This window comes from Megascapheus bottae, chromosome 34, assembly GCF_031878675.1.
Source record: "Megascapheus bottae isolate mThoBot1 chromosome 34, mThoBot2.hap1, whole genome shotgun sequence".
Lineage (NCBI taxonomy): Eukaryota > Metazoa > Chordata > Mammalia > Rodentia > Geomyidae > Megascapheus > Megascapheus bottae.
The window spans coordinates 4389026-4505784 of record NC_143542.1 but is presented as its reverse complement, the minus strand read 5'-3'; the positions used below and the strand labels follow the sequence as shown (position 1 = coordinate 4505784).

The following is a 116759-nucleotide window of genomic DNA, read 5'->3' as shown; positions in this document are numbered from 1 at the left end:
TCACGAGACGCTCCGGGCCGCGAGGTCCGGGCCCGGTGCGCCCGCCGCGCTCCCCGCTTCGGCCGCTAGGGGGCGCCCGGGGCCGCGGGCCAGGCGGGAGCCGGGCGGGGGCCGGGGGGGGGGGGGGGCGGGCGGCAGGCCTGTCAATCTCAGCATCCTTCCCGCATCTCAGGCCTGTCAATCTCAGCATCCTTCCCGCATCTCAGGCCTGTCAATCTCAGCATCCTTCCCGCATCTCAGGCCTGTCAATCTCAGCATCCTCCCTGCCTGACCTGGTTCGTCCAACTCTCAGGTTTGGGGGCCTCCTCATTCTTTCCATCATGGTTCCATCAACCTCCACCATTCTTTATCTGTACAAAGCGGGTGAACTGGAAAACCCTCCTAAGATTCATGAGCATGAACTGCTTGAGAATGGTATTTTTGTGTGTCGCTGTACTGGGGCTTGAACTCGGGGCCTGGGCACTGTTCCTTCGCTTTTTAGCTCAAAACGGACACTTTAATATTTGAACCACACCTCCAACTCCAACCTTCTTGCTGATTAATTGGGGATGAGAGTCTCACACTTTTCTGCCAAGGCTGGCTTTGAACTACAATCCTCACATCTCAAGTGTCCTGACCAGCTAGGACTACAGGTGTGAGCAGCCAGTTCCTGGCAATTTTTAAATATATTTTAACTACATACAGGGATAGCTTAAGGAATCTCAATGAATGCTGTTTGAGTGGAAGGTGGGGCACTAGCGACCCACAACTGTAATCCTAGCTACGGAAGAGGCTGAAATTAGAGGATCATGATTTGAAGCCAGCCAGAGCAAGAAAGTCTGTGAGACTTATCTCCCATTAAGCACATATACTCACAAAGAAAAATGAAGCTATGGCTCTAGCAAAAAAAAAAAAAAAAAGCTCAGGGAAGCTGGGAATATAGTTTAATGGTATAGTGCTTGCTTACCATGCACAAAACCCTGGGTTTGATTCTTCAGCACCATACAAACAGAAAAAGCCAGAAGTGGCACTGTGGCTCAAGGAGTGGAGTGCTAGCCCTGAGAAAAAAAAAGCTCAGGAACAGAGCCCAGTCCCTGAGTTCAAGCCTCAGGACTGGCTCCAAGGGGGGAAAAAATAATGAAGCCAGGCACTGGTGGCTTAAGCTACTCAGGAGGCTGAGTTATGAGAATTGTAGGCCTGGCACAACAGTCCCCATGAGAATCTTCTCTCCAGTTAACCACTCAAAAACTGGAACTGGAGCTATGGCTCAAGGTTTCTCAGTATTCTGATCCTTGAAGAATAGTGAAGTAAATTTCTAGGAGAAGAGTAATAGGGCTTGAATTGTAAGTGATAGAGTGTTAGCCTTGGGCAAAAGAGCTCATACAGTGGCCAGGCCCAGAGTTCAAGCCCCACAAGAAAAAAACAAAACAAAACACATATCCAGGAACTTTATTTGCATTTCAAGCCCTGTTTTAGGAAGGGGAGGAGAAAGAAGTAAGGGAGACTAACAGACTAACAGATACATTGTAAACATGTTTTTTTTGTTGTTTTTGTTTTGCCAGTCCTGAGGCTTGAACTCAGGGTCTGACCACTGTTCTTGGGGTTTTTTTTTCAAGGCTAGAACTCTACCACTTGAGCCACAGCACCACTTCTGGCTTTTTCTGTGTATGTGATACCAAGGAATCAAACCCAGGGCCTCATGCATGCTAAGCAATCACTCTACCACTAGGCCAAACTCCTGGCCCCATGTTTGATACAATGAAACTCCCTTCATGTAACAATGTATACTAGTTTGTGTGTGTGTGTGATTTTTGTTTTTGCCAAACCTGGGGCTCACCTGGGCACTGTCCCTGAGCTTCTTTTGCTCAAGGCTAGCACATTACCACTTGAGTCACACAGCACCACTTCTGCCTCTTTCTATGCGCTATTGAGGAATTGAACCCAGGCTTTATGTATACTAACTAGGCAAGCACTCCACCACTAAGCCACATGCCCAGCCCTCCTTCCTGCTGCTTTTTTATTAGCATATATCCTCCCTCATTATTCCTATCCTATACCCATCATTCCTTGAGCCCCCTCTGCAGGAGAGGAGCCAATTTATGAGCAAAGTTCCCTTACCTCCTTTATTTGGCAACTAAATAAAGCTCTTCTCTCTCATCTTCATCTCTTAAAGATTGTTGTTGCTTTTCCTGTTTTATTTTGCTTCCAGGACTTCATCTAAGAGTCACCTACTAATATTTCTGTTTCCTTCTTCTCATCCTTCCCCTACACTTGTGAGGCATACACTCTATCTCTGAACCACACATCTCCAGGCCTCTCTTCTTTTTGGGGGGGCGGGGCAGTCCTGGGGCTTGAACTTAGGGCCTTGGCACTGTCCTTGGGTTTTTCCTCAAGGCTAGAGCTCTACCACTTGAGCCACAGCACCACATCCAGCTTTCTTCTGTGTACGTGGTACTGAAGAATCAAACCGAGGGCTTCATGCACACTAGGCAAACACTCTAACACTAGGCCATGCTCCTGCACCCCACCCCCCGGTTTTTAAGATGTCTTTTTGTCTAGCCAGGACATCAATCCACCTATTTTACACTTTCCCATTGTAGCTAGGACAGCAGACAAGCACCCTCCCTCTACATATCTAGCTCTTGGTCTTGCATCTATGTCCTAATTGGCCCAGAACTTTAATCCTCTGATTCTCACCCTCAAAAGGTGCTAGGATTACAAGAATGAGCCATCCAACTCCTAATAGTATTTCTGTGGGCACACGTGAGAAACTGAGCCTAGGTATATCCCAAATCAGATGTCTAAACCAAACCTCCCAAGAAAGCACTCCTTTCGTCATCTTCCCATCCATCCAGTGATTCAAGTTTCCCAACTTGAGGTCTCTCACCCTCCATCTCCCACCCCTCAACAATTCCTTTTTCCTCTGCCCTCAAGATACAATGGAAGGTGCCACCAGGACTGATGACTCAAACTGCCTGCAAGCTGCAGCTCTTCTTTCTACCCGGCCCAGGCTGTCCTGCTCTGACCTTCACCCTTGGGCTCTCCTCGGATCAGCAAACATCAGCAGCTGAAGCTTTCCTTCCTTTCCAGAAAACTCTTTTGCAAGACTTCAATGGCTTCTCCACCGATCGGTGGAGAGCCTCGACTCATGCACCACCCCCTCCTCGCGCCTTGGCATGGATATTCACGTGTCCCTTTTGCTGATAAGTGTCAGGTGTTGTATGCATAAGACGGGGAAGCCCACAGACTCCGACCCTGATCCACACTTGGACCTCTCGCTTCAGCGCCCTCACAATGGGCTCGGCCCTGAGCTCTGCAGCCCCCGGCCACCCCCGGCCTTCCAGAGGCTCCCTGGAGGGCAGGGCCGCTCGGACTTCGGTGCCCGGGCCGATCACAGCCCCCGGCTGAACGCATCCTCGTGGTAGAGACGACACGGTTTACGAGCAGACGTCTCCACGCGTGTCCGCGCCGCGCCTCCGCTCGAGCCACGGCCCCGCGCCGGCCTCGGGAGCGGCGAGACCGCAGCTCCCTGAGTCGCGAGGCTCTTCGCGCACGGAGACCGCCCGCGAGCACCCACTTCCGCCCGCGGGCACCCACTTCCGCCCGCCGAGCCGCCGTGGGCGGGGCCCGGCGCTCACGTGGTGCGGCGGCCACGCCCCCTCCGGCGAGGCAAGATGGCGGCGCCCGGCGTGGCCTCGGAGAGCGGCGACCAGCGAGAGGACGCCAGCCCGCCAGAGTGGCCGCGCCGTCACCTTTTCCTTCCCCGCGGCTGCGTCCTGGGAAGGCGCGAATTCTGATCCTCCTCTCCTCCATTTTGGGGGGGGGGAAAGTAACAGAAAACCCCACAAAACACCCCCCCCACACACACACACCCGGGGCGCGCGCGGCGGGGCCCCGGCCGCCGCCCCAGCCGCTTCCTGCAAGCCCCGCACTCAAAAGGCTCGGGGAGAGGCGAGGCCGAGCCGGCGCCCCTCCTGCGGGCCGCGGACCCGGGACCCCCGGATCCTGGGGCGGGGGGGGGGGAGGCGGGCGGCACCCCGGGAATTAGAAGCCCAGGCGGGGCGCCAGCCGCGGCCTCCCCGCTGGGGTGAGGTCAGCTTGGGGGGGGTGGAGGGGCGGGGGAGCCCCGCGGGGCTCAGGTGGGAACCGTGGGGGCCGGGGAGGCTCCGCGTCATCCCCCTCCGGGGCCCAACCTGCTACCCTGGGCGCTGCTGGCCCCACCCAGGCCCGGCTTCCTGCTCCTCCCAAGCTGCAGTCACCACCAGGCCTGAGATTTCCAGGCCCGGCCGTGCCCTGCTAGTCTGGCCGGTGGCCACAGAGTCCTTTTTATAATCCCACCTAGAGTCAGTGTCCTGACACCCCAGCCCCTGACCCTACAGAGACACAATGGGGAGGGAGGGGCCACGTGCAGTGTTGTGGGGGGGGGCGCTGGCACGGCTGGGGGGGCTTCGGCTCACATCCTGTCAGGCTGCCAGGGGAAGAGAGGAAACAAAAGACTTCCCCCTGCTGGGACAATGGAGGCTCCCACCACCCCTCTCCCATCTCCGCCCCCCGCCGTTCTCCTCTTCCCTCCCCAGCCTTCCTAGTTCAGGCCCCCCAGCCCCTTAGCCTCCAGCTTATCTGGGGGGGGGGGGCGGCTCAGCCACCCCTGCCCTTCTTTCCTCTCCACCTCCACCAATTCCCATTCCTGCGTGATTTTCTGAGCTCCCTGCAGTCCATCGCTCCCTTCCCCCCACGCCCAGCTCTTCCTCCCCTCAGTGCCGCAATTGGGGGCAGGGTGTGAAAATCTCCTTGGAGCCCTATGGGATAAATCAGTCCCTCCAATGGCCAGTGGAAGTGAGACCGGGTCCAGCGAAAGGACTCCTAAGCAGAGAAGCCTTGGCCCTCTTCACAGTCCCCACCCCCTAAAGTGGAGGAAGAAGTGGCTGATGGGGGGGTTTGTGGGTCTGTGTTGGTACTGGTCATGCTCCCTTAGTTTTAGTGCTCAAGGTGGATGCACTACACACTTGAGCCACACCTCTACATCCAGCTTTTTGCTACCTAATTGGAGATAAAATCTCACAGACTTTTCTGGCTTTCAACCTGATTCTAAGATCTCAGCCTCCTCAGTAGCTAGGATTACAATTGTGAGCCACCTGCTTTGTTTCAGTACTGAAACTTGAACTCAGGGCCTGGGCGCTGTCCCTGAGCTCTTTTGTTCAAGGCTAGTGCTCTACCACTTAGAGCCACAGCTCCATGTCCAGTTTTTGAGTAGTTTATTGGAGATAAGACCCTCATACTGCTGGGAATGTGGCTTGGTGGTAGAGTGCTTGCCTAGCATGCACAAAGATCAAGGTTCGATTCCCCATTAACACATACATAGTAAAAGATAGAAGTGGTGCTGTGGCTCCAGTGGTAGAGTGCTAGCCTTGAGAAAGGCCAAGGACAGTGCCCAGGTCCCGAGTTCAAGCCACAGGACTGGCCAAAAATAAATTTAAAAATAAGGAGTTGCATGGACTTTCCTGACCAGGCTAGCTTTGAAGAGCAATCCTCAGATCTCAGCATATTGAGCACCTAGGATTACAGGTGTGAACCACCAGTGTCCAGCTTTGGTTGTTTTTTATTTGTTTGTTCTGGTTTTTTTTGTTGTGTTTTTTTTTTTTTTTCCCCAGTCCTGGGCTTGAGCTCAGAGCCTGAGCACTGTCCTTAGGCTTTCTCAAGGCTAGAGCTCTACCACTTGAGCCTCAGCACCACTTCTGGCTTTTTTCTATGTATGTGGTACCGAGGAATCAAACCCAGGTCTTCATGCATGCTAGGCAAGCACTTTAACCACTAGGCCAAACTCCCGGCCCCTGTTCTGTTTTTTTAAGGCAGTGTCTGGTACTCTGAAAAGAGTCCCAAGCTGGGCTCCAGTGATGGTGATGCTGGTACTGAGACTTGAACTCATCCCTGTGTTTATATGCTCCAGGCTGGAGCTCTACCACATGAGCCACAGCTCCATTTCTGATTTTCTGGTGGTTAATTGGAGGTAAGAGTCTCATGGACTTTTTTGCCCAGGCTAGCTTTGAACCATGATCCTCAAATCTCAGCCTCCTGAGTTGCTAGGATTACAGGCATGAGCCACTAGCGCCCAGCTACCCCTGTAATCTAACTGAGATCTGGGAAACAATGAAAATAAACATGTCCAAGAAAATCTTATCACCAGATATCCCCAATGAACCAGTAAAAAGCCAGATGTAGAGCTGTGATGCAAGTGACAGCACCAGCCTTGAATGAGAAAGCTCAGAGATAGTGCCCAGGCTCTTGAGTTAAAGCCCCAGGACTGGCTCACAAAAAGAAAGGGAGGAAGCATGGCCTAGTGGTAGATGCTTGCCTATCATGCATGAAGTCCTGAGTTTTGATTCCTCAGTACTACATACACAGAAAAGGCTGGAAATGGTACATGCATAGAAAAAGATGGAAGTGGTGCTGTGGCTAAAGTGGTAGAGTGGTAAGCTTGAGAAAAGCCCAAAGACAGTGCCCAGGCCCTGAGTTCTCCCACAACTGACAAAAAGAAAAGAAAAAGAAAAAGATTGAGGGTAGGGAAGAAAGAAGGGGAAATAGAGGAGAGCAAGGGAAGGGGTGACATTCAGACACTGAGCAAGAAGCATTGCACTCATAATGTAATTTATTGGACTGAAATTTATTTAATATCATTAGGAAAGAAAAGAAAAAGCAAACTTGTATTGGTTTTGAGGTCAGGGAGGCAGTGGGAACAATGAGGAGATTGAAATACATTGTAGACACGAATGCAAATGTCTCGGAAACCCTTCTTTGTCTATGCTAATTAAAAACAAAAAACCATGACTGGGTGCTGGTGGCTCGGGCCTGTCATCCCAGTGACTCAGGAGGCTGAGATCTGAGGCTCATCATTCAAAGCCAGCCTGAGCAGGAAGGTCCATGCAACTCCTTGTGTTTATTTTTGGCCAGTCCTGGCACTTGAAATCAGAGCCTGGACATTGTCCCTGAGCTTCTTTTGCTCAAGGCTAGCACTCTACTTCTGGAGCCACAGCCTCATTTCTGCTTTTGCTGTTTATGTGGTACTGAGGAATGGAACTCAGTGCATCAGACATACTAAGCAAACTTTGCAGTCTACCACTAAACCACATTCTCAGCCCTATATGCAAATCTTATCTCCTGTGAACCACCAGAAAACCAGAATCAGCACTGTGGCTTAAAGTGGTAGAACACTAGCCTTGAGCAAAAGCAGCTCTGGGACAGCTTCCAGGCCCTGAGTTCAAGCCCCACAGCCAACAAAAGTAAAGAATATATATATATTTATATATATATCTATATCTGCATATATCTATATCTGCATATATATATCTGCATATATATATATATATATATATATATATATATGCAGAGAAAGCTGAGATTTGAGGATCCCAGTTCAAATCCAGCCTGGGCAGGAAAGCTCATGAGCCACTTAATCTCCAAGTAACCAGCAAAAGAAAAACTGCAAATGGAGCTGTGGCTTTGTGGTAAGTGGCACTAGCCTTGAGTGAAACAAACTCAGGGACAGCACCCAGGCTCGGAATTCAGGCCTCATGATTGGCAAAAAAAAAAAAAAAAAAAAATCTTTGAGCTTTGTACCTCAGTTTTGGTAATGTTAATTCTTCTACCAGATTTTGTGTGTGTGTGTGTGTGTGTGTGTGTGTGTGTGTGTGTGTGTGTGTAAGAGCTAATCTATTTCACCCTTCCCTTCCCTTCTCTTCTCTTCCCTCCTTTTTCTGCCCATCAGTCTTTTAATTTCTTCTTTTCTTCAGCAGAGTTTAACTATATAGCCCATGTTGGCCTCAAACTTGCAATCCTCCTGCTTCAGCCTTCTAAACTGGGATTCCAGGCATACACACCACCACCCCTGGCCTTGCTTTCAAGCCTTTCCAGGTGCTTTTGTGCTGCAGTTCTCTTTAAGAACAGTTACAGGGATGGCAATTCATTAACTGGAAGGTGGAAGGGGCCAGGCAGGTGAGGGGCACTGAAGGTGAGGTGAGCTTTGAAGTAAACTTGAACTTTGGACCTGACAGGCTTGGGTAGGCCAAGAGGCAGGAAACTGAACTATGAGAATTGAGAATTTCAGCAATTTGTAGTGAAAAGGAGACATGTGACCTGGCACCAGTGGTTCATGCCTATCCTATCTACTCAAGAGGCTGAGATCTGAGGATTGGAGTTCAAAGCCAGCCTGGGCAGGAATGTCTGTGAAACTCATACCTCCCATAAACTACTCAGAAAAAAACAGAAGTGGTGCTGTGGCTCAAGTGGTAGAATGCTGGAATTAAGCACAGAGAGGCTCAGGGACATGGCCTACAATCTGAGTTCAAACCCCAGGACTGACAAAGGGGCGGGGGGGGGGGGGGCGAAGGCAGACAGATAGACATGCTTTCTGTTGGTATTTAGTGCATACATGGAAAAGTCTTGGGCTGGGAGTTTGACCTAGTGGCAGAGTGCTTGCCTAGCATGCCTGAACACCTGAGCTCAATTCCTTGGTACTACATACATAGAAAGGCTGGAAGTGGTGCTGTGGTTCAAGTGGTAGAGCACTATCCTTGAAAGGGCTCAAAGAAAGTGCCCAGGCCCTTTCAAGCTCCACACACACACACACACCTTAACTCCAAGACTACTCAAAACAGAACTGCTATCCCCAGGGTTAGTCTGGACAGAGAGCAAGGGTGACAGGAGCCTCACATTTGAATGTGGGCACAGCAAAGTACTCTAAGTGCACTAATCTTGCAGAAAAAGAGCATCTCATACAGGATGAGGTAGCTGATGCTGCTAATCTGAGCTACTCAGGAGACTGAGATGTGAGGGCTGAGGCTTAAAGCCAGCCTGGGCAGGAAAAAAATCTGTGCCATTCTTAATCACCAAAAAGCCAGCTGTGGAGCTGTGGCTCAAGTAGTAGAGTCCCAGCCTTCAGCAAAAAGAAAAAAAAGCTAAAAGATGACACCCAGGCCTAGAGTTCAAGCCCCAGTACCAGCATCAAAAGAAACAAGGCCTGAGATTCATTTGGGTCTCTAGAACAATATTCAGGCGGTGACATGAATGTATACTTGGCGAAGAATTCAACAGATGCTAAGCATGCCTGGAAAGTAGTTTGGGTGGTCTGAGGGGGGAGGAAATGACCTCAGACCCACTGGATAGACCAACATGAGAGTAGAAATCTCACGTGCCTCTGCTATGGAAAGAGGAAATCATGGGATTTTTTTCTCACCAAACTTTTTTTTTTTTTTTGAGGGAAGGGCTAGGGTAATGTTTTACAAATCATGAGCTAAGCATGGCAGTGCATGTCTGTGATTCCAGGGCTCAGGAGGCAGTGAGGCAGGATTCAGTCAGGCTTTGAATTGAGGTTCTGCCTCAATACAAATCCTGCAAGGTCATGGAATGACAACTTGGCACATACTAATTGTTCAGTAGAGGGTTTGGTTTATTCTGTTACTGGTAGAACTAGAGAGCTGGACTATATAGTTCAGGGCTAAGCGACATGATTGGATGTGGAATAAGGTGGGTGGTTTTCTTTGGTTTTGTTTTTTGTCAGTCATGGGACTTGAACTCGGCCTGGGCGCTGCCCTGAGCTATTCAGCTCAAGGCTAGAGCTCTGCCACTTGAGCCACAGTGCCACTTCCAGTTTTCTGGTGGTTCACTGAGATGAGTCTCATGGTCTTTTGTGCCAAAGCTGGCTTTGAACTGTGATCTCAGCTAGGATTACAGGTGTGAGCCACCAGTGCACAGAGATAGGTGTTTTTAAAATAGGAGCCTTATCAGGCTCCAAACCCAGGTTTGGTTCCTTGGTACCATGTACATAGAAAAAGCTGGAAGTGGTGCTGTGGCTCAAGTGATAGAACACTAGCCTTGAGTAAAGCCCAAGGACAGTGCTCAGGCCCTGAGTTCAAGCCCTAGGACTGGAAAAAAAAAAAGGAGCCTTATCTTCCCTGTAGCTAAGAGGGCCTGTCAGACATGAGGCTGTTTCCCCTCTGCCAGTCTTCTACCTTATCAGCATCGACCTCTACTTCAGCTGACCATATTGCCTTGTGTATGGATGTCTCTCCACCTTCAAGCTTGTGAGTCTTTTTTTTTTTTTTTTTTCTGGTCCTGAGGCTTGAACTCAGGAGCTGGGAGCTGTCCCTGAATACTTTTGCAAGGCTAGCACTCTAGAGTCCAGGAGTTTGGCCTAGTGGTAGAGTGCTTGCTTAGTATGCACGAAAACCCAGGTTTGATTCCTGGGCACCACATACACAGAAAAAAAGCCAGAAATGGTGCTGAGGCTCAAGTGATAGAGCTCTGGCTTTGAGAAAGTCTAAGGACAGTGCTCAGGCGCTGAGCTCAAGCCCAGAACTGCCAAGAAAAAAAAAAAAAAAAAAAAAAGAGGCTAGCACTCCTCATCCGTTGCTCCACACACCTAACTCCTGAGTAGCTGGGATTATGGGTGTTAGCCTCTAGCACCTGACTTTCAACTCCTTTCTGCAGAGACATGAGCTCCCATTACATGGGAAAATTCAAGCAGTCAAAGGCTTGAAGAGAGTCAAGAACAGAACCCTGGGGGGGGAGAGCAATAAGACCTTTTTACCTTTTTCTTTTCTTTTTGCAGCAGTGGATTTGAATTTAGGGCTTTGCACTTGCCAAACAGTGACACTGAATAAGAGAAGGGGAGACTGGGCTAGAAGGGGAAGAAGGAGGGGACTCCCAGCCCTGGCTGGTCTGCCTGGCTCCGGCCAGCCCGGCTGTTTCCTGCCCTCCGTGACCCCCCACTCCAGCACAGGCCCGAGGCCGGGCCACGAGGAAGGACAGGGGTGTGGAGAGCCCCTTTGGTAGGAGGAAGATAAGTGCGTGGGGACAAGAGGTCACGGAGGTGCCTGTGGTCGGAGGAGGACCAGGGTACTTGGCAGCCCCCCAGATATCCCAGCCCCCCCTTTCCCTGTGTCCTCACAGCTTGGCTCTGTCAGACAGGAGCCTCCTTAATTAATCCCTTATTTATCAGCCTCTCCTACCCGGGGGACCCCAGCGGGGCACCCCCACCCCACCCCTACTTTAGGTCCAAGTAGAAGGGGGTGGGGCAGGACCCTTTGGGCGCAGTGATGGATGGGGAGGGTGGTAATGAGAGGAAGCCCCTCCCAGCCATCCCGAGGGCCCCCAGGAGCCAGACAGGAAACAGCCTCAGGAAAGACAGCGTCCCAGCCGCGGCCCCCGCCCCCCGGGTCACGGTTACGAGTGACGGGACAGGAGGGGACGGGGGGGGGGCGGAGGGGGGCAAGAAAGCGAGAGTGCAGAGATCTGTGCATCAGTGCGGCCCCCACCCCTGCCGGGCACGGCCACCGTTCATCCACCCGGGCTGGGGGTCCCCGATCCGGGCCTCCAGTCCGCGCGGCCGGGTCCCGGGGGCGCTTTGTGCGTGCGGAGCGCACTGACGCGCGCCCCGGGGCGGCTCGGCGTGGACGGGTGTGTCCGTCCGCTTTCGGGGTGTCTGCCGGACTGGGGCCGGTCCCGAGGGGCTCCCCAGGCCACGAGCAGTGCACGCGCGATCCGGGGCGGACGCGGCGTCCGCGCGCGTCGGGGCGGATCCGGGCTCGCGCCCCTCCCCCTGCGCCAAACTTTCTCCAACTTCGCCGTGCGCTCCCACCGCGGCCCGGCTCCGCCCCCTCGTGAATTATTCATCAGGGCGCGGGCCAATCAGCGCGCTCGCCTCGCCCCCCGCCGGGCCGGGGCTGGGGGCCGCCCCGCCCGCCCCGCGCCCCTCCCTCCCTCCCGCCGGCCCCCTCCCGGTCCGGGCCGCCCCGGCTCCCAGCCTCCTCGCCCGCGCGGAGTGCACCGACCCGGCGGCGCGAGCTGAGCCACTCCAGGGAGAGTGGGGGGAGGTCGCGAGCGGACGGCCCACCCCGGCCAGCCTGGGCCGGACCCCCGGGCCCCCCAACTCCAGCCTCCGCGCTCGCGCGCGCTCTCTTCTCCCTCTTCTCTCTCTCTCTCCCCCCACCTTCCCTCCCTCTCCCTCCCACCCGCCCAGCGCCACTCTCCGCCACCGCCGGGACGCCCCGCACACGGCCTCCCACGCGCACGGCGGGCACGCGGGGCCACACCTGGGCGCCGCAGCCCGGCGCCCGGTGCCCGGCGCCTCCGCATGGGCCGCCGCTGACCGAGGGCCCCGACGGAGAGGCCCCGGCGCGGCGTCGGCGCCCGCCCGCCCCGCGGAGGGCCAGACCTGGGGGGGCCAGGGCCCCCCACACTCGGATCCGATCCAGCCGGATCGCGGAGGCGCCATGGAGCTGCGGGCGCTGCTCTGCTGGGCTTCGCTGGCGGCCGCCTTGGAGGGTGAGTTTTCGGGGGGGGGGGCCCCCGCCGTTCCCGGCCCCCCCCAGCGCTGAGTCTCCGCGCCGAGGATCGACCCCGAGCCCTGCGCCCCGGCAGGGGAGGGCGGAGGGGGCGGGGAGGAGGCGGCCCGCCGGGGAGTGGAGTTTTCTTTTGTTTGGGAAAGAGCTGGAGTCGGCTCCCACCCGGGACGCCCCGTGCCCCTGCGCCCCACATCCCCCCCTCCGCAGGCCGGACGCCCGTGGCAGCCTTTCTTTCCTTCCCTACCTCGGGGGTCCAAGATGGTCCCCGAAGTTTCCCTTCCGAGGACGAAACTCGCAGACCACGCACAACTCGGTGCCAGGCCCGCCCCGCGCCCCCGGCTTCCCCTTCTGCAGGCCCCCTCCACACCCCCCAAAGGCTCCCCAGGCCAGATCCCATTCTGCAGGCAAGCCTCTCCCCTGGCCTCCCCAGGCTGCACCCCATCTTTAAAAAAAAAAAGCCATCAAGACCCCAACTCTGCCCAGTGCAACAAACCAGCACACCGCTCATCCATGTCCCCGGGTCACCCCCAACTTTGCCAAGTACCACGTCTCAGTCACCCCCAAGTGTCTGTGTGCTTTCTTTTTCTGCTTTTCTTTCTGTTTTCCAAGATCTAGTATCTCTTCCGCCGCTGTGGCCCAGTGGAGCAGTCCAATAAACCCCTCTGCTTTGAGGTCCTTAGTCTCCCCTCAGTGAATCGCCCCTTCCCCACCTCTTCACTGCTTAGAATCAAAGGGGTCTCTGGGGAGTTTGTTGGGGGGGGGGGTTTGCTGATCAGGAGAAACCACAGGCAATTGGAAGACTTCTCTCTCAAACTGGGCAGAGCTGCTCTGGGATCAAAGGCCGAGTATTTGGAGGGAGTTTGAGGAGCCTGGAGTCAAGGGAAGAGGAAGCCTAGGGGCAGAAAAATCTCGGGGACAAAGTGTACTGGGGAGGTGGGGGGGAGAGAAAGGTGCAAAGAGGAAATTGCTCATTCTTGTGTGCCTTCCAAGCCCTAATCCTAGCTTAGCTTTATGGATTCTTTTACCGCCCGCTGCTCTCACCTCCTCCCATTTTACCGATGAGGAGACCAAGGCTTAGAGGAATGTTAAGTTTATCCAAAACCCCCAGAACCCCGCCTGGAAGATGTAAAACCAAGGAGGGGGAGACAGTGACAATAAGACAAATGGAAGTGGGCAGAGCTGGCGAGAAAGAGGTGGGACGGGCTCGTGAACTGACAAACTGAAGGGACGTTGGAAGCTGGCAGGTCTGAGGCTGGAGGAAGAGAGAGTGAGGCTGTGCCCAGCCCAGAGTGTGGAGGACAGTGTTGTAGATTGGAGACAGGAAAACGCCATCCAGGCCTGAACAATGGAGGGTGGAGACCACAGCCTCTCTTCTCCCCCTTCCCAGAACTCCAGGCATCCTGTCCCCTGTGTGCTGGGCTCCTCGCCTCCCATCGGGCTGCTTAGGTTCCCTTGCACCCACCTGCCCCCTGCACAGGTCCCTAGGAAGAGGTTACCATACCCATGGGGTTGGGGCTAGCTTCTCCCCCGCCACCCCAGCCCGGTAGGGATGGGGGAGCAGGTTCCAGGTGTGCAGATGGCTTCCTGGGGGCACACTGGGCTCCTCCCTGGCAGGTCCCTGCCCCCCTCATGGTGTCTTGGCCTGGGAGAGGATCCCCCTCCACCTTTGCCAAGGGGGCATTCCTGCAGTTTCTCCTAATCCTTTTCTGCCAGAACCCTGGTCCCCCCTCCCTTACTCTAGCCCTCCCCCCCCACATGCCAGAGCCTGGCCAGGTGTGTTCACACTTCCCCTGTGCCCCTCCTAAAATTCTTCCCCCTTTCTCCTCATTAACCAAATCCAGATGTGAAGCCTTTGCTGGGCAGGGCGGGAACCCTAGCGTTCTAGTCCCGGCCTCCAGCATTTCCTCCTTCCAGGCTGGCAGTGCCATGGGGAGGGGCTGTGCTTCAGGTGTGGCACCATTGTGGGGTGGGAAGAACTGGAACCTTCCATGGGAAAAGGAGTAGAGCTGGTGGAAGGGGACACTATTCCAACAGGGAAAACTGGGGGTGCCATCAGCTCCCCGCCCAAGAAGAGGGTGGGGGTGAGGATGAGGCTTTTTCCTTTTCTCCCCAAGGCGCTCCCCTCCCTCCTCAGGGCCTGGCCTCTCTGGGAGGCCTAGGTCCTGGTGACCTGAGGCAGTCCAGGCCTGCCAGCTGTTGAGGGCGGGGTTGGCACTCTAAACAAGAGGCATGCCCATGAGGGGGTGCAGAGGGCAGGCCTCGCCCTCCCCCAGTCCCCCTACTTCAGCTCGCAGCTGGGACGCTGCGCCTGCGGGGAGATGTGAGGCTGTCTCCCTCCTCTCTCTCTCTCTCTCTCTCTCTCTCCCTCTCTCTCTCTCTCCCTCTCTCTCTCTCTCTCTCTCTCTCTCTCTCTCTCTCTCTCTCTCTCTCTCTCTCTCTCTCTCTCTCTCTCTCTCTCTCTCTGGGTCATGGGGCTTGAACTTGGCCCGAGCTCTTCAGCTTAACACTACCTCCCTATGCTCGAGCCCAGCCCCACTTACCGTTTTCTGGAAGTTAACTGGAGATAATAGTCTCAGGTCCTTTTGTGCCCAGGCTGGCTTTGAACCTTGATCCTCCGATCTCAGCCTGCTGAGTAGCTAGGATGACAGGTGTGAGCCACCACACCCAGCTATCACTCCTGTCTCTTTCTTAGAAACTCTGCTGAACACAAAGCTGGAAACTGCAGATCTGAAGTGGGTGACATTCCCTCAGGTGGAGGGACAGGTAAGAGCTGGGGGCACTGATGGGGGGGGTTGCTCTGTCCCCAGGGGTGTCCTGCACAGATTCCCACAGTTCTCCCCAAACTCCCTTCACCTCCTCAGGTTTCCCTCCCTCTGGTCTTCCCTCCCTCCCTTCCTTCCTTCTGTACCAGTACTAGGGCTCGAACTCAGGGACTAGGTGCTGTCCCTTAGCTTTTTCACTTCACACTGGTACTCTACCACTTGAGCCACAGCGCCACTTCCAGCCTTTTCTATTTATGTGATACCAAGGAATAGAACCCGGGGCTTCGTGCATGCTAGCTAGGCAGTCACTCTACCACTAGGCCAAACTCCCGGCCCCTAGGCTCCAGGTAGACTTGGAGTGGATTCTCCGAGCTCAGCTCGGATGACAGGCGTGAGCGGCCGCCCCTGACCCCCTTTCTCGGCGCAGTGGGAAGAGCTGAGCGGCCTGGATGAGGAGCAGCACAGCGTGCGCACCTACGAGGTGTGTGACGTGCAGCGCGCGCCCGGGCAGGCGCACTGGCTGCGCACGGGCTGGGTGCCCCGGCGTGGGGCCGTGCACGTCTACGCCACGCTGCGCTTCACCATGCTCGAGTGCCTGTCCCTGCCCCGGGCCGGCCGCTCCTGCAAGGAGACTTTCACCGTGTTCTACTACGAGAGCGAGGCTGACACTGCCACGGCCCACACGCCAGCCTGGATGGAGAACCCTTACATCAAGGTACCCAGCGCCCAGGCCAGCTCTGGCATCGCCGGCCCTGGCATCACTACCCCTGGGCATGGCCTCCTCTCCAGCTCCACCTCCCAGACACGGCTGGGGTCACCTTGACTGGTTCCCGCCTTCTGAGTCCTTGTTTTCTCTCTGTGTCCCCTGGCTGTCACCGTTTCCTGGACTTGAACTCAGGGCCTGGGGTGCTGTCCCTGAGATTTTTTTGTTCAAAGCTGGTTCTCTAGTACGCTGAGCTCCACTTCTGCTTGTTTGTTTGTTTGTTTGTTGGAGCTTGCTTGGAGATGAGAATCACACACTTGGCTGCTTGGCTGATTTCCAACCTCAGTCATCAGACCTCAGCCTCCTGCATTGCTGGGATTACAGGCCTGAGCTGCAGCGCTTCTCGGACTTGTTGTCTGTTAGTCACATCTGGGTGACTCTGACTCATCCCTTTCTCCTTGGCTCTGGGAGGCTGTGGCGTCTTCCTGGGTGGCTGTGAATGTAGAGAAGCACAGAGGGCTGGGAGCGCGGTTGGATGACCGACTGGAAGCGCTCAGGAAGGATGAATAGGTCTTCTTTGGAGGTTGTGTTTGAAAAGTTTCTGGGGCAAAGTGAAGTGGAAAGGAAGCTCTGGAACAAATGAAGAAGACCCTGGGGGGGGGGGGAGTTGAGAGAGAGACAGTCCACAGGTCGTGAGAGAGGTGGACAGGGCCGGTGAGTCACCCTCTCGCCCTCTCCCCCAGGTGGACACAGTGGCGGCTGAGCATCTGACACGCAAGCGGCCGGGCGCCGAGGCCACGGGCAAGGTGAATGTGAAGACGCTGCGCCTGGGGCCGCTCAGCAAGGCCGGCTTCTACCTGGCCTTCCAGGACCAGGGCGCCTGCATGGCGCTGCTGTCCCTCCATCTCTTCTACAAGAAGTGCTCCGAGAAGACCATGAACCTCACGCACTTCCCAGAAACTGTGCCCCGCGAGCTGGTGGTACCCGTGGCCGGGAGCTGCGTGGCCGACGCGCTCCCCGCGCCAGGCCCCAGTCCCAGTCTCTACTGCCGGGAGGATGGCCAGTGGGCAGAGCAGCCCGTCACCGGCTGCTGGTGTGTGCCTGGCTTCGAGGCCACGGAAGGGAACAAAAAGTGCAGAGGTGAGGGGTTGATTTCCTTTCCTTTGATTTTGTGCCAGTCAAGAGGCTTGAACTCAGAGCCTGCGTGCTGTCCCTGACCTTTTCTCTAAAAACTGGCATTCTCCCATTTGAGCCACAGCGCCACTTCTTGCTTTTTAGTGGTTAATTAGAAATGTCTTCCAGACTTTCCTGCTTAAGCTGGCTTTGAACTGTGATCCTCGTATCTCAGAATGACAGGTGTGAGCCACATGACTTTAATACTGACTTGATAAGTCTTGCCGTTGTATTTCATGTGTATATGTGTGTATATATTTCTCTTACTGCTATAAAGGTGATATATGGAGGGGTTACTGTTACATAAATCAGGTAAAGGGTGTGTTTTTTTTTTTTTTGGTTGTGGGACTTGAACTCTGGGCATTGTCCCTAAGCTCTTCAGCTCAAGTCTACTGCCTTACCCCTGAGCCACAGCACCACATCTGGTTGGTTTTCTGATGGTTAATTGGAGATAAGAGTCTCACAGATTTTAGTGCCCGGGCTGGCTTTGAGCTGTGATCCTCAGATCTCAGCTTCCCGAGTAGCTAGGATTCCAGACGTGAGCCACCGCACCTGGCTAAGGGTGCATTTCTTTTTGGGGACAGTGTCATCCCTTCACTTGTTCCTCCTAGTTTTCCCCTCCCATCCCTGCTCACAGGTTGTATATCATTTTCTATGTGTAGTGTCCAGTGGCTACCACGGCTGCATTGTCTCACCCTTTGTCCCTCCATCTCTGGGCCCCCAATTACCATCCCACAAGGCAGAAAGAAAAGAAAACAACTGCAAAGAAGAAAAAAAACCTCTTGCTTCCATTTCCTAGTTGTGTGTTTGTTTTCCAGTCCCTGGGCTTGAACTGAGGGACTGGGCACTGTCCTTGAGTTTTCTCAAGGGTAGCCCTCTACCACTTGAGCCATAGCACCAGTTCCTGTTTTTTTTTTCTGTGTATGTAATACTGAGGAATTGAACCCAGGTCTTTGTGCATGCTAGGCAAGGACTCTATCACTAGGCCAAACTCACAGCCCTTCCTGTTGTTGCCTTCCAAATTAGTTTGGTTTTCCGTTGCTCAAGACAGGGTCTCACCATGTAGCCCTTTCCATCCACTTTGGCTCCCAGCCTCTGGAATGCTGAGACTGCCCAGCTTGTATCACAGGGACACAGGGACACACACACGGTGCCACATTATAGATTTATAAGTTTGTTTCCATAACACTTTAATCACTGTGTTTGTATTTGTTTTAATTTTCTTGGGAATCCTACATATTGTGTGGTATGCATTTAAAATTATTATTCTAGTTGGGTCTGAGTGCTTCATTAGACTGTCAAAGTCAGAGATAGAAAATATGTACCATTGCTAGCTCTGGTGGCTTATACCTGTTATCCTAGCTACTCAGGAGGCTGAGGTTTGAGGATCCCAGTTCAGAGTTAGTCTGGATAGGAAAATCTGTGAGACTCTTATCTTCAGTGAACCACCAGAAAACCAAAAGTGACTGTGGCTGGAAATGGTAGTGCATTAGCATTATGTAAAAAGAGCTTAGGAATAGCGCCCTGGCTGTGAGTTCAAGCCCTGTGACCAACACAAAGTAAAAAAAGGAAAAACAAAATACTATGGAGTGTTCCCTCCCCTTTGAATTTTAATTTTCCAATATTGAGATTTGAACCCAGGGCCTGTGATTGGTTGACTTGCTAGCTAGGCCGGCACCTACCATTTAAATTGCACTTGTAGTCCAACCTGTTGCTGCTTGGTCTGGCGGTAAGGCTTGATAAATCCTCAGTAGCTAGGATTACAGGTGTGGGCCACGGGGCCAGACTGCTCACAGATGTGGTTTCTCAGATCCTTCCATTCCATTTCTCCACACATTCCATTTTACTACTCAGGGTGTTTCTTTCTCTCTCTCCACCTCCCCCCTTGCTGGTGCTGTCCTGGGGCTTGAACTCGGGGGCCTCACACGCTCCCTTGGGGTTTTCCTTGAGGGCTGGCTCTCTGCCATTATGCTGGTTACTTGGAGTTAAGGGGCTAAGGGATTTTTTCCTGGCCTTGAACCGAGATCCTCGGATCTCTGCCTCCTGAGTAGCTAGGATGACCCAGTGCGCACTTTCTCTCCGGTCCCCCCCTCAGCCTGTGGCCAGGGCACCTTCAAGCCTCAGTCGGGAGAGGGGTCCTGCCAGCCCTGCCCAGCCAACAGCCACACGAACACCATCGGATCGCCCTTCTGCCAGTGTCGGAACGGCTACTACCGCACCCGCGCGGACCCGCGCAGCGCCCCCTGCACCGGTGAGTGGGGCGCGGGGCCTGGGGGCGGGGCGGGCCGAGTGGACGCCCCGGGGTGGGGACCCCCCGCTGACCGCCCCCCCCCGTTCTCCGCAGCCCCGCCCTCCGCACCCCGAAGCGTGGTCCCGCACCTGAACGGCTCCCACCTGCGCCTGGAGTGGAGCGCGCCCCTGGAGTCGGGGGGCCGGGACGACCTCACCTATGCCCTGCGCTGCCAGGAGTGCCGCCCCGGGGGCTCCTGCCTGCCCTGCGGGGGAGACCTGACCTTCGACCCCGGCCCCCGAAACCTGCTGGAGCCCTGGGTGGCCGTCCGAGGCCTGCGCCCCGATGTCACCTACACCTTCGAGGTGTCCGCCCTGAACGGCGTGTCTTCGCTAGCCTCGGCGCCCGTGCCCTTCGAGGCGGTCAACGTCACCACAGACCGGGAGGGTGAGGCGGGGCCTGGGGGATGCGTTCGTGGGGCGTGGCCAAAGCGCCAGGGGCGTGGCTCTGGCGATAGGCACTTGGCCCCACCCCTGGGGTGTGGCTTCAGTTATGGGGCGTGGCTCTGGTGATGGGAGCTAAGAGATGGCCAATGGGGTAGAGGCGAGGCTCCAGTGATGGGACATTGGCCCCACCCCTGGGGTGTGGCTTCCGTTATGGGGCGTGGCTCTGGCGATAGGCGCTTGGCCCCACCCCTGGGGTGTGGCCAAAGCGCCAGGGGCGTGGCTCTGGTGATGGGAGCTAAGAGATGGCCAATGGGGTAGAGGCGAGGCTCCAGTGATGGGACATTGGCTCCAACCCTTGGGGGCATGGCTTAAAGGGTAGACTACTTGCTGAGCAAAGCCTAAATAACTGAGCTCAGACCTCAGTACCACCGAGGAAGGGGTGGGCAAAGCCCACTGGTATGGATAGACAGAAAACCTGAAGGGAAAAAAGGAGTCCATCCACAGGAAGGATGGAGAGCCAAGAAACAGGCATCAGGGTGAGAGTTAAAGGACAGGACTCCGGCCTAGGGGCAGAGTGAGTCAAAAGAAGTCGGGCCACAGGTGATTCCTGTCATCCTAGCTCCTGGGGAGGCTGGGGTGTAGCGGACCTCAGTCCAAAGGCAGCCCAGGCAGAACAGTCTGTGAGACTCCATCTCCCAGATGAGTCAGAAGCTGGGCGGGGGATGTGGTTCAAGAGGTCAGGCTCCAGGTGCAAGTGCAAGGCCCTGATTCGAAGCCCCCCGTCCAACCAAAAAAACAGAGTTGGAGGAAGCCAGGACTAGATGGAGCAACAAGTCCCTGTGTGTCTGTCTCACAGTGCCACCCGCAGTATCTGACATCCGTGTCACCCGGTCGTCACCCAGCAGCTTGAGCCTGTCTTGGGCAGTTCCCCGAGCACCCAGTGGCGCAGTGTTGGATTATGAAGTCAAGTACCATGAGAAGGTGACCTTGGGCCCTGACCCTGTCTGGTGGTGGTGGTGGGGCGGGCCCAGGCTCTAAATCACAGGCATGTGACTTGTCCTTGAATTTCTGGTGGACTAAGTGTGCCGTGTGACCTTGCAGTAGCCCTTAGGGCCTCTCTGAGCCTTGATGTCATCTATAAAATAGTTACAAAGCAGGATGGGGGAAAGGAAAGAAACAGGGACAAAAACCTGAGAAGGGGTTTGAAAAGTAATGCACCTACTACCTGATGATGTACCTGTAACCCCTCTATACAGAATCCCCATAAAAAATAAGTGAATAAAATAGTGACAAAGCAAGTGAACATTATACTGAATGCAGAATCCACCTAAATGAGCTCAGTGGGGCGACAATGTCAAGGCAACAATGAAGGAGACTGGGGGAGACAGGAAGAGAAGCAGGAAAGGAAGGGAGAGGAGAGGAGAGGCTCTGGCCTACAGGTGATCCCCTCTTCTTCCTGGGACAGGGTGCAGAGGGTCCCAGCAGTGTGAGGTTCCTGAAGACATCAGAAAACCGTGCAGAGCTCCGGGGTCTGAAGCGGGGAGCTAGCTACCTGGTCCAGGTGCGGGCCCGTTCCGAGGCTGGCTATGGCCCCTTTGGCCTGGAGCACCACAGTCAGACCCAACTGGATGGTGAGTGTGGGGGGGCAGCGAGCCTGGCTGTGCCACTCCTACCAGGCGGTAGCCTTACCACCGCGGCACCCCCAAAAGTCATAGTCTCATTTCTGTTTTGTGGTGGGGAGGCAGAAATGCCAGCATTGGGGCTTGAACTCAGGGTTTGGGTGCTTGTCCCTGACCAATCTTTGCTCTAGGATGGCACTCTACCACTTGAGCCACAGCTTCACTTTGGGCTTTGTGGTGCCTAATTGGAGATGAAGATCTCACAGAGCCCGGCCTCCTAGTTTAGCCTGTAACTCAGGACGCTGAGATCTGGGGACCACCGTTAAAAGCCAGACTGGGCATTAAAGTCCATCTCCAATGAACCGCCAGGAATCCAGAATTGACATTGTAGCTCAAAGTGACAGAGAACTACCCTTGAGCAAAACAGCTGAGGGACAGCGTTTCAGGCCCCGAGTTCAAGCCTCACGACTGACAAATCTCACAGACTTTTCCTGCCCAGGTTGACTCTGAACCTCGATTCTCAGATCTCTGCCTCTTGCGTGGCTGGGATTACAGGTGTGAGCCATTGGTACCCGGCTCAGCCCGATTTTTTGTTGCTTCATTGGAAATGAAATCTTGCAAAATGCTCTTCCCAAGTTGGGTTTGAACTTCATTCTCTGGATCACAGCCTGCTAAGTAGCTAGGTTTATAGGTGTAAGCTGTCAGAGTCTGGCCATAAGTGTTGTAGCATGTGCTAGCATGTTCCAGGGCCTCACTGCTTTTTATAGCCAAATAATTATCTATTGTATGACTATAGCACATTTCCTTTCTTCATTCGTTTGTCCATGGATGAATGAATTCTTTTCTTTCTAGATTCTTTGTGTGTGTTAGTTGTACTGAAGGATGAACTCGGGACCTCCTGCTTCCAGCCCATGATCCATACCTCCATTCGCAGCTCTTTGTCAGTTGATTAAGGCTTAGAGTCTCGTGGATTTGGGTGCATAGGTTGGCTTCAAAGCCAGGTCCTCAGATCTCAGTCCCCTGAGTAGTTGGGGTTTTCCGGCAAAGGAAGTGAAGTGAGATGAAAGTGCTTTGGCAGAAAGCTCTCTCGTGGCAGAGTCCAGAATCATCTAGAACACACGCCACCCATCGCAGTGGGCTGGGGTCTCTACGCAGGAGAACTCGGTGCATTTCTCCAGGTTGGGGCTGGGGCTGCAGGGGCTGCGGGGTCAGCTGACCAGTGGTCTCTTCTCCCACAGAGAGTGAGAGCTGGCGGGAGCAGCTGGCCCTGATTGCGGGCACGGCGGTCGTGGGCGTGGTGCTGCTGCTGGTGGTGGTGGTGATCGCGGTGCTGTGCCTCAGGTACGTCAGGCCCCGGATCCCTGAAGCTGCAGGGCAGGCCCTGTGTGGGCGCCATGTGGTTCAGCTTCTGGAAAAGCCCTCATCTCCGTACTTCCCTGTTCTCACTTCCATCCTCTTAGTCAGAGATACATGGCTCACTTTACTCTGTGTGTGTGTGTGTGTATTTGAACTTGAACTCAGCGTCTGGGCGCTGTCTGTGAGCTTCGTTGCTCATGGCTGGCACTCTACCACCTGAGCCACAGCCCCACTTGCAGCTTTTTGGTGGTTGATTGGAAGTAAGAGTCTCACAAGCACTCCTGCCCAAGGCTGGCTTTGAGCCACAGTTCTCAGATCTCCGCCTCCTGAGCAGGTGGGGTGACAGGCGTGAGCCACCTGACCAGCCCTGGCTTTACCAGGCCTCCTTTGCTTCTTCCTCTGGCGCAGGAAGCACAGCAGCGAGAGGGAGGTGGAGTACTCGGACAAGCACGGGCAGTATCTCATTGGGCATGGTAGGCAGGGGACCCCGAAGGAAGCTGGGAGGGGGGCAGGTGGGAGAAGGGGGAGGAGGCTAGACGCCCTGAGTCCAGGAGAAGTTGCTTCTCAGCTCACGAGGGCCCCGGTGACTCCTTAGGTACGAAGGTCTACATTGACCCCTTCACCTACGAAGACCCCAACGAGGCCGTGAGGGAATTTGCCAAAGAGATCGACGTGTCCTATGTCAAGATCGAGGAGGTGATCGGTGCAGGTAAGGCTGGAAAGTTGGGGTCCCTAGCAATGCAGCAGGCCAGGAACTGGGGCGCCTCAGGGTGGCGGAGAGCGGCCCTTGACCTGCCCACCCGACACAGGCGAGTTTGGAGAGGTGTGCCGGGGGCGGCTGAAGGCCCCGGGAAAGAAGGAGAGCTGCGTGGCCATCAAGACCCTGAAGGGCGGCTACACTGAGCGCCAGCGGCGGGAGTTCCTGAGCGAGGCCTCCATCATGGGCCAGTTCGAGCACCCCAACATTATCCGGCTGGAGGGCGTGGTCACCAACAGCGTGCCCGTCATGATCCTCACAGAGTTCATGGAGAACGGAGCCCTGGACTCCTTCCTGCGGGTGAGACGTCCGTGGGGCCTGCGGCCAGCCGGGGCAGAACAGGCGCCGTGGCTCGAGTGGCAGAGCGCTAGCCTTGAGCACAGAGGCTCAGGGACAGCGTCCAGGACCACCAAAAAAAAGAACATGTCAGGACAGATTACGGCCTCTGGCCTTCACTAGCCTTCTCCCCTGGTTCCCCTGCCCTTAATTTTTCTCTTTTGAGAAAGAACCTGACAATAAACTTCCCTTTGACTTCTCTGGCGTCAGCTGGCTCTCTTGCCAGCCCAGGAAATAAAGCTGTGATCAGCCTTACTTAATTTTCCCCCCCTCACCCCTCTCTCCCTCCCCTCACATTTGCTCAGCTTGTTTGTTCATAGCTGGTACTTGGTCACTCAAGCCATGCTGTTAGCTTGGCTTTTTGCTGGTTAATTAGAGATAAAATCTTGAGGAATTTTCTGCCCAGCCTGGCTTTGAACCTTGATCCTTGATCCTGGTGATATCAGCTTCCTGAGTAGCTAGGATTTACAGGTATGAGCCACTGGCCTCTGGCATATTTGATTTTAAATTCAGTCTCAAGCAAGTTAACAAGTAAGCAACTAAGAGCTTCTCTTCATCCAGCACAAATAGACTTTTTTTTTCTTCTTTTTGTTTTGGTATTGGCACTAGCCAGGGCTAGTTTGTTTTGTTTTCCAGTTCAGGGGCTTGAACTCGAGGCCTGGGGGCAGTCCTTTACCTTTTCCACTCAAGGCTGGCACCGTACTTCTTGAACTACAGTTCCATTTCGGGCTTTTTACTGGTTAATTGACTTGCTTGACTAAGTTGCCTACCCATTACCCACCGTCCACCATCAGCCATGGCCAGCCAGGATGGACTGGGAATTGGATGTTCGGAGACGGTGTCTCTGACTCTCTGTGCAGGGCTGTAGAGAGGCCCCAGTGTCCTGGGCGGACCTGGAAATGCAGCCAGGAACTTACTTGTGTGGCCTGCCTGGTGTAGCTAGGAGAGCAAAGCTGGCCATACTGAGGTTGAGCTGTGGATGGCGGGGCGGCTGTGTTCTGTGTCCTTCCGTTTTTCATTGTTGTTTTCTAGAACTAAACACAGCTGCTCTAAGGGTGGTGAGTGAGCGAGATAGTGGGTAGTTCAGATCTATCCTTCTTTCTTCCCTTCTTTCCTCCTTCCTGCCTTCCCTTCCTCCCCAGCCTTCCTCCCTGTCTCTCTTTTGTAGAGCTGTGGCTCAAGTGGTAGAGTGCCAGCCTTAAGGGGGAAAAAAAAGTAAAACCTCAAGGTGTGCACTGTTGGCACATGCCTGTAATCCTAGCTGCTCAGGGGCTGAGATCTCAGGATCTTGTTTCAAGCCAACCTAGGCAGAAAAGTCTGTGAGACTCTTTTTCTTTTCCCCCAGTCCTGGGAACTGAACTCAGGGCCTGAGCACTGTCCTTGGGCTTTCTCAAAGCTAGAGCTCTACCACTTGAGCCACAGCACCACGTCCAGCCTTTTCTATGTATGTGGTACAGAGGAATAGAGCCTGGAAAACGCCAGAAGTGGTGCTGTGGCTCAAGTGTGGTCCAGTGCTATCCTTGATTACAAAGAGACTCGGGGACAGCACCCAGGTCCTGAGTTCAAGGTCCAGGACAGGCACGACAAAAGTCCTAGTCCTGGGGCAGCACTGGGAGCGGAAGGCAGGGCCGTGGTGGGCAGGTGGGGGGTGGTCTTGGTCCTGAGCGGCCCCTCTCCCTTGTCCCCCGCAGCTGAACGACGGGCAGTTCACGGTCATCCAGCTGGTGGGCATGCTCCGGGGCATCGCCTCGGGCATGCGCTACCTGGCCGAGATGAGCTACGTCCACCGAGATCTGGCGGCCCGGAACATTCTGGTCAACAGCAACCTGGTCTGCAAGGTGTCCGACTTCGGGCTGTCCCGGTTCCTGGAGGAGAACTCTTCCGACCCCACCTATACCAGCACTCTGGTGCGGCCCAGTGCGGGCGAGGCGGGGGAGAAGGGAGGAGGCCGGGGTGATGGGGGGGAGGACTGGTCCAGGGAGAGGATGCAGGCTCAGGCTCTTGGGGAACCGACACCTGGTTAGAATGTTGGAACGAGGGCCGGGGGAGAAAGGAAACGCGGGTTAGGGAGAAAAGGCAGAGAAGTCTCCAGCGAGAGCCAGTATGGTGAGGTCCGTTTCGTCCTCGCCTCCCCGCATGCAGGGAGGAAAGATCCCCATCCGATGGACGGCCCCCGAGGCCATCGCCTTCCGCAAGTTCACGTCCGCCAGTGATGCCTGGAGCTACGGGATCGTGATGTGGGAAGTGATGTCTTTTGGGGAGCGGCCATACTGGGACATGAGCAATCAAGATGTGAGTGTGTCTTGGCCCGGGGTCTCCGCGGCTTCTCCCACCGGGCGGGGTGGGCTGCCCACGTCTTCAGGATTTTTGAGCATGTCACAAAGAAGGGGAGATTTTTTTGGGGGGGGGTCCCAGTACCAAGACTTGAATGCAGGGCTTCACTTGTCTTGCTCTTGGCTTTTTCTCTCAAGGCTAGTGCTCTGCTAACTTGATACACTTCCCTTTTTGCTGGTGAATTGGAGATTAAGAGCCTTGTAGCTTGTCTTTTTGCTCCTGGCCGGCTTCTTGGAACTGGGGTTCTCAGATCTCAGCCTCTTGAGTGTAGCTAGGATTAAAGGTGTGAGCCACTGCTCCCTAGCCGGGAAGAGGAGGCCAGCCTCACATGAAAGCATCTGATGCAGCCAGTTAGGACCCAGGAGGATGGGATGTTCCATTCCAGACTGGCCCAATCGCAGCTTCAGTGCCCAGCCTCAGCCCAACTGAAAGAACTCCCCAGCCACGCACAGTGGGTCACGCTTGTAATCCTAGCTACTTGGGAGGCAGCAGTCACGAGGATTGCAGTTCAAAGCCAGCCCACGCAGGGAAGTGCATAAGATTCACATCTCCCATTAACCACCAAAAGCCAGGAATGGAGCTGTGTTTGAAATGGCCGAGCAGTGGCCAGGAGTTTGGCCTAATGGTTGAGTGCTCGCCTAGCATGCACAAAGACCCAGGTTCAATTCCTAGGTACCACACACATAGAAAAAAGCCGGAAATGGTGCTGTGGCTCAAATGGTAGAGCTCTAACCTTGAGAAAGTCCAAGGACAGCCCCCAGACCCTGAGTTCAAGGCCCAAGACTGGTACAAAAAAGGACTCTCAGATCTGTGACTCCTCCATCCCAGTATCACGGTGGGGCCCTCTTGTACTTCCATCCCCTCTCCCCATAACCTCATCCAGCTCCTCATAAACTCATCCAGCTCCTCCATGGTTCCAGGTGATCAACGCCATTGAGCAGGACTACCGGCTGCCCCCGCCCCCCGACTGCCCCACCTCCCTGCACCAGCTCATGCTGGACTGCTGGCAGAAAGACCGGAATGCCCGGCCACGATTCCCTCAAGTGGTCAGCGCCCTCGACAAGATGATCCGCAATCCTGCCAGCCTCAAAATCGTGGCACGGGAGAATGGCGGGTGAGGACCCCAGAGACCGGGCCCCTCCTCTCCCACTCCCATCACCCAGACCCACCCGCACTGGTCACAGAGGTTCCCAGGCTCTCTGGGAGTGGATGAAGAGGATGTTTCTTTCTTTGCAAGGCTGATCTGTCCTGCCCCTGACCAGGCTTGGGACTCAGCATCTTTCTCCACCCTTCTCCCATCCCTAGGGCCTCACACCCCCTCCTGGACCAGCGGCAGCCTCACTACTCCGCCTTTGGGTCTGTGGGTGAGTGGCTTCGAGCCATCAAGATGGGAAGATACGAAGAAAGCTTTGTAGCAGCTGGGTTCGGCTCCTTTGAGCTCGTCAGCCAGATCTCCGCTGAGTAAGTAGAGCAGCAGCCATGAGAGAAGGTAGAAGCGGGCCCTGGGGTTCAGGAGGGTTTTGTTTTGGTGTGGGGGGGGTTCAACCTCAAGGGCCAACCATTACCTCGGTGAGCGAGTGTTGGAGAAGTTACTCCATACCATACCCAGAGCAGCCTCGCAAGCCATAATAGAGGTGCGAGAGCCCGTGCTGGTGGCTCAAGCCTGTAATCCTAGGTGCTAGGAGGCTGAGACTCGAGGATTGCAAATCCAGGAGAGACTTCATCTCCAGTTAAGAAGCAAAAAGCCACAGGTGCCGTGGTGTAGCTCCAGTGATGAGAGCACCAGCCTGGAGCACAAAAAAAGCCAAGCAAGTGGGTGAAGCCCCGAGTTCAAGCCCTAGTATGCATAAAAAAACAAAAAATAACTGCTGGAGCGAAGGATCAAAGGGACCCTTCAGGTGGTAATGCCCACCTCAGCTTCTGGAGCCGCCTTAGCCCCGGGCGACCCCCCTCCCGTGCCCTTTGTCTGTATCTATCTTTGTACATCTCTCTACATTCCAGGCCCAGTGCGCTCACATCAACATGTCTGCTCCCGTCCTGTTTTCCCACCCATAAAAGGAGAGGCCGGGCCTGAGTTTTGGAGATCCTTTGTAGCTTCAGTGCTCAATGGTTTTATGGTCCCATAGCCTCTGCTGTAACCATTCTTTCCTGCCTTTTCCGTTTCTCTTCCAAGACCTCCTCTTGCCCCAGGTTTGAGTAACAGCAGAAGGAATACAGAGCTCTATGTAGGGGATTCTTGGCAGTGGAACCCGTCCTGTCACTACTCCAGGGACCTCCCCTTCCTCTCCACCCCATCTCCTCTGTCTCTCCCCTTTTCCTTCCTTTTCTTTCTCTCTTGACATTATTTTGTGCTTTTTCCTTCCTCCTTTCTCACTTCCTGCTGCCTCTCCTGCTCTCCAGAGCTCCACCCACCCTCCAGCACCTGTCCATCAAAATCCTCCAGAAACTGCCCAGCAACTCCTGACATCATCCCCTGCTTGCCTTCCTGATTGGTTCAGTTGCAGTCTGGAGCTGAGCAAGAATGGCAACCCTTGCCAGATGCTGTAATCCTAGCTATTCCAGGAGGCTGAGATCAGGATCGGGGTTCACAGCCAAGACAAGAGTCTCATGACTCTTATCTCCATCCACTTAATCACTAGAAATTAGCTAAAGTTTAGAAGTGTGGCTCAAATGGTAGAACACCAGCCTTGAGTTCAAGCCCCAGCACCTGTACAAAAAATAAAACGGCGACCCTGGGAGCCTCAGAGCTTATGGAACCCTCATTTTCCACAGGGACCTGCTCCGAATCGGGGTCACTCTGGCAGGACACCAGAAGAAAATCTTGGCCAGTGTCCAGCATATGAAGTCCCAAGCCAAACCTGGAGCCCCCAGCGGGCCCGAAGGACCAGCCCCCCAGTACTGACCTCCCTGAGGAATCCACAGCCTCGCCTTGTCTTTGTGGGGCTCAATCAGATGGGCACACAGAGGCCCTCATCCATGCGGATTGCACTTTGAACCCTGGGGCGGGGACGGGGAGGTAGGGAGTTGGTGATTGGGAGAGACAGGATTTGGGGTTTATGCCATGGGAAATTAGAGAAGTGGGATCCAGTTGGGCAACACCAGACCCAAGAATGGGCATGAACAGAGGGTGTAAGGAGGCATCCATGACCCAGCCTCTCCTGAGGGTGCTCCCCCCACTGCCACCTTGTCGGGCATGCCCCTGCAGACCAAAGAGAGAGGGTGGCTGGCCTGCCAGCCCGCCTGTGGCGTCGTCCCAGGAGGCGGGAGCGGGTGTTGAAGCTCAGTGACTCACCAATCACTGGGTTTTGATGTCCCTGCCACCCAACGCAATCATTTTCCCTGTAAATGCCCCTCCCCCATCTGCTGCCTTCATATTGAAGGTTCTGAATTTTATATATATATATAGATATATATTTTTTTGTTTTGGGTCTTGTTTTTTATTTTTCTTTTGCTACCATCCTTGTCCTAATGTCTTTTGTGTTGGAGGGCAACAGGGACTCATCGAGTCTGTCTTTCCAGAACAATGCCTGGGTCCCCCAAGTGCAACCCACCCATCCCCCAAGCTGTGTCCACAAAGGGGTGTGGCAAGGGAGGGGGGGAGGAGACACGCCAGTGCTTGGAGGGACTCTTAAATTATATTTAAAAAAAGAAACTTTTTATTATAAATAAAAAGAAATGGGACACATCCCAGCTCTGGACTAGATTTCTGGGGAACAGCATGTCCAGTGGTTCTGGGGCTGTGGGGGGCTGGCTCCTGGCTCCCAGCCCCCGGGGTGTTTGGGCTGTGGGATGTGATTCATTGACAGCAGCTGGCTCTGCCAGGAGCCCTGGGCACCTCCGGGGTGGGGCTGCCCCCTCCCCCCTGCCGTGAGAGGGGACAAGCTTCAAGCTCAGAAGCCCTGCCCTGCCTCCCCATGAGAGGGGAGGAGGGAACTTGGATGGGGGCGGGGGTAAGGGTCCAGTCAGAGGGAGACAGATGTGGGCCAGATGTTGACAACCGGGACTGGTTTCATGGGAGAGCTGGCCTTGGCGGTGGGGAAGATGGGGGGGGGGCAGAGGGGCTCCCACGTGAGCCGCCCCACCACAGGCTCGTCAAGGACAATTCCCCCATTCAAGACGCTGCCCGGGCAGGTTCCCAGGCCTCTTGAGGAGGGGAGTGTGTCTGCCCCCAACTTCTCCCAGACAGCACCCACTTTCTCTCATTTTCTGTTTCCTCCTTTTCCTGAACATCTGCAGGGAGGGGCAGGTCCAAACAGGCAGGCTGGGGAAGCCTTTTCCCCTTCTGCCTCTCTGTCGCCCCCTGTCGCCCTCTGGTGGTCATCGCAGTGGAACCCAAGGCCTGTGATCTCACCTGGTCCTCATTTCCTACCTCCACGTGGAGGGACGCTATGCCCATGTTCCGTGCCCTCGAGCTGAAGCAGGAGGGACTCACTGCTGCTGCGGGAGTTGGGGGTCTCCCTGGCGGAGGCTCCAGGCTGGACTGATCTTCCAGAGCTGGCTCTGGGAAGGGGGCAACCGTTCTTCCCATCTTTCTAAAGCCTTTGCCCAGGCAGCTGGGTCTGGCTTCCCCCAGACCAGGGGCCCAGGGAAGGCTGGTGTCTTCAAGGAAAGCAAGAATGAGAGTGCCTTCCAAGGACCCAGAATCCTTCTGTCTGTCCCCATCCACTGCCCCTCGTGCAGAAGGCTGCCTGGCCCCTCCCCAGCCAGGACCTGGCTTAGACTGCATCACCACTTGCAAGACGATCCGTATGGCCTCTGCAGCTCAAGCCTGAAATCCTAGCTACTTGGGAAGCTGGGTTCATGGTTCAAAGCATCCCGGCCATGAGTGAGAAGGAAGAACAAGCAGGAAGATGGAAGCCTGAGCAAGGCTGAGCATCAAGCAAGATCCTCCAAGATCACAGCTGTGTATCCGTGGCTTGCACCTGAAATCCTAGCTATTCAGGAGGCCGAGATCTGAGGATTCAAGTTTGAAACCAGCCAAGTCAGGAAAGTATATAAGACTCCAATGAACCACCAGTAAATAGGGGACTGGAGCTGTGGCTCTTATGGTAGAGTGCCAGCCTTGAGTGAAAAACCTGAGTGTGTGTGTGCCTGGCCCTGAGTTCCAGTCCCAATATTGGTAGAAAAAATAAATATAACTTGTCAGGATGCCTTTTCAGACCTCTTGGGTGGGGAGTTCAGAGATCCCATCTTTACATCCCCATGCAAAGATGGCAAGTGAATGTTTTTCCTCCTAGATCCCAGAGCCAGAGTTCTGGGGCTCCATCCCACCTTTCCTCCTTCCTTCCTGTCCCTCTGCCTCTTCTGTAGCTGAATAGGCCACCCACAGGTGGCTTTTTTCTAAGGAACAGTCCCCTCCCCTATTGAAACCCAGGTTCCTGCTCTTCCCTTCCACCCCCCAGGAACAGTTTACCCCGTACTCCCGCCTGTCTCCCTTGGGCTTGCCTGGCCCCCACTGCCTCCCCCGCCCCCCCAAATCACCAGAACATCCCCATAGAAAAAAGAATCATTTTATCTCCTAGCTGGAGGAACACTCGGAAGGGCGTGGCTCTGAAGTCGGGCTCTGAGGAGAAAGCCAGAAAGTCTGTGTTGGCTGGGATGCAGGCCCAGGCCTGAGGGGCGGCTCTCACCTCAGTCCGGCAGCCAGCCGGGGTCTGGGCTCCAGGGTTTCTCTCTGGTAGGGAGCACACACAGAGGAACACTCCACCATCTGCGTGCGCCCCAGGCCTCTGCCACCACCTCCCTCAGCCAAGCCAGGACTCACCGCCACCCCGGCGGCCGCAGCCCCCGGCGCGCACACTCTCGCGTGGCCACCACCAGGAGAACCGGCAGAACCACCAGCGTGGGCACCAGCATTCCCAGCAGGATGGCCGTGAGGCTGGATGGCCCTGAAACAGAGAGAGGGAGGCGGCCATGAGCAGGAAGGCTATGCTGAGTCCCTGGCTGCCACCCAGGGGCCTCATCCCCTAACCCGTGGCTGGTTCTCCACCCAGGAGGCTGTCACCCTAGAGCTGTGCTCACCCCAGAAAACCTGCTTCCCATCTCAACTCCAGGGGACGTTCGGCAGCTGGCCCCAGAGTCCCCGGCATCTCTGCGGCCAGCGTTTCTCAAGGAGCCAGCCGGGAACCAGGTCCATCAGTAGGCCCGGGCTGGCTGCGGGGAAGGGAGACGTCTGGCCCCACACATCTACTGAGCCCCAAACTCTGGCAGGAGTCCTGGGGTGTATGTGTAAATATATTACCCCTTTCCATAGGTGGTGGCAGGCCAGACCTCAGGCCTACAGGCTGGGTAGGAGAGGGAGGTACAGAGGGGACAGTGGGGGGAGGCGGAGGGAGGTACACAGGGTGACGGGCAAGAAGGGGAGCCAGGGCTCAGAGAGAACATTCCAGAGTACAAGGAGTAGAAAATGGCTAATTGAAGACCTTTGTCCTGACATCCTAAGGTCGTATTGTGACATGATCTCTATTATATATGACAATATACGTTATAATTATGTTGGGTAACATAATTATACAGTAATTGTACAATGTAGTATTAGGTTGCATAATGCAATTATAATACAAATAAGATTTAATTATAATTATATTGTCCCTGAACTTTTGCTCAAGGCTAGTGTTCTACAACTTGAGCCACAGTGCCACTTCCAACTATGTATGTGGTACTGAGAAAAACCAGGGCTTCATGCATGCTATGCGAGCACTCTACCACTAGACCACATTCCCAGCCTGCATACTACATGTATAATACATTTATTTGTGACACAGACCTTGTGTCATATACTGCATGGTATGTGTATGTATTATGATACAGTAATGTATTGTACATTAATGCTACACCATAACATATATTAATATGCACTATATATGTCTACTATATACAATACAATTATATAAATATATATGATTATGAATTATATACTGCTATTACATATTGTGTATAGCATAGTATACAAAGACATACTATATAAATATAGTACTTACCAATATATCTATATACAAATATATAATATAAACAAATGTAAATTATTATAGATAATAATATATTATGTACTAATATAAGCCTATGTTATATGCTAATTACAATCATAGCATAATACAACATGTGATATTTCCATTAAAATATATATCATATTAAAAATAGAAATACATGAGCATCCATGTATAAATATAGTTATAATCGTATGTTATACACATAATGCAGAATGCATAGATTAGTATCTCTGTCTGCGGTCTGTCGTGTAATAACTACCTAGACTGGCTACTGTCATGTATGTGTATAGTATCATACACAGGCTAGTCCATTGGCAGTGGCAGTAGGGTGCAGGTCCAGGGTGCGGCCATCACCTGGCTTTTGGGGGGACAGGCTGTCCCGAGGCTCTGTGCAGAGGCGCCCCCCGTAGCCAGGGTCACATTCGCAGGTGAAGCTGGCTCCCTGCTCTTGACAGCGTCCGTCATTGTGGCACGGGTTCTGTAGGCATGGACTTTCTGCGGGGACAGAGGACATGAGTGCAGGGCTCTCGGGAGACTGCTGAACCCCTTGGTTCCCACCTGCTGTGCTTGTAAGCCGGGGTGGGGGGTCCAGTGTCCAGGGTCAAGCGTGTGGGCCCCCAGAGAACATTCCAGGCTCTGCAGGACACACTGATGTTTAGGGAACAACCATCATTTATTGTGGGTTTCGGGGTTTTTTTCTGGCCAGTCTTGGGGCTTGAACTCAGGGCCTGGACACTGTCCCCGAGCTTCTTTTGCTCAAGGCTAATGCTCTTACCACTTGAGCCACGGCACGACTTCTGGCTTTTTCTGTGTATGTGGTACTGAGGAATCAAACCCAGGGCTTCATGCATGCTAGGCAACACTCTACCACGAAGCCGAGTTCCCAGCCCTTTACTGTGATGTTTTTTGGCCCGTATTGGGGCTCAGATTCTGGGCCTGGGTACTCTCTTAGCGTTCGTTTTCACTCAAGGCTGGAGCTCTACTGCCTGAGCCACAGCTCTGCCCTTCAGTGTTTCTCATGGGAGAGAAGAGTGCCACACACTTCTGTGCCCGGGCCTCTTGAACAGCTGGGATTCCAGGCCTGCGCACTGGAGCCTGGCCAGAGGACTGGATGGCTGGATTTGGCATGGAGAAGGGCCGGGCTCACCTTGGAAGCAGCCGCGGGTGAAGTTGGCGAGCGTGCAGATCTCCCCTGCGCGGCAGCCGAAGGGCTGGCACAGCAGCAGCCCCGCGCTGGCACAGATGCAGAGCTGGGCGCAGTCCTCAGTCACGAAGCTGCTACCCAGCTGCAGGGGAAGGGCAGGAAGGACGCACGCTGGCTTCACCCCCAATCTGCAGGCCTGCACTGGGGCTCCCCGGGCTCCCTGCGGCCTCCCGGACCTGGTAATAGACCCCGGCGGCCGTGCAGCCGCAGTGGGCCTTGGGGAGGCTCCTGGTGCCACTGTAGATGTAGCCCGGGAGGCTGGCACAGCCTTCCAGGCAGGGCCCCGCACAGTCGCTGGCAGCCGCTGGGTTGGCACAGGACGCTGGACAGGGTATCATGCAGCTGCTGTACACCGTGTTGGCTGGGCACACCATGGCTGAGGGACAGGGCACAGTCAGGATTGAGCCAGGCTAGGGCACAGCACACAGGAGAAATGGATGAACTACAGTAGGGCCCAAAGCTGGGGTGCAGGGTCACCCACAGAGCACACAGCTCCCCGGGGGGGGGGGCGGGGGACAGGGCCAGAGCAAGTGACCCGGCTCCGCCAGACGATTTTTATCTGGGACCTGAGGTGGTGTTGAAGGAACAGAGACAGGTAGGAATTAGGGGCAAGGGACAGAGCTGGGGCAACTGGGGGGAGGGGCTCCCAGAAGAGGGCAGAGAAGGGGTCAGATGAGACGCCTGGAAGTTGGTGAGCAGTGAAGGATGGGAGGGGAAAGACAGGAAGTGGGGGAAGGTAGTGGAGGGAACAGCGCTGAGCAGGTGCGGTGGGGCCGGCCTGGGGCAGGGGCAGTGTCTCACCACAGCGGGTATGATTCCGCCAGCCGACCAGGCTGGCACCTGCCTCCTGACAAATGATGGCGTACCCACTGAGGGCCCGGCAGCGCAGCTCCTCTTGCTCTTTGGGGTCCTGGCTGGCACACAGATCAAACACACAGTGCCTGGGGGAGGAGAGGGGAGCAGGGACGAGGAGGCCGTCAGCATGGGGGACACAGGAGAATAGGCTTGGTGCTTCAGACAGAAGGCCGGAGGTAGGTTGAGGAGGGGTTGAAGGAGGGTCACCTGGACATGAGCTGGGAAGCTGAAGGGGCACAGAGGGGTCCCTAGAAAGGTCAGCATAGATCGGGGCGCGGTGGCTCACACCCGTCATCCTAGCTACTCAGGAGGCTGAGATCTGAGGATCCCAGTTCAGCTGTGGTCCAGCCTGGGCGGGAAAGTCCATTAGGACTCTTATCTGCCATGAACCACCAGGAAACCGGAAGTGTAGAGTGCCAGCCTTGAACGAAAGAGCTTAGGGACAGAGCCCAGGTCCTGAGTTCAAGTCCCAGGACCAACAAGGAAGAAAGGAAGAACGGGAGGGAGGAAGAGAGGAAGAGAGGGAGAGAGGGAGAGAGGAAGGAGAAAGGGAGGAGGAGAGAGCAGGTGTCTGGGTGGATTTGGCCAGCCTGAGCCCTGGACTCACTCCTCGAAGGGCTCTGGGTCCATAACTTGGTGACAGGTGGCAAAGGGACCCTGGGGGTCCACCAGTACCCTACAGGCCTGGCTAGTGTGGATGAAAGCCAGCTGCTCGGGGCTGCACTGGGACCGGATGGCAGGTGCGTCCTTCTCTCCTTCTTCTTGCTCTGGTAGGGCTCTAGAAGAGAGAAGCCATGGCCGCTGTGTCCACGTGGGGGCGAGGCGAGGGGCTCACGTCTTCCATGCCCCGGCCCTCACCTCGGGAAGCGGAGGAGGGAATCCTGGGGGTTCACCGTCCAGCCGCTGATAAACACGTGGATGTTCTGGGTGACGTGGCCATTGGGCAGTGTGAGCTCATTCGTCTTGTCTTTGTCGTAGTTCCCGCAGAGCCCTCGCACCAGCCGCTGGTATGTGCTAGGCATGTTGATCACTGTGGAGGAGCCAGGGCAGCCCAGAGTGAGCCCCCATCCCTGGCAGGGCACCTCTCCCCCCGCCTGGACAGGTGCCTTCCTCTCTTGCAAGGTTACCTGCGAGATCCTTGCCGTCGTAGCTCACTATCAGCTGGAATGCAGTGATTAGAAAGATCCGGGTGCCTCGAAGGGTGACCTGTAGCTCGTCGCTGGGCACGTAGGGAATGTCCATCCTCTGACCGTTGACCTGGAAGACAAGAGGAGCCTGGAAGTGCTTGCAGGATGTGCTGGATCAAGCTGCTTCTCTGCCGCCCCTGCCCATGCTGGCTTTGTCGGGACAGTGTTCCTGCCTTATTCACTGCTTTACTGCATGGGGCTTGAACTCAAGGCCTGGCTCTCGTACTTGGCTTTCCTACTCAATCTGGTGTATCCCACTTGAACCACAGCTCTACTTCTAGGCTCTGCTGGTTAGACTTAGATTTGTCTGTCCAGGCTGGCTTCAAACCCGGATCCTCAGATCTCCAACTCCTGAGTGGCTAGGCTGACAGGCATCCATCTTGTGTGTAGTTTTGACCAAGTAGAGACAGATAGCAATTGCCCTCAGTGCCAAGTCAAGGCTTTCCCCTGGGAACCAGAGACCAAGCAGACCAAGGATCTACTTCTATCCCTGGTGGCCCACGCCTGACATCCCAGTCTCTCGGGAGGCTGGGATCTGAGATTCAAAGCCAGCCTGGGCAGAAAAGTTCATGAGACTGTTTTCTCCAATGAACCAGCAAAAAAGTTGCAAGTGGAGATGTGGCTCAAGTGGTAAAGCACCAGCTGTAAGAAGAAAAAGAAAAGCGGAGAGAGAATGTGAGGCCCTGAGTTCAGGCCCTAGTATTAGCAAAAAAAAAAAAAAAAAATGACCCTACCAACCCCCTGTGGCCCCTTTCCACGAGGACCCCAGCTGCCCGAGCCCAGCCCCAGAGGCTCCACGTGCCCTTCCGTGGCCCAGCAGGCTTCCCGGGCCCTCTTACGAACCAAGAGCTGCAGGTTGGTTTGGAGATGGACTTTATAGCCATAGACCATAATGATCACTTCGTGCAGGGTGGGGCTGGAGGCCTTATCCAGCTTGTTCCGCCCCTCCACCAGCAGGCTCTCTATGCCTTCGGGCAGTGTGTCCACTGTCTTTACAAGGATATAGGTCAAGCGACCTGGAAAATGGTATCCGAAGCCGTCAAAGGTGCGGTAATAGGGGTCTCCTAAGACTGTGCACTGAGCCGACTCTGCAAAGAAGGCCAAGCACTGAGAGAGGACTCTGTCCAGCACTCAGGCCTCGGAATTGCTCCCCTCCCCCCACCCACGATGCCTCCTGTCACCTTCCCACAAGGCCCACTGCCTTGGAGGGATTCAGCGGTCTCTCTCCCTTCTTCCCTCCCTCCCTTCTCCCTCCCCGACGAAAACCTTGACTGGGCTACATGCCAGTTAGTGGCTCACACATGCCATTCTAGCTACTCAGGAAGCTGAGATCTTAAGACCGTAGTTCAAAGCCAAGCGTGGGCAGGAAAGTCTGTGAGACTCTTATCTCCAATGAGCCGGCAAAAAGCCAAGAAGTAGAGCTGTGGTTCATGTAGCAAGCACCAGTCTTGAGCGGAAAAGCTAAAGGACAGTGCTTAGAGCTGAGTTCCAGCCCTAATACCAATACACATGCACACAAAGAAAACTTTTTTGGGGGGTTGGTTATGGGACTTGAACTCGGCGGCCTGGGCACTGCCCCTGAGCTCTTCAGCTCAAGGCCACTGGCCCTACCCCTTCAGCCACGGTGCTACTTCAAGTTTTCTGGTGATTCATTCATTGGAGATAAGAGTTTGGTGGACATTTTAGTGCCCGGGCTGGCTTTGAACCTCTATCCTCAGATCCCAGTCTCCTGAGTAGCAAGAATGACAGGCGGGAAACCACTGCTTAAAGAAAACTTCAATCGTGTTTTCTCATCCAGTCTCTTCTAGACATGGTTAGTAACGAGCACATGGCCAGGGGTGGCTGGCAAAGGCCCCAGTGTGAAGCCAAGTCCGCCTGCTCCATCTCCTCTGGGCTCTGCCTGCCCTGTGTGCTGGGCCACAGCTTCCTTACTGTCAGGGATACAGTAGCCGTTGTCACTCTGCCCGTCCTGGCAGTGGGACCCGTAGGGGCACTGGAAGGAGCGGCACTGGATCCTCCCTTCCGTGCATGTGCACCTCTGGTTGCAGCCCTTAGCGATCCACGTTTTGTTCGCCTGCAGCAACCACCAGAAGAGGAGGAAAGAAGGGAGGGGGTGAGGAGGGAAGGGCCAGGACTCTGTCCCGCTCATCCCTTCATCCAAAGGCACCCCATCTGCAGGGTTTACAGGTGCCCCCAGTTATCTGTGGTTCCACAATCATGAATAGAAACTGAAAAAAAAAAAATACCCGGGCGCGGGTGACTCACACCGGTAATCCTAGCTACTCAAGAGGCTCAGGTAGAGGACCACGGTTCAAAGCCAGTCTGGACTGAAAAGTCCAGGAGACTCTTATGTCCAATGAACCACCGAAATGCCAGAAGTAGAGCTCAAGGGGTAAAGAACAGTAGCCGGGCCCTGAGTTTGAGTCCAGTCCGAAAATACAGCTAATGGCGTCTGGAGCTGGAGCTGGAGTGCTTGCTTGGCATGCAGGCAATTTTGGGTCCCATCTCTAGCATAAGGAAAATGAAAAGTTCCTCTGTGCTGACCACATACACAACTCTTTCTTGCTTTTGTGTGTGGGGGATTTCTGGGAATTGAACTCAGGGCTGGAAATTACCTGTAAATTTTTTGCTCAAGGCTGGCACTGCTACTTGAGTCACAGCTCCACTTCCTGCTTTTTTTTTGGGTGGGTCATGGGGTTTGAACTAGGCCTGGGCGCTGTCTCTGAGCTCTTCAGCTCAAGGTTACCACCCTACCCTTGAGCCAAGCCCCATTCCCGTTTTCTAGATGTTAATTGGAAATAAAAGTCTCAGGTCCCTTTGTGCTTGGGCTGGCTTTGAACCTTGATCCTCAGATCTCAGCTTCCTGAGTAGCTAGGATGACAGGCGTGAGCCAAGGCCCCTGGCTCTCCACTTTCTGCTTTTTGTTGATTAACTAGAAACAAGAGTCTCATGACTTTCCTACATAGGCTGGCTTCGAACCACTATCCTCAGATCTCAGCTTCCTGAGTAGTTAGAACTCTAAGCAAAAAGCAAAGCTTAGAGAATGTAAAGGTTTTATATAAATACTATGAGGCTTGAAAAACAGGGACTCTGGTACCCTGGGGAGGCCCTGGAACTCATCACAGCACAGACACCCAGGGTTTACTCTAACTCGACTCAGCCAGAGGCAGTTCAGTGTGTGCATGTATGTGTGCACACACCAGTGCTGGGGCTTGAATGCAAGGATTTGCTCTCTCATGTGGCTTTTTTTTTCCACTCAGAGTGATGCTCAATCATTGAGCCACAGCTCTATTTCTGGCTTTTCACTGGTGAACTGGATACAACAGCTTCCTGGATTTTGCTGCCCTGGCTGGATTTGAACATGAGACCCTTAGACCTCAGCCCTCTGAGCAGCTGAGGTTACAAATGTGTTTGGCTGCCCTTTGGTGCCTGAAAAGCATGGTTCTTGGCCAGGACCCATTTCACAGATGAGGAAACCAAGGCCCCGAGGCCCTCCCGCACCCACGCTCTGCTCTTTCCAGCCTGCTGCTGAGTTCCCGGTTTGTGGTTCCTCACATCCAGGCGCTGCCGAGGCGCCAGGCCCAGTGAGGGCAGACGGAGCGCCGTCCTCAAGGACTCCCTGCCCCACCTGGCCCTGTGTGCCACTCACGGGGACGCTGGCCCCCTGGGCATTTCTGCAGCTGCAGTGGCTCCTGGGCACACACCGGCCCTCGTTCAGCACGTAGTCTGTCTGGCAGATGCAGCCCTCCGAGCAGGAGATGGGCACTCTGACCCCTGCGCCCTCACAGTTCGGCTCCTGGCAGGACGGCGAGCAGGACGGAAGGCAGTTGGAGTATCGGCTATACTCTGGGCATTCCAGAGCTGTGTGGTGGAGAAGAGATGGGGGTAAGTGGACAGGCCAGAAGGGCGCAGGGCTGGAGGAACCAGACTGCAGGGGTGTGTGTGTGTGGGGGCTTCCTTCATCACTTAGTAGATAAGCAGTGACTGCGCATGCGCGTGTGCCAGGCAGAGGAAAGCAGCAGTAAGAATGGCATTCTCCCTGCCACTGGGGGCTCACACCTGTAATCCCAGCCACGAAGGAGGTCAAGATCTGAGGATGGCAGTTCAAAGCTAGGAAAGTCTGTGAAACGTTTTCATCTCCAAAGAGCCACCAAAAGGCCACAAGTAGCACTGTGGCTCAGGTGGTAACACGCCAGAAAAACAAATAAAAACCAAAACATAAAAGCCCTGACAATTCAGCACACCCTAGCTCTGAATTCAAGTTTGAGTACCAGCAGGTGTTCACCCTGCACACATGCACCCCCCCCGCCCCGCCCCCCACAGGAACAGCTGGCTGACGACAAGGCAGCTCTGTGGTGCAGGTGGCAAGAGGAGGGTTTGGGGTATGTGGGGGACTCACGGCAGAAGCTGCTGTTCCTCCAGATGGGCGTCTTGAGTCCCTCATTGCGGCAGGCGGTCTCGAAGCCCTGGAGAGTTTCGCAGAGGGTGTGGATGAGGCCACGGGCGAGCCCCCCAAACTCACAGAGCTTGTCTATGCAGCCCAGGATGTAGGGCTTGATGTCCACTCTTGTGGCACACTCGGCCCAGGCCGGGGTCTGCAGGGCCTCCTGGCAGGCTTGTCGGATTTTGCCTAGGTCAGCTGGCTGGCATTTCCCATTTGTGGTCTCCTGTACTTCCACTTGTGTGACCTCCTCTTCCACGCTCTGGCACCTGAGACAGGAGGCGTCGAGCCTCAGAAGCAAGCACAGCCACTGCCGGATCCACCCACCACCCACAGAGAACTCTGGGACGCCTCAGCCCCCCAGTTTCACAGGGGAGCTGGTCTGAGCTCGGGGGACCTCTCAGTCTCGATCACCTCTCAGATCTCTAAGAAGAGAAAAATTTCAGTTTTCCCAGTGAAGATTCCAGAATCCCTTAGAACTCTCCCACCCCTACTCTCGCACACAACGGAACACGTGGTCTTCCCTTCCCGCTGTGGCTGACTTCGGAGGGAAAAAAAAAAAAGTGGACAGTTGCCAGGTGCTGGCGACTCAGGTCAGCTAGGTAATCCTAGCTACTCTGGAGGCTGAGATTTGAGAATCATGGTTCAAAGCCACACTGGACAGGAGAGTCCATAAGACTCTTAGCTCTGGGGCTGGGAGCATGGCCTAGTGGTAGAGTACTCACCTAACATGCATGAAGACCCAGGTTCGATTTCTTGGTACCACATATACAGAAAAAGCCAGATGTGGCATTGTGGCTCAAGAGGCAGAGCATTAGCCTTGAGCAAAAAGTGTCCAAGGACAGTGACCAGGCCCTGAGTCAAGCCCCAGGACTGACCAAAAACAAACAAAAAAAAGACTCTTAACTCTAATGAACCACCCCAAATCTGGTGGTGGTGGTTCAAGTGGTAGAGCTCCAGTGTTGAGCAAAGAAGCTCAGAGATGGCTCAGGGCCCTGAATTCAAACCTCAGCACCAGCATACACACAGACACACACACACAGACACATACAGACACACACACACAGAGGGCTCTTTACATTGGGTCGAGGTCATGATTTCGCCAGCTGTTCATGAAGTCGTGGCCATTCTCAATTAGTTCATTATTGGGCATCATTAGGTCATCTTCAGCCTGGCCGTTGAAGTTCCCACACACGCCACACAGCTGGGTGGACAGACGGACTTTGAGCATTCACAAGGCCTCCCTCCCTCCCTCCCTCCTTCCTTCTTTTTTTTTTTTTTTCCTTTGCTGGTGTTGGGGCTTGAACTCAGGGTCTGGGCACTGTCCCTGAGCCTCTCCGTGCTCAAGGCTAGCACTTAACCACTTGAGCCACAGCCCCATTTCTGGCTTTTTCTGAGTAACTTATCGGAGATAAGAGTCTAATGGGGCTGGGAGGGTAGCCTAGCGGTAGAGTGCTCGCCAAGCATGCACGAAGCCCTCAGTTTGATTCCTTAGTAGCATATACTTAGAAAAAGCCATGGACTTTCCTGCCTAAGCTGGCTTCGAACTGCCATCCTCAGATCTCAGCCTCCTGAGTAGCTAGGATCGCAGCTGTGAACCACCAGTGCCCAATCTCTTCTTTCCTTCTCTTCATCCTTCCTTCCTTTCTTCCTCTTCCCAATATTCCCTTCCCCCTTTCTCTTACCTTCCTTCCTTCCCCTCTCCCTCAATCCTTCTTTTCTTTCCTCGTCCCATCCCTTCTTCCCCTCCCCTTCCCTCCCTCCTTTTACCTTCCTCCTCTCTCTTCCTCCCTCTCCCCCACAACAAAGCCTCACTATGTAACCCAAGCTGGCCTCAAACTCAGGATCCTCCTGCCCCAACCTCGTGATTACAGGCGTGAGGAGCCACACTCAGCTCTAAGGACAATTTCTGTTGGTGTGTGCCTGTCTGCCCAGCGGAGGAAGGCATGCTGCAAGCAGAGGCCACTTGGGGATGGTGGGATGGGGTGAACTCTGTTCCCCAAACGCAGCCAGGTATTTCTTGCCTTTTTGTGATAGGCTGCCGGGACTTTGATCTCGAGGAAGTGATCGCCACCATACTTGACTTGAACTCCGTTATTCACGCTGACCAGGGTATAGTCTCCACTGGAAGTGATTTTGACCCCATGGATCTTGGTGACAGGGAGGGTGACTAGCTCCCCATCGATCTGAAGAGGAGAGCGGGGCCATGAGCAGGAGCAAGGCTCTGGGTCCTCACCCCAAGGCCACACAGCCGCATGTGGCAGCCTCACCAGCACTCGATGTCTGTTTTGCAAGATGATGTGGGAACTGAAGACGGTTATGTAGACCCGGCGGATGTAGAAATTCTTGGTCCCACCACCCTCACTCTCACTCTTGGCATTGATCTCGAAGAACGGCAACTTGGAGCTGGGGTCACACACTTTCACCAGGATGTGCGTGCACGTTCCAAATATGGGCTGGCCGACGCCATCAAAGCTCATGTACTTCACGTCCTCAGAGACCTGACACACGCCCGTGCCTAGAAGAAGAGAGAGGTGCCCTGAGGATCGTCCCCCCAGGTCTGGGCAAGACAGGGTCCCTAGGGGAACACAGCGTTGGGTTCTCTCTGCTTCAGAGGAAGGTATGGTAGCACAAGCCTGTAACCCCAGCACTTAAGAGGCAGAGGCAGGGGGCCGGGAGTTTGGCCTAGTGGTTAAAGTGCTTGCCTAACATGCATGAAGACCCGGGTTCGATTCCTCGGTACCACATACATAGAAAAAAGCCAGAAGTGGTGCTGAGGCTCAAGTGGTAGAGCTCTAGCCTTGAGAAAGTCCAAGGACAGTGCTCAGGCCCTGAGCTCAAGCCCAGAACTGGCAAAAAAAAAAAAAAAAAAAAAGAGGCAGAGGCAGGAGGATCATAAGTTGCTAAAAGAAGGACTGGGAGCAGACAAGGAACAAGGTAGTCAGTGGTGGGGTTTTTTGTTTTTGTTGCCTGGTGCTTGAACTCAGGGCCTGGGCACTGTCCTTGAGTTTTCTCAAGGCTGTTCCTCTACCACTTGAGCCACAACACCACTTCCATCTTTTTCTGTGTTATGTGGTACCGAGGAATCAAACTCAGGGCTCTGTGTATGCTAGGCAGGCACTCGATGCCTAGGCCATACTCCCAGCCACAGCATACTGTTTACAATGCCCCTCGTGGGTTCCTGACCAACTCAGGAGGAGGAATGGGTAATGGGGCCCTGCTGTTCTACCTTCAGAATCCTGCCTCTGGGAATGTCATCCCTTGAGTTAGGAGTGAATTGGATTCTGGAGGTGAAGGACTCCTGCCTTCTCCTGTGGGTTCACAGACACATAGAGTAATGGATTACCCAGAGATGGCTAACTAACCAGTTATGAAGACACTGGGCTTGTAAACAAAATAAAACAAAACAGTAACAATAAACCTCATCAGTTTGTGCATCTTTGTAACAGCGCCCACCCCCAGTGATGTCAAAGACCAGTAAGAAGGCCCTCGTCTCATGCAGCCCTTGGTCTGGAACCTTCCAGCCTCCTGCGCTGTAAGAAATACAGCATGGGTGGCTCACAGCTGTAAGTCTAGTTACTCAGGAGGCTGAGATCTGAGGATCACAGTTTGAGGCTGGAACACACAAGAAAAGTCATGGGACTTTTGTCTTCGATTAATTAGCAAAAAGCTGGAAGTAGAGATATGGCTCAAGTGGTAGAGTACCAGCTTTGATCCCAAAATAAAAAAGCCCTGAGTTCAAACCCCAGGAGCAACACAAAAATACTTAAGTATAGACATACACACATACGTTACATGCAACTATTACACACACACACACACACACACACACACACACACACACACACACCCCTCTCTCTCTGGGTTGGGGATGTAACTCAATGGCTTACTGGCTGGCCTAGCATGCTTGATACCCTGGGCTTCACCCTCAGATCCACTGGAGGGTGTGGGGAAATATACTTACAGAAGGAACACTGCTCGGGGCCGGGAGTTTGGCCTAGTGGTTAAAGTGCTTGCCTAGCATGCATGAAGACCCGGGTTCGATTCCTCGGTACCACATACATAGAAAAAAGCCGGAAGTGGTGCTGTGGCTCAGGTGGTAGAGCTCTAGCCTTGAGAAAGCCTAGAGACAGTGCCCAGGCCCTGAGTTCAAGCCCCAGGACTAGAAAAAAAAAGGGGGGGGCTAGCTTTGAACCTTGATCCTCAAATCTCAGCCTCTTGAGTAGCTAGGATTACAGGCATGAGCCACTACACCCGGCAAGAATCTTTTTCTTTATAAGTCACGCAGCCTCAGGAATTCTAATATAGCAATCCAAGATGGTGACGAGAGTGGAAACCCCACAATGCAGGAGGCCATCTATCCTGCCAAAACTTCTTTGGTATCACCAACATGCCAACATAGACTTGAGGGCTATGGGGATGGTGAGAGGTGGGGGGAGACAAGACTAGGGGGCTACTCTTGGTAGCTGGGGGCAGCCCCCCTACCTATGGCCTGGCAGTGGAACGCGCCATCCTGGGAGGAGCACATGTGGTTGGCCTGGCATGTCGTTGTAACGCAGGTGATGTTGTTGTTGATCCAGCAGCTGCAGAGATTGTGGCAGGTGTCCTCCGGGTACCAGGTCTCCCCCACCTGCAGGGATCAGCAGAGCCAATAGGAACTCAGAAGCTGGAAATGGGGCCGGGAGTTTGGCCTAGTGGTTAAAGTGCTTGCCTAGCATGCACGAACACCTGGGTTCAATTCCTTGGTACCACATACATACAAAAAAGCTGGAAGTGGTGCTGAGGCTCAAGTGGTAGAGCTCTAGCCTTGAGAAAGTCCAAGGACAGTGCTCAGGCCCTGAGCTCAAGCCCAGGACTGGCAAAAAAAAAAAAAAAAAAAAGAAGCTGGAAATGGGCAGAGCCCTCCCCTAGCTCAGGGATCAGCAGAGCCAATAGGAACTCAGAAGCTGGAGATGGGTGGAGCCCGCCCTGGGCACAGGAAACAGCAGAGCCAATAGAGGCCAGAGAGAGGTTTCCCTTCCCAGCATCCACCTCTTAAGTTGTCAGGCCTTGGTCATCATTCCCTGTCCTGACTACCCCTGGCTTACTCCGCCAGCCCTGTCCTTACTCTCTGAGCCCTCCAGATCCCCTGTCACTTGAGAGCAGGAAGTTTCAGGACACTGCCTGCAGGGGATCAGAGCCCTCACCAGGTGGTAGAAGCCCTCAGGGTCCCTGCAGCCACAGTGGCTGGGGGGCACGCAAGTACGTCCGCTCAGGATGTAGCCCTTCTGGCATTCGCAGCCCTCCACGCAGGGCAGTGCAGGACAGTAGGTCGGGGCGCTCAGGGAGAGGCAAGCGTCCGGGCAGGGGTTGGCACAAGGCTTGTAGCTGCTGTTTGGTAGACACTTCAGTGCTGAGGAGAGCACAAGTGGAAGACAGTGAGGGGGAGAGTTCCGAGGAGCACTGTCTGACTGATGGACAAATTGCCATCTGTCTACTCGGTGGATTCTTGACTTTGCCCAGGGCTGGCCTGAGACCCTCATCTTCCCATCTCTGCCTTCTAAGTTGCCGGGATTACAGGCTGTATCATCACAGCCAGGGCTACTGTCTTAATAGTCAATCTTAAAAAGGAAAGCTGTTAGCTGGGTAAGATGGCTCAAACCTATAATCCTGCCTGGGCTGGCATCAAACCACAACCCTCAGATCTCAGCCTCCCGAACAGCTGGGATTACAGGTGTGAGTCACTGGTGCAGGCAAGGTAGAAGTTTTGAAGGGCACAGGGAAAAGGGCTGGGCAGGAATGAAGGGCCAGGCAGCAAGTGAGTGTGGGTGCCCTAAGTAGAGGGAAGCAGGGGTGGGGGGGGGAATAGGGCCAGGTTACTCACGGCAGAAAGTGCTGTTGCGCCAGGCTATGGCCTGGCCAGCCTGAGCGCACAGGTCGGCGTAGGCCTGCAGGGAGTTGCACAGGGACAGGGCATTGCCTTTGCTTTCACACTGGCCACGCACACAACTGGCAAAGCTTATCTGTGGTGCTACCACCTGGTGGCAGATGGAGAAAGGCCCTGGAGGGTGAGACAGGTAAATGGAGGAGACAAGGGTGAGCCCAGAAAGTGAGCTGCATCTCTCAACTCCAATGCAGCTGATTTATGAGTGGCATGTGTGTGTGTGTGTGTGGGGGGGTGAACCAGGGCTTGAACTCAGGTCCTTAAACTCTTCCTTGGCTATTTTGCTCAAGTGATAGAGCACTAGCCTTTTTGATGGTTTGATGGAGATAGGAGTCTCGTGGGCCTAGAGTGTGGCCTAGATATAGAGTGCTTGCCAAGCATGCACAAAGCCCTGGGTTCGATTCCTCGGTACCCCACACACAGAAAAAGCCAGAAAGGGTGCTGTGGATCAAGTGATAGAGCTCTAGCCTTGAGAAAGCTCAAGGATAGTGCTCAGGCCCTGAGTTCAAGCCACAGGACTGGCAAAAAAAAAAGTCTCATGGACTTTTCTGCTCAGGCTGGCTTTGAACTGTGATCCTCAGAGCTTAGCCTGCTGAGAGGCTGGGATGACAGGTGTGAGCCCTGCAGCCTGCGGGCTTTGGCCTGCTGGGACATGTCTTACCCATAGGGTTCAGTAGAATATCGCAGTTCTTATTCCAGATGGTGGAAGTGTCGCTGTTTTTGCAGTCGGAGATGCCGCCACCCGTCACAAAGCAGCTAGGAAGAGAAGGAAAGATGGAAACTCTGGGCAGGAGAAATGTCCCCCAAACTGAAGAAGTGTGGGGAGCAAGGAAAGAGAAGGAAGTAGCTCCTCAATCCTCAGATCTCTCGGCCTCCTGAGTAGAAATTAGATAAGGCCAGCAGAGGTAGCCAGAAGGAATAAAGCTAGCTATCAGGAAGAACTTCCCAAGGTTGGCTTGCCCAAAGGCATCAAGACAACTTTCAAAAACTCCTATCTTAGAATGAAGAGGAGATTTGGCAGTTTTTATGCTGTTTTGTTTTGCTTTTTATTTTGTTTGTTTGTGTGTGTGTATGTGTGTGTGTGTGTGTGGTGTGTGTGGGGGGTAATGGGGCTTGAACTCTGGGCCTGGGACCTGTCCCTGAGCTCTTCAGCTCAAGGCTACGCCCTACTCCTGGAGCCACAGCACCACTTCCGGTTTTCTAGGAGTCTGGCCTAGAGGTAGAGTGCTTACCTAGAATGCAGGTTCAATTCCTCAGTACCACATACACAGAAAAGCCGGAAGTGGTGCTATGGCTCAAGTGGTAGAGCTCTAGCTTTGAGAAAAACTCAAGGACAGTGCTCAGGTCCTGAGTTCAGTCCCTAGGACTGGCAAAAAAAAAGAAAAAAAAAAAAGTCTCATGTTCTTTAGTGCCTGGGCTGGCTTTAAACCTCAATTCTCAGATGTCAGCCTCCTGAGTAGTTAGGATTACAAGTGTGAGCCACTGTGCCCGGCCTTGTTTTGCTCTGAGACTGTAGACTGTCCCCAAGTCCCAACTCACCCCGGGTCGGAGAACTCTGAAATCCTCCAGCTAGCCCCCAGCTGGGAGGAGTTGCTGGCTGGCCTTCTGTCAGGCTTCAGATTGTCATCCAAGCTATTGTTGTTGTAGTTTCCTATGGGGATAGGGAGATGACAAGAAATGACAAGGAGACTGGGGACATGAGGCTGATAAGGGGCCACCCCAGACCCTTGAGGCCCGGTCTGCACCCATAACCACCCTCTCCCTGACTACACCTCATGTCTAGTACCCTCAAGCCCACTCAGCAGTGGAGAAATAAGCACTTGGGGCTCCTCCAGGGAGCCCCGGAGCTCACCGCACAGCCCACACAGCTGGCCAGCGTAGGACGAAGACACAGACACCATGACCAGGTGGTTCCCGTCATAGCGGACCTGCAGCCCAAAGTTGGCATAGAAGAGGATGAAGTTGCCGCTGAACCGAATGGTCACCCGGTCCTGCGCGAGCCACACAGGCAGGGACACCTGGTGGCCCTCCACCTGCAGAGGAGGTCAGCCAGTCAGTCAGCCAGTCAGGAGCTGGGCATGGGGACGACACCTGGAGAGCCAAAGGGGCTGGTGGGTGGCTTGCCAGAGGAGGAGGGGGGAGGAAAGGGGGCCTGCCTGGCGCCAGTGGTTCCCGCCTGTCATTCTAGCTACTCGAGAAGCTGAGCTCTGAGGATTGTGGTTCAAAGCTAGATTGGGCTGCAAAGCCCTTGAGACTCTCATCCCCAGTGAACCACCAAAAAGCTGGAAGTGGCGCTGTGGCTCAAGTGGTAGAGCGCTAGCCTTGAGAAAGCTCAAGGACAGTGCTCAGGCCCTGAGCTCAACGCCCAGAACTGGGACAAAAAGAAAAAGAAATGAAGAAAGAAAGGAAAAAAGGAAAGAAGGAAGGATAAGAAAAGAGAGAAGGGGAAGAGAGGAAGGAAAGAAGGAAGAGAAAGAAAAGAAAGGGAAGGGAGAAAGGAAGAAAAAGGGACAAAAGGAAGGAAAGTGGGAGGACGAGAGGGGGGCGGGCGGGCGGGGAGGCGTGGGATGCTGCGTGGAGGCGCACGCACCGTGACCTTGTGGCCTTTGAGAAGGGAGATTCTGAGGTTGAAGACCACCAAATGCACGGCTTTGATGTAGGCCACCTCCAGGTTCCCACCTCGGTTCTCGTTGGTGGCGCTCACCACAAAGTAGTTGTCCAGGAAGCCTGGCCAGCAGGGCTTGGACAGGATGTAATTACAGGTTCCCGTGAAGCGGTGACGGGCTCCATCAAAGGTCAGGTAGTGCGGGTCGCCCGAGGCAAGGCAGGTGGCCTCACCTGGGGAAGGGGAGGAGAAAACAGATGTCCAAGTCTCCCTTCCCTGGCAGCCCTGATGCCAGCTTGGCCGGCTTTTATCAGGGTGGCACCAAGGATCCATCCTTGATCTTGGTGTTCCAGGAGGTTTGGCTGGCTCACGGATGTTGAGAAAGGGAATGGTTCTCCCTGACTCACCCTCGGAGCCCTTCAGGATGCTTCTCCTGCCTGGGTAATTGTCTAAGAGCCTTTTTCATTTACATCTGGAATGGTCCACCAAAGCTCCAGAGCCTTGGTCCCAGCGTGGTGCCACTAGCAGGTGGTAGAAATATTAAGGGGCAGGATTTAATGGGAGGTCTTTAGTTCATCGGGGGCGGGTCAAAACATTCCCCAGCCACAATGTGTGACCTTCCTATGGGCCCAGGACAATGCCATGGACCAAAACTTCCAAAGCTATGAGCTAAAATGATCCTCTCCTCGCCAGGCACAGTGTCTCACACCTATAATCCCAGCCACCCGGGAGGTGGACACGAAGCAGGGGGTGGAATCAAGGTTCACAAGGCCAGCCTAGGTACAAAAAGTCCCCAGATTCCATCCCATCCAATGACTGGGTGTGTAGTGGGTACCTGTCATTCTTAGCCACCTGGGGGGGGGGGTGGTGGAAGAAGGGGACAAGGAGGAGAATCACCTGCCTAGGCCAGCTCTGGCAGGAAGTGAGATTCTTCTCTGAAAATAAGCAATGGAAAAGGGGGCCACTCCAGTGGTAGAGTGACTACCTAGCAAACATTAAGGCCCTGAGTTCAATTTCCCTGAAATAAAATAAATTATAAGAAAAAAATAAAATAATAAAAGAACCCCTTTTTTGGTGCCAGTCCTGGGTCTTGAACTCATGGAGCAGTCACCATTATTAGATACTATTTTTACTCAAGGGTAGGGCTCTGCCACTTGAGCCACAGCACCACTTCTGGCTTTATCCGTGTACGTGGTACTGAGGAATCGAACCCAGGGCTTCATGCATGCTAGGTGAGTACTCTACCGCTAGACCACACTCCTGGCCCCCACTCCTCCTTTCTTTTACGTGGATGTAGCTCAGGTATCTGTGCTGAGTGATCGTGGCTAGGCCTCTGCTGTCCCAGGAAACTGCTTCCAGCCTTCCTCTGTCCCCGTCTCCTTAGGTACTCACCTATGGCATGGCAACCATAGCTTCCGTCCTTCCACCTGCAAGTCTCCTGGGCCGTACAATTCCAAGAATGACAGCGAAATTTGTGGTTGCTGCCACATATGCACAACTCTTTGCACTTTGGCTTGTACCACACATCCCCGATCTGATGGAAGGAAGAAAGGTTTGGTGCCCAAATCCCACTGCAATTCCCATGGCTGGCTGATTCAGGAAGTTACCCTGTCTTCTTGAAGCTCCATGCTTATGTACTGCGCCATGCATAGCATGCATGCCTGCAACCCCAGTATTGTGAGGCTGAGGTGGCAAGGTCACTAGTTAGCAAGGACTAGATAGGGTAATCCTGCCCCCCCAAAAAAAGTCTAAAAAAAAGAACAAAGAGAGAGAAGGAAGGAGCAAGGAAGGAAGGACGGACGGACTCACTCCCAGGAAGCAAGGTCCTCAACCCCAGGGGGCTTGCTTCATAGGCGCAAGGCCTTAGCCCTGGCAAGATACAAAGCGTTCCAGGCCAGCATGGGGAGGAGGCTGCAGGAAAGGAAGGTCTCCTGTCCCCGTCCTTTGCCAGCCCCTAGGCCATTCTCATACCTCGTGAGCACTAGACAAAGGAGGCAGAAAGAGGCATCTGATTCTGGGTTAAGTGGCTCACGCCTGTAATCTCAGCTACTCAAGAGGCTGAGATCTGACGACTAAAGTTGAAAGCTGACAATCTTACCCCCAATGAATCATCAGAGAGCCAGAGGGCAGGGGAGACGGTAGGAAGGAAGGAGAAAGGAGGGGAGAGAAATAAATCAAACCACTTTCCCTAATCCCAGCTCTAAATGCCCTCATTTTCCCTGGCCTCCTGTCTCCTACCTTTGCCCTGGGCTCTGTGGAAGGCTCTGGAAGGCAGCAGGAAGGGCTGAGAAGGCCCACCCCAGGTGCTCACCTTCAAGTACCGTCCTGTCGGGGTGAGGCAGCCGCACTGGGTTCGGTGAATACACTGGGAGCCGCTGAGGACGAAGCCAGGGTTGCACTCACAGGCCTCCATGCAGGGATGTGGGCAGTGCTTCTGTGTAAACTTCGCCAGGCAGGTTTCTGGGCACGGCTTGGCACACAGGGAGTACTTGCTGTTGTCGGGGCAGGCCAGGGCTGTGGAGGGACAAGTGCGGGTAAGGAGACAGCCGAGCGGAGGGGAGGACGGCAGGAGCGGGTCAAATGGACGGGGACTGCTCAGCAAGTGTGAGGTTCTGGGTTTAACATCTCAGTCGCACCCAAAATAAGAAGAAACAACAACAAAGACAAAGGGTAGGAAAGGGACCCGCCTTGGCTCACAAGACTCTGGCCAGTCTTGAAAAGCTTCCAGAAGTGAGACAGAGGCCCGGCTGACCTTGGAAGCCTGCAGGAACCAGGCCCTAGAAGCTAAGCCAGCCTCCCACGCCAAGAAACCATCTGGACATCTCCACAGACACCCACGGAAGCAGAGAGAGCCACGCAAGAAGACTTACCCGGGCCACTGCGGATACATGCCTTCCCACCCCCACCTGTGAGGAAGTAGGAAGTGGGAGGAGCTCATACCTGCAATCCCAGCTGAAATCTGAGGATCACAGTTCAAAGCCAACCCAGGCAGGGATGTGCATGAGACTCTCATCTCCAATTAACCATCAAAAAGCCCCAAGAGAGCTGGGTGTGGTGGCTCACACCTGTCATTCTAGCTACTCGGGAGGCTGAGATCTGAGGATCAAGGTTCAAAGCCAGCACATGCAGGAAAGTCCATAAAACTCTTACCTCCAAGGAACCATTAGAAAACCCAAAGTGGGCTGTGGCTCAAAGCAGGAGAGCACTGGCCTTGAGCTGAAGAGCTCAGGGACAGTGCCCAGGCCCAGAGTTCAAGCCCTATGACTGAAAACAACAACAACAAAAAAGCTTAAAGTGGAATTGTGGCTCAAGTGGCAAAGTGTCAGCCTTGAGTGAAAAAAATGGCAAACCCCGGAACTGACATACAGGTACCCCCAAAATTCCTAAGGTAACTGAGTAGTCTTCCCTTCTCCTTCCCTGGGTCTTCGAGTTTCACTATGTAACTCAAGCTAGCCTCGGTCTAACTTACTATCTTCTCTACTGATGAGATTAAAGATATGTACCCTTCCCCCCAGCTCGAAGCTCATTTTTGAGGCGTGTGTGTGTAGTACCGGGAGGCTTGAACTCAAAGCCTTGTGCTTGTAGACAAATGCTCTACAACTTAAGCCACACTCCCAGCCCTTCTTGCTTTAGTTATTTTTCATAGTCTTGGGCTCTTTTTTTTTTCTCTCATTTTCTTGGTATTTAATCCAGGTTAGTTTGGCATAATGGCTACTAACAGCAAGAAGAATTGTCTAGAGCTCATAGATGTATTATTAATGAATTACATTCTATTTCCATGTCTTGTTGAAATTATGACTTTTATATTAAATGTTTTACTATCTTTATGTGAACAATTATTTTCTTGAGGTTTATATAATTCTCTGTGTGTATGTGGTTTTAGAAGCCTAAGTATGTGTCCATTTTTAGTCAAGTCTAAATTATGTCCTAATTTATAATGCAGTCATAAATGACATCTATGGAAATAGTGCTTTTTCAGGTCATTGCTCCAGGCCTTACATACTATTATACCTAATTACCCCCATTCCTTCATATTTTATCAGTTTAATGATTCGTGTTTTTTCTTTGAATTTTTCATGGAATTATGATGAAAATATGTACACTGGACTGTGATCTTCCTGAGGAGATGAGATTACAGGTGTCCCATCATGCCCGGCTTATCTGTTGAGATAAGGGAGTCGGTAATCTATATCTACATATATATGCATGCATCCATCCATCCATACACACACACATATGGCCCTGTCCTGGTGTGAAAATGTGAGGTTCACCAGGTGCATCCCAAGTCTATGGGCGCCCAAGCTCTGCCCGGCTGTAGGCACAACTCACGGCAGAAGCTGGGTCCCCTCCAGGGCTGCACGGGCAGGCCGGAGCTCTGGCAGATGGCGGTTATCATGGACAAGTGAGCACAGAGCATGGCCTGGACTCCTTGGTAACTGCACATGTCTGATACGCAGTTGTGGAAGAAGGAAGCGGCCTTCAGGTTGGTCAGGCATGCCCTGGGGTGGGGGGGAGGTTAGAGGGCACAGTGGTAAACCTCTGGATACCCAGCAACCCCCTGAATCCATCATCCCTCTCCCGCCTCCATACTCAAAGATTCCATTGGACAGGGTGAGCTGGCCACAGAAGGCAGGTCCTGATAGCGTGCTGACGAACTCTGAGTCACAAACCATGGCAGTTTCATTCATCTTCTTGCACCTAGAAGAGATGTAACTCCAGCACAAATGGCCACGTCTGGCTTCCAGGTAAGCCCTGAGCCCGCAGTTAGCAAGGCTGAGAAAAGCTAGAGTCTCCAGAGAGGAAGAGGGAAGAGGGAAATTTGAGTCAGTCCTTTTAAAAGCAGGGGCGGGGGTAGAGGCAGTGGTCCTGGATCTCGAACTCAGGGGCTGCATGCTGTCCCTTAGCCTTTTTCTGCTCAGGGACGACACTCTACCATCTGAGCCACAGCTCCACTTCCAACTTTTTGCTATTGAATTGGAGATAGGAGACTCGTCTGCCCAGCCAGGCCTCAGCTTCCTGAGTGCTGGGGTCACAGGTGTGTAGCACAATGCCCAGCTCTAGTTGGTCTTTAAACAGAGGGTGAAGAAGAGGAGGGGGATACCCAGGCCCTCAGTTGGGGGGATCCCTCATCACTCACTCCTTGCTCTCGTTTCGGGCCATCTGCCAGCTGTTACCCAGCTCCTCTGGATTCTGGGCCTGGCCGCCGTTTGGCTTCAAGTTGTCATTGTTGCCTTCTCCATCGTAGTTGCCACATAAACCGCAGAGGTGTCCTGAATGGGTGCTACGGGGGCCAGGGCAGTGGAGAGAGGGGGCCTGGGTCAGCAGGGACCACAGCCAAGAGGTCAGCAAGCTGTGGCTCCTTCAGAGGGCTCTGACAAGGGGTCAACTTGTGGCCAAAGTTGAGTGTCTGCTCCCGCAGTTCACACTTTCCTCCTGTCTCCCGGGCTACCTTTGACAGCTTTTGAAATGGCTCTGGGTGAGTTCCTGGACTGGAAGGATTGGGTGGGAGCGGCAGGGAGGGGGGGACAGGAGGACACCCCGCTTTTTCACCTGGTCACTGTCAGGAACAGCTGTTGGTCACCATCCCATCGCACCGTCAAGCCAAATGAGGTCTCCAATACCACGAAGCGCCCGCTCAGGCTCATGCGGTTGTTATTAGGGAGCATGACTGGGAGAGTCACTCGCTCCCCTTCAACCTGGTGGAGGAAGGAAACAGAGACTGATGTTAGGGGGAGTCACAGAGGACCCCAAGACTCCCCGCCCCATGGCCTTTGGAGCTTTATCATCTTTTTGTCAATGTCCGCCAGTCCTGTGGCTTGAACCCTGTTCCTGAGCTTTTGTGTTCAAGGCTGGGTTCTACCGCTTAAGGCGCAGCTCTACTTCTAGCTTTTGGGCGGTTTACTGGTATAGATAAGAGTCTCCAGTAAAGACTTTCCTCTCCGGGCTGGCTTTGAACTGTGATCCTCAGATCTCAGCCCAGGGGTACTAAGATTACAGGCGTGATCTACAGGTGCTTAGCTCGCCATCATTGTTTCATTTAAAGCTGTCCCTGGTAGCGATGGCCGGAAACAGGCCGCATCCAGCCAGGCCTGGTGGTCACAGCAGATGGCAGGCCCAGGGCTCACCAGTATATGTCTGCCCTTGAGCAGGGTAATGGAGGTTGTTGACAAGTCCATGTAGACTTTACTCAGGCAGGACACGCCTTCCACGCCCCGCTTCTCATTCTCGGCCATCACCCTGAAGAATGGTTCTGAGTGGAGAGGGAAGAAGAGAACACAGGGGTTCATTGAGCCAGGATTTCTGAGCTGGGCATCACAGAGCTGAGCACTATAAACATAGCTCCACAGCTCCATTTGTGGGGTTTTGTTGTCCTCTGTTTCACTCAGGGGACACCTGTCCTTCTTTCTCAAGCCCAGATCTAAACTTGCTCACCTCTGCCAACCTGATCTTCCTACCACAGGTCATTCACACCTGCTGGCTTCGTGTGCGCATGCACGCATGTGCATGTGGCTGTCCCAGGGCAGTTTAAACTCAGGGCCTGGATGCTCAAGGTTAGCCCTCTACCACTAAAGCCGCAGCTCTGCTTCCAGTGTTTCTGGTAGGTAACTGGAGATAGGAGTTTCATGGGCTTTCTGGACTGAGCTGGCTTTGAACCACGATCCTCAGATCTCAGCCTTCTGGATAGTAAGGATTACGGGCCTAAGCCACCAGTGCCCAGTTTACATATGCTGTCTGCCTTCCTGGAGGGGACATGACCTATGCCCTTCTCCAGAAGAGCCTGCCTCTGGGAACAGGTCTTCCCCACCAGGGGGACTGGAACTGCCTCTGGGAGCTGCATCCTCCATGGGCCTCTGCCTCCATGATTATCATTAAGCCAGGGAGACCTTCAAAAGCGCTCGTCTCAAATGGCCTTCCTTCCCAACAATCTCAGGGTGAGAAGGGTGGGTCTGTGGCTCTCACGCCCTAGCCCTTGCATAGCATAACACAGCCTTTTATCCCAGCCCTGCCCTGCGGACCCAACATGCCACCCAGGCTTGGCGCCTCTGGCCTCAGGCCTTCCCCAGGCCCCACCTGTCGTCTTGTTGTGACAAGATTGTGTCAAGATGTAGGTGCACCTGCCAGTGAAACCAATGTGCCTCTCATCAAAGGTGACATAATGAAGAGCTCCGTAGACCACACAGGTGGCAGATCCTGCCCAGGAGACAAATCCCACCTCAGCCTCACCCAGGGAGGCTGCCCTGGCCCTGGCTCCAGCACCCCATCCCCAGGAGACACATGCAGCTACCATGTCTCTCCTCCCACCCCATCCCCAGGAGACACATGCAGCTCCCATGCCGCCCCCGCCCTGCCCCCTGCCAGAAAGACACCCAGCTGCTGGCCTCAGCTCTTCCCCCTCCCCTGATGTCTCCACCCTGGCTGACAGCACTCACCAAAAGGATAGCATCCATACTTGTTGTCCCTCAGCTCACACACCATGTTAGTCTTGCACTGAGCTTTCTGGCAATCTATCTGGCCCCCGGATGAACAATGACAACGCTCTGAGCAGTTAGAGCTGAGCCAATTTTCTCCAGGCTGGGGGCAAGGGATCCAGAGTCACGAGGCCATCCCTCGTGAGCCCTTTCTCCTCCTTGACCAGGGTAGACCTGAGCTTACTCAGGCTTCCTTCGCCTCCCCAGTAGTCTCACTACCATTTGCACAGGTTGCTTTACCATGCTGGACTATTTCTCATTTCCAGAGTTCTAAATTATTCTGTAGAGTTCAGCTTAAGTGTGACTTCCTCAGAAAGCGTGAGGATCTCCTGACATCCACAACTCTGGATTTATTTCATCCTGTTTTCTTTTTCTTTTTTTTTTCTGCCAGTCCTGGGGCTTGAACTCAGGGCCTGGGCACTGTCCCTGAGCTTTGTCGCTCAAAGCCAGAGTTCTACTTCTTGAACCACACCTTCGCCTCCAGCTTTCTGATGCTTAATGGGAGACAAGAGTCTCCCAGACTTTCCTGCTTAGGCTGGCTTGCAACTGTTCTCCTGAGTAGCTAGGATGACAGGTGTGGAGACATCTCACTCAGTATTGGTGTGAACACTGCCTGGATGTGTGCTCTGTTCTCCATTGAGAGATCTCGTGAACTTTTCTGCCTCGATTGGACTCAAATCTCTGTCTTCTCTAGAAGGTAGGATGCCAGAAACCACCAATGGCCAGCTCCCTTGTGCTTTTCAGAAACATGAAATGAGTCTATTTTTCTGGGTACCAGCATGGTGGCTCATGCCTATAATCCTAGCTACTCAAGAGGCAGAGATCTGAGGATTGAGGTTCAAAGCCAGCTCAGGCAGGAAAGTTTGTGAGACTCAGGACCTGGGTGCTGTCCCTGAGCTTTGGGGCTCAAGGCTAATGTTGTACCACGTTGAACCACAGCTGCACTTCCCATTTTCTAGACGTTCATTGGCGATAAGGGTTTCAGGCCTGCTATAATAAGTGCTCTAGCACTCGGCTACACCCAGCTTCAGGTCAGAGTAAGGACTTAGCACAACACCATGGCTCTTCTGCATGGCCAATCAGCAGCGTCTACTAAGGTGTGAGCTTCACAGCAACACAGGAGAGCAAAATCCAGACACTGCTGAACTCCAGTGGCTCATGTCTGTTCTAGCTACTAGGGGAGGCTGAGACTGCGTGAGGCTGGAAAAAAAGAGTGTGCAAAACCCCTTGTCAACACAGAGTGGAGCCCAGTGGCATGCACCTGTCATTCCAAGGTAGGCAGAAGACTCAGGCTGATTGAGGGCGGAAGGGGCATGCCAGCTTAGGCAGAACAGTCTATGAGGCCTTTCCTCTGTAACTGCTGGACGTGCTCTATGCCTGTCATCCTAGCCACAACAACTGAGTCCAAGCTGGGTGTCAAATGGTTCACACCTATAATCCCAGCTGCTCAGGAGGTTGAGATCTGAGGATCTTTAATCCAAAGCCAGGCCAAGTGGTAGAGTACTTGCCTAGCAAGAGAGAGGCTCTAAGTTCAAACTCTAGCATGCTGAAACCAGACACGCCCATGCTGAACGAACAGTTCCTTCATTCGCAGAGCTTTGAACTGAGTCTATGGGGCAAGACAGACTCATTTTTACCTGGCAGCAGCTGCAGCTAAAACCTAAGGATTCTCCATCAACCTCCCCCTCGCCATAAGCCCCGCATCCTGTGGCCTTACCTGATAGTATCTGTTACCATAGAAACAGTGACAGGACAAGGCACTGATGCAGTTGTTCTGGCTCAACAAAAAGCCTTGATTGCAGACACAGCCCGGCGAGCAAGGTAGCTTACAAGTGGGCCTGGGGTTCTCACAGGAGGCGGGGCACATACAGAAGTCATAGTGGGCATTTGGCGGGCAGCTCACTGAGAAGAGAGGAGTCACTGTCAAGCTTTCTGCCCACAGCTGGTCCTCAAAGCCTCCCCTCCCCTCCTACACCCCTAAAATCAAATTCTTCTCTAAAGGTGGCCTATCATTATTCTGCTGAAAGTTCTAACATGTGACAATACCGAGAGACCTTGAAGACACTGCTCAATGAGAAAATCATGTGAGCTGGGTGCTGGTCACTCACTCCTGCATTCCTAGATACTCAGGGAGTGAGTCTTGAGCCAGCCTGGACAGAAACATCTAGAAGAGTTTTTTTTTTTTTCTTCCTAGTCCTGGACTTGAGCTCAGGGCCTGAGCACTGTCCTTGGACTTTCTCAAGGCTAGAGCTCTACCACTTGAGTCACAGCACCATTTCTGGCCACTGGCGTCTGGCCAAGCTTTATATTTTTGAGGTATAGTTCACATGCAATACTGTTCCTCCTCTTTTTTGGCCAGCCCTGGGGCTTGAACTCTGGGCTTAGGCTCTGTCTCTGATCTTCTTTTGCTCAAGGCTAGCACTCTACTACTTGAGGCACAGCACTACTTCCAGCTTTTTCTGAGTAGTTTATTGTAAATGAAGTTGCAGGAACTTTCCTGCCAGAAATGGCTCCAAACCACAGCCCTCAGATCTCAGCCTATGAGAACAACTCCTCCTCCTCCTCCTCCTCCTCTTCTTCCCTCCCCTTCCGCCAGTACTCAGAGCTTTGCCCTATCCCTTTTCACTCAAGGCTGGCCCTTTACCACTTGAGCCATAGCCCCACTTCTGACGTTTTGCTGGTTAATTGGTGATAAAGGTCTTCTAGATGGGGCTGGGAGTTTGGCCTAGTGGTAGAGTGCTTGCCTAGCATGCATGAAGACCCGGGTTCGATTCCTCAGTACCACATACACAGAAAAGGCCAGATGTGGTGGTAGGAGCACTAGCCTTGAGCGAAAGGAGCTCAGGGACAGTGCCCAGACCCTGAGTTCAAGACCCAGGACTAACAACAACAAAAAACGTCTCATAAAACCCTTTTGCACAGGCTTGCTTTGAACTAAGATCCTCTAGACCTCTGCCTTCTTAGTGGCTAGGAAGAGAGGCAGGAGCCACCTGTAGCCAGCTCAGTCCTCATTCTTTTAAGAAAAACAAGCCCCCCAGGACTGACTCATGTCTGCATCCAGGGCAGCATTTCTACTGGGAAAATTCCTCTCTAGAACTTCCTCCCACTCACCATATTCCACTGTCAGCCCCATGGCTGGCGTCCCAGCCCTGATACCTGTGGTAAGCGTAGCGTTTCTGGTGGTGGGTGGGGCCCAGCTGGTTCCTGAGGCCAACATTGTTGACTGAATGCCGAGAGTACTCTTTTTTGTGGGGGCCGTGGGCCTTTCTGTGGGGACCATGGGCTTTTCTGTGGGGACCACGGGCCTTTCTGTGGGAGCCGTGGACCTTTCTGTGGAAGCAGTGGGCCTTTCTGTGGGGACCGTGGGCTTTTCTGTGGGGACTGTAGACCTTTCTGTGGGGACCGTGGGCTTTTCTGTGGGGACCACGGGCTTTTCTATGGGAGCCGTGGGCCTTTCTATGGGGACCGTGGGCTTTTCTGTGGGACCTGTGGGCCTTTCTATGGGGACCACGGGCTTTTCTGTGAGGACTATGGGCCTTTCTGTGGGGACCATAGGCTTCTCTGTGGGGACCGTGGGTTTTTCTATGGGGACCACAGGCCTTTCTGTGAGGCCAATGGGCTTTTCCGTGGGGACCACAGGCCTTTCTGTGGGGACTGTGGGCTTTTCTGTAGGGATCATGGGCATTAGGATTGGGATGGTGGGTTTCTCTGTAAGGACAGCTGGGTTTTCTGTGGGTATTGTGGCTATTTCAGTGGTTGCTCCCACTGAAGCCATGGGCACTTCAAATTGGACCGTGGTAGATTCTGTGACTGCTTGTGTAGGAAATATGGTTGTTTGAGTGGTCATTTCTGTCAGAACCATGGTCATTTCAGCAGTTGTTTCTGTCAGAACCATGGTCATCGCAGTGGTTGTTTCCAGTGGGACTATGAGAGCGCCTGTGGTCGTGGTCATTTCACTGAGTATTTCCAACGGGATACTGGTTGCTTCTGCGGATACTTCAGCTGGGACTGGGGTTGGGACTGGTTCATTGAAGTCAACTAAAACAGAAGCTGCTTCTGTAGGTGATACAGCAGGGACTAGGGTCGATCCAGCTGGAAATGTGGTTGTTTCTGTGGTCAAGCTCACTGGAAACGTGGCTGTTTCTGGGGCTGACCCCACTGAAAATGTGTTTGTTGCTACCACAGTAGGGCTAGCTGGAAACATGGCTGGCTCTGCAGTAGCTCCAACTAGAAACGTGGCTGCTCCTGGGGTTGACCCCCCTGGAAACATGGCTTCGGTTACCATGGTAGGCCCAGCTGGAAACGTGGCTGCCTCCATAGTCACTTTAGCCGGAGCTGGTTTTGCTGTTGCCGGGGCTGTTCCTGCTCCCCCTGGGCCTGGCGCTGCTCCTGATCCCTCAGGGCCTGGTGTTGCCCCCGATCCCTCAGGGCCTGGCACTGCTCCAGCTCCCGCAGGGCCTGGTGATACTCCTGCAGGGCCTGGTGCTGTTTCGGCTCCCGCAGGGCCTGGCACTGTTCCTGCTCCTGCAGGGCCTGATGATACTCCCGCAGGGCCTGGTGATATTCCCACAGGGCCTGGCATTGCTCCTACTCCCGCAGGGCCTGGTGCTGCTCCTGCTCCCCCGGGGCCTGGTGTTGCTCCGGCTCCCCCAGGGCCTGGTGATATTCCTGCAGGGCCTGGCGCTGCTCCTTCAGGGCCTGGTGCTGCTCCCGCTCCCGCAGGGCCTGGCGCTGCTCCCGCTCCCGCTGGGCCTGGCGTTGCTCCCGCTCCCGCAGGGCCTGGCGCTGCTCCTTCAGGGCCTGGTGCTGTTCCCGCTCCCACAGGGCCTGGCGCTGCTCCCGCTCCCGCTGGGCCTGGCGCTGCTCCTTCAGGGCCTGGTGCTGCTCCCGCTCCCGCTGGGCCTGGCGCTGCTCCCGCTCCCGCAGGGCCTGGCGCTGCTCCCGATCCCTCAGGGCCTGGTGCTGCTCCCGCTCCCGCAGGGCCTGGCGCAGCTCCCGCTCCCTCAGGGCCTGGCGCTACTCCTGCTCCCGATCCCCCAGGGCCTGGTGCTGCTCCCGCTCCCCCAGGGCCTGGCGCTACTCCTGCTCCCGATCCCCCAGGGCCTGGTGCTGCTCCCGCTCCCTCAGGGCCTGGAGCTGCTCCTGCTCCCCCAGGGCCTGGCGCTACTCCTGCTCCCGATCCCCCAGGGCCTGGCGCTGCTCCCGCTCCCCCAGGGCCTGGCGCTACTCCTGCTCCCGATCCCCCAGGGCCTGGCGCTGCTCCCGCTCCCTCAGGGCCTGGCGCTGCTCCCGCTCCCCCAGGGCCTGGCGCTACTCCTGCTCCCGATCCCCCAGGGCCTGGTGCTGCTCCCACTCCCTCAGGGCCTGGCGCTGCTCCCGATCCCCCAGGGCCTGGTGCTGCTCCCGCTCCCGCAGGGCCTGGCGCTCCTCCTGCTCCCCCAGGGCCTGGCACTGCTCCCGCTCCCTCAGGGCCTGGCGCTGCTCCCGCTCCCGCAGGGCCTGGCGCTGCTCCCGATCCCTCAGGACCTGGTACTGTTCCTGCTCCCGCAGGGCCTGGCGCTGCTCCCGCTCCCGCAGGGCCTGGTACTGTTCCTGCTCCCGCAGGGCCTGGCGCTGCTCCCGATCCCTCAGGACCTGGTACTGTTCCTGCTCCCGCAGGGCCTGGCGCTGCTCCCGCTCCCGCAGGGCCTGGTTCTGCTCCTTCAGGGCCTGGTTCTGCTCCTGAAGGGGTTGACGATATTCCTGCTGGGCCTGGCGCTGCTCCCGAAGGGGCTGGCGCTGCCCCCACAGGGGATGTGGCTGCTCCCACTAGGGATGTGACTGCTTCCGCTGGGCTTGGCACTGCTTCTGCTGGGGCTGGCGCTGCTTCCACTGGGGATGTGCCTGCTTCTGCCTGGGTTGTGCCTGCTTCTGCTGAGAAAGTGGCTGTCAACGCTGGGGACGTGCCTGCTTCTGCCGGGGTTGGCCCTGCTTCCACCGGGGATGTAACTGCTTCTGCCGGGGATGTGGCTGCTTCTGCGGGGGATGTGCCTGCTTCAGCCGGGGTTGGCTCTGTTTCTGCCAGGGAAGTGGCTGTTTCCGCCGGGGATGTGCCTGCTTCCGTGGGGAAAGTGGCTGTTTCCGCCGGGGATGTGGCTGCTTCCGTGGGGAAAGTGGCTGTTTCCGCCGGGGATGTGGCTGCTTCCGCAGGGGATGTGCTTGCTTCTGCTGGAGTTGGCCCTGCTTCCACCGGGAAAGTGGCTGTTCCTGCAAGGGATGTGGCTGCTTCAGCTGGGGTTGGCACTGCTCCCACAGGAGATGGCCCTGCTTCGGCCGGGAGTGGCCCTGCTTCCTCGGGGGCTGGCACTGCTTCGGCCGGGGTTGGCCCTGTTTCGGCCGGCATTGGCGCTGCTTCTGCAGGGGTTGGCGCTGCTTCCGCAGGGGTTGGCCCTGCTTCGGCCAGGGATGTGGATGCTTCGGCAGGGGATATGGCTAGTTCCACTGTGGCTGGCACTGCTACAGCTGGGGACGTGGCTACTTCCACGGGAATGGGCTTTTCTGTGGAGGCTAAGGGTTTCTCAGTGGAATGAGTGGGTTTTTTAATGGAGAAAGAGGGCTTTTCTGTTAAGACAACGGGCTTTTCCATGGGGACAGTGGGTTTTCCTGTGGGAGTCATTGTAGAAGTGGGGGCAACTGCAGGTCTGGTAGGACTCACTGCCAGTGTGGGTGCTGCTGTGGTGGTGACCTCTGAAACAACAAAAACAAAACAAAAGCCTGGAGTGTAGTTGCAGTCATAGACAGCCTCCTTTTACTACTCCTAACTGGAATAAGTGGGCCTCCGAACTCTAACCTTTACTTCCTTAAGCGTTCAACAGACCTCCCACCTATGTGTGCGATACTACATGGGGTTCAGGAAGTTCAAACACAAGCAAGACAGTGGGTGGTACATTTTGGGGGTTGTGGATGGAGCCCCAGGAATTCATGGTCCAGGGAAGAGAGAGATAACAGAATCCTAGAGCCCATGTTGGACACTGGCCTCACAGAACATGAGTAAAGAAAAAGGGCCTCTGTGGCCATCTTACCTCCACAGATTCTGTGGCTGATCTTAATAAAACGCACAGCAACAAGGAAGGCAGAGTTGCTACCCCGGGTCGCCTCAAAAAACAGCTGAAAGCAAGGAAGGTGAAAAAGGAAGAGAAAGGCAGTGCTGGCAACTCAGTACCACTGGCTGACACATTTCCTGCCAACCTGCCACATGTGCCCAACAGTCTGAACTGCCCTGGCTAGTTTTTTTGTTGTTATGGTTGTTTGTTTGTTTTTGCCAGTCCTGGGCTTGAGCTCCGGGCCTGAGCACTGTTCTTGGACTTTCTCAAGGATAGAGTTCTACCACTTGAGCCTCAGCACCACTTCCGGCTTTTTTCTATGTATATGGTACCCAAGAATTGAACCTGGGTCTTCGTGCATGCTAGGCAAGCACTCTACCACTAGGCCAAACTGCTGGCCCTGACTTGGCTGTTAGAACCCTACCTCCTCTCTGCTACCTTTCCAGATCCTAGCCCTTGACACCCCTCCACACCCATATTCTTGGTGATACTGAGGACTGAGCTCAGGGTCTTATTCTTGCTAAGTGAGTGTTCTACCCCTTGAGCTATGCTTTTCTAATCTGTTTTTCATCTACAGTTGTGTATATGCATTTTTGACAGAATCTACCCATTTATCTGTTTGCCTGTCTATATTGTATGTGTGTGTGTGCTGATCCTGGGGCTTGAACTCAGACTAGGTGCTGTTCCTGAGATTTTGTGCTCAAAGCTAGTGCTCTACCACTCGAGCCACAGCTCCATTTCTCGTGTCATTTGTTTGTTGTGATTAATTATATATAAGAGTCTCAGAGGGCTGGGAGTATGGCCTAGTGGTAGAGTACTTGCCTAGCATGCAGGAAGTCCTGGATTTGATTCCTTGGTATCACATACATGGAAAAAGCCAGAAGTGGCGCTGTGGTTCAAGTGGCAGGGTGATAGCCTTGAGCAAAAAATGTCCAAGGACAGTGCCTAGGCCCTGAGCTCAAGCCCCAGGATTGGCAAAAAAAAAGTCTGAGACATTCCTGCCCAAACTAGTTTCAAAACATGACCCTCAAACCTCAGCCTCCTGAGTTAGGTGGGATTAGAAGTGTGAGCACCAGTGCTCGGCTCCCAGTCAATCTTGGGACTGAGATCCTACTACCTCTCCTTCTCAGCCAGGATTATGGCCATACAATACAGCACCACATCTGCCTTGGTGTTGAGATAGGCCTTGTTTTTTTTGTGTGTGTGTGCCAGTCCTGGGCTTAGACTCAGGGCCTAAGCACTGTCCTTATTTTTTTTTCTCAATGCTACAACTCTTCCACTTGAGCCACAGCACAATTCCTGGATTTTTTTTCTATGTGTGTGGTACCAAGGAATCAAATCTGGGTCTTCGTACATGCTAGGCAAGCACTCTACCACTAGGCCAAACTCCCGGCCCTGAGATAAGGCCTTCTTAATGTTTTTGTTCAGGCTGGCTTCAAGCTGCAATCCTGTCTCTACTTCCCCAGGAGCAGGGATTACAGGTGTGGCCCATGATTCCTGGCAGCGCTGGGCCCCTTCACTACACCCTGTATAGAGACATACAGGTCCAGTCACCATCTCACCTGCATGGGCTGTTGATAGCCGGAAGGGACAGTGACAGAGCTGTTCAGCCATCCAGGGCCCTGAGCCCCAACACGGTGCCACAGAGTAACGGGGGAACTACCCGCAGGACTCCCCAACAGGAACTTGAGCATGGAACCTTTTCCAAGGCCATTCATGTGGTAGGCAAACTCCACACAGATGTCTCCTGGAGCACAGAAGGGTCGGCTCCCCAGCCGGACAGATTGCCCCGCCCGGGAGAACTTGTCTGCCTCAAAATAAATATAGTGTTCTCCTGGATAAAAAGAGGGGAACCAGCAAGGTGAGACACTCCAAAACACACATACACATACAAAACACAACACACACAAAACACACACACACACACACACACACACACACACACACACACACCATGCTACTGCGATCATATTTGGATTTTCTATTTTTTTTTTTTTTTCCCAAAACTGGGGCTTGAACTCAGAGCCTGGGTGCTGTCCCTGAGAATTTTTGCTCAAGACTGATACTCTGCCACTTGAGCCATACCTCCACTTTCAGCTTTTTGGTATTAATTGGAGGTAAGAATCTCATGGATTTTCCTGTTCCAAATCATGATCCTCAGATCTCAGCCTCTTGAGTAGCTGGGATTACAGGTGTGAGCCACCATTCCCACTGTCTAAGTAGACATGCAAAGCACACATTATTGCATTTTTTGGTTATTTTGGGCTTCTTACTAAAGAAGTCAGGGAAGACGGTAAAATATCAAACCGGCCACCCAGATTCCACAGTCAGAAATACCCAGAAACCACCAGTCGTAACTGGTAATTTTTTTAACTATTTTTTTGTAGGTCATGGGGCTTGAGCTCTTCAGCTCAAGGCTACCACCCTACCCTTGAGCCAAAACCCACTTCCCGTTTTCTAGAGGTTAATTGGAGATAAGAGTCTCAGGTCCTTTTGTGCTCAGGCTAGCTTTGAACCTTGATCCTCAGATCTCAGCCTCCTGAGCAGCTATGATTACAGGTGTGAGCCACCACACCCAGCTATAATTTTACTTAAAAAAAAATTTTTTTTGCAGTACTAGAAGCCTATGCATACTAGATCAATGTTCTATTGGCAATTCTGGGGTTTAAACTCTGGGCCTTCTTGGCTAGTACTCTACCACTTGACTCATGGCTCTAGCCCTACTTTTTTTGCTGGGTATTTTGGAGACAGAGTCTCATGCACCGACTTTTCTTCACAGGTTGACCTCAAATCATAATCCTCCAGATCTGAGACTTCTAAGTAGCTACGACTGTAGGTGTGAGCCTCCAGCACCTGGTGACACAGCTTGTGAAGCCTGGGGCTTACTCAAATGGGAATAGTGCATTTTCTTGGGTTATCATGATTATTCTAAAGCTTTGAAGACCCTCAATTAAGCCTGCCCGGTCCTCGGCTTGGTCCCATGCAAAGTCCCCAATAAACTCAGAGCTGCTGGCTGAGCTTCCCCCAACACCCTCCAGTCATGGCTGGAGCGAGGCCTCACTGAGAATAGGGGCCGTGGCTCATTGGCTTGAGGCGTCCTCAACCTGGAACTGGTGGCTGATGTCTACAACCCCAGCTATTCAGGAGGCTGAGATCTGAGGATCATTAGGGTTCCAAGCCAGCTGGAGCAGGAAAGTCCACGAGACTCTTATCTCCAATGAAGCACAAAAAAAAACTGGAAGTGGAGCTGTGGCTCCAATGGTAAAACACTAGCCTTGAGCAAAGAAACTTAGGGACAGGGCCCAGGCCAAGTTCAAGCCCCCGGATTAACACACACACACACACAAAAGAAAAGAGCTCCTTACCTCCATACGTGGAATCTGCAGAGCCTCCCACAATGGTGGGGAGGTTTTTGCTTCCCCAGGCCCAGTGTCCACCATCGCTGAATACATGGGTCCAGTCGCAGAAGGGATGGGCGCTGTCTTCAAAGTCGCAGTGAGGGAAGCTCTCTAGCCAGTCCGAGAGAGAGGTATAAGGAACTTGAGCTATGGTTCCCATTTCCCCCATTCCCACTGACAGGGGGTACCTCCCACTCACCTCCACAGGGAGCGATGCTTATGGCATCCACGGCGACTGATGGCTCTGGAATGATTCCGAAGATGCCCACCACGGTGAACTGGAGAGAAGCGGGGAGGGGGGAGTGGGCAGGAAGCCCACCCCTGCCCATCCTCAACTCATGCCAACTTGGGGATGACCAACAAGCACAAGGGCCTTTACCCCTTACTTTTTTTTTTTTTTTTTCCCCATCCTGGTACTAGGGCTTGAACTCAGGGCCTTGCACTCTTGCTTGGCTTTTTTGCTCAAGGTTGGCATTCTGTCAGTTGAGCCACAGCTCCACTTCGGGCTTTTTGGTAGTTTGTGGACAGTAAGAGTCTCACAGATTTTCCTGCTAGGGCTGGCTTCAAACTGTGATCCTCAGATCTCCTGAGGATCTCCTGAGCCTCCTGAGTAGCTAAGGTTACAGGTATGAGCACTGGTACCTGGCTGTAATTCTTTGATACCTGAATCTGTCCCTGTCCTGTGTAGTTGACAGAAACAGGCTTCCAGGTGGGTCCCGGCTGTCCTGAGAAGATCGTGTGTTTCCGGATGTTGCCTATGATGGACAAAATACCAGACATATGAGCCTCGGGGAGTGGAGAATTGAAGGGTCAGTTACCAAGGGAACCATCGGCCAATATTCCCTCAACTGCAAGCAATCTCTTTCTCTTTCCTACTGGGAAACATACTGGGACTTGAACTCAGGATGTGGAGTGCTGTCCCTGAGCTTTTGCACTCAAGATTAATTCTCTACTACTGGAGCCACAGTTTCACTTCAGCTTCTTGTTGTTTATTGGAGATATAGAGTCTTGAGGTTTTTCCTGTCTGGACTGGCTTTAAACTAAGATCCTCCAGATCTCAGCCTCTTGAGTAGCTAGGATGGAAGGCTTTGAGCCAGTAGTACCTGACCAAGGCACTTCACTTGTCCCAAATCCACTGCCCTCCCTGTATCCACTTCATGGAACAATCTCACACTCACCCCAGATTTTCCTTGACCCTGAAGGACCCATCCCTTTGCAGATGCACCCCAGGCACTGCAAAACCCACGGGAAAGCCTCTCTTTTAACCTAGGAGGGAGGCGTAGACGAGGAGGGCTGCGTCGAGAGAATGTCCCCACAGGATGTAGTTGAAGGAAAGGGTCAGGCAGCCATCGGACTGACTCAGGGGGCTCAGGAGAACAGACTTCTGTCCCGGCTTTGCGTTTTTGGGATCCAGGAGCATGTAGAAGCCATCTGTGAAAGGAAAATGACAGTGAGGGTGCGGGGAGCTGCAGCCCAAGGGGGTGTCAAGAGATAGCCCCAACTGCTGCCTTGAGGCAGGAGGGCCGAGTGGGCTTCACCTGGCCTCTGGCTGCGGCCTGCACCCACCCAGGGGCATGGATGAGGCCCTGGTGGGTGACTAACAGGAAGCCAAGCACAGAACCCTGTCCTGAGTCTTCAGGTTGGTTCCCTGCATGAAGCTTCTTTCTATTTTGTGCCGGCCCTGAGGTTTGAACTCAGGGCCTAGGCCCTCTCAGTCTTTTAGTTTTTCACTCAAGGCTGGTACACTACCACTCGAGCCACACCTCCACTTCCAGCTTTTTTCACACACACACACACACACACACACACAACAACCTGAAGAAGAGAGTCTCACAGATTTTTCTTGCCTGGACTGGCTTTGAACCGTGATTCTCAGATCCTCCTGAGTCCCACAAGCTGGTGAGGAGAGAAGGCCGCGCACCGGCGCGCCCGATGACGCAAACCCAGGCAGCCAATCACCTTGCACCTTGCTCGGTGACGCAACCAGTAACTAGGTGGGATAGGAAGGCGGCTGCGGACTGGCGCGGGGAGGGGGGGGAGCGAGCGTGCGCATGCGCGTGTCCGGGCGAGGTTGGATCCCAGGATCCAGAGGAGCTGATAGGTAGGGAAATGGCGGGAGCGGGAGAGCAGGGCATGAAAAGGCAAGCTGGAAGGGAAGGAAATGGGAAAACGGTAGCATTCCTCTTGTTTTCTCCCGAGGGGACTTGTGACAAATGCAAAACAATTATTTAATTTTTTTTTTCAAAGGAATCAGCATGCATGCCTGTAAACTCAGCACTGACAACACTGAGGCAAGTTCCATGCCAGCCCGGGCTACCTCGACCAGCATGCTGGAGGACTCGGATTCCATTGCCAGCAGTGCCAAAAATTAACTACTTAAATAAAATCAGGCAGAGCAAGCTGCAAGTCTGCTCCAAATCCTTCCTAGAGAATAGAAAGCACAGTCCTGACTGTAGCATTCGAGGCTCCAGGGTCCCAGCCCCGTGAAGATGCTGACATCACAGCCCTTGTTGAGCTTGAAACCTCTCACAGTTCAGGGCCTTTGCACAGCTGGCCCCTCTGCCCCTGATGTTCTGCCCCATTCCCAGTATTTTGGGGGTTGTGTTTTGTCACCTCTTTCAGATTTGTGGGGCCTAAGGGGAGATCTACTCTGGATACTATTTAAAATCCACAATGCCTCCCTTGATTTTTTCCCACAGCACTGTTCACCTCCTGTGTGATTCAGGGTGTTGTAGTGCTTGTTTTGTGTTTGTGCCAGCATTGGGGCTTGCACTCAAGGGCCTGCACACTGTCCCTTAGAGTTTCCATTTTCCTGGTTAATTGGAGATCAGAGCCTCGCAGATTTTCCTGCTTGGGCTGGCTTTGAACCTCAATCCTCAGATCTCACATCCTTTGAGTAGCTAGGATTATAGGCGTGAGCCACTGGCGTCTGCCTGTAATTCACTTCTTTGTTTGGGGAACTATATCTCTTCTTCACCTCCCCTTGTCTGTGGTGCATACTGGTTCTCAGCCTACCACATTATAGGTACGTTGTAGAGAAGGAACGAATGAAGAATGAAGAATCCCAGGTCAGGAACCTGCAATGGAGGAAGCTGGCAGTGCCGCCATCAAAGCTGAACTGAGGCGTGAGATTGCCTAAATTCCCCCGGACAGGCCCAAGGCAGGTATTGTAAAGTGTGTGGAGGTCGTTGGAGGTTACAGGAAGGTACAGGAAGGTCCCAGCATGGCGCAGGCTCAGTACTCACGGCCAGGACTAGAGAAGTCATCTTCCGGTCCCACACCTGGCTTTCCTGATGACCCATTCTTCTGGACCCACTTGGCCCCTGTGGCAGTGGGGATCCAGCTCCAACCACAGAGGTCATTGAGAACATCAAAAGTGCACATTTTCATCATGCAAACTGAGAGACAAGAGAGGAAGAGCTAGCCAGACATCATGGCTCATACCTGTCACCCCAGCTACTCAGGAAGCTGAGATCTGAGGATCATGAAGCCAGCCTGGGCAGGAAAGTCCGTGAGACTCTTCTCTCCAATTAGCCAGCAAAAGGATGGAAGTGGAGCTGTGGCTCAGGTGGTAGAGTGCCAGGCCCTGAGATGGAGCCTCAACAGTGGCACAGGAAGGAAGGAAGGGAAGAAAAGAGCTGTGTGTGTGCACCAAGGCTTGAACTTGGGGCCACTGGCTCTTGCTTTCTGCTTGGTTTTCTTGCTCACATCTGGCTTTTTACCACTTCAGCCACACCTCCAGCGCAGCCTCTTTGCTAGTTAATTGAAAACAGGCCTCAATTAACTTGCTCAAGTTTCAGTTTCCTCATCTGAGAACAGATGGTGCTCTACCACTTGAGCCATAGCTCCACCTCCAGTTTTTGCTGGTTAATTAGAGATAAGGGTCTTACGGACTTTCTTGCCTGGTGGGCTTCAAATCTCAATCCTTAGCTTCCTAAGAAACTGGGATTACAGGCGTGAATTACTATGTCCAGCCGAGTCACAACTCTATATTGAAGAAGGACCCCTCCTTGCCTGTGGCTGCTTTCCGAGTCAGACCCTGGGCTCTGAGGCACTCCATGGGGGATCAGAGAGGAAGTAACAGATGACAGGCAGGAGATGGGAGGGTGGAAGACTCACCCCTATTGCAGGTGCCACGGTGGATGGACAGGGCATCCAGGGAGATGTCCAGGAAGGGAGTATTGCCCCTCATTCCCTCGAATATCAGCTGTGGAATGGGGGCACAGAGACCCCCCAGCCTCATGAGCCACTTGAGCCACATCCCTCATTTCTCCTCCTGTCCCTTTGTTGCTCAGATGCCCCCCCCTCCTCACAGCCCAGCCCCCACACCCTCTCCCAGCCTCCCCCTGGGGGCTCACCCGGCTCGGCAGGATGAGCTCGGCTGGCAGTGAGACGGTGGTGGGCATCCAGGAGGGACTCTGGGTGTTCACGTGTTTCCAGAGCACTTTGGGGCGGTTGTCCTGCGTCCCCATGAGCAGGAGGAGTCTGAGCTGGGCACCCCATGACAATCCAAACATGTGGTAGGCAAAATAGAGGCACAGTGGGCCGTGTTCCCAAATATCCGGGCTACGTAGGCGGGCCACTCCACCCGTCCGGAAGGTTCGAGAATCCATGTGCAGGTAGTAGCCCTCTGGAGGAGGCAGAGTCCAAGATGCTGAGGTCCTGCTGTCCCCAAATGCCACCCAGCCCGCACACCCACCCCCGCCCCCACTGCTCAGAGCCCAGCTTCTCCTTCCATGCTCCTCCTGCCCACTAGATTTCCCTCCGGGCTCCTCACCTCCACTGGGATAGCCTCCAGGAGGCCCAGAGATGCCAGTTGGGGAGGGCCCACTGGCTCGAATCCAGTCCCCATCATCTGCAGAAACTTGGGACCAGTCACAGAGGGGTTTGCTGTCATCTTCAAAGTCACACTTAGTGATAATGGCTATGGGGCGGGGGGTGGGGGGAGAATAAAAGAAAGGAGCCAATGAAGCCTTAGAGAGGGCAAAGGGGGAAAGAAGGTAGGGCTAGGCCACAGAGCCGCCCTGGGAGATGGGGTCAGGAGGGTCACTGAGCTTAGGGGGAGGTGACGCTGCCATTTGGAATCAGAACAGAGGCCTGGGAGACAGCAGGTGAGGAAAAACTCAGGGTGGGAATGCGGGTGGACAGAACCGTAGCCTGCAGGGTTATGAGCTGTGCTGGGGAGGTTTTGCTGTTATTGTAAGTCTTCTTTTTTTTTTTTCTATTAGAATTTTTGTGTTTTTGGTTTTGTTTTGTTGTGTGTTCATTTTTTTGTTTTGTGAGACAGGGTCCTGGTAGATAACCTAGGCTGGCCTCAAATTCAACACCCTCCTGCCTCTGCCTCTGCCTCTGCCTCCTAAGGGCTGGGGTTATAGGCGCGTGCTACCACCCCTGGTTGTTATTATTGTTTATTTGAATGGGGAGCTCCCTTCCCCCCTCCCTCTTTCCTTCCTTTTTAGTAGTGCTGGGCTGTGAACTCAGGGCCTTGTCCCTGCTGCACAGGCCCTTTACCACTGAGCCATGCCTCCAGCTCTTTATTTGCATGGGTAATTTTGAGATGGGGGTCTCCCTTCCTGCCTAAACACAAGGCTGGACTGCACTCTGTCTGTTTCAGGCTTCCTGAGGCAGCTAGGATGATAGGCCTGCGCCAGAGTACCCAGCTTCTTTCCCTTGAGGTGGGTTCTGGTGAACTCCCCAGCCTGGGACTGGCTTGGAACCATGACCCTCCCAATCTGAGCTCCTAATCCCAAGCTCTAGGGGTTACAGGCCACCCGTCAGCGGCTGCTGGAGAGGAGCTCCCCAAAGGGCTGGGCTTGCTGTTGTCCCCATCACTTTTGCCCTGTTCACATCATTGCCTTGTTCTAAGGACACCTAAGATGACTGCCCTGGGCTGAGGACTGGATTTCCTCAGGGACAGGGTCCCGAGAAGGGATGGGAGGCCTGACTTACAGTCATCCACAGCGCGACGAACAAATACCTCCCAGTCCAGAGGGTTCTGTGTCCTGGAGGTTGGAGAGAGCGAAATGTCACCCTTGTCATGAAATCAAGAATTATAAGACTCAGCTGGGCACGGTGGCTCACGCCTGTAATCCTAGCTACTAAGGAGGCTGAGATCTGAGGATTGTGGTTCAAAGCCAACCCAGGCACTAAAGAATGAGAGACTCCAATTAATCACTAGAAAACAGGAAGTGGAGCTGTGGCTCCAGGCCTAGGGCAGTAGCCTTGAGCTGAAGAGCTCAGGGACAGCACCCAGGCCCAGAGTTCAAGCCCCATGAGCCAAAAACTAAATAAAATAAAAAAAAAAGAAGTGTAAGACTCTATGATGGTGTATATTCTAAGAGCTGACTTCTGGACGCTTCTTCTCCTCTCCCTTTATTGACCTGTCTGCTTTAAGTGTTCAAAAAAGCCAGGCACCAGTGGCTCTGATTTGCAATGCCTACTCAGGAGGCTGAGATCTGAGGAGCGAGGGCCAATGCCAGCCCAGTCTGAGAGATTCTTATCTCCAATGAGCCACCAGAAAACCAGAAGTGTAGTGGCACTGTGGCTCAACGTGGTAGAGCACTAGCCTTGAGCAAAAGAGCACCAAGATCCTGAGTTCAAGCCCCATGACTGACCAAAACAAATGGAAAAAAAAAATATATATATATATACTTTTTTGCCAGTCTTGGGCCTGAGCTCAGGGCCTGAGCACTGTCCTTGGACTTTCTCAAGGCTAGAGCTCTAGCTCTTGAGCCACACAACCACTTCCAGCTTTTTTTTCTATGTACATGGTACTGAGGATTCAAACCTTTATATCCTACAGAAGCACTCTACCACTCGGCCAAACTCCCAGCCCGAAAAGAAATATTTTAAGAAAGGTCACCCTCAGCTTCTTCCAGCCAGTCTCTTAAAAAGTGTTCTTCCCCTAGCCTCTCCCATCCTACATTCACACAGAAGTGCGCAGAGTCAGAAGTGGTGGGCAGAGGTACTGCCCTCTTAGTGGTTGGTTCTGTTCTGTTCTCCTGGGGGTCTCTTCCCAGGGGACTGGGGAGGGGGGAGTTGTTTTTGTAGTAGGGCTAGATGGATCCCAAGTGCACAGTGGGTGGTGAGATGGGGTTTCTCCAGCTACACCCACCTTGCCACAGGGGCTGAGGTCACCCTGGGAAGCAACCAGCCCACCTGCTACTCTCAGAGACCTGGGGCTTGAACTCAGGGCCTTATTACTGTCCTTGGGCTTTCTCAAGGCTAGTACTCTAGCCTTAAGCCACAGCACCACTTCCAGCTTTTTTCTATGTATTTCGTACTAAGGAATTGAACCCGGGTCTTCATGCATGCTAGGCAAGCACTTTGCCACTACGCCAAACTCCTGGCCCCTGGCCTTCATTTTCTTTTTTTTTTTTTTTCCAGTCCTGGGCTTGAGCTCAGGGCCTGAGCACTGTCCTTGGACTTTCTCAAGGCTAGAGCTCTACCACTTGAGCCTCAGCACCACTTCCGGCTTTTTTCTATATGTGGAACCGAGGAATCGACCCTGGCCTTTCATTTTCTTTGTTCAAGTTCTTAGTCAAATCCTCCTTCCAAGTTTATTCTTTTCTTTCTTTCTTTCTTTCTTTCTTTCTTTCTTTCTTTCTTTCTTTCTTTCCTCTCTCTCTCTCTCTCTCTCTCTCTCTCTCTCTCTCTCTCTCTCTCTCTCTCTCTCTCTCTTTAAATTTTCTTAGGTGTCTATCCCGGGGCTTGAACTCAGGGCCTTGTGCTCTTCCTTATTTTTACCCACTCAAGGCTGGTACTCTACCATTTGAGCCACAACTTTACTTCTAGCTTCTTGCTGATTTGTGGGAGATACGAGTCTCACAGACTCTCCCGCCCAGGCTGCTTTCAAACCTTGATCCTCAGAACAGCCAGGACTACAGATGTGAGTCACTGGCACTTTGCGCCCATCATTTATTGCTGATGCTATCCAAAGTGTGGGCCTACTTTGGGTTTTGCCTATTTTCAGGGGACCTAACTTCTCTGTCATGTGACGTCATCTGTCTACCCAGCTCCAAACCTTCTATTTCTTCTTAATTCCAAATCCCCTAAACTTGTAGTTTCTGGGTCAGCCTGTCTCCATCCCACTGGGATGCTGCCTGCTACCACAGCATGCTGTCTTTGTCTTTAGCCTGCCTGCTGTGTCCACTCAGCTGCCCCCCACTTTTTCTCCCCCCCCAACCCTGCCAAGTCCCTGCTTACCAGGAGGGAGTAGACATGTGGGTCCAGATAGCCCCCATTAGTAGCACCAGAGTCCAAACTGCATACTCCATGAGGGGACCTCAGAGGCAACTCCCGGGGGCAGGGGCAGGGGGCAGGGCAGAGTTTGGGCCTCTCTTCTATACCTCTGGGCCTCGGTCCTTGGCATCCTTTTGAAAAGGTCATGAAAAACAATCAGAAAAGAATCAATGGCACATCCTATGCAGGAATTTGCAATTAAAAATTGAGAAAAAAGGGGGGCTGGGAGTTTGGCCTAGTGCTAGAGTGCTTGCCTAACATGCATGAAGACTTGGGTTTGGGGCCGGGAGTTTGGCCTAGTGGCTAAAGTGCTTGCCTAGCATGCATGAAGACCCGGGTTCGATTCCTCAGTACTACATACATAGAAAAAAGCCGGAAGTGGTGCTGAGGCTCAAGTGGTAGAGCTCTAGCCTTGAGAAAGTCCAAGGACAGTGCTTAGGCCCTGAGCTCAAACCCAGGACTGGCAAAAAAAAAAAAAAAAGACTCGGGTTTGATTCTTCAGTACCACATACATAGAAAAAAGCCAGAAGTGATGCTGAGATTCAAATAGTTAGCTCTAGCCTTGACAAAGCCCAAGGACTGGCAAAAAAAAATTTTTTTGAGAAAAAGTCTGGACACCATGGCTCATGCCTGTAATCCTAGCTAAGCTGGAGGATGAGACCTGAGGATTAGGGTTCAAAGCCAGCCCAGGTACTAAAGTCTGTAAGATTCTTATCTCCAATTAACCACTAGAAAATTGGAAGTGGGGCTGTGAATCAAGGGATAGGGTGGTAGCCTTGAGCTGAAGAGTTTAGGGACAGCACCCAGGTCCAGAGTTCAAGTCTCATGACCAGAAAAAAAACACAAAAGAGTGCTTGCTTAGGATGCATGAAGCCCTGGTTCAATTCCTCAGTGCCACATACACAGAAAAAGCCAGAAATGGCTCTGTGGCTCAAGTGGTAAAGTGCATTGAGCAAAAAGAAGCTCAGGGACAGTGGCCAGGCCCTGGGTTCAAGCCCCAGGACTGGGAGGAAAAAAGAAATAGTTCACAAAGAGAGAAAGAAGGGAAATTTTTTTTAAAGGGAGAGAGAGAAAGTAAGGAAGAAAGACAAAAGGAAGGAAGGAAGGGAGGAAGGAGAGAGAGAGAGAAAGAAAAAGAAAGAAAGGCACACACACTCGTAGGTAAATACCCCAGACCTGAACTACTCAAGTCTCTAAAATACCTAATAATAAAAATGGAAAGGTACATTATTAAATTTCCTGCTCTCAGGGGTGAAGAAAAACAATCCAATACATTCCAATAGAGAGGAACGGGTCACATACTAAAGGTCAATAGACGAGGTCACACAGTTACTATCAGGAAGCAGTAGATGAGGCTATGTAGTAAGGATCGAGGAACAGGAGGCGACGTCATGTACTGAGGATCAGGATCAGTAGATCAAGTGACCTAGTGAGGATCAGGGATCAAACGACATTTAGGGCTTTTCAGTAGCAACCGTGGGTTCTAAAAGACATCGGAATACTGTGCGCAGAATTCCAACGGCAAACCTAAAAATTCTACAGCTAGCAACAGTAGTAAAGACAAGGAGGACAGAGTGAAGGGCAGACCGGACATGACTCGGAAGAACAGAAGAAAACCAGGGTGCCAGCGGCTCACACCTATCATCTTGGTTACTCAAGAGGCTGAGATCTGAGGATCGTGGTTCAAAGCCAGCCTTGGCAGAAAAGTCTATGAGACTCTTACCTCCAATGAAGCAACCACACCAAAAGCCTGAAATGGAGCTTTGAGTTGAAAAGTTCAGAGGCAGTGGCCGGGCACTGAGTTCAAGCCCCAATACACACACACACACACACACACACACACACACACACACACACACACCATTTTGGCCAATGCTGGCCCACATATGAAATATCTTATGGTGGTTCCCAAGATTTGAATGGAGCCAGGAAAGTCCTGTCACCTAGCAACATCGTAGCCACGACACATCCTGACTCCTGAGCCTTGAAATCAGAGCATGGCTGCTGTCCCGAAGCTGTTTTGCTCAAGGCTAGCACTTTACCACTTGAGCTGCAGCTTTACTTTGGTGGTTAACTGGAGTTAAGAGACTCATGAGGCCAGGAGTTGGGCCTAGTGGTAGAGTGCTTGCCTAGCATGCGCGAAGTCCTGGGTTCAATTCCTTGGTACCACATACACAGAAAAAGCCTGAAGTGGTGCTGTGGCTCAAGTGGTAGAGCTCTAACCTCAAGAAAGTCCAAGGACAGTGCTCAGGCCCTGAGTTCAAGCCCCAGGACTGGCAAAAAAAAAAAAAAAGAAGAGTCTCATGGACTTCCCTGCCCGGGCTGGCTTCAAACTTCAATCTTCAGATCTCAGCCTCCTGAGTAGCTAGGATTACAGATGTGAGCACCAGTTCCTGGCCCTCCTAACTTCTTAGGATAACATACTCTCTCATGTTTCAGAGGCTTCTGGAAACAGACCTACATCTATTTTTTTTTTTTTTGCCAGTCCTGGGCTTGAGCTCAGGGCCTGAGCACTGTCCTTGGACTTTCTCAAGGCTAGAACTCTACCACTTGAGCCTCAGCACCACTTCCAGCTTTTTTCTATGTATGTGGTACCAAGGAATCGAACCTGGGTCTTTGTGCATGCTAGCCAAGCACTCTAACACTAGGCCACACTCCCAGCCCTCCTACATCTATTTTTTGACCCAGTCTTGCCACATTGTGTATGATAGCCTTGAACCAGCTCCTCCTGCCTCAGTCTCCTAAGTGCTGGCATTACAGGGGTGTACCACCCACCCGGCTGAGCCACTGAAGAGTTTTAAGCAATGGAGTGACTCAATCACACCTTCATTTTATGGAAGAGCTCTACAGCATGCTGGCCAGGTAGAGTATGAGTCAGACAGGCGCTGGGCAGAGCTGGAGGCCCTGCACACCGATGCCAATTGCCTATGGAGATTCAAAGTCTTTCTGTGACAAGGCACATGCCTATAATTCCAGGACTGAGGAGGCTGATGCGGGAGGGTCAATAGTCCAAGAAGAGCCTGGGCTCCAGAGCAAAACCCTGCATCCAAAACAAAGGGAGCATGGAAGAAGGAAGGGAAGACGAGTCAGAGGGGGGAAGAGATGGAGCCGGAGAAGGAGGGGGAAAGGGAAACAGGCAAGGACAGGAGGAAAAACTCACTTCAACCAATAAGATGCACCTGAACGAATAATTGATACACGCATTCTCAGTTGCATTCATCCTAACTATAATTGCCTTGTCATTCTTTTTTTTTTGTCCAAGACTGGGATTTGAACTCTTGACCTAGTGCTGTCACTTGCTGACATTCTTCCATCTGAGCCACGCCTCTAGTCTCTGCCTCAGAATTCTGAAAATGGGTTTTTGTTCTACCCTAACTGTACCCTACCTAGACCTAACTCTAACTCTAATCTTAATACTAATCTTTTTTTTCTTTTCTTTTTTCACTTCTTATGTATTTTTGGGTGGTTATTAGTCGTGGGGCTTGAACTCAGGGCCTGAGTACTTGTCCCTGAGCTCTTTTGCTCATGCCTAGCACTCTAGCACTTTGAGCCACTGCTCCACTTCCAGTTTTCTAGTGGCTAACTGGAGATAAAAGAGTCTCACAGACTTTCCTGCCCAGCTTGGGTTCGAACTGTGATCCCCAAATCTCAGCCTTCTGATTAGCTAGGATGACAGGCCTGAACCACTGGCACCCCGTGACCCCTAACCCTTTCCACAATCCTAACTAGAAAACTCAGTGGACTCTTAACCCTCAATCTAATCCTAATTCTGCCCGAATCTTAAATGGAAACACAAATACTCTGCATTCATCCTAACATTTACTCAACAGGCGACTCTAGAAAAGATGGTCAAAAACCTATTCCACAGCTGGGTTCTAGCAAACTGGGAGGACTGCAGTTCAAGGCCAACCCAGGCAAAAAGCTCACAAGGGCACCATCTCAACCAATGAGCCAGGCATCGTGGTGCCCAGTTGTTGCCCCATCTAGCTGAGAAAGCCTAACAAGAAGGTTCATGATCCAGGCATGATCCCCATTTCAAAAATAACCAAGGCAAATGGGGCTGGGGGTATGGCTCACGTCGTAAGAGAACCTGACAGGCAAAGTCAAGGCCATAAGATCAAGCCCCAGTACTGCCCCTGCCCCCCAAATCCCAGGAGTGTTTTGGATATTTTTTAATGTTTTACTTATTTATTTTTGCCAGTCCTGGGAATTGAACTCAGGGCCTGTGCACTGTCCTTGGGCTTTCCTCAAGGCTAGTGCTCTACCACTTGAGCCACAGCACCACTTCTGGCTTTTCTATATATGTGGTATATATAGAATCAAACCCAGGTCTTTGTGCATGTTAGGCAAGCAAGCTAGCACTAGGCCAAACTCCCAGTCCCTTTTTAGTGTTTTAAATCCTATGCCCCATTCACAAGAAAAGGCCCAGCGTCCACTGCGCATGGAGACAGACATGGCCGGTGGCAGGAAATGGTTAAACCAGGGGTGACAGCGGGAAGTCACTGACCCACAGCCCCTCTGGGTTGGGCAACAGGCCTGGAGTGCTGCTTTTGCTGACCTCCTTTGGTCACCTCCTGCTGGAGGTGGGGGCAGGGGCTCAAACAGGACTGGAAGATTGGAGAGGGAGGACTTACCAAGTCCTACATTTGGGGAACCAGAAATGGACAAGGTTCCAAAGACGGGCAGATCTGATGAGCTGGGCAACGGCAGGAACACAAAACAAGAGACCTTGGAATAGAGAGGAACCCCAGAGAGCAGGGGGGCCAGTGCTCACCTCTCTGGACTTCAGCTCCTTCACACACAGCACTGAGGGAGGGAGGCTAAGTAGCCCAGCTAAGCGTTTACAAGTCAGAAATCTGACTTCCTCTTCCTTCCTTCCTTCCCTCCCTTTTTTCCTTCCTCCTTTTTTCTCTCATCTTTCTCCTTCTCTTTCACCTTCTGTCCTTTCCCCTCCTTCTTTTCTTTCCTTTCTCTCTTCTGCCTCAGCCTTTCAACGCACACGATACAAATAATTTTTCTTTTTCTTTTTGCCAGTTGTGGGGCTTGAACTCAGGGCCTGGGATCTATCCCTGAGTTTCTCTGTGTTTAAGGCTGGCACTCTACCACTCAAGCCACAGCACCACTTCCAGCTTTTTCTGTTTATGTGGTAATAAGGAATTGAATTCAGGGCTTCATGCCTGCGAGGCAAGCACTCTATCACTAAGCCATATTCCTTAGCACCACAAATAATTTTTCTTACTAAGCAATTTTCAGGAAGGGAGTGAAGAGACATTTTAACCTGGTGGCCTATAATCCTAGCTACTCAGGAGGCTGAGATCTGAATATCACGGTTCAAAGCCAGCGCAGGCACTAAAGACCAAGAGACACTTATCTCCAGTTAACCACTTGGAAAGCAGAAGTGGCATGATGGCTCAAGGGTAGTGTGGTAGCCTTGGGCTGAAGAGCTCAGGGAAAGAGCTTAGGCCCAGAGTCCAAGCCCCACAACGAACAAAAAAACTCCACAAAGACTCCCCTAAGTTGGGTAAGTGTACTGCTGGGTTGTGTTTGTTGTTATTTTCTGTTGCTGATAATCTTTTAACTGGTCGCAGTTCTATGGTGGAATTTCAATGGAATTAGCTTTTTCTTCTTCCTCCTCCTCCTCCTTTTTTTTTTTTTTTTTTTGGTGCCAGAGTCTGGGTGCTGTCTCTGAGCTAGAGTTCTACCACTTGAGCCACAGCTCCAGTTCCACTTTTATTTTTGCCAGTTGTGGGGCTTGAACTCAGGGCCTGAGCACTGTCCTTGGACTTTTCTCAAGGCTAGAGCTCTACTACTTGAGCCACAGCACCACTTCCAGCTTTTTTCTATGTATGTGGTACCAAGGAATCGAACCTGGGTCTTTGTGCATGCTAGGCAAGCACTCTACCACTAGGCCCAACTCCCAGCCCCTCCAATTCCACTTTTTGTTATTTGATTGGTAATAAAGAACCTTATGGACTTTCTTCCCAGAGCTGGCTTCAAGTTGTGATCCTCAGATCTTAGCCTTCTGAGCAACCAGGATGATGGGCGTGAGCCACGGTCCCCCAGCAGCCTTCTTGAAGTCCTGGTACTGTGTTGAGCTTCAGTGGCCGAGGCTAGGAGGCTCCATTGAACTCAAACCCAGCAGTGGTGGCCCTCAGCGGGGAGACAAGTACCCTGAGTGGTTCCAGGGGCTGGGGAGGTCCCAGGGAGCTGGCAGCAGGAGGGTACATCCAGGATCTAGGACAGATTTGGGCTAGAGAGGACTGGGTGGAGACGATGGGAGAGGCTGCAGTGGCCCCCGGTGTGGGAGGGCAGCTGGGAGCCAAGGAAGGATTGGGAATGGACATGAATCCAATGCCTTACCGACTGCAACCGATTCTCTGTACCTCACCCTCCCTTCCCCTCTGCCTGGTGCATCCCAGATGGGCCGTGGCGTTGAGGAGCTTGTCCTCTCTTCCTCATCTCTCCTTTCAGTGCTTTTAAAACCTGGGCAGAACCAGCTGCTTCTGGCGGCACAGGTTTGAAATCCAGAGGCTTAAGGCTCAAAGCCAGCCCAAGAGGAAAGTCCCCAAAGACTTTACGTGCCATTAACCAGCAAGCAAACAAACAAAAAACAGGCTCAAATGAGCAAACAAGCTGAGAAGAGACCCCAAGAAAAGCAAAAATAGAACACATCTCTTAGCTCTAGCAGCCTATGAGAGAGCTCCTTTCCTAATTTATCCCACTGAAATCATGTCACACGCAAAAACCATCCATTGTTCATAGATGTGTGGAACAGTTCCCAGCGGTACCTGATGAGGGCGCTGTAGCCCAAGGCCTAGGTTGGCCAAAGAAAACTTTTCTTCAACACACACATGTAGAGAAACCAATCTGCACCCCTGACATAGACAAAAAAGGGTTTTTTGGCAGTCTACAGCAGGTTGGGAGGGGCTGAAGGTGTGTACGTGTGTGTGTGTGTGTGTGTGTGTGTGTGTATGTGTGTGTGCCAGTTCTGAGGCTTGATGTCAGGGCCTAGGTTCTGTCCCTGAGCTTTTTCACTCAAGGTTAGTGCCATACCCCTTGAGCCACCCTCCACTTCTGACTTTTAACTGATTAATCAGAGATAAGGGTCTCACAGACTATGCTGCAAACACTCCCTTTGAACCCCAATCCTCGGATCTCAGCATTCTCAGTAGTTCGGATGACAGGCGTGAGCCCCTGGCTCATGCTAATAAAAAGAGAAGCTGCTATATATGGCCAAGACTGCTCACCCCCAGTTTCTTTTATGGCACCTTTGCTGGCTGCACTGCTCTCCCTGATGGGCCTTTCTAGGTAGAGCATTCCTGGGAAGAAATCCAGAGAGCCACCTGGAATTAGAAGTAGCACAGGACGTCCCACATAGTTCAAGGCTGGAGCAGTGGGTATTGCACTCAGTGATTTGGGTGCCAACCTAGGAGGCTTCTGTGGCATGAGCTAAATAGGCCATTAACCCTGGAAAATCATAATTAGGGCTTAATAGCCAAGCCATCAGCTCTTTCTCCTGGATTTTTTTTTTTTGGTAGTGTCAGTTCGGGGGTGGGGGGGTTTGAACTTAGGGCCTCAGCACTGTTCCTGAGCAGTTTCAATCAAGGCTGGCACTCTACCACTTAGTGACAGCTCCACCTCTGATTTTTTTTTACTGGTTAACTGGGAAATAACAGTCAGATTTGTCTTCCCTGGGCGTAGCTTCTAAACTGGGATTCTCAGACCTCAGCTTTCTGAAAAAAACTGAGATTACAGGGGGAAGCCATGGCTCTTCCTGGATAGATAGGTCTGTGCACTACTGGTTTGTTCTGGCTGGCTGGCTGAGAGACAGCCTTGAATGGAGCCTGCTGTATTGACCAGCCGTGGGCAGAGTTTGTGGCTTCAGGCCCACTGGGGTCAAGGGGTGAGACAGGCCATGTGAGGCAGAACTGTAGGGCCCAACCCCCTCCACCTTTGGTACCTTTGCTTTCCCAGATCTGACACCGCACTACCAGGATGGGAGGGCTGGGGGGGGGGGGTGGAGGAGAAAGGGGCTCCCAGGGGAAAAAAAAATAAATAAATAACCAGAAAAGCCATCTTAGTGGTTTCAGCTCTTGCCAGTGAGGTTTTTAAAATACACATACACACACAGACACACATGCACACGCGCACACACCTCATAGGCCCTCTCCCCTGTCCCCAGGAGAGCCAGGACATGTCCTTGGTCCCCAGCATCCCCCATGGTGGGGGGGGGTGGGAGGCTCTTGCTGTCACTGGAGTCCCATGAGGACTGGGAGCTGGTCTTGCTCCCCTCTTCATGCTGGGAGGGGGGTCTTGGCCCTGCTGGGTAGGGCTGGCCTCCGACTCGAGTCCTGGGGTCCCCGTGCCCCTGAGTTCAGCGCTGGCCTCAGGCCGGCCCGGGGCCAGGCGTGGGGGCAGCCCCCGGGGTCGGTGGAGCGTCCCGGGGCCAGGCCGGTCCCGGGGGTGCCTGGGCCCGGCGGAGGGGGAGGCGTGGCACAGGCGGCGGGGCAGAGCGGGCTGGCCAGGGCGGCTTCCTGTCACCTGTCCCGGAGCCTGCAGGCCTCCCCGGTGTACAGCTTCAGCTTTCCCCGGAGGAAATTGGAGTAGATGCGGAAGAGTTTGCAGAAAGTATCCACGGTGGTGAACGTCCGGCGTGGGGCAGGGCGGGGAGCATCGGGAGGCAAGATGGCTTCCTTCTGCCAGGAGAGAGCCAGAACCGGAAGTGAAGGATCGGGAGGTGCGGAGGACCCGGATGTGCGGAGGACCCGGATGGAAAAGGGCTGGGAGGGCTGGGGTTGGGGCTGGCAGTGATCCCTAGGAAGTGAGGGATCCAGTGTCGGGGGGTGGGGGGGTCGGGGTTCTCCCCTCTCCCATCTTGTGGGCCAGCACTGGGCCTTGACCTTGAACACCTTGACCTTTTGCTTGGCTGTTTCACTCAGCCCTGGGTCCCAGCGCCATGGTTAAGAGTCTCATGAGCTTTCCTGCCCCCGCTGGCTTCCAGATCCCGGGTGGGAGCCACCAAGCACCTGGCTCGTGTACTTGCCTGAGCTCCCAGGGCCCGCAGCAGGGAGGTGAGGCTGCGCAGCCCGCTGACAGCCTTGTCCACATGCAGCTTCAGGGTCTCTGGGAGCTGGGAAGAATTGACCAGCAGGGTCTGGCTGCGCAGGACGGCCTCGGAGAGCAAGGCCAGGCCTTGCCAGACTTCTACAGCCTGCTGGCCAACCTAGAGGAAGCACACGGGGGGAGTCAGCTGGTCTACTTCAAGCTCCTTCCTCCTCCATTCAGCAGCCCCAGGCACCAACCAACCCGCTGAATGAGTGAAGGAATGCCTTTTGTTGGTGGTGGCGGTCGTGGGACTTGAATTCTGGTTCTGGGCGCTGTCCCTGAGCTCTTCAGCTCAAGGCTACTACTGCCCTACCCTTTGAGCCACAGCCCCACTTCTGGTAGTTAATTGGAGATAAGAGTCTCATGGACTTTCTTGCCTGGGCTGGCTTTAAACCATGATCCTCAGTTCTCAGCCTCCGAAGTAGCTAGGATGGCAGGCACGAGCCACCGTGCCCGGCTTAGGAATGCCTGATGTGCCGGTCCTGGGGCTTGAACTCAGGGCCTGGGCTCAAGTGTTCTACCACTTAAGTTCCAGCCTCAGTTCCAGCCTTTCTGTAGTTAATTGCAGATAAGACTTTCATGGATTTTCCTGCCCAGGGCTGGCTTCAAACCATGATCCTCAGACCTCAACCGCCTGAGGCACTATGATAATATGCATGAGCCACTGGCACTGGCTGTGAACACACTTTACACATCTCTGTGCTGGTCCGTTCCCCTGCTCCAACCATCATTCTTTCTTCTAACCTATTAGAAATCACACACACACACACGGACGCACACACACACACGAAAGGGACTCACTTCCATCCGCTTCCACATGTAGAAGTTGACTTTGGTGTCAGGGACAGTGATATTCTCAATCGGGCCACAGTCTTCTGCAGAAGCCATCTAGAAGGCACAGCACTAGGTCAGCCCCAGCTCCACTCATTTTTCCCTTTCCATGTACCCTAGGGAATGCTTTGGGGGTTATCATTTTACCTTTTTTTTTTTATGCTGGTACTAGGACTTGAACTCAGGGCCTGGGCACTCTTCCTTTTTTTTTTTTTTTTTTTTTGCTGCCAGTCCTGGGCTTGAGCTCAGGGCCTGAGTCCTGTCCTTGGATTTTCTCAAGGCTAGAGCTCTACCACTTGAGCCTCAGCACCACTTCCGGCTATTTGCTATGTATGTGGTACCGAGGAATCGAACCCGGGTCTTCGTGCATGCCAGGCAAGCACTTTAACCACTAGGCCAAACTCCCGGCCCCCTTTTTTTTTTTAAAACTGGTACTCTACCACTTGAGCCACTGCTCCACTTCTAGTTTTTGATAGTTAATTGGAGATCAGAATCTCCCTGACTTTTCTGCCCGAGCTGGTTTTGAACTAGGATCCTCAGATCTCAGTCTCTTGATTAGCTAGGAATACAGGTGCCTGGCTCAGTTTATCAATCTTATGGAATGAATCAAAAGGGTCTGGGTCCCCACCTCCACCCTGCCCCAAGTGCCAGGAAGGCATAGAGAAGTTTCTGCATCTATATGAAGGGTGGGGGGTCGGGGAGGCACTCACCGTAACATTCTCTGCCTCATTGGCTTCCAGAATGTACCTCTCCACCACGCGGCGGTCACAGATGAGGCGCTGGGGAGCCGCCAGGACCCGGAGGCCCAGGGAAAGCAGCAGCCAAGACAGGACAGAATTTGCTTTAAAAAAAAAAAAAAAAAAGGCCAGGCCAAATATGAGTCGCCGCAGAGAGAAAGAGAGGGTAGGTCTGGAGTTTCAGGCTTGCCTCCGTCCCTGGCTGTGTCTGCCGAGCTCAAAGCTGGGTGTGTTCTGGCTCGGCCCCGTCTCCTCTTTCATTCAATCGGGCTGCACCGCGCACACCCCACCCCCCAGCGGCGGGCATCCACTCCTCAGGCCAAACTTCAACCCCAGTGCAGCAGAGAATTCCCCTCTGTGCAGCACCAGGTAAGTTACTCTCTTCACAACTTCCTCTCCACCTTGCCACACAGCACCTCTCTTTCTCCTTGATTCCCCCCCCCACCCTGGCCTCAGTGTACCATTCAAAGGAAGGAGGGGGATCCCCAAAGTCTGCTTGCACGTGGACGCTTCCCCACCCCCCTCCCTTCCTGGATCCTTGGCTAGTCCCAGGTCCTTGAACCCAGCCCCCCTCCTGGCCAATTGTCCCCAGTGCTAAATCCTTCTTCAAACAAGTGCTACTCACCACAGACTCCCATCTCCAAGCCTGGCAGGGGGTGGGGGGAACCCTCAGCAACCAGGGGCTCCTCCAGGAGCCCTCATCCTGGGAAATATGGTGGGGATGGGATCACTCCAAGCACTCAGAAGAGGGGGTATCGCTGTCCAGGAGTGGGGGGCGGCTGAGCCTGGGGCTGGAGGAGCCTCAGAGCTCTTGGTGGCTCTGGCCAGGGTCCGGGAGGACAGCGGGATGTAATGAGCTGTCCCCAGGGCTGGGCTGGGGACACTGTGGCTCCTGCCGGGGGTCGGGGCTGTTATCAGTCTGTGTGCGTGCGCGGGTGGGGGTGGGGGTGAGGCTGTGTGCGTGAGGGGTCGCCAGGGGGGTGGGAGCCACCCAGGGTCAGAGCAGGGGGCAGGACGCCTGGGGCTCTCCAAGGCGGGGTCCTGGCTGCTGGAAGCTGCTGGGGGGGGAGCCCCCACCCCCAAAGTGTGTAGAGTCCCGTGCAAAATTGAGGTGTGCACAAAGCCAGATGGGACCAAAATGCTAGGGACAAACTGGGGACCCCCTCCACACACACGTACAAACCTCTTTCCCACGGGGCCAGGGGAGGGCAGCTCAGTCTTGGGCAGAGCTGCGAGTCGTGGCTTTCTTGAATTCTGGAAAGATCCAAGCGGCCTTCCATCTGCAATCCCAGAATTTATGATCAAAGCCAGCAGTGTCCATGTTAAAAAAAACTGATGGTTGCACCCTAAAGCCTTTCCCCTCCCTTTCTAGAACCCTGCAAAGCTAGAAAGGTAACTTCCAGAACACCGAGTACAGGGTCCACCATTGAGGAGATGCATGAACTTTGACATCAGAGGCATTGTTTTGTTGTTCTTGTCATTTGCACTGGTCCTGGGACTCGAACAGAGGGCCTGGGTGCTGTCCTTGGGCTTTTCCAATCAGGGCTGGTGCTCTACCATTTAAAGCACAGCTCCATTTCCACCTTTTGGCTGCTTAATGGAAGGAAAGAGTCTCACAGTGACTTTCCTGTCCTGGCTGGCTTCAAACTAAGATCCTCATCTCAGCCTCCCGAGTAACCGGCGAGGCGCCATGGGTGCTTGGCTGGATATCGGAGATATCATATGGCTGCGCTCAGGGTTCACTTTGTGGGTTTTGTTTGGTGGGACTTTGGGATGGCTGCTGTTGTTACTAGTTTTTTGCAGCAGTGCCTGTGGTGGAACCCAGGGCCTCATGCAAGCCTAGTCAGGGCTTAACCACGGAGCTCCACCCCTCAAACACCTGCTGTGGACAAGCTAGGTGACAGAAAACTGTGTTCACTGCAGGACCAGAAGAGCTGTTGACTTCGGTCCCTGCTCCTCCACGATATGTGTGGAGTGAGGGCTGAGTTGAATTGGGGACACGCAGTGGGGGTGGCTCGGGCCTGTAGTCCCATGCATACCACTTTAAAGAGTTTGTATACTTTTTATTCCCTCCCCCCCGGGGTGGAGAGGTGGCAGTAAAGAGTGGCAAACAAAACACCCATTTGTTTATTCATTTAGGAAATGTTCATGGAAAGTTGGGCTTGGTGGTACATGCCTGTAATCCTAGAACTCTGGAAGTAGAGGCAGAGGATCCCAAATTTGAGGCCAGCTGTATGGTAAGTTCGAATCCAGGCTGGGCTTCAGGGTGAGAGCCTATGGAGAGGGAGAGAGAAAAGGAGGGAAAAGGAGAGGGAAGGAATTCATATGGCCAAGGACCTAGGAATCAAAATGTGCATTCACAAAGATGCTTGCTGTGGTTGCCCTGCATTCTAACAGGAATGAAAGGGCTGGGGCTTGTGGCTCAGTGGTGGAACATTCTAGCATGTGTGAGGCCCTGTGTTCAAATGACATTAAGAACTAGCGACCTAGGTACCAGGAGTGTGGCCTAGTGGTAGAGTACTTGCCTCATATGCACGAAGACCTGGGTTTGATTCCTTTGTACCACATAGATAGGAAAAACTGAAAGTGGTGCTGAGGCTCAAGTGGTAGAGCTCTAGCCTTGAGAAAGTCCAAGGACAGTGCTCAGGCCCTGAGCTCAAGCCCAGGACTGGCAAAAAAAAAAAAAAGAAAAAAAAGAAAGAAAGAACTAGTAGCCTAGTGGTAGAGTACTTGCCTAGCATGCATGAAACCCTGGGTTCAATTCCTTGGTACCACATGCACAGAAAAAGCAGGAAGTGGTGCTATGGCTCAAGTGGTAGCCTTGAGAAAGTTCCAGACAGTGCCAGGGCCCTGAGTTCAAGACCCAGGACTGGCAGTGAAAAACAAACAAACAAACAAAAAAAACAAAACAAAACAGTGAAGCAGAGCTGTGGCTCTCAAGTGGTAAAGCCCAAAAGCTCAGGCATAAGGCCCAGACCCTGAGTTTAAGCCCCAGAACCAGCACAAAAACAACACAATAATAATAATAATAATAATAATAATAATAATAAAGAAGTAAGGAGAGAAGGCCCAGATGGTCGCGTTGACCAGGGAGGTGGTCACCTGGACACCATTCCAGATGTCAACGAGATAGCCAGAAAGGCTAGAGAGCATAGATGAGCCAAGAGCAGTATGGAGAGATGGAAGAATGCAGCAGAGGTGGGTGACAGAAGCTGGAAGCCATCCAGGCCTGACCCTCTGATCCCACTCTCCGGCTTCTCTGTTCGCCCTGACCCTGCTCAGGCCAGGCCCTCCTGAGCTGCTTCCCTGCTCCGCCGTCTTCCCAGAGGCCGGCTGGGGGACACACACATGTCCACACGTCCACAGTCCACACTCTTCTGCACGTGCGTGCTGACCTGCCCACTCCCTGGCTGTGCTGTCCAGGGCCCCTGACTCCTGCGTCACTGTGCTGACCTAATGGGGGGGCGGTGGAGGGTCAGGGGCAGATGGGGTCGAGAGGACACAGACTGAGTTGAGGGAGGAGTTGAGTTTAAGCAGAAGTCCCCCCCCCCCCCCCCGCCCCCGCCGACTTGTTGGAGGACGAAAGTCTCCTGTCCACTAGAGGAGAAAGAAGAGAAGGGGGCCAGGATTCACCTCTGAACACTGGATCCTCCTGGATCAGGCAGCTGACCCCTGGGGTCTTTAGATTCCAGCTTCAGAGGTAAAGGGGGGCCCTGGACTGCCCCCCACGTCTAATGCTATAGTCATGGGGTATAGTCTGATTTAAACCCACACACTCAGGGTTCTGCCCAGCAGGCTCCATCTATCTAGTCCAAGCATTCCCTCCTCTGTGAAGCCTTCCTAGAATCCCCCAGCCTGAACGCCTCTCCTTTCCTCTGCGCTGCCACAGCTACATCTAGCAAAGTTAGACACCGCATAAAAGCAGGAGGTACCCATCAAAAATAAAAATAACTATAAAAAACAGGCCCAGTGGCTCTCGCCTGTCACCCTAGCTACTCAAGAGGCTAAGATCTGAGGATCTTGGTTCAAAGCCAGCCTGGCCACTAAATTCCATGAGACTCTTTCTTTCTTTTTTTTTCTTCCCAGTCCTGGGCTTGAGCTCAGGGCCTGAGCACTGTCCTTGAACTTTCTCAAGGCTAGAACTCTACCACTTGAGCCTCAGCACCACTTCCGGCTTTTTCTATATATGTGGTACCAAGGAATCGAACCCAGGTCTTTGTGCATGCTAGGCAAGCACTTTAACCACTAGGCCAAATTCCCGGCCCCTTCCATGAGACTCTTATCTCCAATTACCCACCAGAAATATATAAAGCATCAGGGTTAGAGGCCTGGCTCAGTTGTGAGGGCATTAGTCAGTAAGTGAAAGAATCAGGTACTGAGTTTGAGTCCTAGTCTTGGACATTAAAAGAAAAAAAAAAAAAAAGAAGCTGGGTCTGTGAGACTCTTATCTCCAATTAGAACCAGAGGTGGTGCTATGGCGCCAAGGCTAGGGCAGTAGCCTTGAGCTGAAGAACTCAGGGACAGTACCCAAGCCTAGAGTTCAAGTCCCATGACTGACAAAAAAAAAAAGAAAAATCTTCTACTAGGAATGAGGTATTTTTCTTGTTGTTGTTGTTGTTGTTGGTGGTGGTGGTGGTGGTAGTGGTGGTGATGGTGGTGGTGTGGGGCCTGATGGGGGCATACACAGTGCTATCCGTGCCATACCGGGCACTGGAGCGCCATCACTGGGAGTGGGCTGTACTATGGGCCCTGGTGCCAGGCAATCAGACAGGCTGTGTGAGGTCCCTGGGGCTGGACAGTTGTCCACCTTTGCTCCTGATGGTCCTGGATCTGAGCAGGTGTCCACTGAGCCAGGCTCCGAAGGGACAATGGTGACAGGAAGGGCCAAGACGGACCTCGCTCGCTTCTACACATAATTCAGACTGAAGGTCCAAGAGGCAGTAAATTTATAGCTGCCTTGAGCTTTGCAGCATGGAGCCCCAGCTGCTCAGGGCCCCCTCTCCCCCTCCTTTCTGAGAGAGCCGAGAAGGGAGGGGATGAGAGACCCATGGTGGGGGATGGGCAGGCTCCGGTCCCCTAGGGAACTGGGACTGAAACAAGAATGCTGGTGCCTCGTGTTGGTCACCCTAGCTACTTGAGAGGCTGAGATCTGAGGATTGAGATTGGAAGCCAGCCAGGGTAGAAAAGCCCCTGAGACTCCAATTAACCAGCAAAAAAGTGAGAAGTAGAGCTATGACTGAAGTGAGAAAACACCAGCTTTGAGTGAAAAAGCCAAGCAAGAGAATTAGGCCCTGAGTGCTCCCCGCCCCCCCCCAAAAAAAAAGAAAGAAAAGAAAAAGACAGAAATTGCTTTCCAAGGCTGTAGTATCTGACAACCAATAAGCACTTACTTGGTTGTTTCTGTGTGCCAGCCCTTAAACCTAAGAGCCTCAGTTTGCTTACAGCTAGCACTTGACCATCTGAGCCACACCTCCAGCCTGGCATTTTGCTGGTTCATTGGAAATAAGTCTCATGGATTTTTGTGCCCTGGCTGGTTCTCAGATCTCCGTCTCCAGAGTAGCTGGAATTACAGACATGAGCCACCAGCACCTGACTGGCTAGTAAACACTATGAATATTATACTCCTTTTCTACTTGTCTTTCCTTTGTCTCTCTCACCTCCTCCAGCATCCTCTGCTTTTCCTCTTTGGGAGCTGGGGACAGATTTATGGTCCCTTATCTCTGGTAATATAATCACCATGCAACTCACTGAAAAAGGTCATCAGAATGGTGGAGTGAAGGGGTGGGGGGGGCTGATGGGTCATGGCTGCCATCCTGGTTACTGAGGAGGCTGAAATCTGAGGATCCCCATTCAAAGCCAGCTCTGGCAGAAAAGGCTGTGAGACTCTTATCTCCAATTAACTACTTAGAAAAAGCTGCAAGTGGCACTAGGGCTCAAGTGGTAGAACATTAACCTTAAGCACAAAGAAGCTCAGCTCCCAGGCCCTGAGTTCAAGCCCTAGTACCAACACACACACACACACACACACACACACACACACACACACACACACACACAGTCTCTCTTGTCTGGTATAGTGCTGCATGCCTGTAACCCCAGACTCAGGAAGTAAAGACAAGAGAATTGCACATTTGAGGCCAGTCTGGGATACATCCATCACAAGACCTTGTCCTATTTTAAAAAAATAATCAACTGTCTATCTTCCTTTTGATTAGACTTTCTACATTTATAAGAGCTTCTAGCAGTTCTGGTAAGCCTGGCACCCAACACTAGTAAATGCTAGGAAAGCCAAGTGAGGATGGTCAAGTAAGTCTATACGCTCCTGCAAGAACAACAAGTGGATGTGAATATGGCAGCAGTGGTTTGGTTTCTGCAGTTGGAGGTTATTTCCAACTCATCAGAGGCTTTGCACCTCATGAAGGGATACTAAGTTTGGACATATTCCTCTGTTGTCACTGCCACCTCCTTCTCCTCCTCCTCCTCCTCCTTCTCCTCCTCCTCCTCCTCCTCTGCCCTTCTGTGGTGCTATCATGGCACGAACTCAGAGCCTTGCATTGTCTCTTGGCAATTTTACTCACAGCTGAAACACTACCACTTGAATCACTTCTCCATTTTGGCTTTTTGCTGGTTAGAGAGAAAAATCTCACCAATTTTCCTGCCCAGGCTGGCTTGGAATTCCCATCCTCAGATTTTAGCCTTGTGAGTGGCTGAGATTACAGGTGCGAGTCTCTGATGCCCTGTGGCCAGAGCTTCTGCCTCCATCCCTGCTGGGTTTGGCGAGGCTGGGATGATTCTGGAGCCAGCTCTCTGTGGAGCTCCTGCCAAGGAGATTCGGATACAGGGTTCCCTTGCCTGATTCTTTCCACCTGGACCCCAAGAGGCAGAAGTCTGGCTGCCATCCCTCCTCGCCCCCTCTCACTAATGGTGCACCCTTAAACCCTCTGTTCCTTTAGTAGCCACATAGCAGGGCTTGTTTCTGCCCAGTTGCCACTAAGGGAACCTCCTGCTGGCAGACAGCAAGGAAACATGGAGTAGAAACAACAAATAAGCTGGAATTGGAGCTGCCAAAACAAACTGAACACAAAAAGGCTGCCTGCCACTGCCTCAGCTGGGTGCAGGCCAGGAGTGTAGACACATGACACATACGTGCAGAGAAACACATAGGCCACCCAGCTCCCTGCTGCCTCCAGGGCAATGGAGCCTGTGGAGGGTGACAGAGGTGGGTATTTCCTAAGGTGTACCAGGCTCAGTGTCTGTGGCTCACATTAGCTACTCCAGAGGCTGAGATCTGAGGATTGTGGTTCAAAGCCAGCCTAGGCAGAAAAGTCTATGAGAATCTTATCTCCGATGAACCACCAGGAAATTGGAAGTAGAGTTGTGGCTCAAAGTCATAGAGCATTAGGGGCCGGGAGTTTGGCCTCGTGGTAGAGTGCTTGCCAGTATGCACTCTGGCTCCATTCCTCGGTACCATATACATAGAAAAAAGCCGGAAGTGGTGCTGTGGCTCAAGTGGTAGAGCTCTAGCCTTGAGAAAGTCCAAGGACAGTGCTCAGGTCCTGAGTTCAAGCCCCATGCTCAACTTAAAAGAAAAATTTATCAGCCCCCAGCCCAGCACCAGTAACTCACACCTGTAAACCAGCTACTCAGGAGGCTGAGAATTGAGGATCACAGTTTGAATCCAGCTGGGGAAGGAAGGTTCTTAAGACTCTTATCTCCAAATAACCAGCAAAAATCTGAAAGTAGAGATGTGACTCAAGTGGCAGAATGCCAAACCTGAGCAAAAAAGCTGAAGGACAGGACCCAGACCCTGAGTTCAAGCCCCAGGACTGACACACACAGATTTATCAGCACCTTGTCTCCCCAGTGCTTCTTGCTTTCTACCTGTGCTCCTCCCCTAGGGCACATCCTGTCTGTTCATGAATCTTCCCAGGAAAATGGTCCTTCTTCCTCTTTTCTGCCTGACAAACTCCTATTCATCCATCAATACCCAGATCAAAAGTGAAACGGGGGTGGGGTTGGGGAGAGGTGCCAGCAGGAAGACAACCCTTTCTCCCTGTCATTTGTTTTGTTTTTGCCAGTCCTGGGGGGCTTGAACTCAGGGCCTGGGCACTGTTCCTGAGCTTCTTTTGCTCAAGGCTAGCACTCTACCACTTGAGCCACAGCACCACTTCGGGCTTTTTCTGTTTATGTGGTACTGAGGAATGGAATCCAGGGCTTCATGCAGGCTAGGCAAGCGGTCTACCTTTCACCCAGGTCCCCAGCCCTCCCTGTCATCTGTCACCTCTCTCTCTCTCTTTCTCTCTCTCACACACACACGCACATGCACGTATGCTCACCCCATTAGAAGCTGAATTCTTTATAGGTAGGTGCTGTGTCATATGTACAAACCAAAGGAAGGGCTTTTGAACAGTGAGGAGCCTGATTTTTAGATGCAAACCAAATGACCTTCATTTCAGGAGTAAATATCAGTTGCTAACCTGTAGAGAGTTACATTTCTTATGATGTCAAACAACAGTTAAATAAATAAATAATAAGCTGGCATTCTAATGGGCACAGGTGTATATATATCCATCCCCAGGTATCTGGAGGGCACGAGTTCCAAAACCCCCCTGAGAACACCAAAATACAAGAACACTCAAGCCCTTTATATAAAGTGCTATCAGAGTCTTGTGTGGTAGCTCCTGTAATGCCAACACTTGGGAGCCTGAGACAAGAAGATCAAGCCTTTGAGGGCAGCCTGGAATATATATCAATATTCTATCTTTTAAAAAAAGAAAAGAATCAATGGTGGAACACTGGTGACTCATGCCTGCACTCAGGTGGCTGAAACCTGAGGAGTATCACAGTTTAAAGCCAGCGCAGGCAGTAAAAGCCATGAGACTCTGATCTCCAGTGAACTAGCAAAAAGTAGAGCTGTGACTCAAGTGGAGCAAAAAAAGCCAGTGGAGAGCAGGAAACCTTGGGTTCAGGCCCCAGTACTGGTACAAAAAAGAATTGATAAACGAGCCAATCATGGTGGTTCACACATATAATGCCAGAATTTGGGATATGTGTGCAGGAGATGTGCAAGTTAGAGGCTAATGTGCAGCTAGCTACATGTTGAGACCACCTCACGACAGAACAACCAAGTGCAGGACATGCACTGAACTAAATCCACACCCTCCTCACTTCAGACTATCTCTGGGTGGCTCGTCATAGCTAATCAAACACAAATGCTGGCTGGAGGCAGGATGCAGGTGGTAGAGCACCAGTCAAGCAAGCAGAGTGAAAGTGTGAGGCCCTGAGTTCAAACCCTAGTACCACTAAAATAAAAAATAAATCTATGATGGGCACATACTCTATAGACATAATGTTTTATTACATACATTAATATGTACCTATGACATACAAACCCTCAGTTTAATTTTAATTATGTTCTAAAATCTGTCAGTGATTGTATAGAGATTCCCTTCTTGAATACTTGTTTGTTAAACATGACATTTGAAATATGATGTGAAAATCAATGTTTATAAATTCTTTAATAAAATAATAAAATGCTATGCAAATAGTTAACATATTATATTTAGGAAATAATGACAAGAAAACAGTCTGTATATGTTCAGTAATAATTTTTTAATTATTATTATTATTATTTTGCTAGTCGTGGGGCTTAAACTCAGGGCCTGAGCACTGTCCTTGGACTTTTCTCAAGGCTAGAGCTCTACCACTTGAGCCACAGCACCATTTCCAGCTTTTTTCTATGTATGTGATACCGAGGAATCGAACTCTGGTCTTTGTGCATGCTAGGCAAGCACTCTACCACTAGGCCAAACTCCTGGTCCTAATTATTATTTTTGTCAGTATTGGAATTTGAACTCAGGGCCTTAAGCCCTCATTTGGGTTTTTCTGGTAGTCTACCACTTGAGCCATGCCTCCATTTGTTAATTTTTGCTAGTAAATTGAGAGATAACAAAAAATAATTTGTGATGTTTATATAAGGGCTTGGAAAGTGGCCTAGTGGTAGAGTGCTTGCCTTAGCATACATGAAGCCCTGAGTTCCAGTCCTCAGTACCACATACACAGAAAGACCAGATGTGGCGCTGTGGCTCAAGTGGTAGAATGCTAGCCTTGAGCAAAAGAAGCTCAGGAACAGTGCCTAGGTCCTAAGGTCAAGCCCCACAACTACCACCACCACCACCAAGTAAACACATTCCTGGTGAAGGGATGAAAAAAGACCTTTCAGGTAAATGCATCCTGCAAGAAGGCAGGAATAGCCATACTGATATTTGATAAAATAGACTTCTCAGTATTATCAGTGAAAAGCCAGACAAGATCAGTACATATCATGAAAAGGAAATGACAATATCAATATATACGTGCCCAATAGAGGAGCACCTGAATACATTAAACAAGCACTTTTTTTTTTTTTTTCATTTTCTCAAGTTCTGGGGCTTGAACTCAGGGTCTGGGCACTGTCCCTGAGCTTCTTTAGCTCAAGGCCACATTCCCAGGTCCCCCATAAACAAACACTCTTAAACTTACAAAAACTGATAGACTCCAATGCATCTTTTAACAACCTGCTCTCAACAATGGAAAGGTCAACGAAATAAAAGGTCAGCAAAGATGCCTCTGAATTAGCCAGGTGCTAGTGGCTCATGCCTGATATCTTGGCTACTCAGAAGGAAAGATCTGAAGATTGGTGTGTATGGGGGGGGGGGTGTCCAAAGTCAGACCAAGCAACAAAGGCCGTGAGACTCCTTATCTCTAATTACCAGAAAAGCAGAAATGGTACTGTGGCCCTAAGTGGTAGGTCACTGGGCCTTGAACTGAAGAGCTCAGGGACAGAGCCCAGGCCCAGAATTGAATAGGAGCAGGGTCTCTGAAGAAATAAAGGAGGAAATCAGAAAGTTCCTGCAATCCAATGAACATGAAAACACTTCCTATCAGTATCCTTGGGATACAGCAAAAGCAGTACTGAAAAGAAAATTCACAGCTGAGTACCTACATAAAGAGAACAGAAATCATTCAAATAAATAACCTCACCATTCAACTAAAGCTGCTAGAAAAACAGGAGCAAACCAAACTGGTAGATGGAGACAGATAGTAAACATCAGGGCAGAAATCAATGAATTAAGAGACAAAAAAAAAAAAAAAAAAAAAGGAAGTGGTGCTGTGGCACAGTGGTAGAGCACTAGCCTTGGGCTAAAGAACTCAGGGACCTCACCTAGGCTCAGAGTTCAAGCCCCACAACACCCCCCCCCCATAAAACTATACATAGAATCAACGGTGTGTGGGGGGGAACAAAAACATGACAAGAGGTATCAGTGTTCAAGAAGTAATGTACCCACTACCTGACACATATAACTGTAAGCCCTCTATGCATACCCCTGACAATAAAATACAATTTAAAAAAAAGGGGGGGGGAGGGAAATGGGGACCAAGACATGTGAAAGGGTATTAATGTATGCGAATTAATGCACCTTCTATCTGGCAAATATCATGTAACACTTCTATTAATTACAATAAATAAATTAAAAAAAATTTTTTTAAAAAGCTGGTGGGGGCAGAGGGGAAATTGACAAAAAGCTAATCTGAAAAAAATGGAGAGAAGCAAACCAAATCAACAAATTTGGAGATGGAAACATAAAGATCCCAAGCATCCAAGATTATCCAAAGATTACTAGGGGGGCCAGGAGTTTGGCCTGGTGGTAAAGTGCTTGCCTAGCATGCACGAAGACCTGGGTTCGATTCTTACCCATCTCTTCAGCTCTTACCATTTGAACCTCAGCACCACTTCTGGTTTTCTAGTAACTAGACATAAGAGTCTCACATTCTTTAGTGCCTGGGCTGGCTTTGAACTGTGATCCTCAGATCTCAGCCTCCTGAGTAGCTAGGATTACAGGCATGAGCCACTGACAGCACCTGGCAACTCTAGGCTTTTTTTTTTTTTCTTGCCAGTCCTGGGTCTGGAACTCAGGGCCTGGGCACTGTCCTTGGACACTTTCTGCTCAAGGCTAGCACTCTGCCACTTGAGCCACAGCACCACTTGCATGCTAGACAAGCACACTACCACTAGGCCACGCTCCTAGCCCAACTCTAGGATTTTTGTCTTCAATTAACCACCAAATAGAAGTAGAACGGTGGTAGAACATAATCTTGAGCAAAAAAGCTCAGAACTAGAGCTAGGAAAGGGGCCTAGTGGTAGAGTGTTTGCCTAGCAGGCAAGAAACCCTGGGTTCGATTCCTCAATACCACATAACAATAAAAAAGCAGAAGTGTGCCTGTGGCTCAAATGGTAGAGCACTAACCTTGAGAAAGCCCAAGAACAGTGCCCAGAACCTGAATTCAAGCCCCAGGACTGGCAAAAAAAAAAAAAAAAAGTATAAAGGGCAGTTCAGGCCAAAGAATGAACAAGAAGCCAGGCCCGGTGACTCACACTAGTAATCCTAGCTACTCGGGACGATGAGATCTGAGGATCACAGTTCAAAGCCAGCCCTGGGCACTACAGAACATGAGAGTCTTATCTCCAATTAGCCTCTAGAAAATGGGAAGTGGGCTGCAGCTTAGGGGAAGAGCCGTAGCCTTGAGCTGAAGAGCTCAGGGACAGCATCCAGGCCCATAGTTCAAGCCCCATGACTCGCCCCCCCCCCCTCAAAAAAAAGGCCTGGCTTGGTGGCTCATGCCTGTAATCCTAGCTACTCAGGAGGCTATGAGATCTGAGGATCAAGGTTCAAAGCCAGCCCAGGTACAAAAGGACCTGGGACTCTTATCTCCAATTAACCTCTAGAAAATGGGAAGGAGAGCTTGCTCACGGGTAGGGTGGTAGCCTTGAGCTGGAAAGCTCAGGGGCAGTGCCCAGGCCGAGATCAAGCTCCATGACCAAACAACAACAACAACAAAAGAACAAACAAGACCCAGCCTAAAGGTGGGGGAGAGAAACTAAAGCAAAAGAAGCGGGGGAATGGCTCAAGTGGTAGAGCCTTTGCAGAAGCCCTGAGTTCAATCCCTAGAACTGCCACAAAGGAAAACAAAACCAACAACAAACCCAACCACCACTGCTGGGTGCGGTGGCTCACACCAGTAAACACTAGCTACTCCGGAGGCTGAGGTCTGAGGACTGAAGTTTAAAGGTCTGAGGATAGAGGTTTAAAGCTAGCCCAGGCAGGAAGTCCATAAGGCTTTTATCTCTTAATTAACCAACAGAAAGCCAGAAGTAGCACTGTGTTTCAACGTCATAGAGCATTAGCCTTGAACAAAAATGCTCAGTGACAGCACCCAGGTCCTGAGTTCAAGTCCTAGGACAAAACAACAACAAAATCCAGACAAGCAGGGCATCAGTGACGTATCCTGTAATCAATCCTAGCTACACAGGAGACTGAGACCTGAGGATCACAGTTGGAAACCAGACTGGGCAGGCATGTCTGTGAGACTCTCATCTCGAGTCAACTGCTCAGAAAAAAGCCAGAAGTGATGCTGTGGTTCAAAAGGGGAGTGGGTCTCGGACAACCAAAGAAAACCTTGTTCGTTTCCTACTCTCTCCCTAGTCAGGAAGACACAGAATTACACAGGGAGGGGTGATGGCGGGGGTATTTTTTTTTTATTGTATACACTGACGGCGACGAGCCTCCATGGGGGCCCAAGAGGCAATGCCACTCTGTCCTCAATCCAGAGCCCTAAGGGCTTTTTCTTACATGGATCTGGGGCGGGGACACGCCATGACAGAACCCAGAACAAGAACTGCCATCAAACCCGGACCTCCCCGGAGGAGGAGGAGGAGGAGGAGGAGGAGGAGGGGGGTCTGGCTCGGGGGTGAAGGGGACCCCGCGTGGCCTCCATCACTTGGGTGTGACCCTGAAGACCCGGATGTGGATGGCCGAGTTGTTGCGGATCCGGGTCAGCGGCTCTCGCGCATCAGACTCGGGTTCCAGCTCATCCACGAGTTCCACGGTGGAGGTGTTGGCGGCCACCTGCAAGGACCCGAAGCTGCCGGCCTGCAGCTGCAGGGCGATGTTGATGGCCCGGTTGATGGCCAGGCCCAGGCCGTGGATGTAGATTTCCGTGCAGGCGCTCGGGCCCCGCGCCCCTCCGTCCAGCAGTTTCTGACAGCGGGCCAGCTGGGCCTTGAAGTCCGTCTTCATGTTGACGTAGATGTCGTTGGGCCGGCGGGGCAGGCGGTGAGGAAGGCGCTTCCGCAGCGTGTACTCCACCGGGTCCAGCTCGGCCTCCGCCGGCACGCCGCGGGGCTCCCGGTTTTCCGCCATGCCGTGTGGTCTGGCACCGAGAGGAGACCGGATTACAGGGGTGCGGGGGAATCACAGCGGCTTCCCCTCCCGCCCCGCCCCGTCGTCCCTCTCCGGGCCCCGACATCCGCCCCCTTCCCCGGCGCCCCGGCACCCACCCTCTCCGGCGCGCCGCGTCCGGGCTCCGTGCGCACGCAGCCAGGCCCCTGACGGGCCCCCGGGCCTGGCCGAGCCGCCCAAGCGGAGGGTCCGGCCTGCTTCGGTCGGGCCTCGAAGAGAAGAGGGGATCCACCGCGGGTGACCCCCAGACGGCAGCTCGGCCGCGCAGTGCGCACGCGCGCGAGACGCCGCGTCTCCAGGCCAGCGCCGCCCGTCTACGGCCTTCTGAGTTTCCGATCTCCGAGCCCCGCCCCGCCTCCTTCTGGAGTGCTCGCGAGATTTGCGCAAGGAGCGCCTGAGAGTCGCAAGGTTTCCGGGCGTGATGGGATCAAGTCCGGTTCGCCCCCACCCCCCACCTCCCCGAGGGGGCGGGGCTACACATCAGGGGGCGGAGCTAGGGGCAAGGAGGATCAAAGTGCACCCTCTGGGGGTGGAGCTAAGCGAGGTGGGCGTGTCCGCGAGAGGGCGGGCCCTACTTCTCTGGGCCAATCCAACTTCAGCGCGGTAGAGCGGTTCTGGAGGGGGAGCGCCTGGCCAGGGAGCTCGTTTTGGGGTGGGCTGTAAAAGCGGGGTTCTGGTTCGCGGGCTGGGCGAGCCTAGGAGGTAGCGATCGTGCAGGGGGGCTTTAAAGGCAGTCGGGATTCTGAGCCGATCGCAGCAGCCCAAGAACCGAGGGGGAGCATCCCGATAAAGGCCAGGTCCCCATCTAGGACGAAGGAGCGCTCAGGGGACCTCACCCCACTCCTCTGTGCGGGGACTACCACCCCCCAGCGTAGCTGGACGCCTCCGGACCAGGGACATGTGCGCCCCTCGGGAATGGCCGGGGTTGCCCCGGCCAGGGGCTGCCCTGGTGGTACAGGCCTCTGGGGCCCGGAGTGGCACACGCACCCCACGCCTCATGTCCCGGCCCTGCTGCGGAGCTGTGAAGCCCTCTGTAAACTCTCTCTTCCGGTTGTCTGGAGCAGTCATTCACCTGACCAAAGGTTGGAAAGAGGACAGCCCTCTCAGCGCCGCCTACATCCTGCAGTTTTCTCTTCCTCCACTTCAGATTCTTTGGGGATTCTGATGAGGTGGAACAACTTGACATAATAAGGATATAGGTCCGCAGGTTTAATGGGATTCCTGCATGATTTTCTTTATTTCTTTTTTTTTCCTTCTCAGTCCTGGGCTTGAGCTCAGGGCCTGAGCACTGTCCTTGGACTTTCTCAAGGCTAGAGCTCTACCACTTGAGCCACAGCACCACTTCCGGCTTTTTTCTATGTGTGTGGTACCGAGGAATCAAACCTGGGTCTTCCTGCATGCTAGGCAAGCACTCTACCACTAGGCCAAACTCCCAGCCCCTCATCCTCTAATTTCTTTTTTATTGTGATTAATAGAAGGGTTACATTATATTCACCAGATAGAAGGTGCATAACTTCACAAACATTGATACCCTTTCTTGTGACATGGTCCCCATAAAAATATGGAACACTTCACGAATTTGCGTGTCACCTTTGCGCAGAGGCCATGCTAATCTTCTCTGCATCGTTCTAGTTTTAATATATGTGCTGCCGAGGAATTTCTTATGGAAAGGCAAAAGCTAAAACAATTTTGAAGCAATTGTCAATTTTAAGACAACCATCTGACTTTTAAATGTATAGTGCGAAGTAGAGGTATGGCTCAAGAGATAGAGCCCCAGCCTCGACTGAAAACGCAGAAAGTGAGAAGCCCTGAGTTCAAGCCCTGGTACCTGGACATAGAGAAGAGAGACTCTTTAAATGTAATAAGGGCCAAGTGCAGTGATTCACTCATCATCTTGGCTACATGGGAGGCAGAGATCAGTAAAATTCCAGTCTGTCAGCCCGAGCAAAAATAAGAGACCCTGTTTAAAAAAGAACCTAAAACCACAACAGGCTTGAAAAGCGGCTTCTCAAATTGACTGAGCGCTTGTCTAGGAAACCCTGAGTCCAAACCACAGGACGACCAAATACTATCAGGGGCTGGAGTGTGCCCCAGTGGTAGAGTGCTTGCCCACCATTCATGAAGCCCTGGGTTCGACTCCTTGGTACCACATCCACAGAACAAATCGGAAGTGGTGCTGTGGCTCAAGTGGTAGAGTGCTAGCCCTGGGAAGGCTCAAGAACAGTGCTCAGGCCAAAGCTTTGATTGATTTAAATGGTGCGGGGACTTGATTCAGGGCCTCCCTGGCTCTAGGCCAGCGGCTCTGCTCCTGGAGCTTACACCCTAGTCCACCGACACATCTTCCTCGTTACTGAGCACTGTCCCTGAGCCCTCGTCACGCAGGCCTGGAGCTCCGCCACTGGAGCCACCGCGCCCCTTTCCAGCAGTGCGGCACCCGGGGCGTGCGGCGCGTTAGGACAGCGCTCCACCACCAGGCCAGACCCCGGCCCTCCTCCTCCGCCGCCTCCGCCGCCGCCTCCCGTCCGGGGCCTGACCACAGGGCCGTGCGCTCCGGTCTGGTGCTCCGCCACCTGAGCCACGCCTCCCCTTCCGGCTTTGTGCTCGTATTGTGCGTCCAGCAACCTGGAGGAACTCGGTGCGGGCGGCGGACGGGCCTGCATGGCCGGCGTGGAGCGCGGGAGGGCGGGAAGAGGGAGCGCGCGCGCGCGCGTGCGCGGGAGGGGGCGCGCGCCAGGCCCCGCCCCTTCCCGTCCCGCCCCTCCCCTGGGCGTTCCGGACGCGGCACCGCCCCCGGCGCAGGGCGTCACGTGGTCTGGGCGGGAGGGGGGGGGAGGACGCGGGGGCTGCGAGGTTGGCGAGCGTCGGGGCCGCGCCTCGGGCGCGCGCGTGGCCGGGCGTGCGGCCCGAGCGGCGGCGGCGGCGGCGGTGGCGGCGGCGGCGGCGGCGGCGGCGGCGGCGGCGGCGGCGGCGGCGGCGGCGGCGGCGGCGTTGGAGGGGGCGGCCCCGCGTCCGCGTCACGTGGTACAAGGCGGGCAGCCATCTTGCTACAAACACAAACACAGAGGAGCGGCCGCCGCGGGAGCGCCAGCGCCCCCTCCCTTCCCCCCCGCCGCCGCCGCCGCCGCCGCCGCCCCCCCCTCCTCCTCCTCGTCGTCTTCCTCCTCCTCCTCCTCTTCCTCCTCCTCTCCCGCGGCCCGCCGCGCGCCGCTCGCCGCTGCCACAGCCACCACAGCCACCAACGCCCGGGACCGGACCCTCGCGCCGTGCCCCCCCCTCCGCGGTAAGCGCGTCCCCCGCCCGGGCGCGGGCTCCGCCCCCCCGGCCCCCCGGCCCCCCGGCCCCGGGCGCGCCCGCTCCCCGAGGCCGCCCGCCGGCCCCCCTCGCCCTCCCTCCGGCCGGGCCCCGCGCGCCCCGGCGCCCCCGCCCCGCGCACCTGGCGCCCCCTGAAGGGCGCGCCGTCCTCCGGCCCGCGCCCTCCACCCCGCGCCCCAACGGTCGCCCCTGCGGGGTCCCCCCCTCGCCCGCCGGGCATCCCCGGCCCCCCGCCCCCCGCCGCACGCCCCGATGCCGGGGGTCCCCCCTTGCGCCGTGCGTGCGCGCCCTGCGCGCTCTCCCCGGGCCCCCGGCGGGGTCCCCCCAACGTGCCGCCGCGTCCGCCGCGGAACGAGTCCGGCCTTGCAAATCGCACCAGCTTCTGGACCAACATGGAAGCTGCCCCTCGGCCCGTCCGTCCGTCCGTCCGTCCGTGCGTGCACCCCGCCCGGGCCGTGCATCTGCGTCTCCTACCTTACAGGCGATCACTGAGTGCTTGGTCATCGGGGCCGGGGGTGGGGGGGAGTCCCCCTTGTTCTCTCCTCCCCTGCCCGTTGTCCACTTACCTTACCATCACCAGCTCCGGGTCCCCCGGACACTTTGACCACGAGTGTTTTCTGAGGTGTTTATTTTGCAAGAAACTTGAAAGGGAGCTTTATTTATCTTTCTTCTCTTGCGCTAAGTCCTTATGAGAGTTCCCAGTCAACTTCCACATGTTTCTTCCCAGTGCTGGGAGGCGACGCTAAGGAACCAGCCAAGACGCAGATTCTTTCCACGCAGCCCAGTCTCCAGTTCACTTTTTGCCTTTTTAAATACCACCACACGGCCTCCTCATGCCAGCTTCCATTCAGCCCCCCAACCCTTGCCTGGACTCTGTCAGCTGATTGCAGCAACCCACCCACCTAACTCTCCATCCTGTGCAACCACGCGACTCCAGGGTGTCCAGCCTCCATCCCTTAGTTCCACATTGTGCACATTGTGTGTGTCTGCGTGCAGGTACTTGGACTTGAATCAAGAGCCGCGTGCTGTCACTTGACCCACAATCACCTTCTTGATTTTGATGGTAAGAGTCTCATGGACTTTTCTGCCCAGGTTGGCTTCAAACTGAAATCCTTAGCATCCTGAGTAGGTAGGGTCTCAGGTGTGAGCGGTCAGCACCCAGCATGGTTCTACATTTTGCATTCCATAGTGTAGGAATTTGGTCACTGCTCTCTCCTTCAGGCAGCTCTGGATCTGGGATTTCTGTCATTACCTGGTGGGTCTCAGATGGCATTTACAGTCTGGTGTTGTGTACTTGGATTGCTGGGCTGCTTTTGTCAGCCAGGGGACACGTTTGCATTGTGTGTCATTTGATGCTCTGGGACCCCATTTGCTCTTGCTTTGACATCTGCGCTTGGAGTTTGGGATGGTAGCTCCCGCTTTAGAGGTGAGAAGGTGCGGCTGCATGGTAGATTGGACAAGTCTAAATGAAAAGGGGCACTCCTACCTCATACAGGATCCGCTCCAGTCTTGGATAGTGTTGGCATGGGGGGCCCTTGTGGGGAACTGCAGCCTACCTTCCTGGTTTCACTCTACTAGAGCCCAGGCTCTGTACATGGTTACAAGGGATCACAGTGAAATAAAGTGTGAAAGTGCTTTGAAGGCTGGGCTGGTCCACAGTCACCAAGAACTGGGTGGTATTTGTCCAGGAGGCAGTGCATGGGGCAGGTAGGCTTTTTTTCTTACCATTTTTTTCTTTTTCTTTTTTTGTTATAGAGCTTGAACTAAGGGGGTTTGGGCATTGCCCTTGAGCTTTATCTTTATGCTGAAGACGAATGCTCTACCATTTTGAGCGGCAGCTGTACTTTTGGCTTTTGTGGCTGAGTCTCACAGACTTTTCTGCCCAGCCTGGCTTCAAAAGCAGTCCCTCAGATCTCAGCCTCCTGAGACCCACTGAACCCTGGCATGCCTGCAGCTCTTTTAGTCAAGCCTCACAATCTTCTTCCTGTCTGTTTCCATCCTATCCCAGGATGGAAATCTCTGGACACTTGCCCTAAATCTTGGGGCATTTTGGACTCTGCTTCTGTTAACATTGTTCCAGCTAGGGACTGATTTTAGGGGTGTAGATTTTAGGGGTGCCCTGAACTTAGTGTTGAGCCACCTAGTCTATGCATTTCCCTTCAGGGAGTTCCCGAACTCAGCAAAGAGCCTCCCCATCTGTCCATTTGGGACCTGGCTGGACCAGCTGTGTCTACTCCCCTTGTTTCCAGCAGGGGGCAGTCTTTTAATAGCAGTAGTTCTGATGCAAGGGGAGGGGGCAGAGGTGAGGTGGGCAGGCTGAGGCAGAACTGAGAGCAAGGGGACAGACTAGGTAGCCCAGGCAACTAGGAAAAGGTGAGAGGAAAAGATACCATCCTGGCTTGTCTTCATTGCAGGGTGCCAATTGCCAGGCTTTGACTTAAGTGTGTGATACATAAATATAAATGTGAAACCATTGCTATTGCTAGTTGTGAGTTTTGTTGTTGTTTTTGCCAGTCCCGGGGCTTGAGCACTGTCCTTGAGCTTTCTCAAGGCTAGAGCTCTACTACCTGAGCTATAGCACTTCTTTTTCTATATATGTGGTACCAAGGAATCAAACCTGGGTCTTCGTGCATGTTAGGCAAGTCCTCTACTACTAGGCCAAACTTCCAGATGAATTTTTGGTTTTTAATCTGTTTCCTCAGGGATTTTCCTCGGGTAGGACTCCACACTCTCTTGGGATGGTGTAATTAGGGAGAAACGAAGGTGTGTATGTTACTTTCCTTTGCTATCTGATAAACACTGAAGAGGCTTTGCGTTACCTGGCTTGTGGAGAGGCAGGATCTTGGTCTTGGTGTTGTGGATGCTACCAGATGCTTTTTCTTTTTTGTGATGGGGGCCCTGGATGTCTGTGGCATCCCTCTGCCCGGTGATAAACAGCTTTTGTCAAAAGGCCCCTTGGGAGCCCCTGTCATCTCCCATTTAAGAGCTCCCGCATTAAGGTGGCGTGTGGGCCAGGGCACACCTGTCAGCAGGGCTCAACACTGCCCACTGCTTGTCTGAGGAAGTGGCTAGGTAACCCCCAGCTCCTCTCCCCAGGACATCTGTGGCTGAGTCCAGAAACTGTTTCATGTTGTCTCCCCAAGAAGATGGGAGTCTTAAGCTGTTCTGCTTTCTCTCTTATTGCCTGACCCTTGCTCCTCTGCTTATTTCTTCCTCTGTGAGGGAGAGATAGGAGGGTCACCCTTCTGTGTCCACCGCTATAACCCAAGCAGCCTCCATACCCGTAGATCAAATGTGTCCCATGGAGTGAGCTGAGGAGGCTCAAACTACTGTCTCGAAGCCATGTGAAGGATGGCAGGCCTTTGCAGAGTTTAGGCTGGAGAGGGCTGAGGTATGAAGTGCTTGCCTCCAATACCTCTCTCTCTCTGTCTCTCTCTCTCTCTCTCTCTCTCTCTCTCTCTCTCTCTCTCTCTCTCTCTCTCTCTCTCTCTCTCTCTCTGTCCTGGGTCTTGAACTCAGGGCCTGAGCACTGTCCTTGGGCATTCTCAAGGCTAGAGCTCCACCACTTGAGCCACAGCACCACTTCCAGCTTTTATGTATATGTACAGAGGAATCGAACTCTGGTCTTTGTGCATGCTAGGCAAGCACTCTACCACTAGGCCAAACCCTGGAACATCCCCCACCCCCAATACCTTTTTCTTGTGAGCATGTTTACCGAGGGTGATGGAGCCCAGAGCTTTCTGCTGAACCACACCCCAGCCCTTCACCCACTGCTGGTGAGTTTTTTTGGGGGTACTAGAGTTTGAACTCAGCCTGGTGCTTGTAAACACCCCAACCCCTTTTTTGCTTGCGTTTTTTCAACAGAGTCCTGAGATTTTTCCCCAGCAGTTTGAGTCTCTTGCATTCAGTCATGATCCTCTTACCTATACCTCTCTCCTGGTTGGGATTTCAGGCATACACCACCACCCCTAGCTCGTTGATTGAGATGAGGACTTGCTCACCAAGTTCCTCCTGAGTCTTTATCTCTTGCAGCTGGAGTTACAAATATGTGCTGCCACCACTCCTGTCCCTTAGAATCCCTACAATGTATTCTTGTAACTATTTTTCATCTCCAGAAATTTTTCCTTGTCTTTGGCTAAAACCTTGGACCTGTGCATCACCTTCCACCCCTACCTCACCTGCCAACAGCCCTGCCACCTCTGTAAATAGGGTCCTGTAGAGGTAGTTGTGGTGTGTGTGTGTGTGTGTTGTGGTGTCGTGTCCTTCAGTGGTCAGATCACAGGTGTAACATAAGAATGTTAGTCCTGTTCTGTGGCCACGGAGGCCTTGCTGAATGCAGCAGGAGGAAGAGCAGTGAGTTTCCCATCGGCTTCGTCCCAGGCTCTTGTAGATGAGGTGTTCTGGCTCTGAGTGCCATCACCCTTGTCCCGTGGTTGCTCACTGCCTGTCAGGGGTTGCTTGTTACAGCACCTTTCCTAGGCCCTGTGGAAACCTCTTCCTCCTTCCTTCCAGACTCCCAGCGTCCTAGAGAGGACGGCACTGCAGAGTTGCTGCTCCAGCCTCCGCCCCAGCCCGTGACGGACGCCTGAGTGCCTGGACACTGCCCCTTTCTTCTGTGCTCCTGTCCTGCCCACCCGGATGAGCCCCCTCCCAAGAGTCTCCTCCCCTGTTCCCTAGAGGACCCTTCACTGCCATCTCCGCCACCTCTTGGGCCCCAGAGACTGACTTGCTTTCTACTTTATGGTGAGGGCGTATGGTGGTACTTCCTCTGAGTGTCCGCTCTTCTCACTAGGTTCTTCCCCAGGCTCCGGCCTTGGATCCACTGTCTGAGCAGCCAGCCAGCCTTGATTTGCGTGTTTTTGAGATAAGGTCTCGCAGTGTAGCTCAGGCAGGCCTCGAGATCACAGCCTCTTAAATGCCGAAATGACAGGCGTGGGTTACCATGCCTGCCTTTGGTGTTTTCACTTGAGGAAAGTCCTTTAGATTTATGCCCGATCTTTCCCAGCACCGACCTTTTCTCTCTGGGGGATTCGTGGGAGTTGGTTCACTTGTCTTATGCCCTGAAGGTCCATGCCTGCCTCAGTTGCCTCCTGCCTAGATTCTGTGTGCCACATCTCTTCCAATATGCCTAATAAGTTTGGTGTGAGCACTCGGGGCCTATCCAGCTGTGTGGACAGGCAGGGGTTAACCGCCCCCTTTTCCTTCTCACGAGGATCTTCCCCAGATGTGAAGGGTCTTCCACTGCGCTGCTGAGGCCAGACCAAAAGCCAGTGTCTTGGGCCCCTGGTTGACCCCAGCACCAGCTCCTGCCTCGAGAGAGTCTGGCCCTCTTTCTTCCCAGGCGAGGCCGCAGGTGAGTGGCACCCTGTGGAGAAGCAGGCTTGATCTCGCCCTGTTTCCTCTCCATCAGCCATGTCCCTCGCCCACCTTGCCTGAGCTTCGGCTACCCATGGTGTGAGAGGCCATGTGGCTGGCGTCAGGGAGCCCCTCGTCAGTGTCCACTGGGGGGGGGGGGGGTCAGGACGACAGCCAGCCTGCAGTGGCCTCAACCCCCGCTCCTGTGTCCACAGGTGTCGGGACAGTTGAGGGCCCCCCTCTCCTCACCCCAGCCTCTGGGAAGCACCCCCAGCGCCACAATGGCTGCAGAGACACTCAACTTCGGTCCTGAGTGGTGAGTCATTGCTCGTCTGGGTGGAGGAGCTGGGATGAGGAGCAGAGCCCCTCACCCTGTCTCTCCCTCCCTCCTTCCTGTGCTCTGCTAGGCTGAGGGCCCTTTCCCGTGGCGGCAGTGTGGCCTCCCCACCGCCGTCCCCTGCCATGCCCAAGTACAAGTACAAGCTGGCTGACTACCGCTATGGACGAGAGGAGATGCTGGCCCTCTATGTGAAGGAGAACAAGGTGTGTGTGGGTGCAGGCTTGTGGGGGGCATCTGCCTGGGCAGCCAGAAGCCCCTGAGCCTGGGTCCTCCTTCCCACAGGTCCCTGAGGAGCTGCAGGACAAGGAGTTTTCTGCCGTGTTACAGGAGGAGCCGCTGCAGCCCCTTGCCCTGGAGCCTCTAACTGAGGAGGAGCAGGTGGGGCAGACGGGCTGAGGGGCCAGGCAGGATGGGAGGTGGGGACTGCTGTCGCGAAGATGGGGTTCTCACTTCCACCCCTGGCTCCCTCCTCAGAGAAACTTCTCCCTGTCGGTGAACAGCGTGGCTGTGCTGAGGCTGATGGGGAAAGGGGCTGGCCCCGCCCTGGCCACCACCCCCCGCGGCAGGGGCAGCACGCGGAGCCGAGGTAGAACGATGACGTGCTTGAGGGTGGGCACCTGGGGCCTGCGGTGCCAACGAGAGGTCTGACACTGGCAGGCGTCATACCCGGGTGTCTTGCCTTCTCCAGGTCGTGGCCGTGGTGACAGTTGCTTTTACCAAAGAAGCATCGAAGAAGGTGAAGGGGCCTTTGGACGGAACCCCAGGGAGATCCAGCGAAGCCAGAGCTGGGATGACAGGTGGGACTGGAAGGAGGTGGCACAGGCTGGTCAGGGCCAGATGAGTAGAGACTTCCTTCAAGCCCTGGCCAGGGCTTTCTGGCCTCTGTCTGTCCTTTTCCTCATGATTATCCCAGGGTTCCCGTAGCCAGTGTACCCTACTGGGGCCCTTTTCCTCGGCTTACCTGTCCCTCAGTCATGGTTCTGAAGGGGAGGGAGGAGGCCCGACTGTGTGTGACCAATGCATTTCTTCTCCAGAGGCGAGAGGCGCTTTGAGAAGTCCGCACGGAGGGATGGAGGTATGAGAGCTGAGAGGGGATGGTGGGGGGGGGGGCTGGACTGGGGGCCCCAGCTAGAAACAGGAGGAGCTTGAAGTAGGCTTCAGTCATAAACTACCAGGTTTCACTATAAGAATCAGCCCATCTTCTCCCCTCCCCCAGCTCGATCTGGATTTGAAGAGGGAGGGGCTGGCCTGAGGAAGGAGCATGCTCGCTCGGATAGTGAGAACTGGCGTTCGCTTCGTGAAGAGCAGGAGGAGGAGGAGGAAGGAAGCTGGAGACTTGGGGCAGGACCCCGGAGAGACAGTGATCGCTGGCGCTCTGCCAGCCCTGGTGAGATTGGGCGGGATGGGGTGCAGGAAGTGTCCTAGGTTGGTGGCCCTCGTGACAAAAGGAAGGTGGCAGAAAGCTCAAGGGATGGCCTTGAGTGAGAGGTCCTGGTGGTTCTTGGGGAGCTTCTCAGAGGCTTGATGGGAAGCTGATTTTCCTTCCCCAACTTTTCCTCTAGATGGTGGCCCTCGCTCTGCTGGCTGGCGGGAACACGGGGAGCGGAGGCGCAAGTTTGATTTTGATTTGCGAGGGGAAAGAGGAGGGTGTGGTGAAGAGGACGGGCGGGGTGGGGGAGGCAGCTCTCACCTCCGGAGGTGCCGAGGGCCGGATGGCTTTGATGACGACAAGGATGGGCTCCCGGAGTGGTGCCTGGATGACGAGGAGGAGGAGATGGGCACCTTTGATGCCTCTGGGGCCTTCCTGCCTCTCAAGGTATCTGTGCAGTCCTGGGAAGAGCTGGGCAGAGGTTAGTGGGAGCCCACCTGGGCCCCCCGTTCCCTTCCTACCGTGTGCTCTCCACTCCTTCCCACACAGAAGGGCCCCAAGGAGTCCATTCCCGAGGAGCAGGAGCTTGACTTCCAGGGCTTGGAGGAGGAGGAGGAAGAGCCTTCAGAAGGGCTAGATGGAGAGGTGCCTGAGTCAGGTAAGGCTGCAAGGCCAGGCCAGGAAGGAGGCCTAAGAGCCCCAATGAGGAGCTGGGTGGCCCTGGGCTGTCTTGCTGGGCTGGTACTGGCTGCCCACCTCACCTACCTGTCTTTACGGGAGGGCACATGGTTAATGTGGGGAGGGATTCAGAGCAGCAGAGCACCAGGCAAGAAGCAAGCCTGATGAGTGTGACTTTGAAACTCCCTGGTTCTGCAGCCTGGGTGGCACTCCACTGGCCTGCACACAGCCCTGTGTGATGCTGCAGGACCTACTAACGTTCCACAGCATGTGGCTGTCAAGGGAGAGTCAGTGATGCTGTTTCCAGCTCTTTTGCTTTTGGGCTACAGTTACAAGGGTCCATACTGGGGCTGGGAATATAGCTTAGTGGTAGAATGCCTGCCAAGCATGCATGAAGACCTGGGTTCAATTCTCAGTACCACATAAGCAGAAAAAGCCAGAAGTGGCGCTCAAGTGGTAGTGTGCTAGCCTTGAGCAAAAGCTCAGTGACAGTGCTAAGGCCCTTTGTTCAAGCCCCAGGACCAGCAACAACAACAACAATAACAAAACAACAAAAAAGGGTAGCTACACGCTGCCCAGCACTGCAGTAGCAGCTTTGGGGAAGGGGTAGTAAAGTCTGGGCTTTTTACTCTTATTTGACTTTGTTACTCATGATTGACGTTCTGCTTGAGCCACAGCTCCACTTCTAGCTTTTTGCTCCTAACAGGAGATGAGGGAGTCTCATGGCTCTTCCTGCCAGTGCTGCCTGTGAATCACACTTCTTAGATCTCGGCCTCCCGAGTAGTTAGGATTCCAGATTTGAGCCCCTGGTGCCTGGCCCGGCTCTTTACTCGTAATTGTAGATAGGACATTTTTAAGTTTTCTTTCCCAAATTGGGTTTGAGCCACGATCCTCAGATTTTAGCCTCCAAAATAGCTAGGATTATAGACACGAGGCACCGGCACCTAGTCCTTGTTGGGTTTTTGTATGCAGCTCTAAGGTTTCAGCTCTGGGTCTGTGTTTGCTATATAATGCAGGTGGTGTTCTGCCACTTGAATCATGTCTCAGTCCAGAGCTTGTTTTTCATTTTCTCATCTCCACCTCCTATATATCACAAGCATGTCTGGCCGCAATAGACTCTTGCTATCTCAAGGGGTGGCCTCAAACTAGGAAATCATGAGTCTCCCAATTTTCTTTTTTTGTTGTTGGTGGTGGTGGTGGTCATGGGGTTTGGACTCTGGGCCTGGGCATTGTCCCTGAGCTCTTCAGCTCGAGGCTACCTCCCTACCCTTGGAGCTACAGCGCTACTTCTGGTTTTCTAGTGGTTAATTGGAGAGTCTCAAGGTCTTTAGTACCAGGGTGGCTTTGAACCGTGATCCTCAGATTGCAGTCTCCTGAGTCGCTAGGAGAGTAGCAACCGTGCCTGGCTCAAGCCTCCTAATTTTCACACCTTGAGTACCTAGGATTCCAAGTGTAAGCTGCTGTGCCCAGCCTCCTCTCCTTCAGTTTGAGTTGTAGACGTTCCCTTTCTCTTCCAGGTGGGAAGGAGCTGCCCCCTCTGCCTCCTCCAGAAGAGAAGTCCAGCTCCTCATCCCCACTGCCCTCCTTGGGCCCGCTCTGGGCAGCCAATGGGGCTGGTGATGAAACTATGGATAAAGAGCTCCCTGCCACAGAAGGTAGACGGGCTGGACTTGTGTGTGGCTGCTGTGGTGGCATGTGCTCTGTGTCCCCTTTTCCTCACCTCCCTGCTCACGTCTTTCTCCCAGGAAATGATGTTCCTCTGAGTCCTGGGCCGGGCTCCCCACCTGGACCACCAGGAGACCTGGAGGATGAGGAAGGCTTGAAGCACCTGCAGCAGGTGGGGCTCCTTCGGGGTGCAGGGCACCACTGTCTGCCTGTCGCCTGATTCTGTCCTTGGCACTTTGTCTTCTTGACCCCAGCCTGATGTTGGCGGGCTTGGGTAGCAGCCATCCCTCTCTTCCAGGAGGCAGAGAAGCTGGTGGCCTCGCTGCAGGACAGCTCCCTGGAGGAGGAGCAGTTCACAGCTGCCATGCAGACACAGGGCCTGCGCCACTGCACAGCTGCCCCTGCCCTGCCCCTCAGCCACGGTGCCGCCCGCAAGTGGTTTTACAAGGACCCCCAGGGGGAGATCCAAGGTGCAGTGGAGGCCGGGACCACTGGGGCTGGGCTTGTTCGGGTGACTGCTGGGCTCTTTGATCCCAGTGGGTTTCTTTTTCTCCTGCTGTCCGTGACTGCCTCCATGCAGGCCCCTTTACGACCCAGGAGATGGCAGAGTGGTTCCAGGCCGGCTACTTCTCCATGTCCTTGCTGGTGAAGCGGGGCTGTGACGAGGGCTTCCAGCCGCTGGGAGAGGTGATCAAGATGTGGGGGCGCGTGCCCTTTGGCCCTGGCCCCTCACCGCCCCCACTGCTGGTGAGCTCAGGCCCTGCCCGTTGCGAGGGGCTGTGGGTGGCGACCGATGCAACCCCCTTGCCAGCTGGGTGCTGGGTGTGCTCACTGGGGCGCTCGCATCCCCAGGGGAGCATGGACCAGGAGCGGCTGAAGAAGCAGCAGGAGCTGGCCGCGGCCACCTTGTACCAGCAGCTGCAGCACCAGCACTTGCTTCAGCTTGTTGGCAGGTATGTGGGTGCCGGCCTCAGGTGCCAGGCCGGTGGTGAGGTCACACAGGTACTACCCATGTCCCCTGTGCCCACAGTCGCCAGCTCCCACAGTGTGCGCCCCGAGAAAAGGCAGCTATGGGGGACCTGACGCCGCCACAGCAGCAGCAGCTCACCGCCTTCCTGCAGCAGCTCCAGGCTCTCAAATCCCCCAGGTCCTCGTGCGGCCCCTCACGGGAAGTGGAGGTGGGGTGAGAGCCAGGGGTCTGGGCAGCCCGAGGCAGAGACCTGAGTCAGCCTTTGTTCCTCAGAGGCGGGGACCAGAACCTGCTCCCGACCATGAGCCGCTCCTTGTCGGTGCCAGATTCCGGCCCCCTCTGGGATTTACATACCTCAGTCTCATCACCCTCTGGTGAGTGGGCCCCCCACCCCCTCCCCACCCAGGGCGGGAGCCACAGGCCTCGGTGCCCTCTGCAGCTGCCTCTGCCCATACAGGTGGTGAGACCAGTCTTTGGGACATACCAATTAACTCTTCGACTCAGGGTCCAATTCTAGAACAACTCCAGCTGCAGCATAAAGTGAGTGGGAGGTGGGGCCAGGTGCGGGCAGCAGGGCTGGGGGCGGGGGCGGTGGGGCCGGTGCCCAGCCCCTGGCGCTTGCAGTTCCAGGAACGCAGAGAAGCAGAGCTCAGGGCCAAGCGGGAGGAGGAGGAGCGCAAGCGGCGGGAGGAGAAGCGGCGCCAGCAGCAGCAGGAGGAGCAGAAGCGGAGGCAGGAGGAGGAAGAGCTCTTCCGGCGCAAGCAGGTTGGTATCCCCGCTCTCTTGCTTTCAGGGAGTCAGGCCCACGCAGGGTGGGCGGGCGGCCACCCTTACCCAGTCTCTTGGCCTAGGTGCGGCAGCAGGAGCTGCTGTTGAAGCTGCTGCAGCAGCAGCAACAGGCGGCGGCAGCGGCGGCCCCGGTGCCTGCAGCGCCCAGCTCCCCGCCTCCGCCCTGGGCCGGACTGTCCAAGCAGGGCCTGTCCATGAAGACGCTGCTGGAGCTACAGCTGGAGGGCGAGCGGCAGCTGCACAAACAGCCCATGGCCCGAGAGTCTCTGCGGGCCCAGGCCTCCAACCACCGAGTGGTAAGCTGGATAGGATGCGCCTGGCCCTGGGGAACCCCTCAGAAACTTCTAGAAGGGCCCTAAGTCAACACCACGTGCCCCCCTGGCTGCCACTCCTCCCTTCCCTCGGCCCCTGCCTGGCTTTCTCGGGTGTCTTGTTGGAGCCTTCTGACTCACTCTTTACTTTTTGCAGCAACTTGGAGGCCTGGGAACGAACCCCTTGAACCAGTGGGTGTCTGAGGCTGGACCACTGTGGGGCGGGCCCGACAAGAGTGGGGGCAGCGGTGGTAGTGGGCTGGGGCTCTGGGAGGACACGCTGAAGAGCAGCGGGAGCCTGGCCCGCAGCCTGGGCCTGAAGAACAGCCGGAGCAGCCCGTCTCTCGGGTGGGTGTCAGCCTGCGGGGCTGGGGGAAGGGGAGGACACCCCTCCCTGCCACCAACCCCCCACGCTCACCGGTGTTTCCTGCACCACTACCTTCAGGGACTCTTACAGCCACCTGTCGGGTCGGCCTGTCCGCAAAAAGACGGAGGACGAGGAGAAGCTGCTGAAGCTGCTGCAGGGGATCCCCAGGCCCCAGGACGGCTTCACGCAGTGGTGTGAGCAGATGCTGCACACCCTGAGTGCCGCGGGCAGCCTGGACGTGCCCATGGCCGTGGCCATCCTCAAGGAAGTGGAATCCCCCTACGACGTCCACGATTATATCCGTTCCTGCCTGGGGGACACGCTGGAAGCCAAAGAATTTGCCAAACAATTCCTGGAGCGGAGAGCCAAGCAGAAAGCCAGCCAGCAGCGGCAGCAGCAGCAGCAGCAGCAGGTGAGGTCTGGAGCCTGGAGGGGGAGGAAGGGGCCGCGGCCCCCCCTGACGTGCCCTCCTCTCTCAGGAAGCGTGGTTGAGCAGCGCCTCCTTGCAGACGGCCTTTCAAGCCAACCACAGCACCAAACTCGGCCCTGGGGAGGGCAGCAAGGCCAAGAGGCGGGCACTGATGCTGTACTCGGACCCCAGCATCTTGGGTGAGTCGGGGGCCTGGGAAGGAGCTGTGCTTCCTCTGTGCAGGCAACATGGGCTCTGGCGGAGCCGGAACCCGCTTCTTCCTCCCTGCAGGCTACGCTCTGCACGGCCCTTCTGGTGAGATTGAGAGCGTGGATGACTACTGAGCAGCCAGACCTACCCACCCTCCCGGGTGAAGGCCAAGGGCGGCAGCGGCGGCAGAAGCAGCAGCAGCAGCGTGGACCCCTGGGTCCCCAGCCTGCAGGCTCCCAGCGGGGAGCAGAGGAGGAAGCAGGGGCAGGGTCCCCGGCACTTGTTACAAACCACACGATGCACCTTAACTCACCCACCACGAGGCACTTTACGGACTGGGGGGAAGGGGGTTTCCTTTTTTTTTTTTTAAGTGACAGAAGAAAACGTTAGGAGAGTCAAGTATCTTTGAGAGCTAGACCCTAGCGCCCTCCCCCAAGGGGGAGGGCGGGTACTCCAGCGCCCTCCCCCTCTGGGAGAGTGGGTACACAGTGGAAGGTCCACAGTAGTTTTGTTTTTTGTTTTTGTTTTTGTTTTTTTAAGAAAAAGGAAAAATGAGAAAAAAAAAAGTTAGGCTGAAAGAGAAGACACACTGTTTCTGGGGCCGT

The 116759-nt window shown here is 53.7% G+C and overlaps 5 protein-coding genes and 1 non-coding gene across 9 annotated transcripts; 2 read left to right on the top strand and 4 right to left on the bottom strand.

The window, feature by feature from the left end:
• The first annotated feature begins 12016 nt into the window (after positions 1-12016).
• Positions 12017-29716, top strand: Ephb4 (EPH receptor B4). The gene is made up of 17 exons (XM_090324402.1): positions 12017-12297; positions 15010-15080; positions 15507-15794; positions 16526-16922; positions 19051-19206; positions 19300-19659; positions 20488-20612; positions 21097-21262; positions 22489-22591; positions 23015-23079; positions 23202-23315; positions 23416-23663; positions 25391-25606; positions 25842-25991; positions 26954-27147; positions 27339-27494; positions 28806-29716. Exons 1-17 carry the CDS (start codon positions 12246-12248, stop codon positions 28933-28935), a joined length of 2991 nt encoding a protein of 996 aa, XP_090180528.1. The 5' UTR covers positions 12017-12245; the 3' UTR covers positions 28936-29716.
• A 1811-nt stretch (positions 29717-31527) lies between these two features.
• Positions 31528-76902, bottom strand: Zan (zonadhesin). Its single transcript, XM_090324079.1, is given in 51 exon segments — positions 31528-31707; positions 31798-31921; positions 33377-33517; positions 34170-34308; positions 34403-34447; positions 34449-34602; positions 35093-35167; positions 35689-35859; positions 35940-36111; positions 36209-36338; positions 37112-37356; positions 38201-38342; positions 39918-40129; positions 40668-40978; positions 41789-41913; positions 42734-42895; positions 42980-43227; positions 45195-45339; positions 45896-46101; positions 46573-46749; positions 47294-47388; positions 48172-48283; positions 48485-48665; positions 49223-49470; positions 50630-50771; positions 51549-51751; positions 53567-53736; positions 53828-53935; positions 54375-54518; positions 54788-54933; positions 55363-55487; positions 56309-56428; positions 56668-56809; positions 58424-58608; positions 59863-61533; positions 61566-61708; positions 62021-62484; positions 62549-63432; positions 63768-63852; positions 65351-65622; positions 67154-67297; positions 67386-67464; positions 67850-67941; positions 68453-68617; positions 70432-70584; positions 71306-71393; positions 71545-71816; positions 71964-72110; positions 73136-73188; positions 75392-75558; positions 76730-76902. Coding segments are annotated over 50 exon segments (10071 nt in total). The 5' UTR covers positions 75463-75558; positions 76730-76902; the 3' UTR covers positions 31528-31664.
• Positions 76903-83534: 6632 nt separating this feature from the next.
• On the bottom strand, positions 83535-90822 carry Epo (erythropoietin). The gene is made up of 6 exons (XM_090324078.1): positions 90805-90822; positions 89496-89553; positions 86074-86204; positions 85334-85420; positions 84471-84650; positions 83535-84123 (listed from the first exon to the last, which is right to left on the bottom strand). The coding sequence occupies exons 1-6, from the start codon at positions 90820-90822 to the stop codon at positions 83965-83967; spliced, it is 633 nt and encodes a 210-aa protein (XP_090180204.1). The 3' UTR covers positions 83535-83964.
• An 8301-nt stretch (positions 90823-99123) lies between these two features.
• Positions 99124-100520, bottom strand: Pop7 (POP7 ribonuclease P/MRP subunit). The gene is made up of 2 exons (XM_090324212.1): positions 100478-100520; positions 99124-100350 (listed from the first exon to the last, which is right to left on the bottom strand). The coding sequence occupies exon 2, from the start codon at positions 100338-100340 to the stop codon at positions 99915-99917; it is 426 nt and encodes a 141-aa protein (XP_090180338.1). The 5' UTR covers positions 100341-100350; positions 100478-100520; the 3' UTR covers positions 99124-99914.
• A 1414-nt stretch (positions 100521-101934) lies between these two features.
• On the bottom strand, positions 101935-102040 carry LOC150042702 (U6 spliceosomal RNA). The gene has a single exon (XR_016533599.1). It is a non-coding gene; the product is annotated as a U6 spliceosomal RNA (small nuclear RNA).
• A 1568-nt stretch (positions 102041-103608) lies between these two features.
• Gigyf1 (GRB10 interacting GYF protein 1) lies at positions 103609-116369 on the top strand. 4 transcript variants are annotated; one of them, XM_090324209.1, is made up of 25 exons: positions 103609-103659; positions 108204-108434; positions 108904-109044; positions 109262-109362; positions 109454-109589; positions 109669-109764; positions 109861-109972; positions 110075-110183; positions 110421-110461; positions 110603-110773; positions 110949-111202; positions 111305-111413; positions 112951-113088; positions 113179-113270; positions 113397-113568; positions 113679-113845; positions 113951-114051; positions 114129-114245; positions 114342-114442; positions 114526-114608; positions 114693-114833; positions 114920-115153; positions 115326-115516; positions 115614-116144; positions 116236-116350. In XM_090324209.1, exons 4-25 carry the CDS (start codon positions 109328-109330, stop codon positions 116261-116263), a joined length of 3159 nt encoding a protein of 1052 aa, XP_090180335.1. In that variant the 5' UTR covers positions 103609-103659; positions 108204-108434; positions 108904-109044; positions 109262-109327; the 3' UTR covers positions 116264-116350. The 4 variants fall into 4 exon arrangements, with proteins under 4 accessions (XP_090180335.1, XP_090180336.1, XP_090180334.1 ...); XM_090324211.1 differs by lacking the exon at positions 103609-103659 and having other exon boundaries at positions 107999-108434; positions 115614-115955; positions 116008-116144; positions 116236-116369; XM_090324210.1 differs by lacking the exon at positions 103609-103659 and having other exon boundaries at positions 107998-108434; positions 108916-109044.
• The last annotated feature ends 390 nt before the right edge of the window (positions 116370-116759 follow it).

Coding starts and splice junctions, on each gene's coding strand:
- Ephb4 (XM_090324402.1), top strand. CDS start 12,246: ATGGAGCTGCGGGCGCTGCTCTGCTGGGCTTCGCTGGCGGCCGCCTTG. Junction 15,081..15,506: donor TCCCTCAGGTGGAGGGACAG/GTAAGAGCTGGG, acceptor TTCTCGGCGCAG/TGGGAAGAGCTGAGCGGCCT. Junction 23,080..23,201: donor GCAGTATCTCATTGGGCATG/GTAGGCAGGGGA, acceptor GTGACTCCTTAG/GTACGAAGGTCTACATTGAC.
- Epo (XM_090324078.1), bottom strand. Junction 85,421..86,073: donor ATGAGGCAGAGAATGTTACG/GTGAGTGCCTCC, acceptor TGTGCCTTCTAG/ATGGCTTCTGCAGAAGACTG. Junction 84,124..84,470: donor TGCGGGCCCTGGGAGCTCAG/GCAAGTACACGA, acceptor CTCTCCTGGCAG/AAGGAAGCCATCTTGCCTCC.
- Pop7 (XM_090324212.1), bottom strand. CDS start 100,340: ATGGCGGAAAACCGGGAGCCCCGCGGCGTGCCGGCGGAGGCCGAGCTG.
- Gigyf1 (XM_090324209.1), top strand. CDS start 109,328: ATGGCTGCAGAGACACTCAACTTCGGTCCTGAGTG. Junction 110,774..110,948: donor CTGGCGCTCTGCCAGCCCTG/GTGAGATTGGGC, acceptor CTTTTCCTCTAG/ATGGTGGCCCTCGCTCTGCT. Junction 114,443..114,525: donor CTCAGTCTCATCACCCTCTG/GTGAGTGGGCCC, acceptor CTGCCCATACAG/GTGGTGAGACCAGTCTTTGG.